The 112,943-nt window shown below is 44.7% G+C and overlaps 4 protein-coding genes across 11 annotated transcripts; all 4 read left to right on the top strand.

The window, feature by feature from the left end:
- The first annotated feature begins 2,007 nt into the window (after positions 1–2,007).
- LOC115048122 (protein kinase C and casein kinase substrate in neurons protein 3) lies at positions 2,008–11,845 on the top strand. The gene is made up of 10 exons (XM_029509419.1): positions 2,008–2,200; positions 4,269–4,336; positions 8,007–8,163; positions 8,248–8,483; positions 9,018–9,173; positions 9,315–9,490; positions 10,489–10,609; positions 10,687–10,757; positions 10,846–10,925; positions 11,236–11,845. The coding sequence occupies exons 2-10, from the start codon at positions 4,277–4,279 to the stop codon at positions 11,343–11,345; spliced, it is 1,167 nt and encodes a 388-aa protein (XP_029365279.1). The 5' UTR covers positions 2,008–2,200; positions 4,269–4,276; the 3' UTR covers positions 11,346–11,845.
- Positions 11,846–26,630: 14,785 nt separating this feature from the next.
- syt3 (synaptotagmin III) lies at positions 26,631–54,984 on the top strand. Of its 4 annotated transcripts, none has more exons than XM_029509131.1 (13): positions 26,631–26,745; positions 31,232–31,545; positions 32,579–32,969; positions 36,526–36,915; positions 38,265–38,373; positions 38,770–38,946; positions 43,379–43,505; positions 46,340–46,558; positions 48,119–48,239; positions 49,451–49,622; positions 50,335–50,464; positions 51,420–51,507; positions 52,892–52,942. In XM_029509131.1, exons 3-12 carry the CDS (start codon positions 32,819–32,821, stop codon positions 51,501–51,503), a joined length of 1,680 nt encoding a protein of 559 aa, XP_029364991.1. In that variant the 5' UTR covers positions 26,631–26,745; positions 31,232–31,545; positions 32,579–32,818; the 3' UTR covers positions 51,504–51,507; positions 52,892–52,942. The 4 variants fall into 4 exon arrangements, with proteins under 4 accessions (XP_029364991.1, XP_029364990.1, XP_029364993.1 ...); XM_029509130.1 differs by lacking the exon at positions 52,892–52,942 and adding an exon at positions 51,916–52,840; XM_029509133.1 differs by lacking the exons at positions 49,451–49,622; positions 50,335–50,464 and having other exon boundaries at positions 52,892–54,984.
- Positions 54,985–59,160: 4,176 nt separating this feature from the next.
- Positions 59,161–81,024, top strand: med25 (mediator complex subunit 25). Of its 4 annotated transcripts, none has more exons than XM_029509363.1 (20): positions 59,161–59,294; positions 59,815–60,012; positions 60,094–60,139; positions 60,413–60,537; positions 60,647–60,745; positions 61,186–61,306; positions 61,422–61,578; positions 62,862–62,986; positions 63,136–63,211; positions 63,424–63,686; positions 64,522–64,623; positions 69,189–69,274; positions 69,374–69,431; positions 69,553–69,660; positions 70,279–70,455; positions 75,962–76,075; positions 76,320–76,391; positions 78,253–78,423; positions 78,536–78,656; positions 79,278–81,024. In XM_029509363.1, exons 2-20 carry the CDS (start codon positions 59,867–59,869, stop codon positions 79,379–79,381), a joined length of 2,271 nt encoding a protein of 756 aa, XP_029365223.1. In that variant the 5' UTR covers positions 59,161–59,294; positions 59,815–59,866; the 3' UTR covers positions 79,382–81,024. The 4 variants fall into 4 exon arrangements, with proteins under 4 accessions (XP_029365223.1, XP_029365224.1, XP_029365226.1 ...); XM_029509364.1 differs by having other exon boundaries at positions 75,965–76,075; positions 79,278–79,414; XM_029509366.1 differs by lacking the exon at positions 76,320–76,391 and having other exon boundaries at positions 75,965–76,075; positions 79,278–79,414.
- Positions 81,025–86,896: 5,872 nt separating this feature from the next.
- On the top strand, positions 86,897–111,593 carry lrrc4ba (leucine rich repeat containing 4Ba). Of its 2 annotated transcripts, none has more exons than XM_029508911.1 (3): positions 86,897–87,022; positions 106,384–106,917; positions 109,641–111,593. In XM_029508911.1, the coding sequence occupies exons 2-3, from the start codon at positions 106,672–106,674 to the stop codon at positions 111,591–111,593; spliced, it is 2,199 nt and encodes a 732-aa protein (XP_029364771.1). In that variant the 5' UTR covers positions 86,897–87,022; positions 106,384–106,671. The 2 variants fall into 2 exon arrangements, with proteins under 2 accessions (XP_029364771.1, XP_029364772.1); XM_029508912.1 differs by lacking the exon at positions 86,897–87,022 and adding an exon at positions 91,807–91,927.
- Positions 111,594–112,943: the final 1,350 nt, after the last annotated feature.

Genomic DNA, 112,943 nt, shown 5'->3' with positions numbered 1-112,943 from the left:
TGTTTGTTTGTTTGTTTGTTTTAAGTTAGACTAATGTCCACTTCATTCATCAGCCCCAAATAATTCCCAAAATGTTTAACATCTAGATGTCACAAACAGAAATCTCCATCCGTCATGTTCGACGTTCTGCTGTATTTGAGGATTTGTAGTTCCCAAGTGTGTCGACTAGATGGCACAACATGGGATTATGAATGAACGTGCTGACTTTCAAGTAGGAGAGGCAAAAGACCATAGGTTGATTTTAACACATTTAAAGTTTCTTCAGAGGACGTTGGACCTTTTTTTTCACACTAATGACCTTGACAACACACACATTCAGTTTTTTAACACACCCTCATGTCACATTTCTGCCTTTTTGAAGTCACATGGACTGAGCCATTGCTTTGAAATGATTTTGGTTTGTGACCTTGAAAAAATAAATAAACACAGTATTTGTCCCAGGAGTAGTTGGACACCCTGACCACCAGGGGGAAGTGTGTAATTAAGATTAGAGATCCTCAGTCTGGTCTGGTTACGTTCTGTTCAACATGAATCTGTTGGCCACATTTTTTTCCACATCAAAGTAAACAAGATGCTCCCAGAAACACATTTGTAATTGTTGCTTCTAAGGTCCAATTTGAGGTCTTAGATTTTAAACATGTACTACCTGTCTTTCTTCTTCTTCTCCTTCTTACTATCTTACAGCTATGTGCCAAAACACCGGAGCAATTTGCTCATACATGAAATCAAAGCGATGATGTCACCCATCGGTCATTTTGAAGCCTCAAGTTTACAACTTGGCCATCAGCCATCTTGGTTTTTATTTGGAGGAGAAAATGGAGCTGCTCAATACTCCATCTTGATTGTGTAACGCAGTCTGTCAATCACACATTAGCCGGCCCCCTCCCAATCCACCCCCTCCTCTAAATGGATCGATCATTTAAAAAAAAAAAAAAACATCATGTTTTATTGAAGCGGACGTGAAACTAGTAACTGAATAAATAAACTAAAGAGGAAAATGTTTACAGAGCTGATAGATGAAGTGAGGAGTGGGGCAATTTTCACATAGACTTCAACACAATCTGACTTCTTGAAACCTGATTTATACATTTTAACTTGTAGGCCTGTTTCGGAGGGAAAGGCCTGTATGTTTCTGTGACTCTTTTATCATCTAAAGTGTTGACGTTATTTTTAACATCACCGGACGGGGACCTGGTTCCACTGGTTGACCCGTAGCTGTCACAATTTTAATTACGGGATGTCTTTGTGACATGATGGCTGTTTGTCCTCCCAGATTTGATTATAGGGATCCCAACGTACAGTTACAGTTTCCTAAGAGCAGGTTTCAGTTGGGGCGTGAGCGCTGCAACATTTACCAGCTGTCTAGTTATTTACATGGCATGTCCTGGCACGATGCGGTATCGCCACTTCAGCATAACACGAAGCGTGATGTCACCAGGACAGAGACAGAGTTTGTGACTGGGTAAAAGTCTTCTTCTTCTTCTGGGCCTCTGACTTCAAGGCAGCTCTGTTTTAACACACACACACCGGATGTGTCCTCCAGCTGTGGAGGGAGGCCAACCAAACTACCCCCGGGGAATGTTGAAGGTTGAAGACGCCCACAGAGGGGTGAAGTTCCCTTTATCTGGTCGTGCTGTTTGGTAAAACAGTAAAACAGAGTTAATGGGCCTGTTAATGCACACACATACAGTGGATAGGTGTCTGAGGTCTAGTCTGACTCACCGAGACATGCACATGCACAAATAAACAAACAAACAAACAAACACTCCCTGAAAAACAACAACAGCTAAACATCGACGCAAGTCACCTCATTAACTGTGAGGGAGCTGAAGCGATTGAATGAAAGCAAAGAGGCGACTTCTGACGTGTGACGCACAAAGAACAAGAGAGTAAATTCCCTGCAGCTGTTCTGGAGAGAGCGGGAGTAGGAGGGAGGAGGGAGGGAAGGAGGGAGGAGAAGGGAAAAAAAAAAGAAGCCAACTCATCTGACACAAACAGTGGGCCAAAGAAAGGGGAAGAGCAGGAGCAGCGCTGTCCTGAACGGGAGGAAAAAGCAAAGCTGGAGAGGTCGAAGAAGAGAAGAGCCGGAGAGTCTGCACTGAAATCTGTCAGAGGAGGGGGGGCAGAAGTTTAAAGCAGATAAAACAAAAAGGAGGAAAAAGGGGGTGTTGAAGCAGAGAGGGCCCCAAATTTCAGAGAGGTAAGGCCACGGCTGAGCGGCTGCATTTCAGAGATCTCCTATTTCTGCCCGGTGTGTTCATTCGGTCCTAAATATCTCCTCCGTGCAATGTGTGACAGATGAAACGGGGACGGGGGGAGGAGTGAATGACTGAGTGTGCCAGACTCCAGGCAGAAAGAGTTGGGTTGGGACCAAATGAACTTTAGGTTCATCTGGTTTTTCATGTAAATAGTAGGGAAAGTCCGGATTAATGAAAGTTACTGGAAACACTGGAGGACACGTTTCCTGCCTGACGTAGGAGATTTTAAAAAGTCTGGAGCACACATGGTGGAATTAGAGTCGCACTCGTAGGTGGTAAGTTTACACTGCTGGGCCTAAAGAACACTGAGGCAGCAAGTTCAGTTACATGGTGCATATTTTCCCATTTCCCCGTCAAAGTGAGCTCAGAATATCAGGCTATGCCTAACAAATATCTAAAGAGCTGTTCAAAATGACAGACTTAAGTTTAAACACCTGGATCCTCTTGGCAGACATTTAAATTGATTTTAAAAGTTCTAAAATGGTTTTTGAAAGTCCTGTGGTGCCATCAAACTGATTCCCACGGATACAGAGCGGCACACTAAACAGAGAGTGTGAAATCGTATTTGAGAGTTGAGCAACGTAAAAGAACGGAGTTATTATTTCCTTCATGTGGTGAGTCTGTCAGAGAAAAACTCATTAAATGCACAAAGTTTGGAGACTACAGATTAAACTTGCAGATGTTGTTTGATGCTCCCCAACCCCCTCAACAGTCTTCTGTCCTGAGACAGAGGAAACCCGTTCAGTGGGGGTCGGACAGGAAGTCGGGGTGGAAGGTTAAAAAGGAGAGGCCATTTGTTATTTGTGCGACCTCCTGCACGCTTTGGGGCCGTATAAGTGGACGGCGAGGAGCGAGGACGAGGACCGAGGCGGGCAGAGGCCTGCTGTTGTGCTCTGAGCGGAGCATGTGATGCCCGTGAACAGCAGGATGTTCAGGGAAATCACTGGATCTAATTGTGTGTCTAACAGAGATGACTGCAGGGAGGAAAACCTGCAAAACACGAAGGCTGAGTCTGCGTGGAGTTCAGGCTCCAACGCTACAGAAGGCGGTTAAATATTAAACTGGAAAAGTTTCTTTCTCAGAGAATGAAACCAAATGCAACACAAACAACTCTGAACTTTTTAAAGGATCTCCATGGACAGTTCTGGCCACGAGCATGGGAAGAAGCTGAGTGCCGATGACCTTTAGCCCCTGTTTATTTTAGGACAGCTCGTGTTTCAAAGCTGGAGGAGCGTCCCTCCTCGCAGATGTTGGCGTGATGGCTTGCCTCCATGTACTGTACACGGCCTGGGTCAGATTTACTGTACACGCCACCTGTTAAACACCGTTACTGTTTCACATCAGTCCTGACAGGACCGCTTTGGAAAGACCGAGTCATTTTTACAACAACAACAAAAAAAGGTTAAAGATTCGATTTAAAAAGCTCAAACAGGGAAAGTTGCGACCAACTCAATGACTGTAGGTCATCAAACATTGATGGTGGTTCACAGACCAAACCCACCGTGGCACTCACTGTTCAGTTGTCCGTAAAAATACCATGAAGTCCTGCTTCTATATCCACTCGTTCCATTAGTCAGTCGATGAAGGGTTACTTGAGTTCATCTGACAGGACTGTGGGAACATCTGCCAAAAAATAAAACACTCTGTTAGGGGAAATGGTTTCCTAATGGAGATGTGGTTCTTGGTGCTGGTTGTGGTCCTGATTTGATAATAGTCCACAGTGTAGTTGGAGGGACAGTCATGTGAGAACAAAGTTTGCAGTCTTATGTTTTGTCTAAGTGACTGATAAACCAGGTTTTAGGAGGCTGATTTTTTTTTATACAAATCACCAGAAATCTACATCGCCGAAGTTACAGGATGTTCAGTCTGAGCTCATTATCTTCCAACTCCTTTTTGAACTTTTATAACTTTACATTTTTTTTCCATTTTCTGTTGCTTGCTTTGCTTCTTGCTAAAAAATGAATTTTTTCAATTCAGTTCAATTCACATCAATTCTCTCTACTCTCTCAGAGAACAGGATGTCGACGCTGCCTTCAGAAAACAGCCCTGAAGATGCCAACAATCGCAGCTTCTGGATGGTAAGTGTGTGTGTGTGTGTGTGTGTGTGTGTGTGTGTGTGTGGACGCACACCGCCTCAGTGACCTTCCAGTCAAAGCAGACGTGCAGTCGTTTCAGGTCAGACTCTGTATCTGTGTAAACGAGGCCATGCTTTTATTTTGAAGCTGCCCCGTTTGGGTTTCACTGTGTTACACTGTTCAGCTCATTAGGCATCTGATTTTCTGTGCGTGCCCGACAAAGCGAACCGCTCGGGGGTCACGTCTCGAAGGAAACAGAGACTTTCTTCTACTTTTTTTTTCCTATTTCAGTTAGACGTTATTGTTATGCTGGATAACATTTAGCTTTAGCTTCTTCTAAATTTCATTTTGGCAGATGGATTTGTCCAAAATGACTTCAAGGAATAATTTGACATCAGTTGGAAACAACCATCAGCGATACAGCTTGTCCTTTAAAGGTCGAGAGGAGGGGTTGGAACTGAACTGAACTGAATCCCAGATGAGCGTAGGTCCTAGACCTGGACCAAAACTGCACCAGACATCATCAAGTCCTTTAAACTGCTCAGAAAAAGTTGAGATAAAAAGTTATGAAGGCAGATTTGTTGGCTGAGACAAAACTCCAGAGTTGTTTTTTTGGGTTTTGGAACTGCTGATTGTCTTTACGTTATGCTAAGCTAACCGGCTGCAGCTTTAAGCAAAACTTAATTTTACATAAGCAGCTCTAATCCGGACAGTTTGAGATTAACCAGCACACATTTCTGTGATTTTTATGATATTTCTTGTTTTAAATTAAATGGATTTAAACTGCAGCAGGGACAGACCCCCCCCCTCACCCCCCCACCAGACTTTCCTTTGTGTGCAGCATTGTTTACACCGCTGTGTGTTTGCCACCACATTTTAAACACTTGCAACATCCAAAGGGCCCCACTGTCTAATTTGAGTGTGCTGCCACTTTAATATTGGCTTTGTGTCCCGTTGGCCTCGATGTGCTGCCCCACTTTCATCTCCCCCCTCCTGTAATTCTGGCAGCGTCCTGCAGTGCTGGCTGTGTTTCCCGGCCTGTGTCATCCTGCCGCCGTGCTCAGAGGCTGTCTGTCATTATGCTGGAAATTTTGGCTCTTCTGTTGTGTATTTGTAAAGTCAGTCGGGAGGTTTGCTATTACAGCAGATTGTGTGTGCCATTCATGACGGACACATGCTGCCGCCGCTGCATGCTCGGGCTCATGTGTTGTGTCTTCTTCTTTTTGGCTTCTCTGTTCCATAAAACAAAAGATGATTGTGTTTTAAAACCTGCAGCAGGCTCAGGATATCGTCAGCTGTGGTCTCGGCTGCTTCGCCTGATGAAGATAAACATTTTGGTTTCTTCTTCTGCTGTGTGTTGCTGAGCAGAGACAAATAAAATGGACATGTTTTGTTAACACAAGGAGTTTTAAGTAAAAATCAGCTATTTCTTTTAATACTACAACTGCTGCAGCTCCGATTCTGACTTTAACAGCCACTGCTGCTGCTGCTGCTGTGCGCCGTCTGAGCTTCTGCTCAGACTTTATCTTTTCTGCAACATACAGTAAAATATGAATAAAAGCTTAAGCCCTCACAGACTGTAAAAGATCACATCTGTAGAGCAGGCAGCTGTCGTCACCCTGCTCCTGATCAAGATCGACCAGCGCTTTAATATGGAAAACTGATGAGCTGACTCATCCTGACGATTTACCAGCTTCACGGCACATGATATAAAAGAAGTGATTTTCTCTCTCTGCACTGACGTGCATCATAGTCTGGATATGATCAGTTATATCCGTGAAATATGATTTTTTTCTCTCTTTCACTCTCAGTCGAGGTTTCTGGGGCCTTTTTTTTTCTCGCCCAGGCTGATTCCTCATTGGCCCCAGAGATCGGCCAACTGCGTCTCTGCAGCGCTGCCTCTGGCCTCAAACTGGATTCCTCAGCTGTTTCTGATTAATTCTCAGACGGGAGCGAAAAGATTCAGAGCAAACCACAACAGAGGCCGACAGAAAGAAAGAAAGGAAGGAGAGAATCAATGGGGGGCGGCACTGAGGAGAATCACCAACCCCCCAGTAGATTTTGATTAACTGTTTCATTAAAAGCATGTTGAGTGGTCTGATGGCTTCCTTTCAAGGTCGTCACTGTGAATATAAATCTTCTGTTTCTGCAGACCTGAAAATATGTGATGAGCAGGTGACACTTGAGGCTTCTCTCACGAAGAAACTAAACATGTTTAAAGATGTGAGAATGAGGCGTTTATGTGTTCTCTATGAAGCGCACAGCCTGGAACTTTGTGATGTCACAACAAGCCAGTCACTCCCGCCTCCCCCCCAGACCCCGCCCACTCAGACCATTCTTCCATACGACCTTTAAGCAATCCTAAAAAAATTATATTTCTTAGATGGATTTAGTCTTCTGTTGGAGCTCTGAGTTTAATCTTTAATCTACCTGCAGCTGAAAACGTACTGAATATTCATCTTCTTCAATTTCTTCTCACACCACCAACAAGTTTTAACGTTTAAACACTTAATTGACCGACCTCTCCGGTGCAATTGCATTTAATTAACTGCTAATTAAGAGTCCCATTAGGATGGAGGAGCTCTCCATTAGTGGTGAAACACAAAGATTCAGGTCACAGAGTGAGCCGTTGTTGTTAATGAATAAAAGGAAAGGTGTGAGTAATGTAGCTTCAGGAAACTGCGGACTGGCTGCTGTGTGCGATGTATTCAGAGTAAATTAAAAACATGTCAGCAGGTGGAAGAAATAACAAGAAATAACATTATTATGGGGTTCAGATTTTCTTGTGATCCAGTATGGAGCAGACCAAGCAGCATGTGGAGCTCCATCACTCCCGCTCTGTTTTCTCATTTTATGGTATTTACAATAAGAGAATTCCCTGGAATGATTTAACACAACATGACAACACATCCTGTCCACAAAGCTTCACCCAGCTGTCTCGGTGTGTCACTCACTCAGTCGCACACAGACTCTGACAGAGAGCGAATCAGAGAGTGGGAGTGAGTGCTGAGTCGGAGCTGATGGCAGCTGCCAGGAAAATTGCAGAGAGATTTCCAGATTCCACATCCACAAACAACACACTTGCTTCAGATATGTTATTACACTCAGTGCTCCACTCCGCTGCCCTCCTGCCTCCGTCTGGCCTTTCTCTTTCTCCTTTTTTTCACGGCTGGGCCGTCTTGGCCTGCCGACCACACCCCGAGCCGCCGCTCACCACAAGAAAAGCAAAGTGTTGTTTGTGGCATGGGGGGGGGGGGGTTGTGAAAGGAAATGAATGTGTAAGATAGACCAGCAGCTTAGCTTAGCATAAAGCAAACAAAATGATAAGTCACATAAAAAGACCAAAGCTCTTGCTCCCCTGCTGCTGTGACAGCTTGTTTTAATCTGTCCATAGGATGTCTGCTCACAGTAACAGTGGAGGAACTATTTTAATGTTCAGGGTTAGTTTGTCCTAAATCAGGTTCTGGTTCTGGGAATCAACGCTGAGCAGATGTTGCCTGATCTCTGCCAAGAAAACTGTGACACCAAAAAGAAAGTAGGATAGTCTTTGTTGGGGGGGATAATGAATGTTTCCTGGGTTTAAAGGACAAAGTGGTCTGGACCCCCCCCCCACTCCTTCGGCTGTTTATCAGGTGTGAACAGCAGAGCTTCCTCTCTCTTTGTGTCCTGGCAGCCGGGGAACTATCAGCGCACGGTGAAGCGAACAGAAGACTCTTTCCAGGCCTGCAACGACCTCGTGGCGTGTTTCCAGGAGCGAGCTCGGGTGGAGCGGCAGTACGCCCAGCAGCTCAGCGAGTGGAGCAACAAGTGGAAGCCGGTGGTGGACTCCAGTAAGGCCTGATCGTGAAGCTTTGTCGTAGAGTTGTTGGATTAGGACAGCAGTGTGTAACCTCCACCTCCTCCTCCTCTCTCAGGTCCTCTGTATGGATCTCTGAAGAAGGCCTGGCAGTGTTTTTTGTCCTCCGCTGACCGGCTAGCTTCCTTACACGCCTCCATCTGCCGCTCTCTGGTGTCGGAGGATGGAGACCAGGTCCGGACCTGGCAGAAGGACTCCTTCCACAAGAAGCTCTTCGGAGGCTTCAAGGAGTCCCAGGACACTGAAATGGGCTTCACACGTGCTCAGAAGCCCTGGGCCAAAAGGCTGAAGAAGGTCTGTTTTGTTTTATATTTTCATGCATTCATGTTTCTTTGGAATAACACAGAATTAGATTTTGTCTCATTTCCCGTCAGGAAGTCCACTAAAGGTTGGAAATAAAAACTAGGAGCTGTTTCCATTCTGTTGGAGAAATTTGACTTTTTGTTCTTAAATCCTTTTAAAACACTCCTCCCTTCAATGTGCTTCACTGATCTGAGAGCTTTCAGCCTGAAACTGTCTTCTTTGTTTGTCTTACACATCAGAAGCTCTGAGCTTTGTTTAAATCTGAAATCTGAGAGCAGCCGAGGACACGAAGACATCCATCAGAAACAGTCTTACACATCAGCATCAAAAATGTACACCAGCCCTTCAGGGAATCAACACTAACAGTGACTGAAACGTGACAAACGGCTGCTCATTCAGTAAATGGCTTCAATTGGAGGCCTATTTTTATACCAGGGTGCTCTAACGCATCGCTATTTAGGAACGGCTTTATTCGGGGTATCAGTAAGATGCTCCTTCTGAAAGTGCGTGCTGTCTGCTCCTCAGCTGGATAAAGCCAGGAGGGCGTACCACAAGGCCAGCCGGAAGGAGCAGGTGGCCCGGGAGCGGGAGGCCCACGCTCAGGGAAACCCAGACGTCGCCATCGACAAGCAGAAGAAGATCCAGGAGGAGAGAGAGCTGGTGCAGCAGGAGGCCGAGAAAGTGAGAAGCACACTTTGAGCCGGTTTCATTGGCTTTTAATTGCCAGTGTGATAATAAATCTGATCATTTGGGTTAGGGTTCGTTTATCTCTCTAACCTTTCGTCGTTTGTGGTTGTTTTGTTGCCATGTTCACGTTTGCAGGTTCGTTCCCGCTATGAGAAAGTCCTGGAGGAAGTAAACCGCTACGCTCCTCGCTACATGGAGGAGATGGAGTCCATCTTCGACCAATCACAGGAGGAGGAGCGGAAGAGGATCGTCTTCCTCAAACAGGCTCTGCTGTCCATCCACAAGCATTTGGACATCACCAACAACGAGAGGTGAGTGTTGATGGTGTGATACCTGACGACGTTACAGCACTTTGGCCAGAGCAAGCGACGATTTAAAGACTTGATTTAAAGGTTGACCTTTTTCTTCTATGCTGATGACTACCTTCTGTCTCGCTGATGATGTGAGAGTAAATACAGCTGGAATTTCAGCACGGCCGTTGTGCGTTTGGTGACTTTGTTGTGGTTCTAAAATCAGAATTATAGCAGCAGCCTGGAAGTGACAGCTGGCTAACACAAAGTGTCAGCGTGTTCATACTTGTCACGTTGTCAAAAAAAAAAAAAAAAAAAGAGAACATGAACATCTCTATTAAAACGCTGCGTGTGTGGGCACGGAGAAGAAAAGCAGCTGACGACCCGGCACGGGTGAATGGCTGTCACCTTAGAGCTAACTGCATTCAAATCAATAATCCGACTCAATTTGGCTCTGATTAAATGCCCTTCCACTACTTATTAGCACATGAGTGTTTTATCAGTGGCTCATTTCAACTCTAATAAAGAAAATAACAACAAAGACAGCAACTCAATTACTATCTAAAAAAATGTTCAGGAGTCGCAGGGAGACATCGGGCAGATGAGAGGAATTATATACTCTATTAATCTTCTTAATTTTAGTCTGATATTTAAAATGCTTGGGATGGTACCACAGGCAGATTGTGTGGCAATTAGATGTTTAAATAAGGTTTTATTCCTGTATAATCATCAAAGAAACATCAGTGACTTTAAACAAATATCACTCCATTAACTATCCAGATGGTACATTAAGTGTGCAGCATATATTCCTGCTCATTGTGTGTTTAACGTTGTGCTGATGATGATGTGTTATAAAATGCGAATTCAATTAAAGCAGCGCCACTTCATCAGTCTGAGGCTGATTGTTGAGCGAAATGAGGACGCTGACTTTACCAACACTCAGACTGAAGGTAGAAATGTATGGCAGAAACAGCTTCCCACCCGAAGGAGCGTCAGATAACAGATGATGTTGTGTTTAGTGTGAGAGCCGTTTACAACGAGCTCCACAACACGCTGATGGCCATCGATGAGCAGGAAGACCTGCGCTGGTGGAAAAACACCCACGGCCCCGGCATGCCCACCGACTGGCCTCACTTCCAGGTATTTAAAGGAAAAATAGATCACTGTCTGTTTGCGGTTGTCGTGTTAAACAAAAGTTTTATTTCACTGTTTTTTAGGAATGGGCACCAGAAAAGAAAACCAAAAAAGGGAAGAAAGACGTGGAAAAGAAAGGAACAATAGAGAGAAGGTGAACCTTCTTATGATGTAGATTTAGCCAAGAGGACGTTATCTGGAAGAAATGACCTTTGAACTTTATGGGGTTTTTCTTTCTGCAGTGTGATGATTGGAGGAGTCAGAGTCAGAGCTCTGTATGATTATGTTGGCCAAGAGACGGATGAGCTGTCTTTTAAAGCAGGTAAACTATATATACACACATGAATTATAAATGAATATATGGAGATGCAGCAGATTATGTATTGGTGTCATTTGGAGAACAGTTGTCTGTGTTTTCAGTTGATTAGTAGATCTGAGATGATTTTATTAAACTGACCATAAGAATATCAGCAGTTTTTTTTTTATTATTCTTATTGATAATTAATGCTATCAGTAAGTGATGAAAAGATTTGGGGCCCTGTTACCAGATAGGAAGAATAATATCCATCTTACCTTAATTTTAGAAAAGTTTTGATGAAGCAGAGAAATCGAATGTCTGTTTCTCGCTGCAGGTGAAGAATTTCTGAAGATTGAGGATGAGGACGATCAGGGCTGGTGTCGGGGGATGAAGGACGGAGGATGGGAAGGGCTTTACCCGGCCAACTACGTGGAGGTGGTGTAGTTGATTTCCAGCGTCAGAGAAACGAAGCCATGCCACGTAGCTGTTTGCCAAAGATTTTAAAAACACTTCCCGGGTTGTGTAACCTCGAAGGATTCTGTCAAAAGTTTTAATATATACAGCACACACAGACCACTCGTACTGAAGCCATACGATATCAATGCTTTAATGTAAAGGAACGAGTATGCTGGACTCTCAAAGTAGATTATATGTATCTAAACATTTGGTGCTGAAATGACTTTACAGGACTGCCATTTTATTTTCTTTTTGCTCCTGCACCTCAACTCGCTATTAAAATGCTCACAAGGCCTCACAACATATGAAGAAAGTGATGCTGATACTGTGATTATAATTAATCTGAAGCAGCCTGATGGATGTAGTTTAGCTCTCTGTCGTTTTGTGCTTTAAAGGAACAGCCTGGAAACTTTAGGAATGTGGCTGTTGTGCTTTCGAAACCCTCGGCCAAAAAAAAAAAAAAAAAAAGAAAAAAAGATGGACATCAGTTTTATCTGTGTGTGTCAGGTACGGGAAGAAACCGGCCGAGACGCAGCAGCACGCATTCCAGGAACTCCGGAGTTGTCTCAGTTTGAATTTAGTTTTTGTTTAAGCAAAACAAAACGTTATTTAATTGATATTCTGTCCTAACAGTGTTACAGTAGAGAGGCTAAAGGGTCAAACAGAGCAGTAACCCCCCCCCATGTGAACTCGTTGTTTTCCTCTCAGCCCTGCAGCTTTTGTTTGGGTTCACCCTCCCTGCTCTCATTTCGCCTCCCTCCATCTCGGCTGCTGCAGCAGACGGCTGCTTTCATCATAAAGCATAAAAATAAACCCAGAGCACAATACCTGCCGAACACACACACACACACACACACACACACACACACACACTGAGCAACAAGCCGGTGAACACAGTGAGCTCGTGGAAGTCAACGCAGCAAAAAAAACGACTGCTCACGTTAATCCATCTCTGTTGGATGGTGAAACATGAAGGCAACACACTGCAAATCTAAAACTGTCACATTTGGTGAAAACAGCGACCTGATTATTTGGACCGTTGGCAGACATATTGGACCTTTGTTGTCACGGTAACCGGAACGATAGCATGACAGAGCGTCCGTAGAACATAAATCAGGTGACTCCTGAAAAGACACTGACTGACTTCGTAAAAAGAACTGATGGCCGATAATGGACAGCGACACACTCAGTCGTCTTTGTGTCCTCTTAACTCATTGTTTCTTGGATTTGGACACTTGTGTGCGTCTTTTGCATTTTTACTCACATCCTGTGTAAATAAGACAACTCTGGAGTTCCTGGGAGATGTATTTGGATCTTCACGAACGAGGCTCCAGGTCTGAACGAGTCCTGAACGTGCTGCTCTCTGAACGTTTGGAGACAGATCGGGACTCCTCATCAGATTCTCAGCTTTCACATTTCTGTGTCGGGCTGTTCCTTTGAGATAAGAACGGGGGGAACGCGTCGTTTACCTGTAATATCTAATCAGCTGTGGCTTTGTTGTGTGTTCCACTCCAATCACGGAGACAACCTGTACCAAAGTAACGAACCTTGACCTTCAATATCTTTGTCCATTTGTACAAACAATGCATATTCCCAAAGAACTTGTTTTGTGTTGTTGTTGTCGTTGTTGGTGTCTTTTGCAAACTGTCTCTTTTTGAAATAAAAACTATTACACAAAGAAAAAGAGGACTTGTTGAATTTGTGATGTAAAAAGCAAAAGTGTGTGTTTGTGTGTTTTGGGACGTCAGAAGATTGAAGTTGTTGGCATATGTGTGTCGAGCTTGTGAGTCACGATGCCATCATCCTCCCGAGTTCTGCCTGTGGATGTTATTACATGTAATGAGCTGTCTGCTGCCACACACAAACACACACAGACACACACAGACACACACACACACATAGTGACATTTGTCCATGTCAGTAGAAGCAAGTGCAGTTCAAACGCTGCTCTTTATCTTGATAACACCACGATGGAGTCAGACAGCCTAACATCAACACCGAACACACACACACACACACACACACCACAATGTTTGAATGACTCCAGTGATAAATTTTGGTATATTGTTACACAAACAGAGCCGACAGGAGGACGCAGGAATGTGTGTTCCCTCTGCAGTCGTGGAGATAATGAAGTCAGGCTGGAAGGAATTTCCTCACCTGATGACACTTTTGATGCTCGTAGCAGATCCAGACTTATCTGTAATCACAAAGACACTTTCAGCAGTGAGGCGCACATTTCTGGCAAAAACCTTCACACAACAAAATACACAAACAACGGTGAAGACAAAGACGCTCGGCTCTTTCGGTGGGTGGCTTGTCAGCTTCGTTTAGTTAGTTCCAGAAGATGCCAGCACTGAAAGTGAAGACCGATGAAGAGCCTTAAACCGGCTTTCTATCTAATTAACCATTAAAAAGTGACACTGCATTGAATTCTATGGGGAAAAGGTCCAAGTTCTTTTACTTCTTCTTCATTTGCTCACTCAGTAAACGTTTTCCTGAAGAGTTTTTTAGTTTTTAGGGTCAAGGCTCCGATACAACATGATGCTCATCCTTTAAACGATAAAGGAAATGAGACCTGTTTCAGCAGATCAGCTCCACTTTCTCCTCCAAATATGGTTTCAAAAGAAGCTGACATCCACTTGGTTCCAATCAAATTGTCATTGACATCAGAAATCGTGACATTTAATTTCGACCTGCATTCGGCCGATCATCTAAAGCGCTCCACACACCCTGAGTGAAACCTGAGGAATGAAGAGGCCGTTTAACACACAGCGATCCGTCAAAATGAAATCCACCGATGAATAAACTGCTCGCAACACCTAAAAACACACTTTATCTGGATAAGAGGCTCAAAGGCCGCAGGCGTCGCTGGATGCTGAGTGGAAAAGTCACTTTGTCATGAGTCATCCTTCATCTTGTTTTCGACCCACAGAACAGTACATTTATGTGGGATGACAAACCGAGTCCATGACCTGAGTGCTTGTTTCCTGCAGTGAAGTGTTCTGCCAGCCCCGTTATGGAGTAGACTTTATTCTGACTTGGCCTCAGTCCACAGACCCCTTTAAAGAAAAAGGTTATTACCAGCAAATTCACTGCAGTCAGGATTGATTGCAGTAATCTTCAGAGGAGTGTGTCTTTGCATCTCAGACGCTCTCAGGATAAAACTGACACCCAGCGACTCTCTGATGAATGTAAAAATAATGTGAATGCCACAAACTGGGAAACAAATCATGCAGAAGTTACGAGCTCGTGCTGCATTCGGAGTTTGGCAGCTTCACCTGTGGGCCACTTAAGTCACAACACGGAGGGTTGGAAAGGGTGGTGCACAAATCTGATCCGCATCCAGGCAGAGCTGAGTTGTTTTTAATTTTGCTCAAAGAAATCCAGAATCCTTCTGAATTCATTGACATCCATGAACTGCAGGTGTAAACACACTCAGAGGATGAAGGACTGGATGCTGAGCTGCCAAATATTTACTCATCTCTTTTCTCTGAAAAGTTAAGATCCAATAAAAGTCCTTCATCCAGTCAGACAATCGAGCTGAAAACAACCACGGGCTTAAAATGCTTCTTCGAACTGGATAAAAGTCTTTTGTGCATCTGGCCTGGACAATCACGTCCCTGATGTAAAGACAGACGACGTCACTGAGGGGTGACCGATTAAACGGGCCGTTGCTGTTGACTGATTGGCAGATACCAAATTCAGGTGCTGCATCGTGTAGACGAAGAGATCTATGAAGGCGTGAAGGGCGAACTGAAATGAGACGGTCTGCTCTACAGAGCATTTTCACTTTTGTTTCCACCAAATGCAGTTTTAATCAGAAACTCAGAGAACACAATCCTCGGTTTTCTGCCAAATGTTTCCGAGGAGGAAATCAGCTTCCAATCAGACACGGCTCTTTAATGAAATGTATGAATTTCTGGAAGCTTTTGGGATGGTTTAAGTACACGACAGTGTGTTTTAATGGGGAAATGTTATGTATTGCAACATCAAATCTACATTCGTTTTTTTTTTTTGTGGTGCTTTTCCAGCAGAGGGAGCTAAAAGATCAGCAGCACGACGCCGGCCCGCCTGTCTGGATGTGAAAAACATGCGTGCCGTGGTGGAAGCATAATGGGAAACGTCTTTATTCCCTCATCTCTCACGCGTTGACAGGGAGAACTTTAGGTTGCCATGGAGAGCGCTGGTGAGACGGGGTGATAATTAACGGAGCCACAGAACTTGGCTCTATGACTCATTACGTTCGGAGAAGTTAATGAGGAAATCACATAGCTGCTCCGAGGCAAATGACTCTGTATATAATGTGTACATATAATAAATGTTTCAGGCAACATCACGAGGTGAACATTACGCTCCTGCGGGGCTGACGATGGGCATGTGACCTGCCCCCGTGCTGTCTGCTCGTGTGTTGTGGAAATGGCTCGACACATATGAACGTCTCTTCAGACTGTCACAGACACACTCGTCTCAACTTCACTGTGAGCGTGCTGAACCATCACAAATGGACCCAGAGTCTAGTCCTGCTCCAGAGACCAAGACTGAACCCCCAGAATCTCTGGCTCAGGAGGCCCGGGTGATCCTGTCACGGCCTGCTCGGGGTTTTAGAGTGCAGGAGAAGCCACCCACCCACCTGTAGAACTGCCAAGAGCACTTACTCACAAACCGTCTCTCACAATTTGTCTCAAGGACGTCTGGAGAATCCCACTTGACTCTGGTGCTTAAACAACGCTGAGGCCATCAGCGTGAAGAGGAGGAGGAAGACGAAGGGGGGTAGGTGCTGCTGCTCAAATTCAGAAGTGGCAGTCAGGCTTTAGGTCACCCCCCCCCCCGCCCCCAGGGCCTGCAGGGGCCACACATCTGTCTGATGACTGGAGCCCGGCCCTCCTGGTGTCTGCCTGCATCAGCAAGCTTTTCATTTTAAACTGCCCAAAAATAATGTGCAATCAAGAAAATGGTTATTCTCGCATTTCAATTAGCCTAATTAAAGAGAGGGCAGCGGGCTACTCGGAAGAATGGCAAGTACAGTGCAGTGTGTTTTTGTGTGTGTGTGAAAGAGACAGAGTGGGAGACTCTCCAAGGGGTTCAGCTGGAACACTGCATCAGCAGTCAGAAAGAGAAATTAACCATTTGCTCTCTTATCTGCAGCCTGAATATACAAGATACCCAATCTGGCAGCCGGAGAGTCGCCCAGCGTCTCCGTCGACGTGTCATCCATCATTTCTATCTCTGATTCTGCGCTCTCAAGTGTTCCCCCCCCCCCAGTTTCTACTATAATACTGGCCAAGGATGTGCTTATCTCTGACTGTCCTTGGCGACACAATTGTGTCTTCATTGTGTGGTTTACTGTGAAGGAGCCGCCGGCAGCGACACGGTTAACCTTAAGTTCGGCTTCCAGTCTGACAGCGAGAGCCAGATGGTCATGTAGAGCACTTACAGTGACACGGGCCTACAGAGCTCCCCCTGCTGGAACACACACGTGAACAACTCTGGCAGATAACAGAACTTGTGATCCCCCCCCCTCCACCACCACCACTTCCTCGTACCTCCTCTTTTCATTTCCCTCCGTCTCAGTCTGATGGCCAGAGTTAATTGGCTGCTGTCTAATTGCTGCTCATTAACTTGAGTAACCAAACATGTGAGACATCACAAACAGCACGCTTCTTCTGGCTCTCCCTGCGTTGTTGTTTTTTTTTTTTTTTTTTTGTAATTCCCATTCCAGTTCGTCTTCGTCCTGAACATCACCTGCTTCTTGTTTCTCCATTCCTCTTTTGGTTTGACGCTTCGTTCGCCCTGAACTGGAAAACATCTGAAAGATGGGGACGAGTAAGCTCAGCGCCAAAACCAAATAAACACCAAACTGTGATAACGTGGCGCGGGAATAAAAGCTCATTCCTTTTTTATGCGTTGAACTGGCGTGTTTTCCATCTGCACACCATCAGTACTGAGCCGTTAATTAACGGCTGACTACATTACGCTTTTCATTAACTTTATCCTTTTGCATTACAGTTAATTTTCTGTAAAATTACAGTTAATCTGTCATTTTTGCATCATTTCTCCACGCTGTAATTCCAACTCCTACATTACTTCCCTGCGCAGATCAACAAAGTCTTTCTGATCTATTCAACATTAAAATCTTTGCTTTCTAATCTTCTGCCAACGGGTTTTTTTTTTTTCTGCTCCACATTCATATGTTTTGTCGTACACACATCCCAGAAATCCTCGTGATGCATGCAAACACCCACCCACATGTACAGACACACACATGAGAAAGGCCAGCGTCTTCGCCCACACCCTGTTGGCATTTGGCAGGTCCTCTATATTTGGGCAGAGCCCCTCCCAGGAGCCCGCCGTTCTCAGCTCCCCTCCCTCTTTAATCTATCTTCGAAAAAACCTCGGGGGTTTAATTCCTCGCTCAAGGCAAAGTGCTTTGCTGGCATGGCAGCCAAATCCATACACAAGGAGTGCATCAAGCTTTAAAGTGGACATCTCAACAGCGGAGCCGTTTAGTCAGAGTGACATGATGTATAGTCTGTCGTGTGTCACTGTAGAGAAAAGGGGAAAAATTGAGGACAAAAATTGGTTGGCTGTGCTGAGAAACTGCAACGAGAGTGGTGGAAAACACAATACTCATACAGACAGACACACACACACAACTCTTGTGTAACGCCAAGAAAATTATCTACTATTCAAGAGTGGGCCCTAAATGATTAGATTAGTCTCCTGGCTTCGTGGCTCCTGTAGAGCCGAGAGACAGATGGGATGAGATGCTACTAATGTTAGAGATACAGCACTTTGAAAGACTGAAAATAAGGTAAAGTAAGGTAACACAGAAAAAGAAAGCAAAAAGGAACAAGTGTGTGCATCGAAGTAGCACTAAAAATCTACTTTACCACCCCCCCGACTTTACAGCCTGAAGTGAGTCAGGCTTTCTTCTCCCACCACACACAAAGTGACGTTTGAAGCCCCCAAATATTCAGAACTGAGGCAGAAATACACATCGGCCGGAGCGTCGGAGGCTCGTGGAGATGTCTCTGCGCTCCAGCAGGCTCGTCAGGTGAACTGAGTCCAACAGGTTACAAATAAATGCAAGAGAATGCTTTTACAGCAGAGAGAATCTGATGTGCTGTGTTTAAAGCAGAGATTATTTATTATAGCGTTAATATGTAAAATAAAATATGAGAATAATGTTTCAAATTCAAAAAAAGGGGCCTTCAGAGCCACAAACCTGGATAGAGTTATCACCTGAACCTCCGGCTCTCCTCGGCTCTGTGGAGATTTATCGTTTACCGCAGCTTTACTGTTTTGGTTCGCTCTCACCGACCACGCGGTGCCATTTTGAGCCACATTGGGCAGCTACTGCCAATAAAACGGCTCTTAAATCCGCCCCGCATTACCTGCTCAACACCAAACAGCAGCCAGCTGGTGAACACAGCGAACGAAGAGATCTGTTCTTCAGGTTTATTCTTTAATGATACGCTGCTCCTCATCTCCTGTCTCAATATTTAGCAGCTAGCCAGACCAGTTGGACTGAGAGGGCCTTCCCGCCTCCCTCGGTCTCAGTCTGAGCACCAGCCAGCCAAGCTGACCTCTGACAGAACAGCTAGCAGTCAGAAACTGGTCTTCCACAAGAAGATCCACCTTCACAAACTGGACCAGAGCAGGAAAACAAACATGCCCACTGCCAGGCAGCCAGGAAGAGGGAATCAGTAGATGTAAAAAGAAATGCTAAATTAAGCTTCACTCCACAACATTCAGCTCAGGGATTTGTGTAGAATCTGAATAACTTAAGACTTTTATATCTTTTTATTACTCGCTGACATTTGTGTGAACCTGAAATAAAATGCTGCGTTATGACTGTGTATTAGTTAACAGAGCAGATATTGCAGGTTTGCGATAAAAAAAAAAAAAAAAAAAAAAAAAAAAAACTAAATGCAAAATGTCAACGTAAAAACAAACAAACAAACAAAAACAGAAATGTTGCTTTGTGACTGCTTGTTTGGTAGCAATTGAGTTTATTTACACATCCTGCAGATTCAAAGCAACATTACCATTCATCCAGCGTCACACATCGGGCCAGAGATAGAGAGATAGATGCAAATGCAACATTCACTCTCCCCTAAGCTGCCATTTTCTCTTCTCGAACTCCCGAGGGAAATATCTGTCGTTGAGCTGCTAAGTGCTTCACTATGTTAACCAAAGAGCTTTTTCATTGAAAAAATATTTGCCTGCTGTGTTTGAACCAAAACAGCAAAAGTGTGGGATGATTCTTTGTAAGTTCATCGTTCCAGACAATCTAATTTTGATTCGTGCTGCAAAGTGATCCATTATCAATTATTGCTGCAACGACGAGGTCAAGATAAAAGTTTTATCACAAATAAAACAGCAGGTGATGTCAACGTTCAGCATATCAGGATAACAATGAATTATTAGTTCATTCGAATCCTCACCAAATATTCACCTTGTGGATTCATGATTACACAATAAAAGCTTGTCTGTATCTGTCAGGACACCTCATGCTCAAAAATAACGCTAAAATTAAACAGGCAACATATTTCTGACAGTTCTCTGTTGCTGGAGAACAGTTGGTGTCCACAGCTCGTAGATTTTCTTCCAGTCTGCAGTCCCCCCCCTCCTCCCTTGACCTCAGAAGTAACAGCTTGTATAAGACTCTTCATAAACCCTCTGCCGCTAGCTGCTGCCACCGGAGTTCAGCAGAGCACTTTGAGTTTGAACCTGACACACAGTGCATACGAGGCCTGTCCAAACCGCCGCAGGCGAAGGGCAGCGGGGTCGGAAAATCCCCCAAAGAGCCCGGCTGAGGGACCGGAGGGTTTCTCTGCCAGATGTGACGCCACCAAAGAAGAAAAAAGAAAAAGGAAAAGGAAAAGCTGCTGAATTCTCCTCCATCGAAGCCATCAGATGAAGAAGAAAAACTAATATCTGAGGTAAAAAGAGACCTGGTGAGAAATTTAAGTTAGTGCTGGAACTAGCTGATGGGCGAGGGGTGGGGAGGGGGGGGAGTCACGACAAAGAAAATAAAGAGCAATAGAAGAAGAGAGAGACAGCTCATGGAAAAGGGAAACAGGACGAGAGGTGGGCGATTGGTCCTATGAGAGAGTTGTCATGGTAACAAGTGATCATGATGAGGTTGAAAATGATCAAAGAAGACTTTTGGAAAGAAAGTGCAAATATGTACAGAAGATATATAATCACATTAGACATGAAATGCCAATACAGGATGGAGAGAGGTCAGAGCGGGCGACGTGCGATGGGAGCTAATTCCAAAGTTCACATCTGAGGTAAAGTTTCAAACTTTAACAGAAAAAAATAAAACTGGATTAATTTTAACTCCATCAAATCAACTCTGAGGGGAAAAATATTGTTTAATTTAATAATCAAAGGCTGTTTCATCAATTAAGAAGCCTGTTTGTGGCTAACGGCTGCAGTCGCCATCAGATACAATTCTACGAGTAAATATCAAATGTCGAGCTGCTGCGACATCACCCTTCAGATCGTGAGCTGGCATTTCGAAGCCTCCAGTTTGTTAATTGGCCTTTTTGGAAGCAGATGGAGCCACATTAGGAGGAGGGGGTGGATCTGGACTCACAGCCTGTCAATCACACAGCAGCCACACCCCCAAATTTATGGTCTAAAAATCGCACAAAAGGAGACAGATGCATGAACTTCTTCATCTCATTGCTGCAGACTGAATGCATGAGAGGCTCCACAGATACAGAATTTCTTCTTTAAAAACTCACTCAACCGTTTGATCGAATATGTAACAGAGACTCTGCTAATTTCCCGTTTGCCGAAGAGACAAACAACAAGATCAGTTGCCCAAAATATTTGTTCACATTCCACTGAGGTTGTAGTAATTATCATTCATAACGGCTGAGTTCGAGCGAGGAAGCCCAGATTACAAATTAAACCCAGCTCCTTTTCTTCTGCTGCTCCATAATATCTGTCTGCACGGCCCGGATGTGGCCCGTGTGCATCGCGGCACACAGAAGGTTTTCCAGTTGTCAGTGAAAATCAGAGTACGAGTGCCGTCTCTGCCCAGATGTGGAAGTATACGGGTCAGAGCGCGGTTGCTGCGTTTCATGCTGTCAGTCAGAATTAGTGGTCTCAACCTTGACGAAGGACAAACGATGGCAGTCGCTAATCCCAGAAACTGTCAGTCATCTTGACGTCTGGTCGGCTCCTTACAGGCCGTTTGACGGGCGGTCGAGGTCGGTTTGGTGAGAATGTCAACCGTGCTCGCCTTTTTCCTGTGTGTCTTTGTTTTCCAGCTCCCTGTTGTGTTGTTCTGCGTCCTGTGCTGTCGGTGTGTTACTGTGTGCGTCTGCAGACGGGTGTGGCTGAGCCATGTTTCCTCTCCCACCTGCTGCTCAGACCAGATCCCTCGTACACTCACGTCCCCTCTCTGTTTGCTTTCGTTCTCATCTCACCTGCTCAGTCTGACCAAATCCCCGTCCTGTCTCATCCCACTTTCTTTCACAAACTGTAATATTTTGTCCGCTGGTCCAACGTCACCTTTTTTGTCTTTGTACATGTGAACTGTGGAAGATTTTCAGTTTTCTAAAGTCTGAGAGCCGACGAAAAAAAGCCACAAGAACCGTGAAACGTCTGCTACTGCTTCGTTAGTCATAGCTCCTTCACTTAAAAATATGGATACCTTTTTTTTCTATCCAACTAGTTGGCGAACTTGTTGCACTGCAATTTGCACATAATTTGTGATTGCTATTTAAGATTTCTTCCTCTTGACAAATTAGCATGTTTTCTGTCCCATACAGTTGCAGACTGAGCTCCAGCAGCAGGTGTTTCTCTCCCACAGACCTACTTTTGGCCTTTAATGAGGAAAACTCTGTGCAGACGTCTGGAGAAAATCTGGCCGAGTTGTCGTCCTGTAGTTGTTTTTCTCTGCCTTTTATTTTTGGACTCGTTATCTGGCTGGGAGATCTGATCGATAGCTTTGGTGTGAACGGTGTTTCTGTGACTGCTACAGTCGGGGGTCAGAGTTAACCGTAGTTTACCTGCCTGCTCTTTTTCTTCGCCAAAGGACCAAAACTTTAATCTGACCGATGTTCTGTTTGGTTGATGCTGCTGAAACAGTAAAACTTAGTGAGCTATGGTCAACTTTGACTGCCCGTCCCCTTTGGCAAGACAAGAAGGAGCGTACGGACAAAAGCAGCGCTTTGAGAATGATGTCTGTGTCTCTCCCCTCCGTCTTGACTCGCTCCGAGGGACAACCCCCCCGGACCCGTCTTCCTCTGGTGGAGTCATGAGTTATGTCATGAGAACATGGCTGGTTTCAAGGTGAGAATCACAGCCTGAATAAAAACGGCTTTAAACCTGGTTGTCAAAAGAATTGTATTGAAGTCTATGTGAAAAGGTTCCTACTTCTCACTTGATTTACTCGCTCGGTGAATGTTTTCCTGATGAGTTTAATGTTTCCTCAGCACAAATGGAGGTAATTTTTTTTAAATGATGGGCCTATTTAGAGGAAATTGTTCTCCTCAGTTCTACCTTCTCCCCAAACTAGGGTTTACTTTGTTTTCCTGATGGCTGACGGCACATGGTCAGAACTGAAAGGAAGGAGAAGTGCGGACATCTACCCAAACCAGTAAACATTTCCAGCAAAGATCCTTCTGAAGCGCTACCTGCTTACACTGCAGGATCAGGGGGGACCGGCTCACGAGGACAAGCAGGAAGAAAAACAGACGCCTTTGAAAGATTCAGGGCTCAATATTGTGCCATTTTAGCCACCTAACAGAACATCATCTCCGCCGAGCATCTGAGGTAATGGGGCAATAAAAAACAAAGTCCCTGTCCCGATGTCGCCTGAGACACATGATGTATGTGGGTGTTGGTTTCAGCTGCCCTGAATTTAGGGAGTTGCATCATCTAACCTTTGTCAGCAACGATGCATTATTCATTGTAATTCATTGTAAGTTCACTGCATTGAGATAACAACAGGCGTCACATTGATCAGTCAAGGATCCATCTGTGGAGAGTCGGAGAAGTGCTACCTTAAGGATAAAATAAGGGAACTAAATCCCCTTTTATTGATATTATTCTAGAAATGAATGGGCTCATGCTGAGGGAATAGAGATGTAATAAAAATTGAAGTGTCTCACAAATGTTGGTGCCTCTATTAACCCCGACGGGAAGCCTGGTTTTTAGCTTATTCAGCCTTCACAAAGTCATGAGAGGCTGTCACGGTGAGATTCTTCACTGACATCACGACGCTGTGGCAATAAAGCTACAGAAAAATATCTCATGTCTTTTGTCACCAGCCTGCTTTTTTCAACTTTTTTTGGAAAAAACCAAACTCAAGAAAATATCTTATTATGTGTCCAGTGGGCCTGAATTTTGCCGAAGGCCTAATATATTCTGCGCTAACACATTTTTGTGACTTGGGTGTTCGGACATATTTTGCTTTACGGAATCAACAGCGGCGCTCTTTTCCCTCCAGCATCTTTTAGCCTGCTTCCTGTAACGTGACGGTTGGATTCATGGACTGCTTTGTTGTGTGCATGTATGAAAACAAGGACCTGAGTGTGTTTTGTGTGCACTTGTCAGGGTTGATTAATTTGCCACATATATGAGAGTTGCTGTCACGCCAGAGCGTCTTTTGGATGAAACAAGGTCTGTGGGCTGACAGAAGCTGCCGCCGCCGGCCAAGCTTTTACTTCCTCTTCTCTCCATCCCTTTTGTTTAACTTTCCCTCTCTCCTCTCCTTTCTTCTGTCTGCTTCCTGACTTCCTCTCTACGCATCCCTGCCCTCCTCTCTTGCGCGTCTCCGCCGCTCGCCGTGCTCCGCTGTGACAGCTAACAGAGGTCACTGTTTACTCTCATTTATCAGTCAATCATCGCTCGCCGCAGGGCTCCAAACACAGCAATTTTTCCATCCTTCCTTCTGCCATCACCGTTTCCAGAACAATGGAAAAGACGGTGACATGTAATTATGAGGTATTACTTCATTAAACCACATTGGATGAGTTCTCCTTTTAATATGGTTTCCTGCCATAAGGCCATTCTTTTGTAATTTTTCAGAGAAGATGTGCAACGACCGACAAGATGTATTGTGTGTATGTAATATATTATTATGTTGTCAGTGCAATAAATCATGAGACAAAGTAAGTCTCTTGATGTATTAATTTGTCCATTTGATAAATTGTTAAGTATCAGCATTACTTTGTCAGTGAGCTAAAACTTTTGGTGTGGATCACTAAACTCTCAGTCTTGAATTTGAGTTTGAACCTGTTTCACTGCGCATTTCTTGATTTTTGTTCATTAAAAAGCAAGCAATAATTACGCAACAGTCTTCACACCTTCTTCTCCCCATTTGCCAAACTCATCTGATACCTGCAATTAGCATTTATATGAATGAAAAAACAAACAAACAACAGCATGCGTTTCTAATAGTTTCTGAGTCAAACCCATGTCGAATTTCCACACCAAAGGTCTTAATAAGACCTGGATGTTCTGTGCGTTGCATGGCCCATTAGCTTTTTGGGCACAGTCTGGGAAAATGATTAATTCATCAGCGTGCCGTCTTTAAATTTGAAGGAGACTTCCTCCATCTTGACTACAAAACTCAGTTCCACTGAAAGTGAAATATGCACCACAAACATGACCAATGACTTGTTTTCCCTGCGCAGCGAAAGCGTCCGGGGCATGAAGAGGTTTTCAGGGGAAACATCTGTGGTGACAGTAAGAAATGAGGGAAACGCCAACTTTGATTGGTGATCTCGAACACCTCAGCCATACATCACACAGAGAATGAGAATCAAAAGCACACACTGTTCCCCATGTAAATTTATCACGGCAGCAGGCCCATATGCAATGAAAATCTGAGGGGCAGAGGGATGACTTGCCTTACATAACGACTAAAGCTGGCAGCGTCTCAGCAGCAGGCGGAGCAGAAACCCTGATGGACGGTTTCACACGCCCTCCATCCGCTGACCTGCAGGATTACTTCCTCGTTAGGCTTCGGACCATCTGATTGCGTCTCTCTCTGATACATCTGATGAGATTCCTGTTGGTGGATGTGATGTGACTCGTAATTTGACATCAGGATATCAACATTGCACACCCGTTACATCCTCTAATTAAACTCTAATTGGATTACACTGTTTCTCATTTTGTTGGATGAATCTCCTCTGGGAAAAATACAAGGGCCCCCAAAAGGGCGCCCTGAAGGACACCACTTTCAAAAAAACGTCCACTTTGATCTAATGTCTGAACTTGTTTGTGTCTTATCATTTTGGTGACATTTAGATTTTCTATATAACATTTTTTAGGTAAAAAAAAAAAAAAAAGATGGCGTATTGTAATCTAATCCAGACTCCAATAAAACCATGTTTCATTCTAACTAGATAATGGCCTCCATGTACCTCCACCATCCTCTCATTCAGGTTTCTATGGTGCACACACACACAAACACAGACACACACATCATCAACACACAGAGTACAAACAGGCCAAGAGCCATGTTTTTTTTTTTTTTTTTTTTTTTTTGGCTAAGAGCCGAAACAACATTGGCCCTCGGTTCCCTCCCCGCTCTGATATCCAAGCAACACCTCGTCCTCCTCCTCATTTTCACGCTCCCCCATCCCGATCCCCACCACCTCCTTTTCTGCTTATCCCTGGAATGCTACCATTGAACAGAAAAAAAAAAAGAAAAAGAAAAAAGATTTTGTATCCCAAATCCCTCCGCGACATCTCCAGGGTCATCTGCAGGAGTGTTATGATCTAATCACAAGTCTAATAGGACCAACAGGATTCTGGGCCCTTCTAACCCCCCCACCGATCCTCCAGGCTCACAGTGGCCATTACCCACCACACCATCCTCGGACTAACCCCCACCCCCCCGGTTTCCCAATAACACGCACGCACGCGCACTCACACACGCCCCTCCCCCCTCCCCCCTCCCTCCCTCCCCATACATCAGTATGTGTTTAGCAGCGGCCGGCTGTGGAGGCAGAGAGGAGAGTATTAGTATTCAGAGCACAGCGAGGAAAAACAGAGGAGGGAGCAGCCGAGGGAGGGGAGAGAGAACCGGAGAGGAGGAAAAACACAGGGAGGGGGGAAAGTAGAGGAGAAGAACACAGGAAACGGGAGGGAATAGAGGGGAGGGGAGAGCTATCATATTGTTCATTTCTCCCTCTCAGTCTGCCGTCCCGGTTTGCGGAGCTTCTCACTCGGTGCGTCTCGGTGAGGAGGACGGAGGCTGCTGTTGGAAGAGGGGGGGGGGGGGAGGCAGGCTGGACAGAGCGGAATGCCCCTTTACAAGCGTCGCATCTGACTAAGACAGCGGGGAGGGCTCGGAAATCGGGTACCAGGACAGAGAGGGGGAGACAGGGACTCCTGCAGCGCCAAGGTAGGAGGAGATTTCCCTTTGGTGGCTCCTGCAGCCCAACGTGAGATCTCTGCGTTATTCTCATCATCATCTCTGCTTTGATCCCGCTGAATGTGCCCTAAATCCAGCAGCATGTGCCTGTTTTCCATGAATATTTCATGTATATTATTTGTGCATCCTTCCATATTGCATTCTTGCGTTAACAGGGATGATGCTTGGAGCCTTTAGTGGGGGGCATGTAGGCAGATATATGAGGCTCCGAGCGGGATTACAACTGTATCAATGGCAGCTTTTCTCACTGATGGCCATGATTGAACTTTTTATTTATTTTTTTCCCTCCTCCTCCTCTTCCTCCTCACCCAGGCAAATGCTATTAGATATAGACAGCGGGGTTCGCAGAAAACACCCAGAAGACAGGTTGACGTGCGTAAGATGTGCGTAATTCCCCTCCACCCACCCACCCAGGCCACCCCACCCCACCCCACCCTCCCCAGTGCCATCAGTGACTCTGGTTTCCCACCACAGAGGAGCCGTATTTATGGAAATGGTCAAAGAGAAGGAAAGAAATTACAAAAAAAAAGAAAAAGAAAACCCACTGAGACAGACTGACTCACCGACTCTGACATAGCAGTAGGTGAAAAATGAAGTGAGGGCGGCCTGTTGTTTGTGTGTGTGTGTGTGTGTGTGTGTGTGTGATTGCATTCCCTGTCTGTAAATAGGTCCCACTCTGCAGCCCCACTGGCTGTGCAGGAGGCAGGAAGAGCGGCAGCACCGGTTTCCCAGGGTTCCTGGCTGGCCACTCGCTCTCCCGTCCCTGTGTCTGGTTATAGATAATTTAGACACTTGCAGCTCTGACGGGCCCCAGAGTGCTGGAGAGCTGTGAAAGCCTGAACGGCAACCTTTGATACGTGTGAATGTGGGACAGAAATAGGCAGAAACACAAGGAGACGGTTTCTGCTCGGATGTGAGTGAGCGTTTGATTGCATGTTTATAGAGACGTGTGGTCTGAAGCAGATATTAAAATCTGCTAACTCCCCCCTCGTGGTATTTATTTGCTGAATGGATGTGCAGGAGCTATTATAGGACCGGCTAAATTGGGACAACCTCGAGGCTGAGGCTCTGCAAAGCTATTACCTCTAGTCAATACACATTAATATCCCCACGCTCAATCTTGGCCTCATACGGCGCCGTCTCCGGCCCGGAGGAACACGGTGCTGCTCGACTGGAGTAACCAAAAAGATGAGTTGTAGCAGCCCTATCTGTTACCCCCCGTCCCCCCCATGCATCAATCCGTCACGGCCAAGTGAGCGGCCAAGGAGTGATGATAGCGTCGTCTCAGGCAGACACAGCCGCGGCCTCGAAAGGAAGTGATGCAAGGAGGATGTGCCGGCGCCGGTGGAGCGAGGTCACGACCTCCATGAATCAGGAATGGTGCCGGCAAACGGCAGAACGAGCTGAGCGTACACGAGTACATCGATCTGAGGTGATACACAACATGATACGGCCCAGCAGGGTACGGCAGAGCAGACAGCTTCAGAGTCTGGAACAGAGAGGGGCAGGTCACAGGGCCAAGTCACCAGACTGTGGAGCACAGCCGGCAGGAAGCGGCATGTCTTTAAAGGGAACGCCGCTAAAAGTGGAAACCAGAGGACGCTGGGAAATGTACTTAAACACTTTGGCACAGGCTGTGAGACAAAAGACAAACAACAGATGCATTGAGGGCAGGAATGAAAGGTTCAATTAAAGACGACTTCCAGGTGCAGATGAAAACAAAAGGAAAGGCGCACAGCAGCAGATCGGACGACTTCACTGAAACATCCCATTAGGGAGTTAGCCTCCTCAGGAATATCAGGCTCTCACACACAAAGGATCCGAGTCTTCTGTTCAAATCTGTAAATATGGTCTGGTGTTCCGTTTCTCCCCTTATTAACGATTACACAGTTTCCCAAAAGGCAGAAATCTGAAACTGACACTTGATTGTTTTTATCAGTTTGCATCTGATGTATTTTATTAGCTATTAAGGCAAAGTGCATCATTTGACCAGAAAATGAAACGGATGTGATCACAGCAGATCGGAGGTTTGTGGGGAGCGTCTGAATGCCTTCCTCTCATTCAGCTTTTCAAAGGCCTTATCAGTCTAATTCCCAAAACCCATTTGAGGTGTGATTCATCCCTCTGAGACAGATTCCACACAAAGATTTCAGATTTCAGTCACGCTCTCTAACATGATCCTTGTTACTGAACCCCCCCTTCCCACCACCACCCCGGGTTTTTATTTATGAATTCATTTTATTTTTTCAAACCGTTGCTCGCCCTGCCGGAGGATTTTTCACTTGTTGTTGCTTGATTTTTTGGTGGAATTTCCCAGTGAGGTGGGAGAAAACCAGAGGAATTCTGCTATGGAGGTGAAAAATATAAGAAAGCTAATACAACTAATGCAGGGAGTGCCTTCAATATTAGATTAATATTTATTGGTCTATGCTCGGCCAATGAGAATGAGGAGTACTGCGTTGTTTTTTTTTTTCCTCCACTGTCTGTGCACCTGAAGGCGTCTCCAAGTGCTCCCTGTGCAAATCCAACAATGATCCCTTCATTATGATGGGATACAAACATAAACGCCTCAGCTGCTTTATCGCCTATAAGCTAGATTGAGGATGCAATGGCTGGATAGAGCCGTTTAGCTCGGGCTCTTATCCCCAGTGATAAACAGGAGGGGCATCTGACGGGGGGGGGGGGGGGGGGGGGGGGCAGTGTCCTGCTCAAGGGCCCCATTGCTAGGGTTGAACTTGCAGCCTCTTTCTGAGTTGAATTTGGTACGCCTGGCCCCCTCCTGCCAGGATTCAGCTGAGCGGCCTCCTTCATAATTGAGCGCAGACTTTTCTTTCTGCCGTCTGATTGGATCGGGACCCGTGTGCACCTCTCCGGTGTGATTAGACGGTGACCTTGCGCGCCGTCCTGTCTCCCCTCGTCCAATCGGACGGTGACCTCACTTGTCGCCCGGTCTGCGTTGTGGCGTACTCGTTCCCTGAGAGTATCGATCCCAGGCAGAGCAGCAGTCAATGGAGCATCTGTGGGAGGTTTAGTGTTGCTCTTCACAGTATAGTAGGAAATGTGTGTTTCTGGGCATGACACTCTCGGAGTGGAACACTTCGTCAACACGCTTCTGAAGGCATATTTTTCTGTGAATAACCAGCCTCTGTAAATATTTAGCTTGTAGTAAATTGCGTCCTCAAACCCTTGATTACCATTGTTGCTGTGTCACCCTCGCCGCCAGCTAGGTGGTTTTTTTTCTGCCCTTCTCTGCTCCATTTTTTTCCCTCCCTCTTTATCTGTCTCGTCTCCAATTTAATGTCAGCATCTCTCTTATCCCCCTCTCTCTCTGCCTCCCTGCCTCCTCCTTTCTCTCTTGCCACACAATCGTTCTGTCTGTCTGTCTCCTCCATTTCTTCTTCGCCTCTCCCTCCCTTCTGATGCGCTCACTGGCATTTGAAGCGGCCAGTTTTGTGCCAGACGGCCATTCCTCAGATTGAGATATCCTGTGTTTTAAAGTCACTCAGACAGATTTACTATCTTAATGGGAGAGAGTGAAGGTGGCTGGGGGGGGGGGGGGGGGACTCCTGGGGGACTTTGGGTCAGGATGGCGTTTTGATTTGCTAATTCCAGATTCGTTTCTGTAATTGGATGGACAGCTTAATAGACTCCATGTTGTCAGAGTTCTCTTTTGGAGTGACACCCAATCCTAATGTGACAACTGGCCTCTGAGACCACACAGAGCGCAACAGAAACAGTGTGTTTCTGTCTTCAAGAGGAGAGACACCTCGATATGGAGCGGAAACATTTCCTGGTTCTCGGGTCTTGTTCTTGAGTCAAATACGTCTTTTCCTATTGTGTGATTGACTGATGGCTGGGAGTCGGATGGATACATCGGATGGTGCCATTCAACGCACAAAGACAGAAACTTGACATTTCACAGAACAACGTACATAAAATGATCAATAGGCGCCCGCAACAAGAAATGGGTCTCACAAGGGCAAAACATCTCGGTAGAAAAGTGAGCTGACCCCTCTCTTCTTGTTTTTCCAGAAAGTTATCCCCCCCTACAAATTGGACCAGGGCCGTGCAGAGAAAGGCCATTTTTGTGAGACGTACCCGACACCAGGGTTTGTTTTTTTGCAATGGATCGGTATTATTAGACACAACTTTGCATACATGCCCCTCAGTCGGAGTCTCTGGAGCCTTGCAGACTGTGAGAAACTGGAGTTTTGGCATTGACCTTCTTTTATTTAGACAGAATGAGTTCAAAAATAAAGACAGTATGCTAAAGAAGTCTAGTTTCTCTTGGATGAAAGGATGAGTAGAGACATAAGCAGTCAGACTTAATTCAGATAATTAAACCTGAATATGATGTTTTTTTGAAACTTTGTGGTCCTCCAGAGATTTGCACTTGCTGTCGTTTTCCTCTCCTGCACTTGTGTTCATGTGTTGTATTGATTTTTCTGTTTTTCAGGTGATGTTGGAGAACTTTAAAAAAAGAGTCTCTACAAATCTGACAGTCACTTCCAATCCACGCTGATGTGCTGCAGAGATCACAGATACCGACGTGTTCCTCCGTTTCCTCTTGGAAGTAGATGACTAAGAGCTCAGCTCCCTTGGTCTTGGACAAATTCAGAAAATAGCAAGCTAAAGGTTATGCATGCATTGCAGGCATAACTCTTTAGCCAAATCCATTTGCAAAGAAAACAACGACAAGTGGAGTTTCTCTGCTCTGGCTCGCACATTCACCATGATTCACCAGAACCTCGGCAGTTCAGCCCAGTGAAGGTAAAACACACAAACAACATTAATACAGATACTGGCGTTTTTCCTCCAGTCTGAGGAAGCTGGTGATTTTGGATTCCCTCAATACGTTGTAATACATGTTACGTAATATATGACGTCTCAGGATGATTGACCTATTGCTCAGTTTTAGAAACCAGACTCATCATTATATCCCCTGGAGAGCAGTGACAATAAAGCTCTTAAGTATGCACCATTTTGCGTGAGTCATTTGGCATTATTCAAATTAAGAGGGTTGACATTTAAATAATAGAAAGTGAACTGCAGCTTTTTTTATTTAGTCTGCACATGGATACATTCTGAAAATAAACTCAGTCCGGTTGTTTTAGCAACTGCCCTACAGTTCCCCGTCATCCGCAGCAGCTTGTCTTAGTGTAGAGCTCATGGTTTCTCACTGAACTAAACCCATTAAGAATCAACACCCAGCTCTGCCCAGCTGTGCCGCTCCACACAGGGCAGAGAGCTTTATTTTGACCTCCAGGGGTCATTTACGGCTCATTAACTCGTGGGTTGGGTTCCGCATTCCACAGAAAGACTGTATGGAGCCTTTGTTTACCCACGAGCCTTCCACTGCCACCACTGGATGAAAGCAAATGGAAACTAATTTGTGGTTTGAAAAATGCAAAGACTATCTGAAGTAATGTCCCGTTGTTGTGGATAATCCACAGACCCCGCTGGTTTCTATCAGCAGGGGCCTTCCGGGAAATAAAAGTAGGTGTAAATATGAATGTTGTGGTAACGACTGAAGGGCCACAGACTCTCAGGTTCTTCCTGCAGACTTTCTCCCAATGACAAGATCAATATTGTCGGTGCTCACTCGACGCCAGTTGCATTTTGTCGCTAATGCTAAAACGATGTTGTGTACCTCTGGACCAATGATCTATCAGGTACACACTGATGGATTTGGCATCAGTGTTGATTTTAATGGGGAAGGTGACCAACCTGCCAAAAACTTGATTTGTACACTTTTATGTCCTCACACTCACCCTGCCAATTTCTTTCACTTTACCTCTTTCAGGGAGAGTGAGAGGGGCGGGTGTCGCTCAGTCCCACATGGGCGCGTCAGCCTAGTCACTACAATCAGGACCAAGACGCTCTTCGGAGCCCCCGTCGTGTTCTTCCTTCCTCACTCCCTCTCAGTCCACGCCTTGTAAAAGGTGGACGGGCTTCCCCGAGCGCCGTCCGATAGGCGAGGGCGGCGAGGGCTGCGCTGTCATTGGCTGACCGCTGCTGGTGAGAGTGCAATGCGGATTGGAGGATGTCGGGGGACTGGGATGAAGACCTGTGTAAGAAGGCGCTGGTGCTGGTGGAGGAGCTGTGCTTCAACTCCCCGAGAGGTTACAGCCAGAGTGAGCGCTGCGAGGAGTTCAGCTACCTGCTGAGAGGCCGCAACAGACATCTGGACACAGGTACGCGCCACATCTGGGGCTTCTGCTGGCTACTAAAAGCCCACGCTAACCTGCTTCCCACTTGTTTAATGCAGATAGTTGTTAGTCTTGCTATTTATTAGCAGCTGTTTTCCAGAAGAAATGTCGTCGTCGAACTTCGTTGGTAACTAAAATTTTCTTCTACTTGAGCTAGCATGCTAACCACTTAGCCTCCGTCTCATTGCTTTCCAACAGCGATTCATCATAGCCTGAAATCTGAGGAATCAGAGGGTGTTTTCTAACTACCAGTCCTGCAGACACAACGTGCATTTGAATAATAGTTTCAGAGCGTCCACAGAAATAAAGCGCTGTGCTCTGTATTCACACTGTGCACTCATCCACACGCTCACGATTTTGACAAAATATTGGTAAACACTCTGTACATAGCAGCTCTTTATGCTTTGGTGTTTATTTTCTGCCGTACAAAATCTTCTTCACTGTGCGAGAGAGGAAACTGTGAGCTTCACAGACGCAGTTCAGGTCTGAATCTGAACTTGGCTCCACTGAAGACTTCTTGGATGCCATGATGATCTGGATCCGCTTTTTACTTTAATACCAGCATGTCTTCCATGGAAAGCTTCAGATGAGAGCTTTTTCATTGTTGCTGCTTCACTCGTGGACTCGTCAGGCAGGAACGCGGCGTTCTGTAGACTTTAACCGTCAGGAGGAGAGCTCATGTTTAAAGCAGGTTAGATGCGCTGCACACTCAGAACAACAAACCATGAAATATTCATCTGCTAGTTTGAAATGGCTTCAGTACAAGTCCATCCCATTACTTTTACGAGCCCCAAAAGAGTCTTGGTGGAAATTTGCGATTGTTATCTCATAGTGGAGTATTTTCCAAAAAAATGTTGTTTTTTTTTTTTTTTTTTTGTACCAAAATGAGTAGGTGCATTGTGTTGCCCGGTGGAGCTCATTGTGAGTTTGTAATTTGTGTGGGTTTTCATTGAAGTGTTTGGAAGTGCGATGTGCTGTTATGCAGATTAGCACGGATATCTGTGTCTCTGTGTAGATTAGCCTGGATTGGCTGCGTGTTGCCTCTGGAGATTTGGATGGTTATGTGAATAAATGTCACGCCGTGGTTTTAGGTGCCCCCCCCCACCTCCTCCTCCTCCCTGCCCCTTTACTCACCAGCTGCGATTTTTCGTTGTTTGCTGACGGAAGTCTCTGAGCCCTCGGAGGGCCGCGGCCACCAAAGACTGTCAGGGAGCGGCTTGTGTAAGCAGCAGAGATGTGTTTGATGTGGAGCGATGTACAGCTCCCAGTTGGCCTTCATCGCCTGCTGACTGACAGGAGTCTCTTCGAGCCACCCACCTCCACCCCCCCCCCACTCACCTTCTCATCTCCCCACCTGCGGATTCGCTCCTTACGCTGTGGATTAGCGACAGATCTCTGAAAGGATCAGCGCCCGGCGAGGCACGGCAACTCTCCTAAAGAGAGACAAATGGAGGTGAGCAGTTTGGCCACTGACAGCACTCCCCCCCCCAAGCGTCCGTTTGATCACAGCCTCGTCTTATCAGTGCGCCCTGATCAGCCAGCCGCACACAGCAGCCCCCCACCCCCCACCCCGGACTCCTCAGCCTGCTCGCTTTGTTTTTCCCCCTCAAGATCAATACATTAACCTTTCTCATCCGTGAACCCCTCCCCGCTTTAGGTTTCGCTCTAAATCACTGTCAACTCTTTCACACATACCGTGGTAGTTGCATCGACTTTATCAACCCTCCTGCGCCCCCCCCCCCCTTCTCCTCCGCCTCTTACAAAACCAAAGGAGGGAATGAACCCAGTCAGCTGGTGTGTCTGTTCCAACACGGGCACCAGTCTGTTTCCAGGCCTCTCTCCTGGTCTATCTCAGCCCCTGATGGCTCTTCTACAGCTTCGATCCGTTTTTTTCTTTCCCTTCATCGATGCTGCCCCCCCCTCCCCCCATCTTGCCTCTCCCAAATCATATCTTTTGAACAAGTGCTGATTAATGACATACACAGGCTGATGAATAATTTACGAAAGAGAGAGAGGAGGACTGAGGCACGGGAGGTGGGGGCAGACGACGAGTAGGTATGGAGATGGGTGGGGGGCATGTGGGGGGGGTGATGAACAAAGAGACAGTTGCTGAGGAGAGGAATAAAGTCAGAGCGTGCTGAGGCATGGGAGCATGGGAGAGGAGATGACAGCGAGGAATGAAGGGTGTTTGAAGGGATTATACAGAGGAGAGAGTGAAAGACAAAGCGAGGGGTGGGGGGAAGACAGAAACAAGTCGAATTCCTGAGGATGCATGAATTGGACCAAATTCAACAATAAAGTGTGGAAGAGGAAAAAGAAGTTGGGTTGATGTGATGACTCGACCCGCCCCCAGTTATGACAACTTCTTAATTGGTGGCCCCCCCAGGTCCAGAGTGTACACAAAAGCGTATATGAAACTGAAGACGTTGTCTCCTAATGAGTCTTCTTGGTCTACTTACAAACGATGAATATTCATGTTCAGGGCTGTGGGCCATCGAGCACGCTGATTGGCTCCTTTGTGAAGACGGCTATCAGACCAAAAAGATGCTATTTCCAAAAAAGACTTCAAATGGTTCAAGCTAATTATAAATATTCATTGTATATTTAGTCTATTTATTTATAAGCATTCATGGAATATTTATAGTGTACGTGCACGTTTAAAAATTCAACATGAATTAACGTATAATGGGCTCCGACACATGAACTTTATGGCTTTCAAAACTACAAAAGCGCCGCCGTCGACGTTCTATTCTTTCCCGCTGAAGCTGCCCAGCAGTCTGGGTGCTGAAACGGCGCTTTTCTTTACTCTGCTTTTTATTTTTATTTTTTTCTTCTCTTCAAACGGATGAGTCACCCTCGCTAACACACCCACATCTCCACCTTCACACCCACCCCGCCGCCAACCATCAGACACAATCGTTGAGCCGTTACAGATTAAAACGGAGGAAATGCGGGATGACATTGCTTAGGTATGGCGGTGGGAGGGGGGCCTTCTTTGTTCTTTTAATTGTTTGTCGAATCCTCCCCTCCTTCCTCCATCCCACCCCAACCCATCCCGCCTCCTCTCCACTCCTCCAACGTTTGCCCCCATTTTTTAAGCTCAGGAATCGAACGAAGGAAATGAGCTTCAGGGGACGTTGCATATCAATTGATGCCTCCAGCAGCTCCTCTCTCTCTCCGGTTCTGTTTCTCGTGCTTCGTGCTGCTGAGACTTGTGTGGATTGTGTGTTTATGGTTGATTTGTCGGGTGCATTCATCACGTGTTAGTGCTATTAGCTAGTTGTTTTCCAGCACGCTTTGCTAGCGTTGCTGTGACCATCATTTATTTTTGGTGTTTATAGAGTCCTTTGGTGGTCTGTTGATTTTCTCCTGTTGCACCAACTCGAGCTTTGGGTTTGTGCTGTTTTAGTGGATCGCCTTGACATTTGGAGCACACATTCATGCCCTCTTCAGGATTAACTGTGAGTCCAATGACTCCCTCAGTAAATGTGGTGATGATGAAGCTCTCCTGTGCTTTCTGTCTTTACCTTCCTCACCGTAGAGATCTCCGTCAGCCTGCTGTCGGTCATAGTGACGTTCTGCGGCATCGTCCTCCTCTCCGTCTCTCTCTTCGTCTCGTGGAAGCTCTGCTGGCTGCCATGGCGGGACAAGGAGGGCGGAGGCCTGGGTCTGACGTTGGGGCTGCTCCCAGGAAGCGCCGGCGTCGGAAACCTGGGAGGTGCCGGGGGCTCGTCGCTCTTGCCCCCCTTGCTTCAGAGGAAGGAGGGCCAGTCATCGTCCTCGCTCTACCCCACGCTGGGCCAGCAGGGCCAGCCCCATTTCTCTGACCTGGTGGGGCTCGAGAGGGGCGACGTAGGAGGTGTGGTAGGGGGGCCACACGAGACTCAGGAGCACTCCTACCTGGACATGGACTCCTACCCCAACAACGCTGGTGAGAGAAGACATTGGACATTCTTAATCCCAGTCGAACTGTAAGAGCAATGCGACATCTCGGTTAATAAACTGAATTTAATACATTTACCTGCAGACAGTGAAAGTAATTCGTCTGTGCTGCACCAGTTTGATGAATGCTGACCATTATTCTACATATAAATGGGATTTCTTTCAGTAGAGCCACATTCAAAGAATATTACCTTTTCATCTTACTGTCCTGTTCTCTTATTTCAGACACTTAGTTATACAGTATTAAAAAAAAAGTTAGGCTGATCTTTTAGTGGAAGTTTTAATTACAACACATATTGCCTACATTTTCATTAAAGGATTAATTTGTTTATTCCCTTAAAGCTGCATAAATCACTTTTTGTCAGCATGTTGCGGTGAACACTCAGACTGTTGTGTAATATATAAGCCTTATAAGGCTGTTTGGGATAACGTGTGAAACCAGCAGAGCTTCAGAGTCATCTTTCTGGCCACCTGATGAATAAACCCCCCCCCCCCCCCTTTGTTTTTGGGCTTTCTTCAGCGGTCAGTTGTATCAGAGCTTGTTAGCAGAAAGCGGCTGCCTGCTGCTGCTGCTGCTGCTGGAAACAAAGTTGATGTGAGCAGTGAAACCAAACCAAACACTAAATGCGCCATGAAAATCTGCTCAAAAGCTGCAAAGCTGGCGTGTAATTCTGTGTGGGTTTTTTTTACGACAAAACAATTACATCTCACAATCAGGCTTGCATCAGATGATAGCTATTTTTTTTATCATCAGTTCACTGTTTCAAATCCTTTTTTGAGACTAAACGCCAAACATTTGACCAGCGTAGCTTCTAAAATGTGAGAATCAGCTGCTTTCGTCGTCAACGGTGCTATTTGGGCTTTGTGCGACAGTTTGGACCAAAAAAAAAAGTTTTTCATAAAATAACTGACAATTTCTATTTTTTTCTGCTGTTTTACACTGGAAATGGTCACACAAGTGCAACAACAAGCGATTAGGACAATAAAATGACTTTTTAAGCAGACGTCAGTACAGGCTGCAGTGTTCGTTGTGTATTTACGCTGGCTGTCAGCTCCAGTGCAGGTTGTTTGTCATAATTCACTAAATGTTTGCTGGCCGTCTTTATTGCAGCTGGATGTGTGTTGTTTTCACATCTCTGTGCTGTTGGTCTTTCATGCTGGCTCATGTTCCACCGTTGTGAAACTGTCTGATCAACTCTTCCCTCCTCTCTGCTGTTAAATCACCGTCTGTTTGATCAATAGATCCAATCAATGGGATCAATGCTCTGCAGAAAGACACACACACTTATAGAGCTGCAGGACTCCAGCAGCATGAATAACGTTTTCTGTCTCTGTTAGGGACTCTGAAGCTCAGCCAGACGTCCCCAGATGTCCCAAACTCGGAGGGCGGAGCTCAGCCCCATAAAGACCTGCCCAACGCTCATTCCCAGCAGCAGGTCACCCCACGGTCAGTACCGAGCCGGCAACTGAGTTCACTCTGGTCCGGTAAACTAGACCTCCAGCAAGTGATCATTAAAGTGAAACGGAAGAAGATTACATAAAAGAAGCAGTTTTAGAGAGCCTGCTGATAAAAACAATGTTAGCTTTAATCTTGTTTCCCCCGAATGAGCACTTTTTGAACCTCTCTGTGTTAGTTTACTCTCTATCATCTGTCTTCACCATTGTCTTCATGCAGCAGATTTAATGCTGTGTTTTTGTGGTTTGTACAGTTGCACGCTCACTACACAACCAGCCTTAATTAGACAACACTTCAGTGCATGCAGGTGGTGCGGTGGTTTACCTGCTGCTGGTTTAAACTGCTGGACGGCAGACTGTGTATGTGAGCTCTTGTGTGTTCGTTTAGGCCGAAGCCAATGACTCACCAGCTCTCCAGCCCTGATTTCCACGGCGAGGAGAAGGAGCAGGTGACCTGCATCGGGCAGATCAAACCGGAGCTGTACAGGCCCAAAGGCGACCAGGGCGAAGGCAAACAGGGAGAACACTGCGGCAAGATCAGCTTCCTCCTACGCTACGCCTTCAAGTAGGTTTACACACAAGCTACCTGCCGGCGCCCTCTTATGTAAAAAACTGGTGAATGTCAAGATTAATAAATCATCACCAGAAATAATTTGGAGGTATAAAGTTCACCGGAGAAGAATGAGGCTGTTATGTCGTCAGCAGGTGATCTAACAGGCCGAGCGATGCGGACCGGTCCGTGTGCAAAAAGGCACGTGAAAGATGCAAGCGTGCAACGCAAACTTTATTCTATGTGGAGGTGGACTCACAAAACATAGTTACACATGAAGCACCACTCCACAGCCAAGCTAGCTGCTCTGTCCATCTTTCTTGAGGTAAAGTAGCATGCTAACCGGCATCCTTTACTTTAGTTAAAACTGAATTTAACTGATATAACCAAACTTAAGTTCATAATCATGCTAGCTACGCTGATCGTGCTTGAGCATTAGCTTTACTGGCCAAGTATTCAGTATTCAGTTTATTCAGTTATTTTAAACACATAGTGTAAACACATGCTTGATGTCATATTAGTTTAATTTAGTTCAGTTAAAATTAACATCTCTACGAGGTTGTGTTCTGAGCTAAATGCTAACATTAGGTTAATGTCACTGAAGTCAGTTGTCATAGATAACGTAGGAGCCTTTATTGGTCCAGCAGTTTGAATTACTCCTTCTTTCTGTGATTTGTGCGGCATCACAATGCTCATATGAGATGCGACCATGATGGCCGCCTTTTCCCGCCTCCTCAGAACACTTTCCCAGCTGAAGGAGGAAGCTTTAGGCCCTGTCATTGGATTCTCCTTGCTGAAATGGACCCTGGGAGACGTAGTGAGCGTGCACCTCTGCGTTTTTATGCACTTTCAACTTAAAGAGCTAAATATTTTTTCACCGTCATCCATACAGTTGTGTTGTGCACAAAAAAGAAAACACAGCGCTCTTCACTCGGAGGCTTCTTCGATGGCAGCGCAGCGTACGGAGAATTTAAATCTGAACTCTGTCTGATGAATTCAACACCGGGTGCATCCGCTCTACTACAGTTTTTGCACGTCTCCGGTGAATAGGTCTGTCTCTGCACCGCTTTGATCGCGGCAGTGGGTGAAAAGTTCTGCGAACACAAAGTCAGAAAGCTTCGAGCAGATCCAGCCTGTCCTTATGAAGGTGCTTGGTGGGAAATGTCTCAACAAGTTCAGCCTCCTCCGTAGATCCAAAAAGAAAAGGAAACTCTGAGTAGAAAATTCCCAGTGAGCATCAGATTTACTCAAAATTGTGAAAAGCACCAGGCTAGTCCTCGGATGTGGCTCAATGGTGGTCTTGTTTGTTTATGATAATGCTGAAATATGAATGTTTCAGCATAAGAAGGTGTTTCCATTAAATGTAAGTGATTAAGCAGTGTGGCACAGATTGCTGTATTTAGTTTCATTTGGTTCCTTTGAACGTTCTCAGCCGGAGAATTTGGGTCTAAGTGTGTAATTGGTGGGTGTCAGGCGGCGAAGGATGCTCTGCTGTGTCTCTGACTGCCCCCCCGAGCCCGGTTCTGCCCGAGGTCTCTGCCTTCTGAGGGACATGTTGGGCCTCCTCAACAACTCCATAAATAGTTTGGTTGAGACCTGCTCTGTGCGCAAAGTGCCTTGATGTAACTTTGTTATGACTTGGCACCTTATTTATAAATTTGATTTGATTTGTGTAGGTACCGTAAGCTTATTTTCGGTGCGTGGCAAATTTTGTGTTTCTCGCTGCATGTCTCAGCTGGCAGAGAATCACCCCCCCCCCCCCCCCACACGACCCCACCGCCTCCTGTTTCTGCCTGACATATAGAAACATTACAACGGCTGAAAGTGCTGATGGTCAGAAAAGAAAAGGAGCGAGGGGCTGTTTCAGTCATGAATTATATATGCTGAGCCACTTTAAACAGCAGCCCCTGTCACCACATAATCATGCCAGAACGCGCTGCAGCTGGAGAGTTACAGATACAGGGAATTAGCAGGGGAGCTGGATGTGCCCCTTTTGCCCCGATTTATAAAGTCATAGGATAATTTATGTAGTCGCCTGTCATTACGCCGGAGGGAAGCCGGAGTATGATGGAGGGAGTGACTGAGGAGTAAAGACGAGAGGTTAGAAATGTAGCTGCGAGGCAAGTGTGTGGGCATGTGTGCGGAGAAGTGTGTTAGCGCCGCAGCTGAGATAAGATTGGTATGTTAATGTGTTACACCCCTGCTGTTTGGAGAGTAACAGTCAGAACAACAATGTCAATCTTCCTCAGATCCTTCGGGAACGGCCTTTCTATTGACAGTCCCATTAAAAGCCAACACTTTCCCACCATGGGAGAAGCAGCTAGCTTTCAGGGCTTTGTCTGCCAGGAGTAAGGCCGTGAATTTCGCTCTCTGCCCGAGCAGTAATAGGTATATTCTCTGCAGCACGCCCCGGGGATTGTGTAAAAACCTTGGTGTCAGTTCAGACTCATGTCTTGTTCTGTAATAAGACACGTGAGCACAGGAGAGTCTGTAACCGTGTCTGTGCAACAAACAAGCGACGCAGGAAAGAGATGAGGGGAGTGGTGCTTATCGGCTTCTTTATGTTTGTTTGTTTTTTGCTTCCTGTCGTTTCCAATTATTGTACATCTCAGCTCTGCCATGAAGCGCACTGGTTCATCCCCGACTGCAGACTCTACCAGCAGCATGTCACAAAATCACACTGGACTAAATGATCATTAGACGCATATTTGAATTGGTCAGTGTTTTCTCATTAAAAAAATGTATCTGGCAGAGCTGGAAATGTAATTTCCTACCGCGGCCTGCTCTGTATATCATTTCCCTGATTCGATGTGATTGCAGAGAGAGGGCATGTTTATGCAATTGCCTTAATTGGACATGATACAGAGGTAAACATATGTCCTGATTGGACGCGGCCAAGCAGCCGAGCCGCTTGTCTTTTTTGTGATTGGGACACACACAGCAGGCGGACGGAGGACATCAGCACTGGTGGGGTCAGTGCTGCCGTTTGCCCTGCTGGTCCCTCCTTTGCCCCCAAGTTCACGCCGCTCCACCAAAGCAGCTAATGAAGTGCTGACACGCTGGTTAACACGGGGAGACACAGTCTAACGAGGGCTGATTAAAGGCCTTCGAGCCGTCTTCATCTTCATCTGCTAATTAAATCCATAATAAACGGTGCGTGAGACGCAGCCACGACTGTGGACGGAGCGTTCGGATGTAAAGATGTGTGTGCATGACAAAGGGAGCCCGGCTGCAGTGGATGCATGTGCATCTGTGAGTGTGTGTCTGCCTTAAAGGTCAACAATGCTCCTGATTTCCCCATATTATATCAGTGTTTAGTCATCTCACAGCACAAAACAGTTATGTCATGAATGGTTTCATTTCGAAATGGTTAAGACTAGAAAAGTGTTGATAAAATACACAATGTTCATATATCAGCTATCTGTTTCCATGATTGAGTACCAAAGATACAAAAAAGAAATAAATAAAAAAATCTGCCAAATCTTGAATTTTTTCTCTTTTACGATCGTAAACTTTGGACAGGACATTCAAAGTCACTTTGCATTAAAGGGACCAAATGATCATCTTAATTCTGAATAATGGAGGAATTCTTATTTTTTATCATTTAGCTCCAGTTATTGTCGACCATCATTGACTTTGCCTTTTGGTAAATTAAACAATGACCTGATGTTTATTTTGAACCTGTGACCCTCAGCTCGTAGATTATTTCAGATTTTTTTATAAAGATGTTGAAAAAAATCCTCCAAATTAAAAATGATTTCGTGCTGCAGTCTTTTATTTTCACTGGTGATCCCAGACTCTCAGATTAACAGCCACAGATTCACACAGTATTGATTAAACCCCACAAACAATATCAGCCAGATGCCGAAGCTTTTGCTTTCACATTTTATGCAAGGCTGCAACTAATGATTATTTCTGTTATAGATTAATCCCGTTATCAGCCTTAATCTTCTTATTCTGTCCTGATTAGTTAAAACCCAGATAGAGAAAGACACAATCGCTTTGTGGCTTTAAAGTGAGCAGAGGGACAAATTGATGGTGAAGTAGATTAAAGTTTCTGTTGATTGACTGCAGTTGGTCGGCTCTGTTCCTGCGTTTACAGATCTGTTGGGTCGCATGTTAAGGATTATTAATGAGCTCAGCTTCGGCCAGACTCCGACTCACTGGCTGCACATCTGTCCTTACATATAAGATCGCTTATAGGGCAGCCGTGGAACAGCTGCACTGATGACACACACACACACACACACACACACACACACTCTATTCTGGTTCCTCTGAGCTCCAGAGACACAGAGCTGCCCCCACCATTAAAGCCTGCTCAGGTGTTTGGGAGCGTGGGCTGATCTTGTCTGGACTTTTTATGAGCATGTGTCCATAAGAGTGTGCTATAAATACAGATTTATATCTATAAATATATGTGTGTGTGTGTGTGTTTGTGTCTCAGCACGGAGCAGCTGGTTGTGAAGATCCTGAAAGCTTTGGACCTGCCAGCGAAGGACGCCAACGGCTTCTCCGACCCGTACGTGAAGATCTACCTACTGCCAGACAGGAAGAAGAAATTCCAGACCAAGGTGCCTCCCGCTCCCAAACACTCACCTGTATCTTCACTAAAAAACCTTCATTTATTTTCAGCGTCTTCAGCGCTGACTCATCCCCCCCCCCCGCCTGATCCCTGCTGCTCCTCCTCCTCATGGGGAATCATTACAGGTTCACTAATGTAATCTAATCTAATCTGGGACATAATTTATTCAAGATAATGTGCCTCAGACTATTGTAAGCAGCTGCTACTCAACTCATTTGTGTTATTCTGGCCATTTGAGGACAGTCCAGTCAATATTTGAGGATGTCTCAGGGTGATCTGTACCAGGAAATCTACCATTAGATCTCAAAAAAAAAAAGAAAAGAAAAGAAAAGAAACCTCCTCTGCTCTAATTTATTTTCTCTGCAGAGAAGCTCAAGACTTACGAGCTCAGTGGCCTCACAAATGTGAATTTGTGCTGTTGTATACCCATAAATACCACCAGTAGTTTTCTACAGACGGAATAAAACAGGGGAAACTCTGAAGCTAAAAAGGGCCAGAATTGATAGTAGAGCCCCATTTAAAAAAAAAAAAAAAAAAGTGTGAGCAACGCTACCAGAGTTTGAAATCGCTCCCTTTTGGTGCCCCCCTCCTCCCCATCATTGTCTTTGTGTAACTGTCTCCTGTATATCACAAAAGCCCTTTCAGGCATTGAAGTGTGAATGCTTCTGTCATTTGCATAATACAGGCTCCTCTTTTATTTAGAGAGTAGATGATTTTTGTAATTTCAATCACATCCTCACTAACATAGTTTTTACACCACTCATATTTTGCCACAATTTTATCCGTCCAACTGCTTTCTAAAGAGAGAGGCAGACGTCAGCTACGAGGAAATGCTGGGTGTTTTGTGTTCCTGGTCTCCAAACGCTCGCCGTCTCCGTCAGCTGCCGTTTAATCCAAAACTAACAAGTAATCATCAAGCGCTAATAAGCCAGAGTGACAGATGATTTATGTGGTAGAAGAAGCTGGATTTGGAAAAATCTAGTGTGTGTCACATTTTAATTATCACAGGATTTATTGCATAACAGTATTTACTTCAAATGATTTGACGGCGACAAGATCCATCCACCAAAAACAAAATATTTTATGGTGGGGATTGAAGCCAAATACAGAAAAAGTTGCTCACGCCACGAGGATGCGATGAATGGGAAATTACAGCAGCTCCCTTCCCATCAAGGCCGTCGAAAGTGATCCGGTTGGCTTGACTTGCTGGGGGAGGCAGGAAACAACACTGAGTCACAGAGAAGGTGGACTGGTTTAGGAAGTCAACACAGGTCTTCCTAAAGGTCGCTGCAGACCTCAGGAATGTCTGGGAACAGCTTGGAAATTCAGTTATTTCATTTGAGGAGATCTGATTTGAGCTCGCAAGAAAAGGTTTAATGTACTTTTCTCCCCCCGGCTGAGGAACAAGGTCGGCCGGTGTCATCGAGGTTAATTATGTCGCCCAAGGACGATTCGGCTGCACTATTAATCAAAGCCCCATTTGGATTACTCCGTATCTGGCTGTCTTGTTTTTCTTTCCTTTTTTGTAAATGAATATAGATCACTCAATTTGAAATACTGATTCATGACATTTACCCACAATAGTAAAGGTTGTTTTGCTCCTTCCAGCACAAGATGATTCATTCCACAGGCAGTTAATCAAAGCTCTTATATTCAAAAAAAAAAAAAAAAACGGGTTTCACGAAGCAACGCCTTTAATGTTTTCATTTTATTTCCAGTAAAATGGCAGAAAGAAACTACGCTCACCATAAAACCCGAGCTCAAAGATGGCAAAAAAATATTCGACAGAGGAAAGCGTCATGGCCGGCTGCGTCTCTGTGCTGTTTTCAGGAGTCAGACTTTAACCCCTTGAAGCTAAATGTGAGTCGCAGATTAAAGTGACATGACAAACTTTGAAAAACTCCTCATTTGACGGCAGTTTGTGATTCCTCAGTGTTTTGCGGAGGAAATAAAAAGGCACATGAAACAGTGGTGGTGGACAGAAAACCAGAAAATTACAAGAATCTTTGAGGATTGCGGATGCGTCTCAGAAATGAGTCTTGTCAAACAGCAAGTGGCGCTTCTTGGGTTTTGAGGAAAGTGCAGCTCAGAGCTGTCGAGGCAAAATAAAAACAAACAAACTGGAGCCTGACCATAAAGGAAACGTGGCAACACTTCTGATTACATCACATGAATGTGTCGTTATTCATTATCAATATATGAAAGTACGACAGAGGCTGAGAGGAATAAGAGGAAAAATAATATGACTGTACAATAAGACAGGAAACATGTTGGCGATGTCGATATTTAGAAGAAAAGTGAAACATTTCTCACATTTTAATGTAATCATGGGAAGTGTTGGGCTAAGTTTTTGCTTTAAAATTGGAATGGAACATCTTGACATCATCTGATCATCAACAAACAACGAGCAAAATAAAAATGCTCCAGTTAAAGTTCAGCGGAAAAGAAATAGTGAGGAAAGATATTTATCCAGCTGTGCTGTGCTGCCACCAAAGGAGCCAATCCCGGTCGATACTAGGGAGGGCAAGCCCCCCCCAGCCTGAATCCACCATTTATATTCACATCTACATGATAATTAGAGCCACTAATTAACCTAAAGAGAAGGAGAACCTGGAGGGAACGTGATAACGTGAAAACCCCTCAGACCATTAAACCTTCTGGTTAATGTCAGCTGAGATAAAGATTTGGTGTGTATGTCGGACAATTACGGAGTCTGACCCCAAAATGCCGTAACACCCCCCCTCACCTACCAGCAGATGCCCCCTGAGTGTGATGCTGCTGTTCACCATTATGTGATGTGTTGTCTTGTCTCGTCTCCGTCAGGTTCACAGAAAGACCTTAAACCCCGTGTTCAACGAGACATTTCAGTTCGGCGTGCCGCTGAATGAGCTACATTCCAGGAAGCTGCATTTCTCCGTGTACGACTTCGACCGCTTCTCCAGACACGACCTGATCGGCCAGGTGGTGGTGGACAACCTGCTCGACTTCAGCGAGGGCAGCGGGGACAAGCCCGTGTGGAGGGACATCGTGGAGGGCACCGCGGTAAGGTCACGTCTGCAAAGCTTTGAGAACTAGATAGAGCCAGGGATAGATGAAGACAAATGGAAAATAAAACACACAGCATGTTTGAGCATGAAGAACACATGAGGACGTGTTCTTGGCTCCACGTTCATGTTGACAGCTGGAGAAAGAGACATGTTTATGTCTCAGATTATCGATTACACTAAATGTTCTGCTCTCCTCATCCTGTTATTGCTCAACAACTGACGGCCATTTTGATTTGTGCAAAAGTACAAATTTGGAAATAGAAGCATTCAATATTCAAAAACCAACTTTGCTCGGTTCCTTCATTTCATGCCTGTATTATTCAACAGGACAGGAATGGAAAATGACACGCAGGGAAGAGGAGACTCTACTTTAAGTATTTGCACTGATGAGGCATCCACCCGAACCACCGAGCCTCTGGCAACCCCCCGAGTCCGTTAACAATAGGTGTCAACTCACCGTGGCGTTGCCTGTCTCTTTTTGAGCTGCTGTCCTGAAACGAGAACTGATCCGACCTGCTCTGTACTCTATCATAATTGAGTTTATTTTCCTCATTGTTTAAAAATGAACGTCATGTTGAAGACTTGAAACTAGAGACTGAGACCAGAAACTCATAAAGAAAATGTTTACTGAGCTGATAAATCAGGGAGGAGGAGGGCCAATTTCCCATAGACTTCAGCACAATCTGGCTTCTTTTCACAACCAGTCATTAGATTTAAGGCTCTTCAGTTTGTAAACATCTGTTTTTAACAGTCTGTGAGTCGCTGAGATCCCAAACACACCTCGATATAAAAAACTTTTAGCATTCAAGCCACAAATATCCCAAAACTGCAGCAAAGTTTCAGAGTGAAGTTTGATCCTTGTCTTTGGATGAACACTCTGTGCAGAGCGGCTGCAGACTGGAAATAACCTGCAGTGTAGATTAATTCAGAGAATGGTAATGTAAAAAACAAAAAAACAAAACAGCTCAGATGGATGACTGGAAATTCACCGCTGGCCACATCCAAACTTTATATCAAGCACTGTCCAAGCAGATTTATATGCAATATTCACAGACGGCTATTAGCAAATTAGATAGAGCAAAGTTTAAAAAAAAAAAATTGGCATGGCTGTTTCATCTATTGGACAAATTTAAAACATCGGCCTCTTGGTGGATTTCACTGCCTCACTCGGGGCAGTATTGATTTGTGGGGCTCAAAACCAGTGAGGAGTCATCACGCCACAGTGTGACCTGAATACCACCGGTGTCATTACCGCACCGCCACAGGCAGCGAGGGTTAGGGTGAGATCAGTGGATGGGAGTGGAGGGAGCGATATAAAAAGGCCAGGAGAATCGTCACCTCCGCTTAGCACTTTCCTCGGCTCGGGGGGGCCATCAGCAGATCGGCGTATGATTCATTTACAGTGACGCCGCTTTCAACGCCGTCTGTCAGATTTACTGTAGCTCTTTTCAGGCAAAAGACAAGCATAATATATATATAAAGATTGCTAACTACATCTGTTAGTTGCTGCTGCGTCACTGATCCCTTTCCTGTGTGTGTCTGTGTTGACCCGCAGGAGAAGGCTGATCTCGGGGAGCTTAATTTCTCGCTGTGTTACCTGCCCACTGCAGGCAGGCTCACCGCCACAATCATCAAGGCCACCAACCTCAAAGCCATGGATCTGACCGGCTTCTCAGGTAAAGGATTTACACACTCACACTCACATCACTGCCGCTACGAGGCCTCCAGCAAGCTGCCTGACTGGAAACTTGTTTAAGGAAACAACAACAACAACAAAAACAAAAATAAATGTGACGGAGAGCAGCTTTAACAGTGTCTAAAAATAACAGCTACTGGTGTTGCTCATTGCTTTCCTGATCTGGCATGAAGCCGCATGGGGACATTTTTCTTCTATATAAACATCGCCGCTAAACATGGAGCCAGCTCTCTGAAATAAAAACAGGAACTTATACAACATTTAGCACTAAAATAAAAAAAATCTTCCCTTGATAAGATGGAGAGCGACGCAGCTCCTGGATGCAATAAGTAACAAGTAAAACCAACAAGTTTTGCAGAAACCGATTTTTGGAAATCTAATAAATCACCACCTGAGGTAGAAGCAAACGAAGCGTGCTGACATAAATGACTATAAATGTTCCCTAAATAAATCTCAGAATGAATATGAGCCTCACAAGATTTATGGTTTTCCAACAATGTAAGAAAATGTGAAGGGAGGTTGTTTTTTTCCAGGAGTGTAGAAATTATGAAAATATAACCTGAGGGGGGGGTTTCAGAAACAACACTGAAAAAAAGTTTCCATTTCTGTACGTCTGCAGAATCAGAGTTTCACCCACCAGACTGATGTCAAGAATGGCTAATGCTCATATTGAATTACCAAAGGCATTGCATGCAGGCTTTATCTTTATTTACCCTTCAATTAAAGACTCGGTGATTGCCACAGCGGCACTCCCAGATTAAATGAGATCTCCGATGATAATGACCACAGGCCGCTATTATAGCCACGGTGAACCCGAGATGATTGCAGTGACGGAAAGATGCTCAGAAATTACAGCATAAAAATGGAGTCGTGGGTGTGTGTGTTTGTGTGTTTGTGTTTTCCTTGGCTGCTGTCACTGAGCTGCACATGTTGAACGGATAAGTGAAGTGATTCAACCTGGGCTCCTTTTCTCCCTTTGTGTTCTTAATCCAGCTTTGCCAAGGTGACTTGATTTTCATGCCTTTTATGTGTTACAGACACAGATACCTGTGAGCATAATACCCAACAGTTTGAAGGAGACACCCCCTTATCTCATTCTCTCTGCTTCCTGCCCCTCTCTCCCCGTCTCCCTGTCTTTTTCTTCCTCCTTACACCTCGCTGTTTCCCCTCCTGCCTTCCCCTCTCCTTCAGATCCGTATGTGAAAGCCTCTCTGATCTGTGACGGACGGAGGCTAAAAAAGAGGAAGACCTCCATTAAGAAGAACACGCTGAACCCCACGTACAATGAGGCGCTGGTGTTTGACATTCCCAACGAAAACATAGAAAGTGTGTCCATCATCATCGCAGTGATGGACTATGACTGGTGAGCGAGCGCTGCCGCCGCCGCCGCCGCCACGTTTGTTGCTCTGACGCTGCTGCATGCTCCGGGGGCTTTAAGATAAAACTGGTCATTCCTGTGAAGCGTGCTGATTACAGTTAGCACATACAGTGCAATGCTTGCTGCTCCCCTGCAGTTGTCACATTTCTGACGGTTTTGAAGCAGCGTTGATCACTGCGTGGCCCCCTGCCACCGCCCCCTCCCTCATGAGTCAGCCGCCTGGTGGACGTTCCCTGTCGTACAAAGACGTGCTCCTCATGAATAGGCATGGTTTATGCTAATGGTGAAAGAGGAAGCGTAACCTTGCCAGCGTTTGTTTGCCGCTCACAGCAACACTTGGCCGCTCGATGTGTTTGTGTATAGATGCGCCACCTCCGTGTTGTGTAGTCTGCCCTCCATTTGGCGTCTCCATAGGTGTGTGCTTTTGTACGTTGTGCCTGTGCCTGCCGTGAGCTCACATACCAGCTTTTATTATACAGGGCTGTGTTCAATATCCTTCCTCTGCTGCTGTACTCTTCCTGATGCTCAAGGTTGATAAATGAGACCCTCTGTGGCTGCTCTCTCTCCCTGCTTTTTTTATATACTCACTCTCTCTTCCTCTCGCTCTCCACCCCCCTCCTTTCCTTCCGACTCCCCTCTCTGCTCTCACTGTCTCTCCTCTCCTTGCTTCCATCCCTCATCCCTCGCTGCGTGTCAGTATCGGTCATAACGAGGTTATAGGGATGTGCCGTGTGGGCAGCGAAGCCGACGGTCCGGGGAGAGAGCACTGGGCAGCCATGCTGGCCAATCCACGCAAACCAATAGAACACTGGCATCAGCTTGTGGAGGTAATGAGCACATCATTGTGAGTGTTCACGTGTGCGTGAGCATGACCGTGTGTGCGTACGTGTGCATCCATGTGTCACAAGTATGATCTCATTCCGCATATGTTAGGTTCTGTCCTTCGGTTGGTGCTGGACATACTGACCGAAATTATTTTTATCGCATGGCGCAACCGCAGTATCACTGATTAACTGTATCTAACTTGGAAGAATTAATGGGAAATTTTTCAGAAATCCATTACAAATGAAAGTCTTGTGTTAATGTAAGATCATAAATACGAGCAAAATCAAGCTAATCATAAAATTAAACAGTTAATTTGCTAAACAGACTGTACGGCACATTTTAATTACTTTATATACAGTTGGGTAATTAATGTATCATATTTTAAATCATATTTTAGAAGCTGAAATGTTTTTGACATAAAAATTTAATCAGTAACCACAAATAAATATCGCTTGGAAGTATGAACAGAATTTCCCTTTTAAATGTTGGTATATAGAAAAATAACCTAACCCTACCTTAAATACACAACAGCTTCATCAAGACTGTATTTACAAAGATGCTGAATTATTGATTAAATGAATTTGGTGCCATTTCAACACGTAGTTTGTTTGTGAACATCAGAGTGCCAAAAAGTGTAGTTCCTTTGATGGCTCCACTTGATCTGCTTGAATCCAACTTCACAGCAGAAATAAAGATTTTTATGTCCTGGGACCAAAAGTTTTTGGTTCCTCTGCAGCTAGTTTGTTGACAAATGTACAGGGGAAGACTTTTAAAATAAATTAGCCATGATGTTCTTGTATTCTGTCCGGCCTTGCTAAGATGCCAACAGCAGCTCAGAGACCTTTGGACGAGGTCTCTCTTTATAAACAGTCTGGTGGTAATGATGGCGCAGTAAGAGTAAATCAATTGAATGAATAAAATTCATGGCATTCATAAAATGTTTTTTTTTCCCTGCAGGAAAAAGCTATTGGTACATTTGTGTCGAAGCCTGCATCCTCCCCGAAGCCTCACATCGTGGTGGACAGTCCTCACTCCGATTAAAACTGTGAGCTTCTTCTTTGGTTTTTTTTTTTTTTTAATATTGGATTATTTTTTTCCCGTCGTCGTCCCCCGGGCAGCTCCTTGATTTGCCTCTGCTCTGGATCTTTAAGTATGGTGTGCGTCCACATACTGAGCAGCAGATGCTCCCCAGTCAGATTTACAGAAGGAAGCCGGTGGAGGCTTGAAAAGCATGGGCTGACTGTGAGTGTGTGATAAAGTGGAGGCTGTGGAGCTGTCAGATGTGGGACCTCTAAGGCAGAAGCATCTGTATAATCTAGATGTTATGGGTTATGTAATGCGTCCCTTCCCCCCAAAACTTACTGTACTGTACACTGTTTATATATTCTCTGGCCCCCCCGCTGTCTCTCTCTTGCTTAATCTGCCTTCTCTCCCTCGCTCTCTCTTTCCTCAGGTCATTATCATCTCTCCAGTTCCAGACTTTCCTTTCCTTCTTCTCATCTGTGAATATTCTCTCCATCAAAGAACGAGAGACGCAGAGACACCGCTAGTGTCCAACTGCTAGTGCTGTTTTGCTCCTGCTAATGAATCCTTCGAATCCTGTGCTGTCTTTGCCAAAGCAGGGAAAGTAAAAAAACAAAACAAAACAAAAACAAAGCATCAACAACAACAACAACAACAACCACAAGCTACACTTTGACCATCAGACTACACATTTACAAACACATGCAGATGTTAAACGGTTTAGTCAGGCTGACGTCAGGTGTAAATTTGGGATATAACGCCGGAGCTCACACACATAAGACACACACACACACACACCCACACATATATACACAGAGTTTGTAGTATGTGCGTAGTTCATGTGTGCTTCAGATTAGTGTAGTATTTCATCTAAGAGGAGTGTGATGTGACAAACTTATAACAAACTCCTTATAACAAAAAAAGAAAAAAGAAAGCCATGACAGATTGAGTCATTTCAACCAGGACCAAAGGTTCATACGCTTGTGTGGACTTTAGAAAGGAGAAAATGACCATGTGGATATTTTTTCCTTTTGCAACATTGGTGTACAGTAAAAGCCCTGCTGCATAGGAAACAATCTCACAGAGTACCTGGCGGGACAAAAACATCTATGGAGGATTCTTCCCCCTCGCCTTATCTCGGGCCGATTATCGCCAGAAGAACGGCGGCGAAGCATCCTGCGGTCTTAATTGATGTCAGAGGAGCGACGGACTCATTTGGTCTAAGCATGTTACACACCCTTGAAATGTGTCCCTCTTCCTCATGCTCTTCATCACCGTCCTCATGGTGCTCATCCAATATCAGCGGTTCATTTCTTCTTTTTTTTTTTTTCTAATTGTTCTGCTGTCTTTCGTGTCATGTTATTCATGAAGGAGATCATTCATGCCATCTTTTTTTTTTTTTGCAGTCCACTTAGGATGCGATGGTTTAAGCCTCTGAGAAACATGGACTAGCCCAGGATCTCTTGGCCTAAGCGGCGGACTTTTCCTACTGTAGGACTCAAAGGGGGGCTGGGTGAAACCTGCGTTCAGGATCGGAGTGCTCTCTCAGGAGGACGTAACGCACGGGGAAGGAAATCACCGCTCTGTTTTATTTTTCTATCATTCCAGGAGCTTCTGGTTCCTTCTCTCAAGGCGTCATCGTCCAAACTTCACCCGAGAAAAAAAAAACATGAGTCCTCATCGTGTCCCGGATGAGACTTTTCACAGGACACATATGTCCGTGTTGCTTTTATTAGTGTGTGTTTCTGTGTTTGTTTTGTATTTGTTGGCGTCTGTGTGTTTTTGTGTGTGTGTGTGTGCGTGCGTGTGAGACACATTTGTGTGTACGCCACCACCTCCCTCGTCCTTTTCCATCTCCCTCCCTCCCAGAATCCGGCCTCCGTCTCGAAGCCAAACGTGTCTTCTGTCTTGTGTCTTTACAGGGAGCTATTTTATGTGTGAGTGTGTGTGAGTGTGTGTGTGTGTGTGTGTGTGTACTATACGTGCCTGGGGAAACACTGTCTTTCATAGACATTAGTTTGTATTGTCTATGTTGTCGATGAAATCAGCTGCCAATCATTCCACCCTCCTCTCCTGTCTGACCCTTTGCCTGATGTAAGTAACTGTGTTGATTGTGAACTTCTTTCAGTAATTTGTGTACTGTATGTCCGAGGGGGGTAAAAAAAAACAAAAAACAAAAACAAAACAAAAAAAAAAACAACAACCAGATGGCTCAGTGATTGAAAATTGAATTGTCGGGTGTGTTTTGATTACATTTACACAAAGGAAAACAAAAACAAACAAAAAAATGGAGGAAGAAAAAACATCAGTTCGTTCCGGCCTACAGATCGTGACAAACTTAGATCCCCTTCAAGCGAGACAACAGGGAGGAGGTGTTGTGAGAAAACAAGCGCCTGGATTTTCTCTACTTCCTGTGTAAACCGATAGACTTATAAAGCCATGTCTGTCACCGCTACTACAGCTACAACTTCTACCGTAACCTCAGCAGAACAACAGTACAACACCTCACTACAACTACTTGTGTTTGCTACCGTTGCCATTTTCCCTCTCATCCTCTCGCACACAAACCGCACACACACTCACACACTTTCGTCGAGGACGGCGTGTGTCTGTGTTTCCGGGGAGTCTAGTTTACGTCTCTTTACCTCTGGATCGTGCAGGATTGGGATTTGCCCCTCCAGGTATCCCGTGTGGTTTGTCAGCTGGGGGGGCACTGATCGGCTTGTATAAGTAGATATGTTAGTGATCCATTGGTGTCGAGGTCCCATAATTCTCTCTGCTCGTGTCGTCCTTATTTAGCCCTTGTGTTACTGCCTGGTGATAGATTACAGAAGTGGTAGTGGAACAGGCACACCCCCTCCCTCCCCCACTTCTGTTTCTGTCTGTCTGATTACTGTCTGATTACTCATTCTCTCCTCCAGCAGCCCTCACCTTTACCCCCCCACACCTATATCTGTGTCTTGCTCCACTTTTTTCTCTCCCCACTTCCCCTCCCATCCCTCCATCTTGCCCTCTTTCCGTGTATCACCCCCCTCCCTCCTCTTTATTCTCTTTCTCGCTGTCTTCTCGTGTTAGTGCAGTTCTGAATGGTCATGGGGAAACATGTTTGCATGCTTATATTAACATGAATGATGTCAACTTGATGCAATGAAAAATTATATAAGTGATGCTTTAAGCAAAATCTGACAATGAACTTGATACTAATACTACTAATGACGACTCAATGGAGACCTAGCAATTGTTTATCTCTGTGGTCAGAAACAACAATGATGAAATAACATTGTTTATGCTGTATTTATCTTTCCTGAATTGGTATTCTTTTTGACTTTCAGTTGTTTTTTTATATATAATTTATTCAAGAGGTTTACTTTTTTATTGGTTAATGCTGAGAATTGTTGAGTGAGGGGTTCAGTCGGGACAGCTCGGTCGCAGGATGTTGGTGAATGTGTAAGTAACAGTGTGACTGAAGCAATGATAAAGGAAATAAAGGATATGTATCATCCAACTTTGCGTCTGTGTCTTCGTCTTTAACGTGCTGGAGCTTCTGTCACATGCACTATATATAAAATGTAAAGCCCTGGGCATTTCATATATGCACAGTCTATATTTGACTCCGACATGGACAGTGAAGACTCTCTACCTGGACAGACGGAGCCTGAACCCAACTTTTTTCTTTTTTCAGTGCCGAGCTTTCTGACTTTCTGCTGTGCATTAAGTCCTGTGTAATTATTCAGCCACTTTGTCATGAATACTTTATTGTGGCTGCATTTTGCCTAAATGCAAAAACTGGAGCACGGCTTGCCTGCCCTGTGTAGTTGCGCCCCCCCACCCCTCCATCATCGCCGCCTCCCTGCTTGTGTTTCACCGCCCTTTATTTTTAACACACTCATATTATTTGTCATGTGGTTATTATCTCCCGTTAGAGCGAAGATGCCCACCAGTAGCAATCTGCAAACCCCGGCGCCTCAGCAGAAAGCTAAGAGAGGAGAATGATGCTCAGATGTGCGGGTGGGGGGGTGACACAAAAGGAGGAGTAGGAGAGGATTAAACAAACGAAGGAGGATGAAGAGCGGGAGAATGCCAGTGAAGAGGTGGAGGAGGAGGAGGACACGAATAGGAAAACCTGCAAGAGGAGATGGAAGTAGAGACAGGAGGTGGAGGAGGACAGCTCTGTATATAGACTCTCCCATCATGGGGCACCTGCAGCATACTGACAGTGTTCACAGTTCACGAGGAGGGAAACACACACACACTACAGGCCCACTACACACATACATACACACACAGCACCAGTCACGCGTGCACACACACACACACACACACACACACACACATCACAGTGCACCAGTTAGTACGGCTGTAATGCTCTTGACTGTTGAGAGAGAGAGAAGTATGTGTGTTGTCTGTGTGTGTGTGTGTGTGTGTGAGATGGAGGTGTTGGGGGGCGGGGCAGGAGGGGATGTTGTCTCCATGGCAACGTTCCCACCGTGAAAAAAAAAAAAATCATTTAGTCGGAAAGACATTTCACTCAGTTCAGTGAGCTGAAAGAGGCAAAGAGGGAGGGAGGACGAGTCTGTGTGTGTGTGTGTGTTGGGGGGTAAGTTAGAGACTGGGGGGATGTGTGTGTGTGTGTGTGTGTGTGTGTGTGTTTGCAATATACAATATAGAGCTGTCTGTATCACACCGGAGGGATTTATGTGAAAAACACAGACAACAAGCCATTAGCTCTCATCGCTAATATATCTGAATATTACACATAATGATAAAGAACTCACATCATTAAAGATGGATGCCGTAGCTTTGGGTGATACTTTGGCCTTGAGTTTTTCTTGGCAGGATCATCTGCATGAATGCGGACCTACGTCCTTAAGAAACTTGACCAAATTCACTTCATGAAGCAGCATTAGAACCTGCAGCACCTTTTCCTGACTGCGACTCCAAATTCTTATCGTTGTCAGCACACACTTCCAGCAAACCTCGATTATTATGCCCCATACACGGTTTTTTACATTTTATTCCATCACTAAAAGACCCTCAAAAATAATGAATTCAATTAATGCAGTCAAGTGGAAACATCGCCCAACAGGAGCATTAGAGCAGCTTGAATCTGAAGGGGAACAGTTCACAGTATTAAAAGAGGAGCTGACCTGTGTAAATGCTATTCACCTTACAAGCGGTAACTTATGGGGAACACCTTTTGACATGATCTCTGGTACCATGGCTTCCAAAGAGGAACGTGAAAGGAGAATATATGAATGCGGGGTGATTTACAATAAAACAATTAATGTCCTCATTTGAGAAATAGAAGTACAGCATCACTATTTAAGAGTTCATTACTCACTATGCAAACAACGCAGCACCAGTGCTGGACTCAACAGAGAAAGCCCCAGAGACCGGCGGGGCATGGTACTATCACAGCATCCCAAATGCTCTGGGTAACTCTGGTAACCCATTTGTGTGGATGTCAGTGTATCAGCATGTTGGCTGTGATTACCTGTTGTGAACGGGCCATCTGGCCCTCAGCATCCCAGCTGGGTACCATGGTCAGGAGACGGATTGTCTTTACCCCACCACCTGGACCTCGCAGACATGAAACGTCACGGCACCAACTGTATTCCTCATTCATATTTTATTATGTCATCCTCGGACCAAACTCAAAACAAAACGCTAAGCAATAAAAAAAAAAAAGGAAAATGGCAGACTTGCAGAGTAGGCTTTCTGTAATTGCTCTGCAACTGCTGGCACTGTTTGTGTTGAAGTTCAAAGCAACAAGACACACAGTGTGCATCCCTCTGAGCAGCTGAGAGCATCAGAGTTTCAGAGTAAAGCGTAGCCTACGCTTACACATTCGCACACAAACATTCATGATCCATTCTGTCAGTTTAGTTTGGCTGTGTAGCTCTGTCGGAATAAAAAAGCTCTGCAGGGTGCTTCATGTTTGCGTCCACAGGCTAGCCCTGGGCGTAAAACCCTTCCCCGGATGAACTTTGCCCAGGCTGCCATGCTGACACCCAAATTGAAAAGCTGCTTGAGCCCACAGCTTGTTGCCCTTCCTAGGATTTGGGGTTAAATTGATATGTTGCATTGTTTCTGTGGGAAGTTTTGTGTTTGAAGAGCTCAAAAGCTATTTGTTGAGCCAACTGGCTGGCTGTGCCACAGGGGAGTAGATGGGCTTGTCGGACCAACAAAAACAGGCCACGGTGTATTAAAGAGGAACAGTCAGAAAGGAAGAACGTCTACTGTACTTACTGTAGATGTTTGCTGACATCTCCTGGAGATCCGGCTCAACAGCACTTTCCTATGTTCCTATGTTCTTGCTGAGATCTCTTCTTGGTGATCTGTGATTACAATAAACACAATTAGGTAAATAATTTATGTTGTGCCACTTTTAAATTTCTACATATACGTATACATTAGGCCAAATTGTTCCAGAGGATGTACCCTGAACGAGCTGGTGCTTTAACAGCCCACTTCAACTTTCTGTGAGCTTTCTGCAACAAAAACACTCAAGGTCAACTCTCAGCAAGGGGCTGGGATTTAGCTGGTCATGTAGCTGCATCAATTCTGCTGCTGTTCACATAATGCCAGGAACATGTTGAAGTTTCGCTCCCCTCCAGGCAAAACCATCATCTGGCCATCATTTCACTTTTATAAAGAGAACATTAAAAAAAGCACTAGATGATCTGGAGCTTGGTTAGTAGAGCAAAACCGAACATCATTTTTCTGTCAGTGCAGTCTGTAAAAAGTCAGCAACTAATTGTCTTTTCACAGTCAGTTAGGATTTTGAAAGTCTTGTATAGATTCCAATTTTTTTTCCTTGATGAAAGTCCTCTGTTGGCCCACAGCCATGTCAACCTGTGTACACCCATTAGATGGATTTCAGGCAGATACAATAACAGATGACCTTCCTAATGACGATTGCCTGGACTTGCAAAGAGTGATGTTCAGAGATTTAATCCGAGATAATATTCAGCGATGACCTTGTGCCTCACAGCTTCATTTGCACTCAGTGCTGGCGCCCACTAAGTGCATATCTCTTACAGGAGGTAGTTAGCTCAAAGGAAACAAACTGAACTTCATTGGATAGACAAGAATAAATGCATTTCATTTAGCTATGGTGGGGCTGCACAACTGGGATTTGCAGCTTCATTTGTTTTCTAACCAAATTATATTAAAAAAGACAAAGTCAATCAGACAACAAGCTGAAACTGCAACACTAGAAAGGGGGAAACATTTCTCACACCAGTGTGTTTTTCTTCCTTTGTATCAAAATTTTTGTTTTATGTTTAGTCGTGTTTGAAAAAGGTAACTGTCGACTGTCATCAGTGTGTTAAGTTGCAGTTAGTAATTGACCACAATGACTGAAACTCCTGTATTGATTCAAGTTAGTTTCCATGCAAAATAAAATCCACATCAAATAACTGTGCAATGAATAAAAAAAATATCTCTGCCCTGCAGTTACTTTTCAGTTTTTTGGATTTTAACAGTCATATTTAATTTCTGGCAACAACACGTTTTTACCAGTGTGCCACAAGCACATCCCGAAGAAATAAACTAAATAAACAACACACCTGCATTCGCCTTCTCTCCAGGATTCAAACGACGGCAGGCGGGAGGCGGAAGTCGGCCTCGTCTGCGCGAGAAACAAACCGACGAAGAAGAAAGTCGTTTTGTCACTTCCGTCAAAAACACAACACACTGTTTTGGCTAGCTGGTTCCAATGTGTAGCTAATGTCATTACGAGCTCCATTTTTTTCTTTTTTTGTGTTTAACTGATCCCACGACTCCACAGCCGGCCGGGAAAGCCAGGTCAGCCCTCAAAACCCTCTAACTAGATCGGAACCGGAAATTTAAAGCCGTTTTTTGATCAGTGTTAGCTTAAATTGGTCATTTAACGCTAGCTACGCATCAACCGCTGAGTGTAAAACTGTCTGTTTTGGACGTGTAGGAAGCTTTTCTTTTCTTTTCTTTGTTTGTAGTTATACTTGACATTGTAATAAACTATTTCTGTTAGTCTGGATTTGATAATCTGTTGTAGCTGGTGAGTTCATTTACAGTTTAATAGCACGCCAGCCTTAGCAGTCATTAACGTGGTTTTTATTTTGTATTTTGGGTTCAGCAGAAAATGAAACACTGCACACTTAATTAAAGCACTAATGGTAATGATAGGAAGGCAATGTACCAAAAGACCAGTTGCAGCTTCAGTTGAATGTCAGAGAAGCAGCCAGTATTAATATGAACTGAGAAGCTTTTAATAATTTTATTTTTGTCTCCTGTTTGTTTTATAACTTTGGATTTGCTGTCATTAATGAACTGATAAATTTTCCAGGGAGGCGTCTCATCAACTGTAAGATCTCTCTCTTTTCTACACATCTGCTCCCATGGTGGCCGGTTCGGCACTCATGGAGCCGTCAACCAAGCCTGGACCCAACCAGGTGGCTGATGTGGTGTTCGTCATTGAAGGGACGGCAAATCTTGGCCCTTACTTTGAATCGCTGAGGAAAAATTACATCCTACCAGCTATCGAGTAAGGACTTGAAGTTACTCCTTCGTCATTCATGTAGTTCGGCCTGCATTCTTTTGTTATACGTGTTTCTGTTTATCATAGGTATTTCAATGGAGGCCCCCCAGCAGAAACAGATTTTGGTGGAGATGTGAGTGTTTTCCTCCTGCTTCAGTGTAAAATCTTTGCAAATATTGGAAGGTGGAATTTTACATATACTCATTAGCAATAACACTTTGTATGTACCTCGATGTGATTCACTTTATTGTAAATGTTTGTCATTGCCAAAGGGAAGAATCTACACTTGACCCTTCTTTTTTTTAGTTATTCTGCAGACTGATTCAGGCGTTTGTTATACTCCTCCGATAATTAGATTTCCACCACAATAGCTAATAAAAATATTCCGGTCTTCTCGTCTTTCCAGTATGGAGGAACACAGTATGGTCTTGTGGTGTTCAACACAGTTGACTGCGCTCCTGAGTCATATGTCCAGTGCCACGCACCGACCAGCTCTGCATTTGAGTTTGTCTCGTGGATCGACAGCATCCAGTAACTTGTTATATATTATCCACTTGATTATTCTAAACTTTGGGAGATTTCTTGTATGACTTAAGTCTTTTCCTTATGTATTAAATTATCTTCTGTTTTCCCTGCACAGGTTCATGGGAGGCGGAGCAGAAAGTTGTAGTCTAATTGCAGAGGGACTGTCTGTGGCCTTGCAGCTCTTTGATGACTTTAAGAAGATGAGAGAACAAATGTAAGGCAGTGGAGGGATCATTATTAAGTGATGTATACCTCCTCTAGAGTTGAGTCCATTACACTTTGGATATATAATATGTCCTCTGTGGTCACTATAGAACCTTGTTTATGAACAAAATTGTCATCTGTGTTTGATAAAACGAAAGTACTGACTCACTGATATTGACTTATTGAGAGTCTTTATTGAATCAAATGTAAACACCTACAGAATGTACTTTACTCTATTTGGCAAGCACTACAACGTAGCAGTGCACCCAGAAAGTGTCCCACCTGTAGTTCCTGCATAAGCTGACTCCAGTAAATTCACTGCATTCACTCTCCAATTTTTTTGATTTTGTTACATTTTTTAAATGAGTAATTTGTGACTAACCAGATAATTCACTCAGAGATAGCGTGCTGATAAATTTCTTTAAATGTATCCCTTTTTGCCATTGCCAGAGGTCAAACCCACAAGGTGTGTGTGCTGCTGTGTAATTCACCACCATATCTGCTTCCTGCTGTTGAAAGTGTCAGCTACACTGGCTGCACTGCAGACAACCTGGTGAAAATCATCAGAGATGTGAGTTTTGTGTTTTATGATCTCCTTTGGGTCACTGTATGATTCAACTATTCATTATTCTTGTTAATGTTATCATTCTTCTTTAATTATTTATTTTAATTTCTTTGTTCTTTAGAGAGGAATTCACTTCTCAGTGGTGGCTCCCCGTAAATTGCCTGCTCTCAGGGCGTTGTTTGAGCGGGCATCTCCTGTAGGAGGGGTGGTTGAACCCCATCCAGACTATAGTCAGGATCCCTTTCACATGGTCCTCGTCCGAGGCATCTCACTCCCTGGTGAGAAATTTTGCTTAAAATATAGTTACCTTGTGCTGCTTCTGGGCTCTGGGCAGAGTTTCTCATTTAGTCTAAATGTCCTCTGAAAGGGAAGAATTGCATTATGCAGTATTTATTGTCTGATTGATGTTATGCTATTGGCCTCACAATCTATGAATAAGCAGTATTATTGTGATTTGCGGGTTGTGTTGTCTTTTCCATTATTATGGCCATTAAGGATCAACACAATTGTGAAATTCTGCAAGTGGGCATCAACATCTGTTTCAGTTTTCAACCAATGCAGTGGAAAAACTGCTAGTAGTCCTATGGCCAAGATGCAGCCTTATAATAATCCACCTAAACACCCCTGATTAAACTGTGGTTTGACTGCACACATTTGAAGCAGCAGAGGGAAATCAATTTAACAAATGAAGAGAATTAGAAGTTAGTAAGTGCCGCTTTAATGTACACACAACTTATAATGTGACTTCTGATCTAATTCTTTTTAAGTGATGTAGCATTTCTTGTGTTTATTATGTTGGTTACATATATGCAGGCAGTAAAAAAATAAGGTGAAGTTTGACCTTTGTAATTTTTATTGTGTAAAATACATTTACAGTATATAGACAGAGGCAACAAACACTTTCTAAGACAGAAAAAGCATTTGCACAAAGATAAAAGCGTATTATTTCTTCGGGATGAACAGTAAATTATCTCTGCAAAGTAGTATAGTCTTATAGTTTCAGTTGTAGTAGCTGCATTTTTGTAAGCTTCTTATCTCCAGACACACTTTTGATCGGATGTTACAGTACTTTTCTGCATTCCTTCAGGCTGCGAATGACTAGAGTGAAGCTGGCATTAATGTTGTTTATCTCATTTATTTATTTTCTCCTGCACTCCCGCTATCAGCACTAGACTCTCCTCTAAGCTCTGCTCTAGTTTTTTTTTTATTTCAACTTGGCCAGTTTCCTATAATTATGTCCCCGCTAATATGGTTGCAAGATACTAGTTGCTATTTTCACATGCGTTAATTGCTGCCAGAGATATAAAAATGTCAAAGTTCTGCTGTAAAATGATGTGATTAATTGTGAGAAGTCAGTATTTAGTTTGTAGTAGTTTCCATAGTTGCCCATAAAAACCTTTTTGAGCTATTCCTCTTTTTTTTTTTTTTTTGGCGAGCAGGAGAAAGTTTCTCCATAAATATGTCTCATTCTTCATCTAAAAGGAAGCACTGTTTTCCTCCTACAGCAGGGATTTAGAGCAGCCTCAAGTTTCTCTAAGCCTCTTCCGTTGTCTGTCTCCAGTTTCCTCAGGTGGTGGACCTGGGCCGCTCAAACCTGTCCTCCCTCCTCAGTCATTGCCTGTCACTCAGCCTCTCCCTGGAGCTTCACAACCCCCTCCACCCATTAACCCAACCCACCCTTATCAGGTAATGGGCAAGCAGCCATACAGCGTAAGACTGCCTGGAGACTAATTCCCACCTCCTGCTTTTGGCTCAGTTTCAGACAGCAGCGTTTATGTTCCTTCTGTAAAACGTTTTTACCGAGCATTGTCTTCTTTTAATCTGCTCGCTGACAGAATCCAGCCTCCATGACTGCCGCTCAGGTGGCTGCACAGATGGCCGTGGAGGCAGCCAACGTCCAGAAGAGTCGCTGTGAGTTAGCAGTGGACTCTGTGGGGCCATTGTGAACAATTTATGTTAGCCAAGATTTTAGTTGCAGTGACCCAGTCCTCAGTTTTACAGCAAGAAGATTTTCTGAGACAATTTCACGATAGCTCTCAGTTGCTGTGATGATGACAGAAGAAATGTATTGTCAGAAGTTATGACTTAGAGTAACAGCAATAATTGTGTTCTTTCTTCTCCAGTCCCAGGAATGGTCAGTCAAGGTCCCCCATTCACCAATCAGCCAAACCTTCCATCAGTTTCTGGGGTGAAGCTCAATCAGCCCAGCATATCGACAGTTACCACATCAACACAGCCACTGATGCCACAGCAACAAGTTCCTCCAAATCAGCAGCAGCCGGTTCCGCCCCCAGGACAGCCTCCACCAAATCAGCAACCACAGCAGCCACCTCAGCCGCAGCCCACAGCGAGTCAGCCCACAGCACCGTCAGCACAACCCAACATGGTGGGTTGGCATTAATCAATGGAAAACTAATAACTAGGCCAAAAACGTCCACTAGTGGAAAAAGCTCCACAGACTGTGTTTCTTCGTTGAGTTGTGGTGAAGTGAAGAACACAAAGATTTTGATTTCATGCCCTGAAATTTAAGACAGGAAATTATTTCATCCTGGTATGAACAGGAGGAACAAATTCAGTGACCAGAATTTTATCTGCATATTCACTTCCAGGGCCATTAGCTGAAACCATACTGATTTAAAAAACCTTTTTATCCCTTTCAGTTATCCTAGACTAGGTAGTTGTTGTGGGCTGCACGAGTTTGTATTAGCGCAGTACAAGGCATACTTTATTAAACTAAACATTTCATCAATGGCCGACATCCAGCCAAGAAATAACTGTCCCAGCTGCAGACTTGATATTTCAGCAGTTTGTAAACAATATGAATGTTTAAACTGTGTTGGTAATTTCAAATATAAATGCATCTGCTCAATTTAAGAATCAGAGAACCAAAACTTCAATCTGCGATGCTTTCTAACCCGCAGCCTAGAGCGTACTTTGCAGACTAACACAGTGTGTGAAGTCAAATATCAAAATGAATTTGAAATGCTAGTACTACGATCAGATCAAACCAGATGTTCCCTTTTCCCTGGAAAATCACTCTTGAGTGCATTCATTGTTTTTCTGCTTTCCAAATTCATTCATTTATTCTTCCTTCTAGCTTGAATCTTACTTTAATATCGACCAAACTGTCTAAATTTAGTCAAAGCTTATATTTAATGCTCTTCTAATTTAATCAGTAAAATGTTTTCATGTGTTAATTCTGCTTTTCTGTTTGGTGACAGCCTGGTGTGTCTGGACCTCAAAGCAACGCAAATCCAATTGGACAGCAACAAGGCGTGGCCAATAAGGTTGTTGCATGGACTGGAGTTCTGGAGTGGCAAGAGGTAAAAAGTCTGATTTCTGAACTGATGTTTTGGAAAAACAAAGACCTGCAGAGAGCAACAGGTAGAAGAAAGAAAGAGTGGGAAATATAGCAGCAGCTTTCCTGTGCTTTAACGAGCGATAAACAGTTTGAGATATGGTTGATTTTTAGGTAGTTAACAGTAAAATTATGAGCAGGACTATGTGGACTGTGCTATATACTGGATTTAATTAATTCACTTAGACTGGTAAAATGGTAACGGCTGTTCAAAGTCTGAAATAGTAAAAGAGTAAAGTGCTAGCTGCTAGTTAAGGTACAAAGATAAGTTTTAAGCTGGGATTTCAAAACATCAAACGTGTCAGGCAGTCTGATGTCAGCAGGGAGGTTGTTTCAGAGCGAGGGGGCACGATAGGAAAAGGCTCTGCAGCCAGCTTTTTAACTCTGAGGACAGACAGAGAGCACACGGCAGAGGGTGGAATATAAGGTTTAAGGAGATCAGTCAGGTTTGAAGGAGCAAGCCCATTACGAACGACATGTCATTAAAAGCACCTTCATGTCAGCCAATGAAGGAAGATAAAATGTGGTATAATATGGTTAGATTTTCTGGATTTAGTTGGCTGCTCTCAAAACAGACAGTAATCAAGTCTGCATGAAACAAAGGCAGAAAAGAATTTTAGCTGTGATATGTCGGGTTTTTAAAAACAATGTGGCCTTGATGATGTCTCCTATATGCTGATTGAAGGAGCGTGTTGGATCAAATGTGACACACACATTTTTCATTGTCCGACATCATCCAGAAAATCTGCAGGACCTGTTTATTAGATTTGTACTCTACTCAAGTGAAGGGGCACAGGTTGTTGATTTGGGTAAACATAAAAAGATGCAAATACTTTTAGACTGTTCAAGGACAACTTTGCGCATCATTTTGTTTGTTTTACTCTTTGCCAATTTAATGTGGGGAGCGTGACATCACCACGTTGATCATTCCAATTACTATTATTTGGTCAGATGGGTGACTACGTGGAGCCAGGCCAACTCTGTGTTATGTATATGTATATGTATATGTATGGATATGTAATGGAGGAACAGGGAATTGACGGCTGTCAGCTGTTATTGGCACATAACCTGAGTATAATCAGTGTGGATGTGGAAACTTCATCGCCGACGCAATCATTTGGCCAAGATCTGAGATATGTAAAGAAAAGCAAACAGCCAAGAGTGAAGCTCTGTAGTAGTCCATATATCTGGTGTGTGAGTGTGAGTCAGCAAACTAAAAGCCATCTGAGGCCCACCAACCCTGTAAAGGGCAGCTGGTTTGCCTGTAACCTCCACATCACTCACAGTCTTCAGGACTGGTTGAACAGACAGCGTGTGATGTTTACTTTAAAAAGATGGAACTATCTGAGTTTTGTTTTGTTTTGGTTTTTTTTCTTCCCAGTCCTAATCAGCATCTGTGCTGTTTGTTTGACTTCGTTACCTCAAGACTGTTATCAGTCTTTGTCCTTAGCTAAGTAGCTGCTGGCAGCAGCCCGGCATTTACAGAAAGACGGAGAGTGGAATCGATCTTCGCATCTTCATCTCAGCACTAAACCGAAAATTTCGCATTGCGCTGTTGTTTTGGTTTACTCTAAGTCCTAACTGTAAGCCTGCCTATGGTGAGCAGCTGGAATAAAAACTAGCTGAGAACTGGACTGCCAACATATTGTGATGATCACCACTGTATAGGACATCTCACTGTGCTACGTCTTAATAACCACCTGTCATCGATTACACTGTGATTAATTGCACATCATTTTACCATCCTGCTGCTATCGGTGTAGCTCAAGGTCAAATCGATTTACTTTACAGTTCCTGTGCTGAGGCAGGAAAATGGATGTTAATGGCTTTTGAGCAACACTCACGAGGCCTTCAAGTGTTTGGTGAACAGACTCCGATCAATCTCTCCTATTGACTATAATCTCATCTTCCCTCTCCTGTTTGTTAGAAGTGATTAAAGTTAGTTAAACGTACAGAAATAGCAGCGACAGGCTCAGGAAACTTGCAAACAACCTGTGGAAATGTTGTTCAGCTGTTTCCTCTTGTAGTTCACCCATCAGGCCTTCAGCTCCACTTTCTCTCTGGTGTAAACTAATGTTGAGAAAGAAATATGTGTTAAATTCTCACAAAGGATGCCAGCTCGGTTGGCCGGATCTCGTTCTGTGTACAGTCTATCAATATGGTTCGTTTTGTTTTGGCAGAATTTCAATCTGTTAATTCTGAAAAGCTTTTGTCGTCTAAAATGTGGGGTAACTTTCCAGATTTGGTTTGCCAACATTTTTTTTCCCACCTCTAATTTATGGTAGATGAGTGTAAACAGGATTGTTTTCTCACTGTCCACTCGTCTCTCTCGCTTTAACAAGCTCAGGAAATAAATAACCCGTTTGTCTGCAGAGAACGCCCATTACAATACATTTCCAATGGGCAGCACCGGGGCTACAATAGGCCTGACCAATTTGTGATTGATTGATCATTGAGCCTTCATTGATGCTCTGAAGTTGAAGACCGCTGGCAGTTCTCCCAGTAGGTTTTCTGCATCGATGCTTTTTTTCTCTGTCTCTCTCTCTGATTCTTGACATTTGGCTAAAGACCAGGCTTGCTGCACGTCTTTAAAAGTCCATCAATCCATCCAGCTTTTAATTGCTTGTCCCGATTGGGGTCACAGTGGCAGGAGAGTGAAGAGGGCAGCCCGCATGTCCTGTTTTATTTTTTTTAGTAACACTTCCCAGGCTAGTCGGAGGATATAATCCGTCAGACGTCCTGCTGTGCTGTGCCAGTTTTTTTTTTAGTCCCAGAGTACATCCAGAAAGGGACAGTTTGAAGGCTTCCTTAGCTTTCCTCACTTCAGAAAGCTGCATCTCCTTCCCCTCAATTGCACAATCAGAAATCTTGTGAAAACTTGCAGGTGCTCTTCCTTGTTACGACTGATTGAATGCCACGGTCAAACGCCCAAAACAGCAACAACATCCACAAATAGCAGAGCTAGAACTCCAATGTCACTCGTCCTTCGCAGCACCTCCACGTCATGCCTATAAATACTGCAAACAACAGAGGTGACAGAGCACATTTTTTATGTGCAGCATAAAGAGCAGTAGTTAATCGTAAAAGGCAGATAGCTACAAACCTGCAGACCCCATCACAGTGTAAGTAATCACAATAAAGATTCTTTATCTTGGTGTCTCTGCCCTCTCAGATGTTTTCTGCCACACTTTACTTTTTCTTCTTCTTTTTTTTTTACTTAACTGTTTGAGGATCAAAGAATATAGTTACAGTAAATAACTCAAAGAACGCAGAGATGCACTCACTCTCACTCTCATGTCCCGCTCTTCATTGGAAATGTTGGGCTTTTGAATGTAAAAGCCCTGTAAGTGTGAAGAACGCTCTTGCCAGGAATATAATGGGTACTCGTGGATCATGGCACCAACCAACGCACTCCACAATCTGGCAGCAACTCTGCAGTCATAAACTTTTTCAGATTTATAAAACACTTATAGACGAAGATAGAAAAAAAAAAAAAAAACAACTCTCTGACCCTTTGAGAGTGACGGTGCTGCCTGAATTTGAGGTTTTAAATTTGCTTCCTCTCTGACTTTTCCTGGTGATTGTGAGTGCTCTGCTTTAGAGAGAGCTGGTACACGTCTGATAGAGTCATAAATTCTTGTCGTGGCTTGGCCATGAGAAATCACAGACTACACGTTTGTCCCCAATCAAAGGAAGGAGAGCTGTTTTCGAGGCTCCACGCATGTTTCCTCTGTCCAACAGTTCCGACTGTCAGCGATGACAGCTTCTTCCTCTCTTTACCGTCATAAGGGAGAAGAAAATTTTGACCCGTTAGTCTTCTTTTGTGAGGCTGTTTTTCACTATGATAAATGACATGACGTGATGATATATATGATATGAGTGGCCCATTTTCCTTTCTGTAATTTGCTTCTTTAAGCTGCATTTCTTCTCTGACATTGATATAAAAGAGGCTCAGTGAAACAATAGCAAAAACCGTTACTGGGCATTATAATATTTAATACATTGAAAAATAAAGTATTTAGGTTGCTTTTGCCTTTGTGCTTAAACTGCTGATAATAAATCTTGGAAATTGGATTACCTTTTTAACTTAAAATATTATTCGTTTTGGGAACTTTGTTTATTAAGGATCTGACCTGATCATTTTTTTATTATTTGTATATTGAACATGGGGTTACGTGTTTAATTAATATCATTATTTTTTTAATACCAAATTGCAAAAGCGTTTTATGCTATTAGAACTTTTTTTTCCCTGAGCATAATGGAACTTAATGTATGTACCATTTCTTTTAGTTTTTGTCTTTATGCTTAAACTGCCGATGGGGAAGATTTATAATCCAATTTAAATCCAATTAGGTAGGATTATAGTCTGTTAGTTCACAGAGCTTTGTGTATGTGTTTTGATTTTGTGTTTTTTAAGCAAGTTAATTAATTAATTAATGTTAGCTGTGTGCTCCCCAGATGAGTCTAATTTCATATCACCCCTGCTCCCACCCAACCCCAAAATGTCCCCTCCATTTTAATTCCTTGCAGAAGCCCAAAGCCTCATCTATGGATTCAACCACCAAACTGACGCGTTCCCTGCCGTGCCAGGTCCATGTGAACCAGGGAGAGAATCTGTGAGTAGCCAGTCAAGCACCCTTCTCTGAAGAAAATAATTTGTTTTGCTGTTTTAACACACACTCTGACATCGCCGTGTTATTTGTCTCTCCACACAGAAACACAGACCAGTGGCCACAGAAGCTCATCATGCAGCTGATTCCACAGCAGTTACTGGTGAGACCCTCTGCCATTCTTTTGGGTGTTTGCAGCAGTGATTTATTTTTTATTTCATATTTTTTGTTTGTGAATGATGCATCGTTGACGTCCTGTCTCGTCTCGCTCACTCCCTGTGTAGACAACCTTAGGCCACCTCTTCAGAAACTCCCGAATGGTTCAGTTTCTATTCACTGACAAAGACATGGAGTCGCTGAAAGGCCTGTACCGCATCATGGCCAACGGTTTTGTAAGTTTTCAAGCTTTTCTGCCTGTATCTGAACCTCAAAGGTGTGTTCCCACCACTGCCCTAATCTTATTCATTTTTCAGTGCGACTTAATGCGTTTTCCTCGAGTGGCACTTGAGTGCAAGTCCCACCTCTGTCCAGTAGATGGACTGAAAATGGTGCTGTGTTGCAGAGTCATAGTAAAGACTCTAGAGGGCGCTCCAGGCCACGCATTTAGGCACTCTCAAGCTACATAATTAGGTTTGAAACATACTTTGCCATCAGTTCAGGCAAAAAAAAAAAAAAAAACAAAACACTTTAATTTGTTTAGTTTTGATTCTGTTGCAGGAGGCTAGCATTAGAACAGGATGCTTGTCAGTGTGGTGCATTGTTAATCAGGAAATACCATTGAGAAATAGCAGAGGCATTAATAGTATTTAGTCCAGCTGAGCTCTGCCACTTTGCCCGAATTTGATTTGTGGCGCAGAGAAAGCACAGTATGAATTAAGTTAATACCATTTGCATGCAATTTATAAAACCAGTATGTTTGATTGTGCAGAAGGAGCTCAGGAGAGACCATCCCATAATTACGCCTGTGTCCCATTTCAAGGTCTTAATCTACCTTGTGACCCTCCCTGCAGGCCGGCTGCGTCCACTTCCCACACACCACCTCGCCGTGCGAAGTACGCGTGCTGATGCTGCTCTACTCATCCAAGAAGAGGATATTCATGGGGCTGATTCCCAACGACCAGAGCGGCTTCGTCAACGGCATCCGGCAAGTCATCACCAACCACAAGCAGGTCCAGCAGCACAGAGCGGTGAGTGGTGATGGAGAGGAAGAGGAGGAGGAAGAGCTGGTGGGGCAAGAGGAAGGTTTCAGTGTGGGAGAAAATATGTGGAGTAGGGAGACCAAATGGGGGTGATAATGAGGAGGCATTATACAGCAGCACCAGGGAATTGAGGTGCATTGTTATTGACATTCCATTTAGTGGGCCAGGTATCTTCACAGCAGCTACTAACGTCTCTCACTCCAGCGGAGGCTAATGGGACTAGCATTAGCTAAACACCTACTGGAACATTAGCTGGCTGTTGCACTTCCACCTCATTATCTCTGTTTAAATGAGGGAAATATATATACAACATACATGTGCTATTTATTTGTTTCATTATAAACTAAATTATCAACTAACACGGTGTACTGCTCTCTTCTTGTTAATTTTTTTATTTATTTATTTTTTGTTAATGGCTTTTGATATTTTCTTTTATAATTTGACTGCCCGTAACAGATTCAGATAATTTTTTTATTAATTTGTCTCCCCACACAAAGCACTGAGGGAAGACTCATGAGACAGATCTGTATATAGTGTCAACAAAATTTAATGTTATTAGGGCTGCACGATATGAAAAATGTAATTCAATTATCTTAGTATTCAGGCTTTCCAGATGTTAACATTAAATGAGAGATAGAGCGGCTGTTGTCGGTGCTAGTCTGTGGGGACAGGATCCAGGAATCTGGGGATGGGGCGCCTCCCTCCAGCCCCTAATGCACCAAGCACACCAGTTCTTGCTGCCTAGTTCAGTACAGGTTACAAATGCTGCTGCCTTGTGCTCATGACATGGAAATTTCACTCTCCCTCACTGCTCATCTTCATCCTCCCCGCAGTCAGGCTGATTTAAAATTTGTCCCCTGGATAAGCTTTAGTCTCCATCTCAGGGCTCCATTCGAGCTCGTTGCATCCAGAAAGGAGATGTTCTACACAGCCGTGTAACAATGCAGCCGCATTTCTCAGTTTAAAAATGAGTGTAGTTACGTTTACATGACTTAAATTACATTTCTCCTCGCAGCCTGTTCTCATCAGTGGTGATAGCTCTTGTTTACTCACCCTGCTAATTTTATGCCTCTGCAAAAGTGCGTCAGCGCCATATGTAACTTGGTGTATGTAACGTGTGTGTATGTACGAGCATCAGGGCATTTAGAGAAAGAAGACATGAAATTATCATGAAGGATTTTTTTCCCTTTTTTTTCCTTTTACCTCTTGTGTATCATCACGTATTCAGTGCTGCATTGCTAATAGAGAAGCGCTACAGCAATCTTAACGTAATTAAAAATTCAATTTGGACCAGTAGTTAAGGTTTCTCTGTGCAAAGCCCCGGAGTGGCATTCTTCGGGAACAAAATAGTTTGTTTTGTTCATGGCAAGACAGAATTGAATATTTCCCCCTGAAATAGCGATATAGGCCCCAAATCTTGATCCAGGTTTTTACTTGTTATTGGGTTAAAGACAGGCGATAAATCATCGATGGTAGAAGAGAGAAAGAGGCAGCTGTTTCGTTAGTTCCCTCAAAAGACCTAAAACCGCATGTTTCGCTGTTATGGTTGGTCAGAAAACACACCATGCATTAGTGCAATATGTGGGTGATTTGTTCAGACTCAAGAAGATGGATGAAGCTGTTACTTCATCCATCTTCTTTTTTTTTTTTTCCCCTTTGTCACGTTTTTCTGGCTTTAGAGGAGGGATGAAAACGCATTGTATTCCTCCTGGTCTCTTCCTCAGTGTAGAAATACACAGCAGGGTTTGGTACTAATAGGTGTCCTATGGTATCCGAATACAGCAGCCGTCTCTGTTTTATTACTGTCAAAAATAAAACTAACCACGGCAATGCACATGTGCATTTATGATGTATGTCTGTGTGTGTGTGTGTGTGTGTGTGTGTTTATTTTTATACATATATATTCCATAAGTGTCTCTGTTGATGAAGAACTTTATGGAAACAACCGACAACTTGTCAAAAACACAAACCTCAATCACTCCTCATTCTTAATCTAATTTAATGTGAAAGAACAACACTTTGCATTCTTTCTATTTTCCTCTCAATGGAGCCATTATTTTAAATGTGAACATCATGTTTTATTGAATAAGACTTAAAACTGCAGACTGAGACCTTAGACTTGTTCGAAAAACATTTAGCAATCTAATAAATCAAGAGAGAAGTAGGGCGATTTTCTCTTTACACTTTCTTTTCTCGCGAAAAAGGCACAAAATAACAGTTACAACGCAGCAATCAGAAGCCTCTGCAAATGATAATGCACTCAAATGTTGATACCTTTATCCCACAGCACCTGTAGAGTTAACGCAGGAGCTCAACAGTGTCACATTCTTTTTAAGCTGTTGTCTGTTACGATTTTCTGCCTTCTCTGATTCCTTCCTTTCCTGTCAAGTAGAGGACTGTGCAAATGATTGTGAAATTTGTTTCTACATTTTTCGAGTTGAAGGTGTCAGACTATGAATATTAATAATCAGACATCCTTACACGTGTTTCCAGGATCAGTTGGCAGCCGAAGCAACAGGCCACCTCCTTTCTTACTCGCCTGGCCTTTAACTGTGGACTGATAATGTGTATGACTTTGTACACGCCAGACTGCCGAGGGCTTAAGTCCTCAGTCGTCAGTCTGTTTTAAATCGTGAAATCCAGAATAGCAAACACCTCAGCAGGAGGTGCTTGAAGTTAAACCTCTACTGGTGTATCATCATCCTCCATGTTTGTTTTTGCTTTCCTTGGCCACAGTATCAAACAAAGGAAGTGGATATGCAGACGCAGCCTGACACTCAATGCTGTAAACACAGTAAACATCAATCACATGCTGCAAATATGTTGATTGTAAACACAGATTATGGATGCAGTATAATCATGTGGATGTGTAGAATTAACTCTTTTATTTGGACTAAAGTTCTGGTCACAGCTTTATTGCTCCAGCTTTTATTAAAATGGGCTTTTACTACACTTCCTGGTGCTGCTTGAACACATCCTCAGTGATGGTGATCAGCCACTTTTACGGCCTCCGTGAGGCCTTTTCAGAAGCCTCTGGGACGTCACTGGTGGCCTTTCTTTGCGGCAGCCTTTTACTCTGGAAAGTTAATTCATTCGTTCCAGTGAACATTCATCGAATCCCCAGCATCCGTCCTCCAGTTGGTAAAGTATTTAGCCCTTTTGTTGGATTCTCTAAGTCGATCCTCCTGTGGGATAGTCCACTTTGGAAGGACTGCTTGTTTTATAGACTTTGATGTTCGCACCCGGTCGTGATGTTCCCTGGAAACCTGCTGCCTTCAGAGGTTGACTTAAAGCTGCTAGTCTCTTCAGTGATGGAAGGAGTTGGCTTGATGTTGTGCCTAAAGTTCAGTTGAAGATAACGCGAGTGTGAGAGACTTCTGATGGGTATCTCTGGGGTGCCACACCGCTCGTCTTCTGCTGTATTTTGGTGGCAGACTGACAACTAAAGATTTGAGAGAACACAAAAGAAAGTGTGAATTATACTCAGCCTGTTGGTCAGTCAACACTGGAGAGCTTGTGAGAGCAGAATCAGATTTAAGTGTACATTCCCGAGCATAAATGCACAGCTGAATACGTCCGGACGTCAGGGACACATCAGGCTTTGGAATATATTGGTCCTTCTTAAGGAGCCATTGGAGACCAAAGATGTCTTTTCATCATTTCATCTTCATTTAGATATTTGAACAATTGCTATGATATGTAGTTAAATACTTTTAAATGAATTCCACTTTCTGAGTAACTCTACCCTGGTGGCTTCTAAACTAGATCATTTGCCATGTTGTTATATAATAATATATATTATTAATTTTATTTTAATAATTTAGTTTAAAGTGATCTTAATTGTTTGTCTCCTTCAGGAGCTTGAGCAAAGATTTAGTTTTTACAGTAGAATGGTGTTAAACAGGATCAGCCCTCATGATCCTTTGGGGTGCATTTGGACCGCCAAAATAAAGCCCTGGCATTTTTCCTCATACAAGTGTGTAGCTGGTTCAAAACGTACTTGAACGTTTCTTCATGCATGTTCAGATCATCTGTAACGCTTACGACTCTGCACCTTCCCCGTGCTCAAATCTAATTCTGCTCTTACAAATCTGTATCTGCCTCTCGGATGTTGGCTCACAGGCGGAGCCCCGCTCAAATTTGCTGTGTGCTCTCTCACATCTTTTCTCATCGTCAATTACACTTCCACTGTGTTTTAGCTCTGAGCTGGAGCAGAGGGACAGCAACAGGAAGCGAGACTTTAGTAGAGATTTTTGATTACTTTGTTTTATTTATGTTTGTGCTATAATCATTTAGTTGCTTTGAAAGCAGTTTGTGTTATTGAGGGAGAGAAGTCGCTGCTGTCAGTGAATTAGCTGACAGCTGCAACTAGTGGCCTCATTTTTTTTTCTTCTCGTCTGTCTACATTTATTTCCATTTTGCCAAATTTGCTACTTGTGGTTCTTGTTGACACTTTACACATCGATTTATAGAAACTCTGTGGATTACTTTCACACTGAATTATACGCCCGCAGTAGAAAGCAGCAGCTTCTTTCTTTGATATCTTAGCAGATTTATAGATCTTGAGTCAAAAATCCAAAAATGACTAAGACCTCAAAAAACGATTTCTAACAGTTGGCCGCGTTGTTGAGCAGCTCAAACTACAGTAACTTCACTTTGTCTTATTTTGAAAAGCCTTGCTTTTTACACACTCCATCCTCCTCATTCAGTGTCTTTGCCTTCCCACCTCTGTGCTGAGGCTCGCTGTTTTAAACGCCTGTGGCTTCAAAACTCTTGATGTTGCTCCGTTTCAATTCTGCTTCATTTATTTTATGGTGCGTTTTGTTACTGAGCATCTCAGTGTAGTTGAATGTTTATGGATGTGTGAAAGCCTCCCTTTACGTTGACTCGTGTTGTGGAGTGTCTTTCCTTTTTAAGGGGGCTGAGGTTTGTTAATATCTGGAGGAAAACGTTCAGCATGTTTTATGATGGCCAGCTGGATCCTGTTTTCTGCTTTGTGCTGGGCCAGTGGGTGAATCAAGGTGCACAACAGTCACTTCTGCCTTTGGTTTTCAAAACATACAACCCAACCCTTCAAAGTCCATTGACCTTGAAGTGTGCAACTATTCTGCCGTGAAATTTCCACGTTTCTTAAATAATTTCTTGTATATAGTTTTACAGTTATAGATCAGTTTGATAATTTGATGGTTATCTTCATCTTTACCATGTTATTATTATTTGTGTATATACTGTATCTATACTTTGTTGCTATATTTCTATTCTCGAAAGAACTGCTGTGACGTGACTTATTTTTGATTTTGATGGTTCTGGAACATTAAGAGCAAAGTGTTCAGCCACCGTCACCTTCAGTGTAAACCTGTATATAAAAAATAAAACCTGGAGATGCTAATGAAGATGATAATGAGCGTAGAATGTGCCGACTGAGTTGACAAAGGAAGGTGATGAAATGTTGCGTACTCACTGCTGTTTCACTTTGTGTCTTGTTTCGATGCAGCAGCTGGGCGGTGCAGGGGGTCCGATGCAACCAGGTCAGGTCCCCCCCAACCAGAACTTCCTTAACAGGGCCCCCGGTCCCATTCCTGTCTCCCACGGTAACGTCCAGCAGCAGGTAAAGGACCCCGGTTCAGTGCTGGCATGTCTGCTCGTGTTTCCACATCAGTTTCCCACTCACGGTGCCTTTACTGCCCCAGTGCTTGCTGACTTCTGCATGCCTTACTGTTAACACTCTGCTCCACTGTGCTCCTCTGTTTTGTTTTGTTTTTTTGTTTTTTTGGTTTGTTTTCCACACTCCACCACTCTTCCTTTCTTTCCTCCTCCTCCCCCCTCCTCTCTCTGATCTTTCCTTTTTCCAGTCTGTGGTGGTGGGCATGCCCCCTGTTAGTCAGGTTTCTATGATGGAGGAGCAACAGAGGCAGAACAACATGGTGAGACCCACAGTAGCACCAGAGCGTCCACAGTCATAGGCCTAAAAATTCAGCCTGTTTTTTATATTCTTTTTTATTTCCTGACAGGTTTCACTGAAGTATACTGCTTTAGCACCACAATAATCATATTTATTTGATGATAACATAATTTTTAATCCTTCTGGAAATCATGCTGACATATTGTCGAGATTACCTTTGCCATATATCCAAACACTCCTTTTATCCCATCGTTAAACATCCTGCCGGAGACACATTGGATGTGTGGCTTGTTCTGGTGGCGGTCGCAGAAGGTCTTTTCATCTTTTCATTTTGGCATCCGTGTTAACAGATCAGAACTAGCACACTGCCTACACACTGCATCACCCGTGTTGTGGCTGCCTCACGAGCTCTAGAAATTCTGCGTCTTGCCCTTTTTTTTTTTTTTTTAAACATGATGTGCATTTTGCAGGAAAGATGCACAAAAAGAACCTATTAACTATTTTGACATCATTCCTTCAATATTACACAAAACTTCAGGAAACTATAGCTTCTATTTCTGATGTGAGAGATGAAAGAATATTCAGCAGTTGAGACGTTAATTGTCAATAATAAACCCAAAATCTATTTAAACTGAATAGTAATTGGACATTGAGGAATCCAGCAACGAAACGAATGAAGATGCAGCAACAGTGATGCAGTCGGTGGGAGTACATGTGTGTCTTTTCAACAGAAGATCAGCAACAGCAGCCGCAACACACACACCGCACATCCAGTGTGTCTCTGGCATCGAGCGGGTCCACAGCTAATTTCCTGTCAGCATGTGTTGACTCTACTGGTCCCTGTTGAATGCTCCTCTTGTAGCATGCCATTAGTGCAAGTAAAAAAACAACTCATTGATGACATCCATGCATGAGTTTGTGTATTCTATTGATTGGGAAGTGTTGTGTTGAGCATGAGGTGACAAGCACCTGAAAAACAACAGGGATCGATGACAGGTTGTTTTTTTTTTTTTTTTTGGTTGGTTGGTTGGTTTTTTCTTCAAGACTTTTTTTCCTGCCACCTTAAAGGTGGAGATTAGTTTACATTACTTTCATCATCAAACTTATGCAAGTAAATGCACATTTTTTTCAACATGGGAGCCAGATTTGAAAGAGAAAAAATCCCACACACTGCTGTTGGGACATTATGTCATTATAATGTTTTGGTCTCGCTAGACCTTCGTTACACTCTCTTTAGATCTTCTTCAGAAGTAGCTCCTTACTCCAATTGAAGCTCTACAGATGATAATGACCAATAAATTGTGATTCTGAGCCAGAGCAGTTTGAAGGATATTCTGTCTTTCAGGACGACACTTTCCAAAGCAACTACATCAGATGTTTGGATGTATTGGGTGTCCTCTCAAGAGAATTTGTCCTCATCATTTCACCTTCATCGGCACTACTGATGCAGCTACCTTTTTAATTTAGCAGCAACGTTAACATTTCTGTCAGTGTGACGTGGCCTGACAGCTGAGAGGGTTTGAGAGAATGTGTGAGAGCAGGTGTGTCCCATTTCTCTTCACCCTGACCATTTAATAAATATTAATAATAATATTTAACCAGAACCTGCTGACTCTTGACCTCCAGTGTTTTTTCTGGTTCCGTAATGGTCAAACACAAAGTGTGTTTCCTCCTCATGTCATTGGGGTCAAGGGTCATCGGGCAGCTGAGCTGTTTAACGTTTAATGGCCATATTCAATATATGCTCATGCAAGCTATGAGATGAGGAACATGAAGCAGAACTCGTGCAGTCAGTCACACTGTATAGTTAATGAACGCTCAAATCAATAAAGTGTAACGTGATCAGTCCTGATATGCTGTTAAACTCCCCCCGACCTACTTAGATGACAATGAGAGCAGCTGGACCGTCCAACCAACAGCCGCCCGTCTCCGGCGCGCCACCCAATCAGGTCGCACAGAGCGGACAAGCCCCGCCTCAGGGTCCCATACTGCGCCTGTCAAACCCGGTCGCCAATCCCCAGCTCCGCAGCCTCCTCCTCAGCCAGCAGCAGCCGGTAAGGAAGCAGCAAACGTCCATTTGAGTGACTCACGCTGCGCTAAATGTCTCATTGACTATCAAGTGACTGTAATTGCTCTGGTATTTTTTTCTCCTCTATGTCCTCGCAGCAGGGTGGGGTGTCTCACATGACAGGCATGATGTCTCACCAGGGGCTCGGGCAGCAGTTGGTCCACCCAGCACCAGGAGGGGGGGCTCAAATGCAGGGCCAGTGGAGGCAGCCCCTGGGAGGTCAGCAAGAAGTGCAAAGAGCTGATAGGGGTCTGAAAATGTGCCTGAGGGGTAATGAGGTTGATGTCGAAGCAGATTTAAACCCAAAAAGATTATTTTCTTTCAGGATGAATCCACAGCATCAAACATCTGATGTTAAATGTGGAGAATTTTCCTTTATAGCATTATATCATTACTGCTGAATATTTTCCCGCTCTTTCTAATCAATTTGTAAATAATTTTAGTGCACATTGAAGAGCCTGCAGAACTTCTGGTACATTTATTTATTGATTTTCGAGGCTCCAGCTTTGAAGATTTCCACCAATGGAAAAACATGTTTCCTTCTCATTGCCAAACTTTGGTCCCAATTGGACGAACACGAGGTGCTCTGAAGACGAAGCATCAGGGCTGATCAGTCCTCTCGGGGCCTTCGTCAGTCAGTTGTACTACTAAACACATTTAATATAAGAAGCTTCTTCCACCTTGTTTTCCTCTGTGTAGTTCTATTTATTGGTTTTTACCCCTTCAAGGCTCTTTGACTCTTAGCATTAATTTTATCACTGAAATCATAAAGACAGTCCCTCCAATAAAACGCTCCTTTTCTCTTTAACCTCCACCACTCCCTTCCAAACCTGTGTGCAGGTCAGATGCTGATGTCTGGAGGTCAGAGAGGAGCTGTGCCCCAGCCCGGGATGCCCCAGGTCTCCAGTGTCATGGAGGACGAAATCCTCATGGACCTTATCTGACAGAGCGTCGTGGACTCAGGAACAGGGTTTTTAGTTGAGTCTCTGCAGCCATGGTTGCTTTACTGGTACAAATGTTCAACACAATTAAGGAGAGAAGCATGAGTAGTTTTTCTTTCTTTTTTTTTGGGGGGGGGGGGGTGTTTTTATTGGACTCAGCAGCTGAAGTTAATTAGGGGCAGACAATACAAGCATTAGTGTTTCATGTAAATGGTCAAACCGGCAGGATGCTAATCCCCCGTGTTACAGCCGAACTGGAGGAAACACTCAGTTATGTTATACTTCTGGAAAATCTACTCTTCTATCAGTTTTTCCTTTTTTTTCGCCCTGAAATCTGAAAGTAGGACCTTTTTTTTCTCTTTAATTAAAATCTCACTTTTTCAGTTTAGACTTTTTTTTAATGAGTTGTTTTGAGGATTAAATAAAATGAAGGAGCATAGATAACTGAAGAAGTTCTTTTTGTGGCTGTGAGGAGGTTTTAATGTTCATACATGGTGATGTTTTGCTTCAGATATCCAGCCAGAGTCTCCACTGCCCCCCCCTCCTCCCTCACCACCCTCACCCCCCTCCTTCCAGCTTTGAGTGAACGCAGCATGGACCCTTAAGGTGAGAGAGAGACTGGAATAGACAGAGTAATAGATAGTTCAGTGTTCTTTTTCTGCCAAATAGTGTCACAGTGTTAATTTTAACTACTCCAATATGTCGTGGAACCATAGAGAGCCCCCCCACACACCCCACCCTTATCCCCCTTGTGCCAAGTAGTCCTACCAGATGGCATCAGTTGGCCGTGTTTCCTTTGGCATAACATACAATCAGGCTGACTGCATGCGCACATGGCACATATATGCCCACAGTCTGCTTCCCAAACGGATCATCGCATGAACACGCGACGCATGTAAGTTAAACTTGTCGCGCCAGCAAAACGCAGGCAAATCACGTAGCAGGTGGCGGCGCGGGTGCCGAAGCTGCCGGACCGTGTGTGCGTGGCGGAAGGGCTGTGCACGTGAACTTCGCTCAGCTTCACGCATGACGCTGTCATGTTACAGCCGTGCATCAGTTTGCACAGTGTCCTCCCCCCCCCACCTTCACACTTGGACACTGTGTATACACATGCATGCTCACCAACAGGAAGTGATGTCAGTCCCTGTCACCTGGGAGACAGAGACGGTTGCTAAGATACCATGACAGTGGGTTCTTGTGTCTGAGCTTTTCCTCAGCCCTGCTTTCACATGGGCTCTCACAGATAGACACTAGTCCCTCAGTGGCTGCTGTTCATCCCTCCCATCCCTTAATCACTGGCCGGCCCTTGGAGCCGGACTTAGCCTCACTTTATCTTCCCCTCTCGCTCTCAGCTCCCTCTCTTTCCATCTATCTGCCTCCATCTCACTATCAAGCTATTAGCGCCTGTCTGAGCTCATAAGTTTTTCAGTGTCTCTTTTATTAACAGCAGAAATGTTCACAGGTCCATATGATGAACAGTGGTGGTAAATAAAATGGTGGCTCATCTGGCCTCCAGTTATGACGGTCATTGGACTTTACTTTAAGAAAAGCATTAATTTATGTTTTTCCTTTAGCCCCGTCAGCCTGATGGTATTTACTGTACGTGGCACTCCTCCAGTCGCTTCCATTAAAAGTGCTCACTGTGATGCATGGTGTCATTCTGTGGTAATTCTGTAGTGCTGAACAGTTTCTCTACTTTTTAGTAACTTCCTAAAGTATGTACCAGGGATGTACACTGATCCGCCACAACATTATGACCTGTGACAGGTGAAGTGAATAACGTTGATTATCTGGTTACCGTGGCACCTGTCAGTGGGTGGGATATATTAAAACACAGCTGCTGGAAGGAGGAAAAAAGTTCCAAGTGTGAAGATGTGAGTGACTTTGACATGGACCAGAGTCAGAGTGTCTCCAACGCTGCAGCTCTGTGGGATGTTCCCAGTCTGTGGGAGGCAGGACCTACCAGAGGAGGTGCAAGAGAAGAAAACCACTGGCCCACAGAGTCATTGGTGCACATGAGGAATCAAAGCTGTTTAACAGAAAAGATACAGAGGCAGAAATTGCTATAAAGGTGTCAGAACAAACAGCAGAACGGCCTGCAGCTGTGGATCAGTCAGGGTGTCCACACTGTGGCCTGTCCACCACCCGAACCCATCCGATCTGGTCCAAGAGCAATGAAAGAAGGGCGTCTGGTCTCGTGGATCATGATGATGGTAGTGTCTCAAAATCATTAAAACCATACAGGGTGATTGTATCCTAGCGGCTTCTAGAAATATGGTTGGAGAAGAGAAACAAACACATCAAAACGGATTCGTCACTGTGGAAAAATGATGAAAAAACTATTTAAAAGTGTGACACAGTAAAATATAGACTGGATGAGGAATAATATGCCCTGACAGACAGACAGTTGCTGTTGCCCCTTCGAGTCACAATATCAGGGAGAGCTATCTGCCTTATCTGCCCGAGCAAGCTCTCACCCCCACAGGCTTTATAACCAGAGGGCTCGCCGATCTGAGGGACCTTGTACCAAACTCTTAAAAATACAAACAGGAAGCAAGAATAAATTAGTGTCCTCCAGACACCCCTGGTGGAGCTACATTTCCCTGAATTGCTTGGGTGTGTAATCTGGATTTCAGCCTCCATTAAACTCCCATTTCTATCTGTCACACACCAAACTCTGTCATAGTCAGATTCCTTCACTTTCAGGACACTCAAGCATTTTCTGGAACACATGGAGACACCGAGTGTGGAAATACTTGCTCCAGTTTTCCTCAGATAACGAGAAAAAGCTGCATCTGTCACTGAGTGGAAGAATTTGACTGTGGTTAACCGGAGAGGGCAGCTGTTTGGAAATAAATGAACCAGCGTCAGGTTTGCTGTGCAGACCTGGTAAACCCTGATGTTTACTCAGAGAGGAGGCGACGCACCTGACTGAACCGTCTGTGGAGGGGCGCTCCCGCTCTCAGAAAGTTTTCCATCATTCTTAGAGGAGGCTGGTGGAATTGAAACGAAGTGGACCTTGTTCAAAGCCGTCTGCCTGTGCTTTGTGGATTTGTGGGACTTTGGGAATGTGGGGACTCTGTTGATATGAGCCATCAAAGCCATTTGGGCGTTGTGCACCCCAAGCGAGAGCCATGACATGTTCTCTGTTTGGGGGGGGGGGGGGGGCTTTTACTGAGATTATGTTCTCTCACAAATATGAGATTTTTTGATTTTAATTTTAAACCCCATAAATCAGAATTACCTGGTAATGATTATTGTACAGTTGAGAGTTCCCTCAAATCCTGATGTAGTGCAGCTTTTCCTCTGAGGAGAGCCCCAGTCTCGCATCTGCACCTGAGAGGAAACGCAACACAAGCTCAGTTTTCAGCTGAGGTAACTTCAGTACAGATCTGGAACTTTTTCCAAACTTCCCCCCACACCCTCTCACAGTCCTCAGATACTATGGATTCCTCATTATTACAGAACATTTTCCCATTTGGTCAACTTTACGAGGCTGAAAACAACATTCATCAATGTGGACCACGATAGTGATTTAACGCGAGATGCGTAGATTATTTCTGTGTTGACCATTGTTAGGTTGGTCTCTCTCAACGCTCTCACAGCTTTAAGATCTTTTATGACAAAGCTGACAACTTAAAAAAGTTAAATTACTGTTTCTTCAGTGATGCTGCTATAGGCTGAGACTGCTAGAGGATGAACTGAGCACCTAACTCTCTCTCTCTCTCTCTCTGCCCCTTCCCCCTTATATATATCACTCCATCATACCTCCAACTTTATTCCTTCCTGTAGTCTGTTTGTCCCTCCTGTCCTCTCTCTTCCTGTCCCGTCCTGCTGCCGTGCCGTCTAGACCTGCTTTGTATGTAAAGTGCCTTGATGTAACTCTGTTATGTTTCGGTGCTATATAAATAAATTTGATTTGAATGTGACACTCTCGCTCCAGCTGCAATGTAATTTCTGTGGCTAATGTTCTCGAGAACAGCTGACTCTTAGGTTCTTGAAATAAAACCCAGTGCTTCATATATTAATATATATTTCCACGTATATACTGAGCATTTAAAAGATTGAGTGGATTAATGACCTTGTTAGATATGATTAGAGTTGATATAACACAGTGGTTGTGCAGATGGAGGCTCCTGTTGTCGATGAACCTGTTGGATCCGTTTCCTGACCAGCCGATACCTTCCAGTGCCTGAGAGAGAGTGAACGCTTCCTTTATTATTCCTGATTAAACTTATAACATTCCCATTACAAAAGTGGAATTAAACACATTAAGTGCACTTAACCTCACTCATTATATCTCTGACCAGATCTTTACATGTGACCAAGCCTGAGCCGTTTGACTGCTCTTTGCTGCAGGGTGTTTCGGATTAGAGCACCAGTGGCCTGATATTAAATGTTCCCGCTACGTGTCGGGCGCCGTGTGGCATTTTGGTCGTCCCCGTTGTCACCGTGTGGGAAGTCAGTGGACCAGTTTAAGAGCCGGTTAGTGGAAGCTATGGGCTAGAGATGAAGATTATACAGCCTGGTGGCAGGAGTGCTGCTCAGCATAATGGGGTTTATAGGCCTGTGGGCAGAGTTTGTTTTACGGCCTGCCGGAGTAGGTGATGACAGGAGCGAGCGATGGAGGAGCAGAAGAGACGGTCTTATTATTAGGCCTCACCATGCGGAGGACGAATGTGTTGTGACGGCCGCGCCGGTGGATGAGTTTAGTTTGCACATGCAAGAGATGAAGAACGGGGAGGGAGGCGGGAAGGAGGGGGATTGGAGGAGCATATAACACCTAAAATTGGATTTGTTTTCCAGGCCTGGTTGTTGAGGTCCACTTGGCCTGACTGTCGGAAGATCAATGACACTATCGGCCCTAATGGATGCGGTTGCTAGATAGGGCTGTTTCTGATAAGGGAGGAGTATTGGCTTTAGTGGTGGAGATGCAAGCTTGGTTAACTCTGTGTTTAAAAGAGCTCCTTCTGTCTCTGTGGGTGAAAACAGTGTTTCGGGGTGTACACAAGCACAAGCACGAGCGTCAGAGCGTTCAGCCCTCGCTTGCTAGTCACGACAGCCTGAGTGTTCAATTTGGTATCACACGGGTTGGACTCTCTGCAGCCGGTGGCGTGCTGTTTCACCATCAGATACGGATCAGGGCTCAGTTTGTGCCTCAGAGGCTGTGGAGAGTTTGGTCTTGAGATAGCGTGAGGGGGTGCGGGGAGAAGGGAAGAAGCAGGAATGACAGGCAGCCTGTTCTCGACCCCCCCACCGCCATATCTGACCCGAATTCCTCAAGCCACAGCACGACGATGGCAGAGGTTTCACCCCGGGCCTGCATCCGCTGCCGAAGTCCCGGGACCTGAACACAACGGAGCAAAGAAAGGGCCTGCTCATCTCTGAGGCAATATGCCCGTGCAGGAGGAGAGAGTGGCCTCGTCGACGGGGCAGAGGCAGAAATACTGGATGGCAAGTGCTCTGTCTTCATATGAGGCACGTTAATCCTCGCAGCGCCTCCCATCTTTATTCATTTATCGGCCTGTGGTGTCCACTCAATCAGTCAGTTAAAGGCTGGCCTGATGGAGCGAGCCCTGCACACCCACTGGAGGGAGGCAGGGAGGGAGAGGGGGCTACGCTCCACGCCGTATAGCCTGAGCAGACACTGCAGCACAGAGATACAAACAGAGAGGGTTGGGGAGGAAATGTGAGGGGGCTCTTTTAAATAACGTGGCAAGTGGGGGAGGGGGCAACTGGAGGTGAAAAGAGAGCAGCCCTGTATCAAGTGTGAGCAAGATAGAGAGATTCAAAGTAAAAGAGGGAGAGAGCAGTCGATATCAAGAGCGAACGATAGGGAGAGATCCAGGACAACACCTCCACGGTCTACTGAGGTATGTGTGTGTGAGGGAGGGTGGGGGGGGTGGAGAGAGTGTGTGAGAGAGTTGGGGAGAGGGAGGGATATCCACTGCACTGTTGTGTGACTGGAAATTTAATAGAGAGAGAGAGGGAGGGAGGCAGGAAGGCAGCAGGGGAGGAGGAGGAGGAGGAGAGAGAGAGAGGAAGGAGCGACGCAGTGCAAAAAGCACTGAGCAAGAGCCGTTGTTGAGATTACAGAGGACTGGGACAGGCTGTGGACGCCGCTAGACCCTCACTGCAGAGCGGGGAGCCGAGGAGGGGAGGTGGGGGGGGGGGGGGGGGGGGGTGAGTGAGTGAGAACATATTGTGCATAAAAGAGCGGCCAAGGCTGTGCAGAGTTTAATAAGAGAAACAGGTTGACCACCCTGTTGCTGCTTCCACGCTGAATATGTGAGGCGCCGTCATTAGCTTGTTCTCCATCTAAATCACCACGATCTTCTGTGTGTGTGTGTGAGAGAGACACAGCAGTGGTGGAGGGAAGACACGTGTGTGAGCAGTGTGTGTGTGTGAACACGTGATGGAGAGCTGGCTTTGAGGTGGAAGGATGTGAGAAAGAGTGATCCTCCGATTCTCGATATAGAACATTATCAATCCAGCACTAATCACCCGTCTTAGCCCCCCCCCCCCCTCCTCCCCCCCACCCCCACCCTGCCCCCTCCACACACACCCTCAGTACTCACCCATCACTCCTGCCCTCAGCTATCTGATAGCCGCCCACCCTCTCTCTCTCTCTCTCTCTCTCTCAGCTCCTCCTGTTAATTTCCTGTTGGGGTGATTGACAGCTGACCACACCTGTGACCTTAACGTGACCTTAAACCTCACCCGTCTCCCCCCCGCCTTTTAATTATGTAACGCCCACCTCCCCTGCCTCCCTCCCTTCCTTCCTCCCTTCCAACACACATCCCCAGGGGGACCTTTTGCCAAACACTGAGGTCAATCAACACACACTTGTGCACCCTGTGTTCACTTATACATGCACTTCCAATGAGGCAGTGCTGTACAGGTGGGGCTCCCACGATATATATATATGTGTGTGTGTGTGTGTGTGCGCGCGCGCGCGCGCGCTTGAGCGTTGCCAAGGGAACCAGCCAAGCAGCAAATGTTCCTTGTAACAAGCTGTAAACAGCACCATCATCATATTACAGAGATTATATGACCATATGGAAACATGTCTGCAAGCACATGCAAATATAACAATAATAATAATTATAATAATAATAAAGGAGAACTTGAGAAAATGTGCAGCTGAGCAGTAAAATGCAACTTCAGTTGGTCCATGTAAGTTATAAAGAATGAGGATTATTGTTATTATCACAGCAGATCCCTGTTTATTATATGGTCTAATTTTTTTTATCGATATTTAAAAGTGGGTCTGCAGAGAGCAACATAAGGCATCGGAATTTATTTTTATTTATTTATTTATTGTTTGTTTGTTTGTTTTTTGATAGATGTCTAATAAGATGGGTAAATATTTGATCCGGTGTTCCAGCAGCAGTCCAGCGGGTCCGTCCACCTGAAGATCTCTGAGACGGTTCTCATTACAGCGCGCTGTCTGGAAAGGCTGAATCAATCAGAGAGAGAGAGAGAGGAGAGAGGAAGAGGAGAGAGGAAGAGGAGGAGGAGGAGGAGAAGAAGAAGACAGCGTCGGCGGCGGCTCTGCAGTGGAATACGCTCTGATTTCAGGGAAGGTGAGCGCTGGAGTACCGAGCGGAGCGAGCCGGATTCTGGACCGGGATCAGTACAGAGGTGAGTCCCGATGACATTCACACAGTCTGGAGGATGCCGATTCATCAGATTGTGGTTGTGTTGATGGTCTGGTGTCTGTCAGTGCAGTGTGTGTGTGTGTGTGTGTTTGTGTGTCCAGACAGTTTGTGCGTTTGCTTTGCGCGCAACAAACTACTGATGGAAATCCTTATTCATGGACCTGATATGATGTGTGTGTGTGTGTGTGATCCAGTCCGAGGCCTCCTCACTGGACTCTCCGGGATTCACACGTATGACGAGACAAGGCGTGTGTGTGTGTGTGTGTGTGTGTTCCCCGTGATAGACTAATAAAAATAGATGGGAAATAAACCAAATCTCCAACATCTGCTTTAACCTGCATCAAAGATTTGAACTTTTCCGACGTCGTCAGCTTTAGTTTGTTGGTGTTGTGTGTTTTTTGTGTTGTCAGTACAAGTTCATCTAACCTTGGCGGTAAAGCAGCTTCCTCTGAGCGCGCAGCTGACGGCTGACCGGGGGGCAGTTTGGGGGTGATGCCCGTCTGCGGGTCCCCGGTGCGGACCCCTCCCCCACTGGATGTGTGTGTCTATTCTTTTTTATTTTTTATTTTATTTTATTGGAGACAAAAAATGCGCAGGCATCTTGCGGATTGTGTCGCGGCGGGTTAAACTGTGAGTCAGAGTCCCCCCCCCCCCGTTCTCACCTCCCCCCTGGGGGGGGGGGGGGGTAGATCCGGACCGATGAATGAAGATCTACTGCCGCTATCTGCAACACAATGATTCGGTTATGAGAGGATTTAAATGCTAATGTGCGGTGTTTCTGAGAAATCCGCACGGACTGGGAGGAGATTGCAGGCTGTGCGTGTGCGTGTGCGTGTGTGGAGCAGCTGGATGATCTCCTGAGTTTTGTGATACAGAGAATAAGTCATTAATGGGGTGTTGGAAGGTGAAGTGGGGCACTGGGGCAGGATTAGACAAGAGAGGGGTTGGGGCTCTAACAAGGAGGGACGTGGGGGGGGCATTAAGAGCTCCCTTTAAGTTTTGCAGATTTGCATCTGAGAGGAAGGATTGAAGGGAAACTCTGGAGCTTTAAGGCATTTCTGTCCAACATACGATTAGATACCATCTTTGTTTTTTACCCCCAGTCTGATTAAAGGATCCAATTCTGCTGTTTGCATTTTAGCGCCTGTGATTTTTATTCGTGCTCCCATATGAGTTTTAACGCCGGTTACCTGTAAACTTCGTCCCCATCAGCAGCTCAGGTGTCAAATGAAAGACCATGACACATCCCGTTTACGAGACGCAGCTTCTTTCTCATTACATCCAAAGTAGGCCTACAAATATAAAACTTTAAGAGGCTGGCATGAGCTTTTTTATTTTATTTTTGTTTTATCTTTATGCTACCTGTAAAGTGGGCATATGTGTTTTATCCACTTGGTATTGTGACCGTTTACGTTCAACAGTCAGGAAGGGGGGCTTCTATGCTTTTTCAGCTCGTGTGCCCGTGTGCATCAGCACTGCCCCCCCCCCTCCCCCCCCCATGAGAGGCTTGTCACATGGTATCACATTTAAAAAGCCGAGGTCTTCCAGCTCGGGGCACCGCTTCAAATATCAAGACGTGTCACTGCTGCAAAAGCGAGGCCAAAATGTCAGTGGAATTTGTTCGTTCTGAACTTTGTCATTGCCCCCAGACCCCCCTCCCCATCCAACACCACCTCTGGAGCGTTACCTAAGCTGGAACAAATTCAAAGTGGGCCAGGTTGCTAAAAGGCAGCCATTTATGAGAAGGAGGCGGCTCCAAGGAAAGCAGGAGAGGTTTTACTGAAACGTCCTCGGTGTGGTTTTATGGATGGACAGAGGTGAACTCCTACAAGCTTCATTCTGGGGAATTTGGTGGCAGAGAGAAGCAAGAGCTTGATGAATTAGTAAAGGCCTGGCAGCAGAGCAATTCCAGAGCACAACTCTGGCTGAACCTCCTGTAAAGTCCTGAAGGTGCAGAGTCACGACACCTCTTGACCCAACATGCATGTTATTAAAATTCAGCTGCTGGAAAGATCAGCTTATGGGACATTGGATTTTTCTGCTGCTTCACGTTTATCACAGTAAAAGCTAACATATTCAAAGATCTTCTCAGAAGATAATTTTTTTTTTCTTTTTTTAAAATTCCTCAGCATTTGTGGAGGAAAAAGTTTAACTTTTCTACCATCCTTATGACTTTGTGCGGGCGCTGAATCCTCCTCGTGTCACAAATTAAGCGCCAGCTGACCGATCCCGGCCGTTTGAGGAATCGGGCCAGGCTGTGCTTTAATTTCCGAGGTGCACCATTTATGCATGGCCGATGAGCTTGATGAAAACAAGCAAGCGGGTTAACAGGGACATGCTAAATTACACCAGCACACCTGGCCGAGAGGGAAGGTGTGACTTTGAGATAATAATGCTTGGCTCCCTCCCCGCCTCTCCGCCTTGATACTGCTCCACTGGAATTGGGGAGCCATTGTACAAATCATTTCCAGAGGAGATGCAGAGAGGCCGGGCCCAAATCCGCTCAAAACAAACTCATGAGGAGGGGAAAGGGCACGAGAGAAGTCCAGCATATCAATGACTGCCCCCCCCAAAAACATCATCCATTGTCGGCGGCATGCGCCTCTTCTGAATGAAGCCAGGATGCTTCGGATCTGGCCAGCGTAGCTCGCCTTTCCTTCTCCCTTTACTGTACCTGAAAGGACAAAGGACTGCATTGATTCAGAGGGACCTCTCTGCTGCTACATTATGATGCAAAGAGTGTAACTGTTGCCCTAAATTTGGAGTCTGTGCCAATGTGTGTTGATGCACACGCACCGATCTGTGCGTGCACGGCAGGGGGGATTATAGATGACACTAAAACTGCTCTAATCAGGGCAAGCTGGTCGCTGATCTCTTCATAGGGCGAGGGCGACGGTGATTGATGGCTCTTCGACTTGCTGATGTGCACAGGTTGAAGAGGAGAGAGTCGCTGATCAGCCATGAGAGGCTGAAAATTGTGGGAACTAACCTCAGGCTGTTCCTTAATAATGCAGCACGGCGACACACACACACACTCCTCATCTGAGACACTGGGATCATATCACAGATGTCGCTGCTGGCCGCCTCGTGCTCGTGCCATGCCTGAACCCAAGAGACCGAGATCTGAGATTCTGTTTTTTGTGCATAATATGGCACAATTTGGGTCTTAGTGACCGGAGGGGCGGGAATACATGGGCACTGACCCATCTGCGGCAGGAATGGATATAATTAGCCCTGATTGGTTTGATTGAGTCCCCTGTCCGGGCCTGGGTGTCGGCCCTTCAGGGATCATGATGACTGTCCGGGCATTAATTATTGAATAATAGTTGGAGAAATGACGATGGTTAATGCTCTAATCCAATGAATTGTCATAATTAGAAACGAGGAATATCTTCTCATCCTGACCAAAAGTGGAGAGGGATGCCTGGAAAATGGTTGATCCCCCCCGAGTTTATGGGAGCTCTGTCTGGCCAAGTAAAGATGGCGGCGGAGAGCAGCTGGTGGGTGGACGCAGTTTGAAAAGAGCTGTGTGTCCCAATATTGACTTTAGAGAAGAAGAAGCGATATTATCTCCTCCCGGTTAGATTAAGTAGTCATGAATGCGGTCTGGTAATGAAGGCGGTCAGGCCTCGGTGACCACCACGCTCTGTGGCCACCGTCGGCTCGGCCACATCCACGGAGTCTTAAGGGAGTTTGTCTCGGGTCAGTGACGGCATAAGGGCTCAGTACAGCATTGCAGAGTCAGGCTGGGGCCTTTCCTCCGTCTGCCTCGGTGACTGGCTGCGTTGGCTGGAGGCTGCACAGTCGTGGCATACTGATGATGATGATGATGATGATGGCTGTATAAATATTGATGATGTAGATGGCAAAACACAAAACAGATGAGAGCATGCAAGCAGTATACATGAAATTATATACCTGATGACCAAAGTGTGATGCTTTGCCTCCTCCTCCTCCTCCTCTTCATCACCTTGTTGTTGTTTTCTTGTCTCCTTGTGATTCAAGCCTGACAGAGACAGGTTTGGCTTCCATCATGAGGAGATGCCTGGAGAGAAGAGTAGGCGCGCTGTTGCAAAGAGATGACACGTAATCAAACTTTTGGGGGGCGGGTCGATATCCAGATGGAGGTTGTGGTATTTTTTAGGGGCAAGACGCTGATGTCACGGCGAAATGGTGACTGGAGAGACACGTGGTCCCCTCAGGCCCCGCTAAGAGCCCAGAGGAGGCAGTTAGCAGGGCTGTGATTAATCACGGATCGGGCCTCGTGGTTGGGACGGTTACTCTGGCGTGAACCCGTTCGCACTTCCACTATTTGTTTTCTCTGCGACATTTGTGCAGTGTTGACTCAGTTGTACCAGTTTATTTATACATATTGCCCCCCTTGCACTTTTCTCATGTGGCGACTTTCGGATCAGGTGGCTCAGCGGTGAGACGTTCAGGCTCATATTTCACTGTGTGGGACAATTGAAACATTGGCCGTTAATTGATATTGATGAGCACCTAAAGCCCCAGCTAGTCCTGATTTGGTCATATCATTAAAATGGAGAAAGTTGGAGCCCATCAGGAGAAGTCAGAGCCAATTTTCCTCTTAGCCGTGTTCCTCTGATGACCTATGTCTAATAATATAGCAAACCGGCTGCCAGGTAACTATTGTTATCAGTCAATTATCAGTTTACTGCACTCCTCAGGAATGTGCTAAAGTGGAAGTTCAGCAAGGCTGGAAAAAAAAAGTAAAGAGAAAGAAAGGCAGAAAGAAAAAAGGAAAAGAAAAAACACTTTTCCATCTCGCTGCAGGGGTTTACCGAAGTGACGCCCCACTTTGGGAGCTGCAGAGCGGGGCCGCGGACGCCCTGAGCCCCTGTCAAACATGACGGAGACACGCAAGATGGTGAGTGGTTACTATGGCAGGTTACTATGGCAACCTCAGGTCTCTGTGAGAGCTTCCATTTCGCACAGCGTGGGAGAGAGAGGGAGAGAGAGAGGGAGAAAGGGGGGTGTGGAGAGACGAACCTGCAGAGAGGAGAAGGGTGGAGAAATGAGCAGAGGAGGTGAGGTGTGGAAATAAACATGCCTGAGGTGGCAGGAAGGGGAAAGGGGAAGGAAATGGTGAGGAATGGGATGGATGCGGCGGGAAGGAGGAAAGGTGACGGGGTGAGACTGAAAGGTGTGAGAGGAGCAGATCGGAGGGCAGCGAGGACGGATCATGTGGACCGTGTTAGACCAGATCTGCACCACAGACACACACACACAGACGCACACAGGAATATATCAGCACTGCATTGTAATCACTCGGCTGCTGCACGGTGTGTTTCCACTCTTTATCTCTCCTTCTCCTTCCTTTCTTCCCGCTCACCTCTCTCAGATTCGGTTGGCGAGGCGTTTCGGCTGTGAGAGACATTGTGTCAGTCTCTGTGACTGGTCTCCATGGAGACGTCCATCAGTCAGTCCGTGTCAGTCTTTCGTGGGGAAAGGCTTATCGTGTTTGTCAGTGTGAGAGTATATCTGTCTGTGTATTAGTCAGTGTGTCACTCATAGAGGACGCTGGGGCGAGGCCTGAATGGATGGATTGGTGTATGTGGGGGGGTGAAGAGAGGGCAGCTTATTACGTATGCATTTGTTTGTTTAAGAAAAACAACCCATCGATGCTCCGGTGTGAGCTGCTCTGACAGATGGACACATAATTAAAGCGTCTCCACCTCAGCCCCACGTGTTGCTCTGCACCGTCTCCATGTTTGTTTGCCTCCTTCCACCCCTGAAATCCTAATTAAACACTGAGCCCCCACCACACTGTACTGCAGAGTCCCCTATTTTTTTATTATTATTCACTATGGTATTAACTGAGTGGGCATCAGTAGGATGTTGTGAATTTGTTGTATTATCTTGCATGTCTTGACCATTGCTGGGTACCTTTTTTCTTATTTTAGTTCACAGAATATTGTGCTATTTTCTTATTTATTTTTGATTCTTTCTTCTAATTGTTGCTGTTTCCAACATTTCTGACCTTTATTTTTGGACACGTGTCTTCAGCTGCTGTTTGTCCTGTAGCGATGACCTTGACCTTCACTAGTGCAGAAGTCGTTGTTATGCCGTTACTTATTCTAATTATAGACAAATGCGTTTGCACATTAAAGGTGCTCAAAACAGTGAACTCAAGAGTGCAGCCCTGTTGAAACTGCCCCACCCCCGACCCCTCTGCGTTTGATCTGTGGATGTGCAGCACACCAACTTCCAACTGCTGGATTTATACTTAATAATAAGAGTGCACACTCTTTGGCTCTGCACCACCTAAAGAGTGTGAACCATAAATCCCCTCAGAAGTGCAAATGTTAGAGTTGCATTATACACAAATATATGAACAGGAATGCAGAGTGTGGCACTTACAACACATGCTGATCCACAGAGTCTCCACAATGTAACTGCAGGAATGATTGATATTAAATCGCACAATGTGCTTCAGAATGTTTTTGCACGCGAGTGTTTGCACTTGCTGTAAATGCCAACCCACGTGCTCTCAGTGAGCAGATTTCCTTCATCTTCCATCTACTACAGTTAATCTTGTTTCATGTAAAAGTCACCTCATTGTTGTGAGCGTAGGCATTTTCTTTTGCTTTTCTTTTTTAAAGCGTCTGGCACTGACTTGACGATGCATTCACATGCCAATGAAATGCTCTGAAATGTGAGATGAGACCGTAAACTGATTAGAAAATTCAGACAGCAGACACTTAATGTATTATTATAAGGGCTTGTGGAACAATCACTTTAATGCATCAATAATCCACGATGCGTCTGTGAAAGGAAAAGATCCACTCACCTCCAGTTTAACCCAAATAAAAAGAAGTTTACTAGAAACTCAAACATGAGAAATTAATCTTATATTAGAAAATGATGCAGGTTCATGTTTAGTTGTCATATATTTTTTGGGGCATTTTTTCCTTTAATTACATAGAAATACAGTGACAAGAGACAGAGGCAGTTTATGGTGTCAGTTTCTAGTCTCAAGTCTTCAACACTACACCAAGTTAATTTTTTAGATGTTTCTCCCATTTAGAGGAAAATAGATGAGGGGATGAGCTGGGGGGGGGACTATTATGCGATTGACAGATTGTATCATCCAATCAGGATAGAGTCCAAAGCAGGTCAGCCCCTTCAAATATGGCTTAAAAAAAGCAAGATGGCCGACAGATACATTTCAAAGTGAAATATAAAACATTATGATGCATTAATACCATCAACATCAAAATCCTTATGATGGATATTTTCTCTTTTTGTTTTTTGTTTTTTTAATGTTTATTTTAGTATTTTTTTGTAGTTGGTTTTTTAAGTTAGTGTGCTTTGAACTTTGACCCCCAATGAAGTGAAAGTATATAGGAACAAGTTCTCAAAAGGTGACCCCCCCTCTGCTCATGTCGACTCAAAACAGTCTTGTAGCTTTCACTCTGACATGTTCCACAAACAAAGACCGACCTCCATCACAGAAATGTCATTAAACACACTCGCACAGTCACATGGAGTCAGAGTGGACTCACTGCAGTTTGACCTCCTGAAAGAAATCTCGTACACACTCGTGTGTTTTCTCCTGAGCCCCCCCCCACAAACAAAAAAAAAGGGAAAGCAAAGGGCAGCATGAAACACAGCAATGTTGAACCAAGTCATCCTCTCTTCAAAACAGCTGCGAGCAACAAACTCTCAACTGAGGAACACTGGGGAGAGGTTTTAGACCAACTCAACCCCCGCCCCAAAAAAGTGCCGTTTACATTGCTCTGTAAATGGCTGAGAGACATTTTGATTAGCTGCTGGCTTTGGCTTCTCCGTCTCAGCGCGCTGGAATTTAGTGTATCAACACACTTAACAACCTTAAATACGGATTAATTGTTCGCCAAACGGGCGTCCCGACCAGGCAGGACTGGGCAGGACAGAAAGAACTGGATTTTATTTGAAGTCTAGAGCTGCCGGAGTGAATCTGAAAACGTTAACATTAAAAAGACTTTTATCCCAGCATGTCATGACAAGTGGTACGGAGCCCCCCAGTCAGGAGTCTGAACGTGAGGAATGTCTGTTAATGGGGGCGCTTTAGCACGGTGACTTTTAATCTGCAGCTCTTGCCCACCCCCCCTCTGAGGAGGAAGAGGTCCTCGCTCCTGTAGGAGCAGCTCTGAATAGATCAGGGCTTCTCTCCACATCCTGCATCTTAATGAGGGCAAATGGCACATCTTTGGATGCTTTGAGTGGGAGGCCAAAGGTGGGAGACAGTGCGGGGGGGGGCAGATCTCATTTGACAGGGATGAGCGTTGAATAAAGCGTGGAGTGCTCCAGTTTAAGAAAGCTCTTCGTGCTGCTGAGCTGTTCGCTAAAAATAAGCACTTTTTGTCTTAATGTTGCTCCAATTTAAAAAAAAAAAAAAAAAAAAAAAAAATCCCATGTGAAAAGGGAGGACAGCGGCATCAGAGGCCGCACGTCCTCCTGTCGTGAGATCACGCTAAGAAGCTTAAAAAGGAAACGAGGAGGAAATGAGAAGGAGTGTCTGTCTAATTAATAGTTTATCATACAATCATAAGCTCAATTGACCTTCTGCACGGAGAACAAAACAACACATTAGCTCAAGTGCTAACGAGGCATCATAGAAGACATCAAAAGTGTGTTTACATTTGAAATATGTTGCAGCAGTTTCAACCAGCTGGAAACCAGTTCAACTGGTGACAGTGTGAGTTTAAGAAAATATTGACGAGCGTATAATCTCCTTGTAATCCAGTTTAATGCAGGTGTCGAAGAAAATTCCCGGTTAAATCAGGGCGTCTTCATTTTTGTAATCTCTGACTCAACGCAGTTGAAATTGATTGTTGGCGAAGTTGTGTGATCCAAAGTGTTGGATGAAAGAGATGGAAGTAGAGAGTGTAACGTACAGGTAGGGCCCAACACCTCAAGGCTGCACAGGCCTTTATTTATCACTCCGCTAACGGAGGATGTGCAGAAATCAGTTAGCTGCATCGGGATTCACACACGAAATGTTCCTGCACAGAATGTGACAAATCGGTGGATCCAGATTTAATCACTCGTTCCTTGGCAATTTGCTCTTTCTAAAAAATTTCATTCGAATCATTTTATTTTCTTTCTTTTTCCACTGCACCAAAAATAAGAAAAAAAGGAAAATCATACAGTTTGAAGAGAATTAGGGGGCCTTTGTGTTATTAATAGTCACATCATGTTTTGTCCAAAGCCTAAAAATTCCACATCCAAAATGAAACAGTTCCTTCAGTCAGTCTGGTGACACGGATACCTGCAGCAAGTCGAGCGGCTGATTGTCCAAGAAGGTGGAAAATTATTGTGTTTGAATCCTAGGATGTGAATTAGTGTGCTTCAGTTTTGACGGAACATCAAGTTTCTCCTTTTTGTTCTTATTTAGCTTTTAATCGTATAAAATTAATTTTAATCTCCAAAATCTATGAATGTTTTGGTCAAAGTAGAGTCCAAGTCCAGGAACGATTTCAAAAGAGACTTCATCCAATTGATTTGATGTTGAAAGAAAATGAAAGTAAGCTGGAAAATAACAGGTTGTATGATTAAGCCGGGTGCCTGTAGCAGACGGCCATTAATTTCAACAATCCTCACATGAAACAAACAGATGAAATTGGGAAAACAATGAAGTCTGGAAAGATGCAACACTATTAAATCCAATGAAATCCAGCTCTTGTAATATGAGCCAGTCGTTGTTATGACGTTAAATCTCAGTTTGATCCAGGAGAGAAAACCCGATACGATCCAAACAATTGTTGTAAAGCCCACATTTGTCACGTTCAGTTTGAGCAGCGCACAATGTGACTCTGCCTTGTTGTTGTTTAGAGACACTAATACAAAATGTTATTCTACCATCACTACCTTCATTATCTGCTGTAGTCCGGCTACAAAGGTAACAGAACCTTATGCATCTGAACGTCTTCAGGTTGCTGCTTTTTGCAGCTGCAGGGCTTCTCTCTGGACAATCTGCTCTCTTCCTGCATTGTATCTGAAGTGGGTCCAAATGTCAACCCGTTTTGCTGCCATCATGTTCCCTTCCCATCACTCTATGCTGTCTGAGCTCCTGCCTGCCGTAGCATTCAAAGTGCACGCAGTAGCTGTAAGCCCAGGCTGTCCTCGGTGCATTCGAGGTGCGCCGCAGAGTGAAATGTGCAAAAGGAGTGAAATGACCTGAAAGTATCAGCCACGATGAGAGAGAGAAGCTTCAACGCTTCCTGTCTTCTCCTCTTTAGCTCCCTTTAAGTAAGGAATGGAGGTGTGACATCCCACAATTCCTTGCAGCAGCGGTTTTTAAATAATAGCACCTTTGTAGTTTCACCACAGTTGACCCTTGTGATTGTGGAAACAGCACAGCAGCTGTTTTTTCTTTTTCTCTGACACCATCAGAAACTTATGGAAATCCTTTTGTGTGACTGGCTGAGCTCCAAATCCATAAATAAATTTGTCCAGGTCAGCGTCGCCCTGAACAACAAGCATATTGAATTTGTAGTCCATAACAAAATACATTTATAAATATATTTATTTATATACACTTAAAAAAGGTCAAAAACAGAACTTTATTTATTTGTGTCTGAAGGTAATTTACTCTCGCTCTTTGTTCAGTCCCCTGTTTTGTTTAACGGCTCAGCTCTCGCTGCATGTTATTATATTATTCGGATGTATTCCATTTTTTTCTTTTAAAGATATCTAACCTGTTATTACCTCCTTCATGGAACCACTGGTCGTCCGTGTGATGCAGATTATTTCATGAAGGTTTCCATTTAGGTCAAAGAAAATTGTGATCAAAAATTGTGTGTTTTTTGTTTTTTTCATCCTTGAGTTTGGAGATTTCAGAGGCTGCATTTAAAGACCAGTGTATATTTATCCACTGGGATCAATGAGTCATCTGGGCTAACATCTGACATCTGAATATTTCAATAACCTGGGGGGGGGGCTTCCTCCCCTGAGAGCCAGACATGAATCAGGTATAACTGAGGCAACGCAAACGACACTGATACACCATTAGTCACACTGCTGATAGTGTGTGTGCGTGCTTGGGGGGGGGCAAATGATGTCCGGGCCTCATTCACCAGCAAGGCCAGCACTTGTCCAGCTTCCTTTCAGTGTTAAGGGGGGAGGAGGGTGGAGGAGACAGAGTGGGGAAGTGTGGGGCTTCCTCTTTCCCATCCTGCACAATAGGACACAGGGACAGCACCCCCCCCCCCCATTTAGAAACTGTTCACAAGTACCTTCTGTCATAGCCCGGTGCCCCCCATCATTAAAAGGAGAAAACCCTCTGCATGACTCGGCTACTTCTCTTCTCTCTCGCTGTTGTTTTCCATTAAATCAGAGCTTCTGTGTCCTGATGCAGAATTCCTCTTTTCATTTTTTTAAAAGCCCCCCCCCCACCCCACCCCCAACCCCTCAGTCTTTCATCCCAAAGTCAATTTTCCCTGGCAGTTATTCAAATGCTTTAAATGTTTATAAGGGCCTGTGAAGAGTGTGAGCTTTAAGTGTGATAGACTACCGTGGGACCAGGAGGGGGCTGAGTGTGAGAGCAGCCGGAGCTCAGAATTAATGCTGGTTAGCAGCAGACTGTGGACGGTCTGGAAGGGATTATGGGCTAATAGGCCCGTTATAGTGAAACTGTCTCTGTGGCGGGATTATCACCCGACGTGGAACTAGTGAGATGCGGTTTGTTATACGGAATATCTTCATTTTAAACTTCTGAATGCACGTTTTATCTCAAGTGGCTCGGTTTATATTTAGTCCGGCTGTTGCTTACTGTGTGTTGTTCTGCATGAGCTGCTTTTTTTTCCCCGCCTTTGTCTGGCTGGGACAAACAAGATATTGCAGGCTGAGCGAGGAGCGCCTGCTAAGTGAAAATTTAGTGGTTGTTTTATGTTAACCAGCAGACACTGAGGGTAATCATATTAGCGCTGATTTATCATATCCTAAATTTGTCTGCTTCTTATGAGCTGTGCAGCATTGAGATCACACTTTTGATAGAGCGGCTCGGCCCCGGCCCGGGAAGGCCTGCAGAAATGAACGTCTGGGAAAGTGAAAGACCTCGCTGCAGCCGGCTTGATTGTGTTGTGGACCGTCACATTCCCTTCTAACAAGACGCAGCGAGAAGAGACTGATCCGGTTGGGCGCTCTGTGTTCACTGGAGGGGGCCGGCCTTTGTAGAAATCTGAATCACTTTGTTTAAATATGATGGAGCCAATCTGGTATTTAAAGGACGAAGAGAAAAACGCCACAGCTCCGGTTGGAAGTCAGACTTGAAGTTGTATGAGTAGCTTCAAACGCTTTTATTGATAATCAGTCTTGTCAGTCTTGCATTCCACGTGTGACAGGATGTAACCAGCTCGGCAGATGCTGCTTCCACATCTGGACTGATTCTAAAACCAGAATCTGCTCAGATTTGGGCCACACTGTGGCCTCAAAAAATACTGCTCTTCTTCCAAAAAAGAAGTTTCATTCATTAGTAATAAAATGCTCCATTACTCCATTCGATACACTTTGGGCTTTAACTGCTGCAGTGTCACTTGGTTTTTATGATAGCTGATGTTAGCTAACTTTGGCTAAATGTTTAGTCAGCTAAATCACTGCTCACAACAGCTTGGCCTTTTAGCTTGATGCTAAATTTAGTGAGCAGATTTAGATGCAGAGCTGTTTCTGCTCTGCTGGCATTCATTGTATATGAAACACAGACAGTTATTAGTGATTTGCTGCTGCTGCTGAAAGAGACCAAAAACAGAGCGAAAAGGCCTTAATGTGACTGCAGGAGTGTGTGTGTGTGTGCGTGAGTGTGTTAGCATCACTATTTAAGCATCAGCTTAAAGGGTGATAATAAATCCCCCGAGGTGGCCAAAAACATTCAGTAGGCCTTAAAATGAAGAGATGTCTATCTGAGAACCCTCTTCTGAAGTTCGGGTCTCTGTGGGGATTTAAATTATTCCTCCTTGTTTCATCTGAAGGATTTTCAGAGGCTTAAAATGTCAAAGTATCCAGTGTTTGACAAGTCTGACAAGTAAAGAAGTGAGAAAACAATACAGCATTTGTATTGTTCTTCCATTAGTTCATTTAAAACCTCATTTCCCTTCAAATTAGTTTTTAAAAAAAAAATCAGCCCCGTAGTTTGGAACAGTGACGCTGTCGCTCTGTTCCCAACAGAAATAAACTTTTTTTTAGGAATCTGGTAGAAATTAGTGTCCGTATCTTAAAAAAACAAAAACTGATGTCTGCTCTGGAATAAAGGCCGTTTTTATTTTGTTTCATAAAAGACTTCAGACAAAATGAGCCGTGAGCACAGATTATATACAAAGTGAACCAAAGTGGGCCTTAAACCTGCATTCAGCGGGCGACTCCACTGGTTGTATAAAGAAGTCAGATTGTATTGAAGTCTATGGAAAAATGACCCTACTTCTCTCTTGATTTGTTGCTTCCTGGTTGAGTTTGTGGTCTCAGTTGGGCTTTAGGGTTCAGAGACGATGTGTCCGGCGACAAAAGCACCTTAAATATGTCGTCATCTTAAAAATGTAGTACATGGCAGACTGTCCTCTGTTCACCGCCCCCCTGACACCCCTAGTAATGCCTGCAGGAGCTGGAGGACGCCCCCCCCCCATCGCTGCTGGCATTCATACTGAAAAGGGGACGGAGGTTTGGAGGGAACGAGGCAGGAGGTGGATCTGTGTTGCCCTCCCCATCACCCTGTTACGACAACCCCCGCCACCACGAGCATTGTTGCTGTTTACATGTGTGCTGCACATTCTGCCAGATTGTTTCTGATTGGTTTTTTATTGGTATCGGTAATGTAGGGCCGTTAAGGCCAATATTGATGCCGTTCAGGTCGAAGGAGCCAATTTCCGTTTGAATTTTATTTTTCTCTGGGCGGCGAAGCCTGAGGAGCAGCAGCTGGGTGTCGGTCGGTGTCAGTGATCAGTCGGTGATCAATGCCGCTAATCAGAAAAAGGAGTCATATCAGCCATCGACCGCCGCTAACTGAATTTAATAAAAGGGAAATTGATTGAGCAGATTGACTGAATCAACAGCTGCCCTGAAACATCCACAGCTTTGCTTCAGCAGCTAGAATCTGTTTTTAATTATTTAAAATTAAAGGACAGATTTTCTTAAAGCCTCAGAGATAAATCCTCGATTAGGACGATGTCGTCGCCATCGGGGGGGGAGGAGGTCACGGCTGTATTACCATCTCATAAACCAACATTATTAGCCTTTTTCTTCTCCCGTTTGGCTGCTTGTGGCTGCGTGAGCTGCCATCTTGGCGTGCAGCAGGTCATTAGAGATGGACCTCCATGAGGATGTGCAGGCAGGACGCTGTCTCCCCCATCTCGCTCTGTTTGTATGAGGAAGAAAAGTTTCCATTCCTGGTCAGAACCATTCGCTTCAGGTGGAGACAGAAGAAGCAAACTCCTCCTAATCCCACCCTCTTCCTGCTGACATTATGGCCCTGTGGTCACTGGCAGAGATGTAGTGGAGGGTAAAATTATCCAAATTCAATTACCCAGCCGCTGGAGGTCGACATAAATCTTGATGGAATAAAATTTGCAGGATACATCATTGAGGCAAAAACCCAAAGATAGACCTTTTTTTTTGATAAAATTTTTATTATAAAGTCCTGTTTGGATCCTACAGATAAATAAATCACAGGGAAGTTTTGTGTCTGCAGAATAAGCTGCTGGAATTTTTCTTTTGCTCCAAAAAATCATTTTAATTTTCAGCATTTTATAGAGCAGAGATTATACTGTGTATATAAGAGTGAATATGAAAATATTTAGCTCTGAAGCTGCTCTTTGAAGCTCAAGGTAAAATTTAAGAGAAACATCAGGAGGACTCTGAGTCGACAGTAATGAATTCTATTGTTTTTGTCATTGTATTTAAATGATCGGTGAGTTTTGCATGTTCCATTTAAAACCCTACTGGCCTCCGTTCATTTCCCCATCACAGGAAAATCTGTCAGCACACCTAAAAACCTGCATGTGCAACTGTAGTCCACCACACCGAACAGCGAACATCATTTCCTCGTTGTTGTCGTTCTTCAACTGAATCAATGAATGGAAGCAGCAGCTGCATGGAAGTGTCATGAAAGGTGTGTTTTTGACCACACACACCTTTCACTGGAAAAGAGTTTGCAAAAAAATGTAAAGTAAAAACAGTTTAGTTAAAGTTCCTCTGAATGTAAGTCCAATATTTACTCTGCTTTTAGCTCTGTTTTTGGCTCTGCTCGCTCCTGAGGGATGTATCTGGCTCTTTAGCTTCTAAATGCTCCCAAACGCTGCTCCACTGTGTTCACCAGCTGCCTCTGCCACTTTGTGTGTCTGCAGATTGCAGGTTTGTCTTTTCAAACAACCCCTTCCACATGTACATATATAAAATCATTTATAATGGCAGATATTTCAGTTGAACTTCTAAATGTTGCGTTTCATTTTCACAGATTTTTATTTTATTGATTTATTTATTTATTTATTTTTCAAAAAATGCTGTGAACTTCCTTTTACTTCTACAGAATACAACATGAAGGTTGGGGCATCTCTGTAGCAACACAATGCTAATGCTGCAAAAAACACACAACAGTGTTGTGATATGTTTGACTTTAATCAAGGAAAATGCAGCTCCTCAGTTGGATATTGAAATTGGTCATGTAATGATTTCAATCACACTTTGACTGGATTATAGATGCTTTAATAAAATATTTGTGATAAAAAAGAAACAGTCATAATTACATACAATGTCATTTCAGTAAAATATTATTAAAATGTCCTGTTTGGAATCAGACTATGCTGAAATCATATTTATTTATTGGGGGGGACTTTTTTCAAAAGTTTTACCGACTGGGATTGAAACTGCTGTCACCTGTTTATGGAGCCATCAGGTGACGCTCAAAATGAATCTGTTCTGCCTATTCCAATGCCTGCTGAAGCCGACATGAAGAACCCGACGTTAAAACTCGGTCTTTCATTTATTTTAACTTCTATTTAATCTCTTTTTAGTCAGCAGAATGCCACTTTGCTTGACCTTTTTAATCTGCCGCTGCGTCATTACTCATGGGAGCGATGACCCTGACCTTTACACTTGTGATTTATGGTTGTTTGTCATGTGGAAGCGACGCGGCGGAGCCAATTCGAACGAATCGCCGCTGAAGAGAAAAAAAACAAAACAAAATGAAACAGAATCGCTGTTTTTGCAACCTCGTGGTTTTTCTCATTCACTCTCATGTTCGCTCTGTGCCATTTGTGTACAAATGTGTATAGGCTGCTAATGAGCGAGGAGGAGGAGGGTTGGCGTCGGGGGTGGGGGGTGGATGTGGAATTGGTGGGATACAGCTGGACAGAGTGGGAGACTGTGGTGAATAGGTAACCATGGTAACTCTGTTGGCTAAGATTTGAATGCAGAGAGAGACGAGGTGGTGGGGGGGGGCAGGAAATAGGTAATAGTGGGAAGGAAGTGTAAGGAAGGATGGAAGGCAGCTCCGGGGAGTGAGTTAGCAAAAGAGTTCGCAGAAAAGAAGAGTGCAGCTACTTCTATAGGAGGAGATACTGAGGGAGGTGGGGGGAGGATGAGGGGGGAGGAACAGGAGGGAGAGTTACAGGTAGGGGACTATTGTACTGTGTGAGCAGTGACAGCACTGAGGCAGAACACAGTCAACTGGCCTCTAACCAGCTGTCGGCTCCAACTAGTCTCAGCCCCCCCCCTCCAACAGCACCACCCAACCTCAGAGCCCCCGCCTTAACCTCATCCTCCACTGAATCTCTTTTTTTTTTTACTCCCCACCTTTCCACTCTGCTCAGACGTTGTCTACCTGAAATAGCTCTGACACTTACTCCTCACTGGCAAGAAGAGAAAAAATAAGAAAAGGGAGAGAATGGAGAATAAAGGTGGCTGGAAATGTATATATAGATGTGTGTGTGTGTACACACACACACACAGAAATAACACTGACTGGCTCTTTATCTGGCCGCTGTAGCTCGGCTGGGAGTCGGCTTGCAGGCGGAGGTTGCACGGCTGCTGCAGATGTTGCAGATGTTGCCGTGACTCTGGTCAGAGCTGTTGCTGCTGTTGTGATTTCTCATCGTGTCCTTGTGTGTTTTAATGTCACTGAACTAGCAGGTTCCCATTATTGATCCATCCCATGCCCCCCCCCCCCCTCCCCGTTTCATATTCATCTCCTTGTATTGTCTCTCGCCTCCATCTCTCTGTTTTATATGCGTCTCTGTGTTGTCATTCCCCTCCCTCCATCTCTGTTTTATATTCATCCCTCTATTGAGCCTGCCCCCCCCCCCCTCTGAGTGAGCGATTATTAATATTAATGTTCCTCCTCTCTCCCCATTTTCTCATCTGTACTATTTTTTACATATATCTTTCTTTTACTACTGATCTTTTTTCTGCTCTTCCCACTATTTATACCTCTCTCTGGGTCTTTATCCCTCATCATCCCTTTCACTCACCCTTCGCTCCATCTGTCTCCGTCTCTATCTCCCTCTCTCTCTTTCTTTCTCCGGCCTGCTCTCTGCAGCTGTTCGGTATTCATCTATTACTGTAGTGTTGATAATTCCCGTCTCAGCCTGCAGCCATACAGTCATCTATCAGATTAATAATCCTTCTTTCCTTCTCATTCTCTCTCTCTCTCCTTTTCTTGTGTTGCCAAGTGAGGATGCTCAGCCTGTCAAATGAGTTTTTGTGTCAAAGTCCCATCATTACAGCCATCATCGTTAAAAGCTTTATCTCTATTGCAGGATGCCCTTATTTAAGGTTATCTGGGTCTGAATAACCTGCAGAGGGTTGGGTGGGGTAGGTTTAGCGTGCCTGTCCAGGCTGGTGGGGTTGGACTTTAGCTGCACCATTCGCCTCCATCCTGCGCTCATGCAGGAGTGGAATTAGCATTTCAGTCCCACCGCTGCGTCTCTGCTGCTGCAAGAAGTGACACTTCTTGCCGGATTCGGTCTCCTCTTTTTAAGGACTGGAACGGCTTTGATAAGTACGAGTTTAATTAAAGGTGGCGAGGGCGGCGTGTTCAAACATCACTATATCACCGTTGTATTAATTGTTATACCTCGGTATAATTAGCGTTAACAAATGAGACGGCGGCTGAGTTGACTACAAAGCCCCAAACTCACACCAGCGCTGTTATTAATGGTTCTCGGGTTGTAAGACCACATGTCCCATAATCCCTGTTGCTTCCTGTCTCAAAGTGGATGCTGGTTGTTGGAAGCCATTTTTTTTTCTTTCCTCCATCTGTGACTCATGAGAAGCCCATTTCAGCAGATTTCATGTAAACACCAAAATTGTTTCACTCCATGTAAGCAGGAAACACGGTGATAACATCGCAGAGTCTCTGATCGACCGTGTTTATATGTGTTTCACGTTTTTGTTCCACAGATTATAAATGGCACCTGTTAATATCACAGCCAACACAACTTTTATTATTTTATATTGATTTCTACGTGGAGATTATTCAGCTGAACAAAGCGGGTGCTGTTTTTATTAGTCTAAATAAAGCCTTGTTCCCTCTCTCTTTTAAAAAATCCAAACTGATGCTGAAGTAAGTGGCGGATTAATTTAATCGATGACAATTTTCAGAATTGATTACGATCAATTAATTTCATTTTATTGCATTCAAGTAAGAAATGATTTAGTTACAGAGCTATGTCAGATGCTGCCGTTAAAAAATAACTAAAATACCTGAAGCTTCCACAATATGCAGGACTCGCTTGTTACACTATCTGAATATACCTGTAGATGAGCAAAGGTCACTTGTCTTGTTGGCATTTTACTGAATAAATCAATTGATGGCGATAAATTGTTAATAAAACAAATGTGGGGCTTAACACCTTAAACTTCAACTGACAATCAGCTTCGGTGAGCGCCTGTAGGCCCGTCCATGATTGTAAGTGACGGTGCTCATCAGCGCACAATTATCCCAGTGTTTCAAAAAATGAATGTCTCACTGATTTATTCATGTTTACGCATTAAATGCAGCCCGGTAAAGATACAACTGTCTCCTCCAGCTTGCGTGTTTTATTTGTGTTTCTGTACCAACACCTTGGACCGTTAATTACGGGGATCGGCTTCTACCTGCCCCGGCTGCATGGATTTGATTTCTGACAAAATGTCTGCTCGGGGATTATGTGGGATTTTGAGTTGAGCAGTGACACAGAAGTTCTAATGCTTCTCAAAGATTTTTTGACAGGCTGTCCCATGATAAGCCATACTGTAGTTGTCTACTTGTTATTTGTTCTGTTCATTCTCTGTTGGTGAAAACACGAAGCGCCGTGTGTGTTCTGCCTTTAATATCTGCTCTCTCATTGTCTCTCCCTCCCGTTTGTTCTTCCACAGTAACTCCTGGGTTCTTCTCACTTCACAAAGAGCCTCGCTCAAATCCGCAGACGGCACAGAGGGGGAAATAACATCTGTTTATCTGCATATTTCTATGTTCAAAAAACAAGAGGAAAAAACCGAGCGATCGACGGCGGACAGGAAACATCTCGGAGGATGTGGAATTAGAAAGAACAAATTGCCTCTGGAGAACCGAAGGAAGGGCGGAGCTTTTCTCGCAGAACCACCAGAGTGGAGTCACCTCACCTGCACCTTCGGATTAAAGAGCAGGGTCATGTCCCAGTTGCCATGCGCATCGCCACGCTGACCTGCCTTCCCGGCCCTTCCCCCTTCCTCTTTCTATTGGCCCAGCTGCTACTGCGGCTCCTCCTCCCTGGGCCGGACTTGGTAGGAGCCGCCTCCTCCTGCCCCTCCCTCTGCACCTGCTCCAACCAGGCCAGCCGAGTCATCTGCACCAGGCAGAACCTGGACCAGGTGCCCGAAAGCATATCAGTGAACACGCGATACCTCAATCTGCAGGAGAACTCGATACAGGTGAGTTCCTGAATTGTGTTGTGCTTTAAATATAGAGAATGTCCAAACTCATCTTTAAAGGTCCAAACAGTTAAAGGTCCATACGGTCTAAAGGTAGACCTTCACGTGGTCAGGTCTGGGATCTATACTACGCCGGTGAAGGTATCAAAGGTCTCAGCCCACAGAGACCTGCTCACAGCCTGGACTCAGAAACTGAGCCGTAAAACCAGCCGTTGGGAATTCTGGGACTTTGTGATGTCACAACTAAGCAGTAACCAGCCTTAGATGTAGTGGAGACCCAACCGACCTTTAGGGATTTACTTTCCGTCAGTGTTGTTTTATCTGATCATACAGCCAATCAGCAGAGAGGATCAGATCCTCTGTGATTGGACAGTTTTCGGTTCAAATAAAACCGCAGAAAAATGTGTAACCTTGGACCTTTTAATTTCAAATAAATTCACATTGTTTCTTGTAGCAACTCGCATCAAGAAATGTAATTTAGGGCTTTTATTATTGATTCCCTTCAGTTGTTGCTTGTCTCTCATATAACGATGAACGACCGGAGGTCAGAGTTCGCTCTCTTTTATTTACAACCACACAGAAAGCTCACACATGTCAGCGTCATTTTAGACACACAACTCAATACAGCTATTGATCTCATTTGTAATAAGTGTAGCTATTTATATAGTTATTGATACAAGCGACTAATCCCATGTTGACAGACTGACGATTGTCTCAAATAGATCCACACACAGACAGTCATATATTTACTTATACTTAACTACAATATCTGTTTGTATGTTTGCTTTTGTTGTTGTTGTTATTGTTGTTGTTAATAAACAAAGGGAACGTCGGGTTGTTGGGATTAACTTGTTGATACAGGTTTTCTCAGAGAAACTGAAGTTGTAGGAGAAGACAAAGGAGTAAAGGCTGTGGTAATAGTAGGAAAAGGGGCACTTAAGCCTCGGCTGAACTGAGGGAATATTTTATGAATTGACACTGTGCTGCCTTTTGTATGCATTACCAATTTATCTAGAGTCCCTAGACGGCGTTTTGTGGCTTTACAGCTGCAAGGGAAGATCATTTAACCACAGACCATCGATACAAAGCACACGAAGCTCTACATTTCTAAACAGAGTGGGCTAATTTTACTCTTCGCAGCAGCATTTGAAGTAATTGTATTCCCCTTCATGTCGCTGACAGCGCTTTGTTCTTTTGTGATTTTCATTTTCTTTTTTTCTTTTTTAATACTCATTTCCACCACATTTTTATCTCCATTAATGAAAAGCAACGAGCATCTTGAACAAAGTTGTCCGGCACTTCTCTTATCGTGTCAGAGGCCAATGTGATCTCCTCGGAGGAAAACATCTTGTTATCAAACGTTGTGTGACATTAACGGAGCGTAAACGGGACATTGGGCCTTGTGATTTGGCGCGCTGGCGTTTTAAGCGGCGCCGCTCACACGAGGAAGAAAAAAATAAAAAAAGAAATAACATTAACAATAGTCGCCACATTTCGTTTTTAGCCTACAAATTTGGACTCGGTTCACCGTATCCTGCAGCCCCACTTGAAATGATTAAAAATCTAAAAATGTTTTAACACCTGAAGGCATCCTAGATTCTCAGGCTTATTTTTTCCTTCACTGAGTACCCTGAGAGTAAAGCCTTGACAGCTCCCACCCCCTCTAAACATCCCCACCCCTCTCGCTATCTCCCGCTCTCTCCCCCCTCGTTGCCTCAACGCCACCCTCCCCCTTCCTGCTCTACATACAGAAGAGGCAATGGCCTAACTCCAGGAGTCTGCGCCTCACTCGGGGCTTTGGCCACACAAAACTCAAACAGTCAGAGATTTAAGGGGCTTTTAGTAACGCTCTCTAGCTGTCCGTCTTTCACCTCTCGCCAAATTAGCTCCGGTTGGACCTGGGCCTTTGGCGCCCACGTCCTCCTGCGCAGCCGCCATCTTTTTATCTGCTCCTCTATAACTTGGATTAAAGTATTGGGTGTTTTTTTTGTTTTGTTAGTTTGTTTCTTCTTGTTTTTAATTTTCTGAAACTTTTATTTATATTACTATATTTATTTTATAGTTTGTGGTGACTCCTCATGTGAATAATCCAACATTGATAATCAGTTTATTATTGAGGGATTATCACTGTCAGAAGAACCCGCCCCCCCACACCCTCAGTCTCACAGAAAAAGTAGAGTGAAAAGCACTTGAGTGTCTGGTGCAGGCAGTGAAATAAGGTCAGGAGGAGGACGGCATTTATGGCAGCTTTACCAAAATACTGGCGCTTTTCATGCTTTATAAAGCTTTTGACTCGAAATTAAATTGTGATCTGTTTTGGTCATTTTTCACAGGCTGTGCTGGATGGAGACGCCAGGCCTTAAACCTGCATCCAATAATCCCAATTTGTTGGAATAAAACAGAATTATATTGAAGTCTATGGGAAAATCTGCCTATTTCTCCCTTGAATTGTGAGCTCAGTTACTGTTGTTCCAATGAGTTTATGGTCTCAGTCTCTAGTCTTTCAATATGATGTTAATTTTTACGATGTCCCATTTAGAGGAAAATAGACCATGAAGCAGGAGATAAATTAGGGGCGGACTAACATTCATGCCACAGAGTTTCTGTAGAACTCAACTGAGGGTCCCCTTTTTCACTTTATCCAAAGCCGTCCCCTTGTCAAATGTCAGTTTGAAGTCATTCCACATGTCAGACAGTGACACTATCTCTGTCTGTCCTTCTAGGTTATCAAGTCCGACACCTTCAAGCACTTGAGGCACCTCGAGATCCTCCAACTCTCCAAAAATCAAATCCGTCAGATTGAAGTCGGTGCGTTCAATGGCCTGCCCAACCTCAATACGCTGGAGCTCTTCGACAACCGCCTCACGCTGGTGCCATCACACGCCTTTGAGTACCTCAGCAAGCTGCGGGAGCTGTGGCTGCGCAACAACCCCATTGAGACCCTGCCGGGCTATGCCTTCCACCGCGTGCCCTCGCTACGACGCCTGGACCTGGGTGAGCTCAAGAAGCTGGATTTCATCTCCGACGCGGCCTTCGTGGGCCTCATCAACTTACGGTACCTGAACTTGGGCATGTGTGGACTGAAGGACATTCCCAAACTGACAGCCCTCCTGCGTTTGGAGGAGCTTGAGTTGTCAGGAAACCGGCTGGAGATCATCCGACCCGGCTCCTTCCAGGGTTTGGTGTCTCTCCGCAAGCTGTGGCTCATGCACTCACAGGTGTCCGTTATTGAACGCAACGCATTCGACGACCTCAAAAACCTGGAAGAGCTCAACCTTTCCCATAATTCCCTGCACTCCTTGCCACATGACCTCTTCACGCCCCTTCATCAGCTGGAGAGGGTACACCTCAACCACAACCCCTGGGTCTGCAACTGTGATGTCCTTTGGCTTAGCTGGTGGTTGAAAGAGACAGTGCCCAGCAACACTACCTGCTGCGCCCGATGCCACGCACCGCCATTCCTAAAGGGCAAGTACATCGGAGAACTAGACCAGACGCACTTCACCTGCTATGCGCCCGTCATTGTGGAGCCGCCTACAGACCTCAACGTCACTGAAGGCATGGCAGCTGAGCTGAAGTGCCGCACAAGCACCTCGACGACTTCGGTCAACTGGATCACCCCTAACGGCACCCTGATGACTCACGGCTCTTACCGGGTTCGGATATCTGTTCTGCACGATGGCACGCTCAACTTCACCAATGTCACCCTGCGAGACACGGGCCAGTACACCTGCATGGTCACCAACGCCGCGGGCAACACCACGGCAACCGCCGTCCTCAACGTCACTGCTGCCGACGCCAGTGTCAACTACACCTACTTTACAACCGTCACCGTGGAAACAGTGGAGCCCCCGGGAGAGGAAGAATCTGCGCTGATTTCCATCAATGAGACCTTAATCCGGGTTCATCCCGGCCCCACTCCCTCGGGGCACTTGTGGCCAGAAGGCGTCCCCACCACAGCCTCCTCCCTGTCGACAAGCTGGTCCTCTTCATCTCCTCGGGCCACCCGCCCCACCTTCACTGTGCCCATCACTCAGCCGGGCTTCTCAGGCCTGGACGACGTGATGAAGACCACCAAGATCATCATTGGCTGCTTTGTAGCCATTACCTTCATGGCAGCGGTGATGCTGGTGGTCTTCTACAAGCTGAGGAAGCAGCACCAGCTGCACAAACACCATGGCCCCGCTCGCGCCATCGAGATCATCAATGTGGAGGACGAGCTGGGGGCCGGGGCCAGCAGTCGAGGCAGCGGCATCTCAGGAAAATCCACCGTCAGCCAGAGCGGAACCAGTGGAATAGGAGGGGGCCAGAGCCTCAGGCTGCACCACCCGGAGCTGGTCAACCTGCCAAACCTGGCCCGATCAGACCACCTGAACCACTACTACAAAACCCATCACTTCACCAACAACATGATGGGCCTGGGCTTGGGCTCTGGGCTCAACAACAACAACAACCCCTCGCCCTGTTCTCAGTCTCAGAACACATCCATATCCTGTTCCCAGGTTCCGCCATCCACCGGTGGGGGGACGCCCACGGGCGGCACCCTGCCCTCCCCCGTGCCCCTCCCCCAGTTGGGCCTCCACAGTTCTTTGAAAGGCCTAATGGGGAAAGGCCAGAACGAGCCGCTGCTCTTTAAGAGCGGCTCCAAAGAAAATGTGCAAGAGACTCAAATCTGAGTGAAAGTGAGAGTGTAAGTATGAGGTAAGGAGAAAGGGATGCTAGACACAGAGGGCGCCGGGGAGTGTATGAGACTGACTGTAGCCTACTGTCCTCGTGGACGGATTCCAGAAAAGATGAAATTTCACATAGTCACTGCTTTGTGTTGTCAGTCTGTTGACAGAGAGAAGCAGATAGGAGGACTGAAGGAGACTAAGAGCACGATATCTGATCAGCACTAGTTCCCACAATAGCATCTGCCCTTACTCTTCAACTAAATCAGGCACAAACATATTGGATGCAAACCACAAACGCCACAATCGTTCAGTTTTGTGTGCAGCCTGCTTTAGTCTTTGCCAAAGTCCAAGATGAAGCCGACTCCTCCCATTTGCGTCCACAATCACAAACGGTGGAAAGCTTATGAAATACACACGTGTGCGGCAGCGGGCCTCTCTAGGTTTTATACAGATTCCGTCGTATATTTCCAGACACATTCAGTGTATATATTTGGTGGGAGACATAATGTTGGCCATGGAACACGTTGTCAGATTAGTGTTTGGCAGAGACGCTGAATGACAAACAATGGTTTTGGGTGAGCGGTACAGTTCCAGGTTTCCAGGAAGCACTAAAACCGAACAGACGAAGCAAAATTAGCAGCACGGCGAATCTGTCCAGGACGCCGCGTATCAGACTCGTGCTTTGTGGAGCGACAAGACAACAACTATTGTGTTTTCTGGAGTAGTTTCACTCTCACTTTCTCACTCCTTTTCCGTTTCACACCTTCGCTGGCTACTGTCTCCTTCGAAAGGAGGAGAGAAACAGAGTGGGCCATCATGGGAGAAGAGCAATCCCATCTCATGAAGGACAACGAGCGATAAAAGAGACTTAGAATAAAGGGAAAGAAAGTACATATTATATATACCGTCAATATATTTTCATTCAAAGAAATAAATTATAAAGAATCTTTATCGAGCTTCTGACTGAAAACTACAACATCTGATGAATATATTAAAAACCACACACACAAACGCAGAGCTGTTGTAGTGGCCCTCACTTGCAACTTGGAGCAAGATGGCCGCCCCAACTGTGCCGTGAGAGGACACGTGGGCGAGCGGCGTCCATCGAGAAGGCGCTAAAATGGAAAAACCTGGCAAAAGTGAATATGAGTGAATTTATTTTGGTCTCAACTTTATTATTTTATTTTTTATTTTTTGGTTTTTTGTTTGTTTGTTTTTTTTTTTTATTTTTGTAGTCTTTTAAAATGTTTCCCCGCTGTCGCATTGACATAAACAGGGTCACTGGAGCAAAGGAGGGGGGGGCTGACCTGACCCTTCAGGCTCCACGGCGAACTTGACTCCAGCTCTTCGTTG

Source organism: Echeneis naucrates, chromosome 8, assembly GCF_900963305.1.
Source record: "Echeneis naucrates chromosome 8, fEcheNa1.1, whole genome shotgun sequence".
Classification (NCBI taxonomy): domain Eukaryota; kingdom Metazoa; phylum Chordata; class Actinopteri; order Carangiformes; family Echeneidae; genus Echeneis; species Echeneis naucrates.
This window is presented reverse-complemented; position numbering and strand designations above follow the sequence as displayed.

Excerpts from the sequence above, each read along its gene's own strand:
- med25 (XM_029509363.1), top strand. The coding sequence starts at position 59,867 with ATGGTGGCCGGTTCGGCACTCATGGAGCCGTCAACCAAGCCTGGACCC. Across the intron at positions 63,687-64,521 it reads CGTCAGCACAACCCAACATG|CCTGGTGTGTCTGGACCTCA; the intron begins GTGGGTTGGCAT and ends GTTTGGTGACAG. Across the intron at positions 64,624-69,188 it reads GAGTTCTGGAGTGGCAAGAG|AAGCCCAAAGCCTCATCTAT; the intron begins GTAAAAAGTCTG and ends AATTCCTTGCAG.
- lrrc4ba (XM_029508911.1), top strand. The coding sequence starts at position 106,672 with ATGCGCATCGCCACGCTGACCTGCCTTCCCGGCCCTTCCCCCTTCCTC. Across the intron at positions 106,918-109,640 it reads TGCAGGAGAACTCGATACAG|GTTATCAAGTCCGACACCTT; the intron begins GTGAGTTCCTGA and ends CTGTCCTTCTAG.
- LOC115048122 (XM_029509419.1), top strand. The coding sequence starts at position 4,277 with ATGTCGACGCTGCCTTCAGAAAACAGCCCTGAAGATGCCAACAATCGC. Across the intron at positions 9,174-9,314 it reads TGCAGCAGGAGGCCGAGAAA|GTTCGTTCCCGCTATGAGAA; the intron begins GTGAGAAGCACA and ends TCACGTTTGCAG. Across the intron at positions 10,926-11,235 it reads TGAGCTGTCTTTTAAAGCAG|GTGAAGAATTTCTGAAGATT; the intron begins GTAAACTATATA and ends TTCTCGCTGCAG.
- syt3 (XM_029509131.1), top strand. The coding sequence starts at position 32,819 with ATGTCGGGGGACTGGGATGAAGACCTGTGTAAGAAGGCGCTGGTGCTG. Across the intron at positions 43,506-46,339 it reads AGAAGAAATTCCAGACCAAG|GTTCACAGAAAGACCTTAAA; the intron begins GTGCCTCCCGCT and ends CGTCTCCGTCAG. Across the intron at positions 49,623-50,334 it reads GCAGTGATGGACTATGACTG|TATCGGTCATAACGAGGTTA; the intron begins GTGAGCGAGCGC and ends GCTGCGTGTCAG.